Source organism: Phaenicophaeus curvirostris, chromosome 11 (genome assembly GCF_032191515.1).
Source record: "Phaenicophaeus curvirostris isolate KB17595 chromosome 11, BPBGC_Pcur_1.0, whole genome shotgun sequence".
Taxonomy (NCBI): Eukaryota; Metazoa; Chordata; class Aves; order Cuculiformes; family Cuculidae; genus Phaenicophaeus; species Phaenicophaeus curvirostris.
The window spans coordinates 23,466,183-23,610,361 of record NC_091402.1 but is presented as its reverse complement, the minus strand read 5'-3'; the positions used below and the strand labels follow the sequence as shown (position 1 = coordinate 23,610,361).

At 41.0% G+C, this 144,179-nt stretch overlaps 1 protein-coding gene across 2 annotated transcripts; it reads right to left on the bottom strand.

The window, feature by feature from the left end:
* Positions 1–70,057: 70,057 nt before the first annotated feature.
* LOC138725020 (sodium- and chloride-dependent GABA transporter 3) lies at positions 70,058–142,118 on the bottom strand. Of its 2 annotated transcripts, none has more exons than XM_069865509.1 (15): positions 142,094–142,118; positions 140,976–141,206; positions 138,309–138,443; positions 138,002–138,142; positions 136,519–136,609; positions 123,183–123,315; positions 109,344–109,478; positions 83,622–83,725; positions 81,243–81,367; positions 79,627–79,739; positions 78,088–78,225; positions 74,674–74,776; positions 73,720–73,820; positions 72,005–72,175; positions 70,058–71,137 (listed from the first exon to the last, which is right to left on the bottom strand). In XM_069865509.1, exons 2-15 carry the CDS (start codon positions 141,193–141,195, stop codon positions 70,985–70,987), a joined length of 1,863 nt encoding a protein of 620 aa, XP_069721610.1. In that variant the 5' UTR covers positions 141,196–141,206; positions 142,094–142,118; the 3' UTR covers positions 70,058–70,984. The 2 variants fall into 2 exon arrangements, with proteins under 2 accessions (XP_069721610.1, XP_069721608.1); XM_069865507.1 differs by lacking the exon at positions 142,094–142,118 and adding an exon at positions 141,620–141,762.
* Positions 142,119–144,179: the final 2,061 nt, after the last annotated feature.

Below are 144,179 nucleotides of genomic sequence, written 5' to 3'. Positions count from 1 at the left end.
AAGACTCAGCAAATGCATATGCTCTCTGGGCTTTGACTTACTGAAGTATCACTGAAGATAACATTCCAGCTTTTGTGCAGAAGGGCACACCTTCCTATCTGCCAGCATTATTCTGTAGCAAATGTCTGCCAAGACATAGATGAGGGCATTTTCTTAAACAAACGTAGCAAAATGAATCATCTAATCTGTGAGAGCTGTCAGTGAAGGAGGTCTTCAGTTCTTAGTGTTTTTTATATTGCTAACCCTGAGCTCTGGACCTGACGGCAAGGAAGGTGATTTGATGCTGTGTGGAATGGGCAGGAGGAGGTGGTGGAACTAGAGTTATTTATCTGATTTTGGCTCTGATGACTTCTTTGGAACGCCTATGCTATCCTAACTAAAGGTCCATGGAGGGAATAGACCAAAACTTACAAGCAACAGCTTCAGTGAGAGCCTAGGCTTGGCTGTGAGGCCCCTTCTTTCAGCAGTTGATGCTGCTTTGCATTTGATACTGCTGCACAATCTCTGACTGGCTGTTTGGGTGAGTAACAGGACTGCTAGCAGCTCTGGCTGTCCTTCTACCTCATGTTATCTTGAAGAGTTGAGTGGGTTAATAGTAAGAAGGCAAGTGGATTATAGCTTTCCCTGGTCATTCAGACCATCCATTTTGGGAAGAAAAGAATAATATGTTATGGGTTACAATGACTTATTCTCTGCAACAGGTATTTTCTCATGGCTGGGGGTCTCTCTTGCTGCTTCTGGGTGGGTCTGCCTCTCACAACAGGCTAGAGCTACCAGGGCAAGTACAGCAGTTCCTCAGAATTTGGTTATATGCACTAGTAAAATTTAACAGCTTTGACCTAGTCCTGCACTGCTTCGTGTAGAAGACTTGACTTTACCAGAGAGGCTTGTCTCTGGCTCAGGTAGGGAGGTGCAGTGTGGAAGGGTTGGATGTACACGTATGAGAGGGGACTGCTGCTAGTGCAGGAGGGAAAACCAAAGCCAAAATGAACAAACAGATCTTAACAGAGGTCCCCTGCTGTGTCTGTGTAGAAGCCCAGGAAAAATGAATGTAGGCCTTTTTAAAGAACAGGAGGGCCCAGCAGAAAATAGAAAGTGCCCTATGGATTTTTTTTTTAATGTTTAGTCACAAAATCTTGAATCCTAGAAGAACTGTCCAAAAAGGATGCCCTTTGTCTTTAGGAGCATGCAAATGTCAGGTGAGGAAAGGCACTCTATTTGCACAGAGTACATAGCAGCATATCCCAATAAAATAGCCTTGTGTTAGGAGCACCCAGTCACTCATGCAGGCTACTTCTGAGAACAACTGAAAAAATTTCCTGGTGATATACACTGCAGCACAATCTTTCATCACAGCTGGTGACTCAGTTATGCTAAAAGATATGTAGCTCTAATTCAGCTGTAGATAAGTTTATTGTTGACAAATTAAAAATTGCCAGTTGACTCTTGTAATACCATTTGTCTCAGCCATGTCCAGCTCTGACTGCTGTAGGATCTTAGGCTCTATGCAATGCCTCTGCTCTATCTGTTTTTATTCTTCTTTCTGATCCATTTCCAGCCTGTTTAAGCATTTTTCCAAATGAAAGCTATCATCACATTTTACCAATGTTTGTGTATTATTTTAGAACTCCGATAATTTTTGCTAAATTGAATTGTTATACAGAATATGAAAGTCTGTGCCTGCTGAAAAAGATAGTTTGACAAAACCAGCCCACTTCTCTTGAATGATGTTTTTATGGAAAAAGTACTAACACTGTTGAAATGTCTTTTTTTCTAACAGAAATATCCTGTTACTACTATTTATTGTAGCAAAAGAGGCCTAAACATATGAATAAGGCAAGGTGTGCTGCTAGACTTAATATCTTTTATTAGATCAGATGATGCATCTGGAAAGGTGTCAAAGACTGCTTCTGTTTTAGACCTGAAGCAGGAGCTGCATGACCCCAAACCTGACTTGTTTACCAATAACAGCAGCTGGTATAATAAAATCCAGTGCCATTTCCTCCAAAGCTTGCCTAGATTTTTATTTCACAGTTTCCAATGACTCGCTGCTTTTAAATGTTTACTACATTTTAGTTGAATTCGAAAAGAATAGGTGGTTTTAAAAAGCCAAATTGAGAAGATGCATTTTCGAAATTTGAGGATTTTGTTCCATTTAGAAACACAGCTGAAGCTTTGAAATCTTATCCTTCAAAGCAGAGATCTAAGTCCTGCTCCTTTCACCTCATTACTTGATTTTTAGTGGGAGAATCTCTAAGACTACCTTTGATGTATCTTTACTGGAAGCTCATTCCACAGGTCGTAATGATCCAGGCTACAGGTAACTGTATTAGCTCTGTTAAAAGACCCCAGTCCAACAGTGTGGAGATGACCCTTGTTTTCCTGGAAGGAACGTTCTTACTCAGGGTGGTTAGAGTGGCCACGGATGAACGCTAGAAAAAGCACAGTGGGCCATGCAGCCTGTTTTCTCCCCAGGCACCTGGTAAAGCCTCTGAACATAGTGACCCAAGTTCATCTCCAATGTTGTTCCCCTGTCAGTGGTGTTACACAAAGTCAGTTTGACCCTGTAATGGAAAGTATGATGATGAAAGGAACATAGAGAAGCTTTAAAAAAAGAGCACCTAGCAGGCCTGTTTGTTTAGTTCAGTAATGCTTTCTTAAACCTGCCACTTAGTGAGAGAGTTTGCTGACATGTCATTGTGTAACAGAGTTGTAACACAGTATTGGGATGCTGTGTTTGAAATAGTGAGGTACTATATGGTAATGAAAGGATGCGTTTGCTGTGGTAGGGGACTATTTATGTAGTGGGAGGATGAGAGAAACCCTGTTTACTTAATGGTAGGGTGCTGCTTGTGTAGGGATACAACTGCTTTGGCAATGGAGGACATTGCGGGACGCCAGCAAGAGTACAGAAAACCCAGCTGCCAAGTGATTTTGTTTTTCTTATCATTCTTTTCACTGAGGCATGGAGAGAGACAGCCTAACCTTTTGTTCCAGTTGCATTTTTTACATTTTATGTTGTTTTGTATTATGTTTAACAAACTACTGACATCTGGAGTCACAGCAGTCCTTGGCCCTGAAGCACTATTTCCATTACAGCTTAGACCCCCCTCTTTGCCTTTTCATTTGCACAATAATACAACACCCTAATTCTGCATCCTGCTTTGTGATAGCTTAGCTTTGTGAAACCACAATCATTTTGTGCTCTACTCATTCCTCTGGTCCTGTCCTTTGTTTTTCCATTTGCATAATGGATTGACAATGCCTTATTGTTACAATCTAGCTTCTATCTTTTCAAGAACTTAATTTAGAAATTTCTGGTATATATGTGACTGGCTAGATGAAAACTCCAGGGGAGATATTTCTGTTTTCCCTGTGGTTGCATCCTATTCCTAGGCTTAATCCAGCTAAATTTTGTAACCCTGTGTTCTACAGATTGGGAAACTGAGGTGCTGAGGAATTAGAAAGACATGGCAAAGTCTACAGCAGCATAGTGTCTTAGTCCTTGTTCAGATTCTTATCTTTACAGCCATTTTTCCTTTCCCAGGGGCATCAGTTCACATCTCAGTTTTGCTTTGATAGGAGTGGCAGAATCATCATATCCTTACATGAGTTCTCCAGCAAATGTAATGTCAATACTTTCTTGTTACATTTTTAATTCTTTTTAAATAATACAAAATGTAAATAACTTACTTTCTGCTTTAAAATAACCTCTTCATTTTAGATCTATGTATTAGGATTTTTCAGTAGCACAAAAATTAGGCTTAAGGAGAAATTTGCTGAGCAGGAGTTGGAGTTGTAGAAGTTTAGGCATCTGCATGGGGGAGAAGCAGCATTCTGGGCACAGCTGGGAAGGCAGGAGAGGGAACCGTCTGGTCTGCCCGTCACCAAGCATAAGGAAAGTAACAACAGCCAGTGGGTATGTGCAGGGATCACTGTGTGTCTGCACCAGAGAGCTCCTCACCCAGGGAGGCAAGATCCCCTGGGTGCTCTGCTGTAAAACACAGCCCCATGCATATCTGCATATCTGAGATCTAAAGGTCCAGGAAAAGACTACTTTTCATGCATGAGATGGAAGTCTTCCTTCATTTCCTTTTGAACCCTCAGAGTGTCAAAATAGATGAACTGAAGAAGAGGAAAGGGAGTAAAGCAGTTCTGTTAAATCAGAAGTTGTGAAATTCTTATTCTTGGGGTTATGTTCCCCTCTTCCCTGAAATGGTGTGATAAAGAGAAGGATTTGGCCAGTAGTATGGAGGGACTGAATTAGTTCTGCCCATTAATTCCTGTGGAAGAAATAAGACTCTGTACCTTTGGCACTGGCATAGTCTGATGCATGACATCTTCATCCCTTGCAGACAGTGTTAGAGTCAGATTTTAGTAGTAAATTCAGCATTTCAACATTCCTCAATTTTAACAGCAGGAGTTTTGAGGGACTGGTGAATACACATGGGCTTTACAAGTCAAGGTAAATCACATCTATTCACAATACACATCAGAAATGCAGTGGTTAGACAATATAGATCTCCCAGATTGGAACTGGAGACGCAGTCAGATGGAGTCAGCTAGGGCAGGTGAAAGCAAAGACCAAATATACCTCAAAGTAATGTACTGAGCACATAGCTTTTGTATCTGGCCAGTAGCACTGAAGATACAGCTCTCTTACAAGGACAAATAATGACACATGTTCCTTTACAAATACAAATAATGAAATCTCACTGTTTCTTTTTCTGCTTCTTTATTTTTCCCTACAGCTGCATTTTGTGAATAGTTCTGAATGAATTTTTGCCATTTGCAACATATTCTTCAAATTAGAATCACAGAATTATTTATGTTCAAAAAGACCTTTAAGATCATCGAATCCAACTGTAAACCTCACACGACCAACTCCACCACTAAACCATTTCCCTAACTGCTATATCCACACATCTTTTAAATACCTCCAGGGCTGGTAACTCAACCACTTCCCTGGGCAGCCTCTTCCAGTGCTTGACAACCCTTTCAGTGAAGAATTTTTTCCTAATATCTAATCTCAACGTCCCCTGGCACATTTGAGGCCTTTTTCTCTCATCCTGTCACTCACTACTTGTGAAAAGAGATCAATGCGTACCTCATTACAACCTCCTTTGAGGTAGCTGTAGGGAATGATGAGGTCCCCCCTCAGACTAAACAGCCCCAGGTCCCTCAGCCGCTCCCAGAGTCCCTGGGCTCCAGACACTTCCCCAGCTTTGATGCCCTTCTCGGGACACACTCCAGCACCTCAATGTCTTTCTTGTAGTGAAGGGCCCAAAACTGTACCCAGGATTCAAGGTGTGTGTTCACCAATGCTGAGTCCAGGAGGACGATCCCTTCCCTGCTCCTGCTGGCCACACCATGGCTGATCCAAGCCAGGATGCTGTTGGCCTCCTTGGCCACCCGAGCATACTGCTGGATCATGTTCAGCCACTGTTGACTAGCACCTGCAGGTTCTTTTCTGCTGGGCAGCTTTCCAGCTACTGTTCCCCAAGCCTGGAGCATTGCATGGGGTTGTTGTGACCAAGGTGCAGAACCTGGCACTTGACCCTGTTGAATCTCGTGCAGTTGACCTCAGCCCATTAATCCAGCCCATCCAGGTTCCTCTGCAGAATCTTCCTGCCCTCCAGCAGACAGACATTTCCACCCTGCTTGGTGTTGTCTGCAAACTGACTGAGGGAGCACTCAATCCCCTCATTCAGACCACTGATAAAGATATTAAACAAGACTGGTCCCCAACACTGAGCCCTGGGGAACACGACTTGTGACCGGCTGCCAACTGGATTTAGCTCTGTTCACCACAACTCACTGGGCTTGGCCATCCAGCCTTTTTTTTTTTTTTACTCCAGAGAAGGATATGCCCATCCAAGCCATGACCATGTTTAATTTTTTTTCTTAGAGCAACACCTACAAATGGAAACTATATTATGTTTCATTGTATTTATTTTATATTGGTTTTTTTGCTTTTGTAATTCTTTTTCCTTATGGAAAAGTTGGCATATTTTCATAGTGAAATTCAGGTGAGCAAAAAGCAGTTCATTATTCTTTGGCAAATTCATTTGTCTTGGCAGATAAATAGCTGTAATTTTTTCCAAATATGCTAAGGTTTTTCACTCCCAAATAGGTAGTGACAGAAGTTAAACTATAAAAGCAGTTGAGAACAGTCTTTGCCAATGAAGTGAATATATTGTAGTCTTGGTCAATTTTTGTGCCTATTGGTTATGATCTGCTCACAACATAGAATGCCAGCTAAATGTACCCACTCTCATGTTTAATCAGTTCTGTGTGCAGAAACAAGGTAAAAAACCCTAACAAAACAAAAAGATCAAGGCTGGAATAGTGATCCTGATTTTGCAAACTAAAATAACTGCAAAGCAAAGTTCTCCCTAATAGTGTCATGATTTGTAACTATTCTGAAATTGAGTCTTATAGTGATCTTTGGTTTGAGATAGCAATCTTTTCTGGTTTTGTAAGCTGACGATTTACAAGCAGTTATACTGAAATAATGGCAGATGGCAAACAAATGAGGGATAAACTAACCTGCTAAATAATGTGACATGAAATTTAGCATTTAAATTCCCATCTGGAATGCTTTTACACTCAAATAGTCTTCTGGGGTTTGGGTGTGGATTTACTCAAAGTGCTCACATTTCTGGGTCTGTAATATAATTCTGAGTCCCTGGCAGTAGGCTGAGGCGCACGCATCACTGCTCAACTGATAACCAAACCTCAGGGACCACAGAAGGCAGCAATTACATCCCTTCACAGGGGGGCTCATGGCTTGCGGGGTTCAGAAATTATTATTGAAGAAAGATGCAAAGCACACTGCTCAGCAGCCATTTCCTGAAAGCTATCAGCCCCGATATTGTTATCATATTCTGATTTCAGCACTCCCTGAAATTTCATGAGTTACTGTTCCCTTTTCTTTTACTGTAAGCAATTTAGATACACTTTAAAATAACACAAGTCCTGCTCACTCTTGTCATAAATCCCTTTTCCTTTATGCTAATCCAATCAACATGTATATTGACATATGTACTTTGCTTCAAATGGCTTCGTGGGAAACAATAATATACATCAACTGCAGGGCGACTCTGGAATGTACCAATGGTGACATGAAAAAAAACCCCTACTTTTCAAAGGAAACGCAAAGTGTTTACAAATACAGCTATTGAAAGTATCATCTGACAACCTCTCATTATCACTACTAACATCCAGGGCTTTATTTCTGTTGATGTCAAACTTTTAAATACTGTTTATATATTAAAATTATATTTGTTATGTGCATTGCTTTCATTTTGGTATCTTCAGACTTCTTCCTATTTTTTTCACAACACTGATAGCATTCCCTAAGCTATAAGCTGGAATCAGGACTGACTAGTTGGAAAAAAAATCCCAGTACGCTGTATTTAACATGCACACGTGCAGCAGGGACACTTGTACACACAGGGCACACCTCACCTAGTGCCTGGCATAGACAAATGTTTCTATACTGAAATAATAAACAGTAAGCACAGTGGGCTAAAATCCATTTAGCATTAACCACTAGCAAAACTCCAAAATCCAGTGGCACTTAGCATAAAAAAAAGCTGTTTGAATAGCTGTTTTAATGAGATTGGATTTGGCAGTGCTCAAGCATATCTGTTAGGGACATTGTACTTGTATTACATTAGAAACCTGCAAAGTTTTTGAGGGTCCATTCTTTTAGCTTTTGAAATGTAATGAGTAATTGGTTTAAGATTTTACCATTAGCATCAAATCATCTGTCAACAATAAATACATCGATATAAAAATGATGCTCTTAATGGCATGTTTTTGACATAGCTATACCTTCATTTAGGTATTTTTCATGCGTGTTTACATCATGCTTGGAAATTTTTGAAGGCGTGTAGTACTGCCAGGTTGTCCTTAGTGTTCCTGCAACAGTTCTTGATGAGAATATATTTACTGAGTCAATGATTCACTAAGGAAAGATAAGAGCACACATCTGAGAGCCTGAGACTGGACCTCCTGTCTCATACATGATTGCCCTCTGATTCTTATGTCTGTTGTTCACTAGTTTAAGGCTGTCTTAAGTTATTCTGTTTGTATTTTTTTTTCTTATTTTACACCACCCCACCCCTGATACTGTTTCCCACATGGCAACTGGTGGAGGACACAGCTGTCTTGTCATTATGAGGACAGGGAACTCCCTAGGATCAAATATTTCACACATTGACTATTAAGGCAAAATCTTGTCTTTAGGCTTCCTATAATATGTCTAATTTGTAGGTAAATAAATTAACAGACTATACTGTTTCTCTGCAGAATAATATTTTGGTAAAGAATAAATTAAATTGGGATAATATGCTTGAGTACTAATGGAAGACTCATTCCTGCTGTGGAGCCCAGACAAGTGAGGAATACGGTTCCCACAGAATGAGAAATCTCGGTCATGTGCAATCAACAACTGCTCTCAGTTCTGCAGCGCCTTTGGTCAACTGAGGGGCTTACACAAACCAGTCACTATCGCTGTCACCTAGTTTTCAGAGTTGTGAAATGGAGATTTAATACTTGTTTGCTTGCCTCACAGGGAACTGAGAGGATTCCTCAGTTTCCAAGTGTGCTTTAAGATGAAAGGTGTGCTACGAAGTATGAATTCTTGTAAGTGGGGATCAATACAATGATCATATTCCAGAGGCAGCTCCCCTAGCACTCTGTGGTTACTCTGCTGGTGCAAAACAATGCACTGAACAGCCCAGGAGAAACTTCTTCCATAGTTTTTCCAGAGCTCCTGTGCAGAATGACTCCAAGTCAGTCCATTGCTAGGTTCAGCTGTGCTTGAAATCACTCCAACATGCTGCATAATGCCTGCTGAATTTTGAAAGCCCTTGTTTATTCTCATGAAGGATAACTGTGATTTTTATATCCATTTCAAAAGCATAGTTTGTGAATATCAAAGCACTGCTAATGACTGTGATTTAGATTCTCTCCTAGTTAAATCCACTGACTTCAAGGAAACTATGTCAAGTTACAGCAGATGAGCTGTCTGCTCTGTTTAATCAGAAACTTTCTGAGAAATCATTACTTAACGGTGAAGATCTATGCATACAGAGAGAGAGTGAAAAGTTTATCCACGACTTTACTTAGACATTGGATGTCCATGTATTGAATTCGTCTTTTGTACCTAGGATATGAATTGCTCACGCAGCCTGTTCTGCCTCTTTGAAGGGGAAGACTTTTCCTCCTAAAAATGAACCAAATGGTTCAAGCATGGCACTGACATTGACTTGTCACTGGAGTATTCAACAAGTCCCCTCACCTACCTGTTTTGTTTCCTTTCCTTTCCATTATTGTATCAGGCTATAATATGAAACTGTTAGTTAATCCACAGAGACTGCCTAGAGATTTGGAAGAATGTTGCAGGAAGGTAGGAAAAATACTTCAAACAGCTATCTAAAACACATTCTGTATTTAGATCTAAATAATGTTAATTAACTGTTGCTGTACTACGAAGATTAGGTTTAGTGCCAGCTGTTTATGTAATGCTATGTTCAGCTCTTTCAGTGGGTTTCAGAAGGACCTAAAAGTTAAATAAGACAGATATTCATTTAAATAGCAAATTTATCCAAGTCCACCATAGGAATAAAGCTTATATGAATTTAAAATCAGAGACTTGATGGTTATTTTTATAGATGCAACTGAAGCTTCATTTACTGTGTAAATGGTAAGACTGGAAGCCAGTATGACCTCCAAGATATGTAAATGAAAATGGAGAGTTAACGCTTTCACAAATTAGTAATGTTTTCATTTATTGATTCTCAACAGGGTTCAGTACTTTTTCTACCCCTAACACAGCTTTGTCTTAAATGGTGTGGAGGACAAATGGAATGGAACAGGTTTAGCAGTTACCTTAACAGGACAGGGACACTGCTACATAGCCTCGAGGCAAGAGTTGCCCAGGCAGCTGAGGGAAGTAGTCCTTCCTGTGAGCCTTGGGACTTGCTTCCCTATGCCATCTATAAGTATTCTCTAGAAATGGAGGAGAAAGTAACTGTCCCCCTGTTTTTAAAGCTATCTATGTTTTTTGATTTGTAACTTGCACTAGGAAGGCATTTCAAAATCTTAATTATGGACTGTAACAAAAAGGTAGCTTTTAAATCTGCTCTCTGCAGTTTTCCTTGGTTGCCCCTTGTTTACATTATGGGAATGCTTATTTGTCGTCTCAGCTGATCTCCACATCATCTGTGATTTTATTGATATATCATACTTCTCTTTTGGTTTTTTTTTCCAGGACTTACCAAGTCCTAATCTATGACTTGTTCTTGCATGGAAGCCAAGCCATATTTTTCACCATCGTTGTCACCTTTCTTCTAGTTGCTGTTGGCTACATTAATAGCATGGGTTTCATCATTACTTCCACAGGCAAATTAGCTTTGTTTTTAAATTGCTTCTTAGCTAAAGCTAGAGGTGTGAAAACCAGATTAAGCTGCAAAACTTAAGCAGATCTGGAACAGTGAGGGCAAGAGTGTAAAGCCTGCTTCCTTGCAGCCCGACACTTCACTGAGAGTAGCCTCGTGCATCTGCATTTGTGTTGATACCTTTGCCTTTTCTTGATGACACAGCAGCCTGTAGCTACAAGGTAGTTCCCTTAATCTGTGTATGTATCACCTTGTTACAGGGCAGTTATGAGAAATGAATGTTAGTGTGCAGAGTAAGATCAGAACCCAGGCATTGATTTCTGGAAAGTGTTGCTCTAGGAGATGTCAGAGATCTAATCAATGAACTGCTGCGCTGTCTGAACTGAGCTTTTGCTGGATACATTCACCTTCAGCAACAGTACCACTATTTTCTGCTTTCCTGTTTTTGCCTTCAGTATTGCAGCAGAATTAACCTCCTCCTGCCTTTTCCACCTGGAGTGGAAACAATAAAGCCTGGCAGTATTCCGTGCAGTTCCGCTGACTGCAAGAAGGTTTCAGTCCTGTTGCAACAGCATTTAATACATTAACAGATAATCTGGCCATTTCTTTAAAAGAGCAATGGTATTTGAGGCATGTACAGAATGTAAGTGTTGAAGAGTAATTGATCATAATGAAAGGATTCTTTTAGAAGTTGTTTACGGATTTACAGTGTAACTGAAGTTGTTCAGGTTAATAAAACTCAGGTTGCTTTGTGTCAGTGGCTGCAAGAGAAGTGTTACCTGAAGTGACTGTGGCATCCAAACAAGATTGTACAGCACAAAATACATTTTCTGTCCCTTGGTAAGTTTCTTATTGAAGGCTTGTGACCTATTGATCCATTGCCCTTTGTCTCATTCTCCTCATACACCCAACAAAGACCTACAGCTGCTCACTTTTTAAAAAGCATGTGCAGTACAGATTTTCAAAAGCACTGAATATGTCCTAGTGCATGGGGGGCTCATTTCCAATGACATCATGATGCAAGAACGGAAAAGCTGTTAAAGCAGCTGAGCCTTTGCTCCTAAAGCCCTTCTGACTACCTGTCTCATAGAGCACTATGACAGCCACATCAACACTCATGTCAACATAGGGAGAAGTGTGTCCCTCACTGCCTGTCCTGAGCTAAGACATGGCTGAAGAAGGAAGAAAGTCTGCTGTGCATGGCAGAGAGCGGTCCTAGGGCTGCTCCATGGTAGCACAAGCTGCTCATTCCTGCCCTGCCCCCTGCCTCCACCAGTACTTGCTGCTCAGAAAAGCTGCACAGGGTTGAGTTCTGTCACTCTCAGAGGAGACACATCCCCCTCGTCCTTGATACTTTTATCCAGGCAGGTTCGGCCCCTTTTTGTGCAGTATCGTTCTCCTCTGCCAAGCTCAGTTGAGGGCACAATTAACAGAACACCTCACAAGCGGAACCAGACTACAGGGAAATAAACCAGGCTAGGCATGCTTTGCATGAAGTCTCTTGTAGCTGGGATTTGAGCTAAGGACTTCAGGAAAAAAAGACCTCTGTAATCTTTTTTTTTCCAGGGAAAATGCATTCTTCATCAGGGTTAAATATTTTCGGGTTTTTTTTTCTTCCCTGCCCCCAAATTGGCTCATCCATCACTAGAATCAATATGAATTCAAAGATTTTGGTGGATTTGTTGTCATGGAAACGACTTCTCCTCCCTAATATCCCTTACAGGCTTTCCAGACCTTTTCTTGCCTTTAAATTACCACTGTGTCCTACATTCTGAACACACTATATTTTAATTCCACGTTATGAACTTCATGTGAAAACAAACTGTGCACAGTCGCAGCAAACCCAACAGCCAAAAGATAAAGCAGTGCCTGCTGGAAGACAGCAGTAGCTGTCTGCATGGATACCGACAACGGTCCCAAAATGGCTGCTGAGGAAAGCAAGGCTGGAAGCCCTCGCCATTGGAGAGCTGTCAGTATGCAAGTTATGACTTCTGTGACATAGGCTTTATGTCTGTCTTTTCCCTCTGGAGCTGCCTTGTTGCACAGAGAAAGGCTTATTTTGTGAATAAGTCAGTAAGGCATGAAATCAGGATCCAGACCAGTTAGAGCTACTCGCATAAATAAAGTTTGCAGGGTTTAATCTTTCAAGTCCTTTATCCTATTTCCAGTTGTCACAAATTGCTGGGCAAGTCATTAGCTTTTTGATAATAGTCTGTATAGAAAATGAAGGTAAACCATAGAGCTACCTACCAAATATGCTGAAAGACTGAGATGCTGCAGAAAACAGCATGAACAGATATAAAACTTTATACAAATATAAACCTGACGTGCTCAGAGTCAGCTGTCATGTTCAAGTTCCAAGCTAATGGCACATTTCATTAGGAGGTGATTAAAAAACTCTTACATTTTTGACCCAGTTTAGAAGTTATTTTATAGGAAGTTTTTCTAGAAAGCCTAAGAAGTTTAGCGAAATGATTCCTATTTAAAGCAAATGCAATCTGTGCTCTTAACATCATGGATACTTACAGAAACGTCTATTCAATAAGGGACCACCATCTAAATCAATGTGATGCAAGAGAGAAGAAAGAAATAGAATATAAAAAAGTACAATCTGTAGTAATATGGAGAGTCCAGGAGCTGACAGGAAGGCACAGTGTGACTGGAGTTGGGGAGGGGATTTGATTTTCAGTTTCCTTTTGCTTTGTTGTCCCTCTCTGCCCCCAGCTGGGCAGTTGCTTTCACTTAGCATCATTTGCTATGGGTTACTATTTACATCAGCAATTATCTTAGTAAAAAAGATTTAATGTCTTCCAAAACTATGCTATATAAAGATGATGTTTAAAGCAGGTGCTATATAAAGCATTATGAATGTGAGCCATATATCTGCACTACTTGGCAACAGGGGTCTGTTTTGAGTCAAACTATTTTTTCCAGATCTGGGCAGGTCATTTTGTTTGCTTTTTAGGCACCCTTTACAAATATAACTAAAGCTTCAAATGAAAACCTTTTGAAAAGAAAAGGTCAAAATCAAATATTATGGCTTTACCAGAATTCAGTTCCTCTAATCTGTGGAATTAAAAAATAATCTACTTGCCAAATTCTCTGTAAAATTTACAAGTAGCTTTAGAATGAGCAAAACACTGACAAGCAGATAATCTATTTAAAACTTCTTGCCTCTCAGTAGTTCTTGTACTCATCCAGATGTGGTAAGGTCACAGCTAGAGCAGCACTGCTCCTAGGGATGATGAAGAACTCGAGCAGAGGCAAGTGTATCTATTCCAGACAGCACCATGTGCCTAAAAGCTTGATCTGTGACAGCTAATTCAGTGGGAAGCTCAGTGGCTGAATTCCCTCTACTGTTCTGCTAGGAGCCATCTCCAGTGCTGCCCTGAATTCAGCCCCTTTCTCAACTGCCACATGACACCATCCCTAACTTACTCTGTACTTTAGCCTGTAAAGAAAGTTCTCTTCCTTCTCTAGAGCATTCATGATTACAAATTAAATTATGCTACTTGTTTGGCAGCTGGCTAGGACCTGGCATGTTCTGCCAAGGGTTGCGGCTGAAAGATCCTACTTGCATTCTTGTTTAGAAAGTCCTAAAGTAGTCACAATTTCCCTGCAGATAAACTCCACCGTGGGTCCTGTAAAGGGTTTACTGGCAATGTGACTTTGGAGGTTGCTTCATTACACTACGTCATTACATCATTGTCTTTTAAACAGTGGAAATCAGAAGTCAAACTAGCCCATTAATCCTCTGAATTAATACTTAAAACAAGCTGTAATTAGCAAGTCAGTAAGCTGAAGGCATTTAAAGTCAAGAATGCCATTTAAAAAAAACCAATGAAACATTGGCTTCAAATTCTGCCTTTTCTGTTGGAAACATTACACTTTCCATGTCTGCCTGTTGAGTATTTGTTGATTCTTGTTCAGTGCTTCTAAACTTATTTTTTGAGTGAATGGTATTTGGTGCTGAAAGTAAGTGGGTTAGGTTCTTTCACGTTATAGTGAATATAAAGGTTGAAAAAACAAAGTCCCCCTGCTTGCAGTTCTCACTGGAAATTTTTGGACAATTTTTGCCAGCATTTGCCCATTGATTATTCTGTGAAAGCATGGATCTTCTGAAACTATAGATAAGAAAATAAATTTTTAAAAAATCCTAGGAAGGAGCGGAAAAAATACAGCAGCAAGTGCAATAGGATAATTCTCCAAATAGAAGTCAAATTCTGTTCCAGTTATTTTTGTAAAGGGTTGATTGCAATTTGCATCCTGCTCAACCAGCATCTGCCATCAGCAGTCTTTTTTTTTTTTGTTTTTACTTTGTATTTTGCCTGTGAATGTTGTTTGATGACATTTCCTTCCGAAATCCTTGCACAGTGATCATCTTCCCTTCTCCTTCAACCCAAACATACCTTGCTACGAGGTACAGGGGATTTGCAACTGGCATTGCAACCATGACACAGCTACGGTCTCAGGTTGATTTACCAAGCATGTCACGTTGACCCGTCAGAGTGTGTTTGCATAGTATATTATTGTAAATTGGATTCCCCAGGGAATACATTTGGGATGTGGGACATCTGTGAGGCAGAACAGAATCTTGTATTATCCTCTGTACTTGAAGAAAGGCAGCAGATGGGGAATAAGATGGAAAAATAGATCTCTCCTCATCACACACTTTCCTTCTCCACGCTGCACACCAAATTTCCAGAGACACATTTGGAGTCAGCAGAGACTAAAGCTCTGTTGTAGGGCAGCCTGCCAAAAGTACCCCTAAATCCTTTGGGATTAATGGAACAATGATACATTGAAACTGCAGGAAGTCACTGATACAACCAAAGAAAAATACAGCTTGACTGAAAGTGATGTTTGCATTTTCCATTCAATGTTGACAAGCAGTGTGAATCCAATAGTGACTTAGATTGCCAGGGAACAGGGCAAACAGGGACAGAAAAACATCATCCTGCCAATAGATATGCTGTTCCTGTGCAGTTGGCTTTTTGGTTTTTTTTTTAAACTCTTCTTGCTTTCATAGAGTAATTAGATACAGATGTTGTTTATGTTTATACATTTGCCTTTTAGTCTTACTCAATGTGTTTTGATGACTGACAAAAGGAAGTTCATCATTTATCAGTTGTTAACCAAAGTGAACCCATCGTTTCGTTTCCCGCAAGCCCCAACATGAGGCTGAATGTACAGAAAGCTCCTTTGTCTAACTTTGCTTGCCTAAAGGTCAAAGAATTTTAGTTGGAGTACCACACTGAGAACCTCTACAGATTTATCTTGAGCATCATTTTACTGGAAATTCACACTGCCTTTTAATTGCTGGCAAGAAAATAAAATCACAGTCAGTCTAAGTCTGGAGGCGCCGGATAGGTGCCTAGTCTGTAAAATGGAAGGTTATCTTCAGACCATTGGCTGCTAAATTAGAGAAACTGAATTGGATTTAGGCAAATTCTGCTCACAGGTGGTTATCCAAAGAGCCTAGCTGTGGAGAGACTGCTGCCGTACATTAAAAGGCAGCGAGCAAAAGTCTTGATAACGTGAACACAGTGCAGAACCAATTGCAAACATTTACAGTCAGGTAATAACTATTTGTATTTATTTTAAATGGTAGCTGAAAATATGAACAAGCCTGATATCTTACCCATTCATTTAAATTAAATCTGCTGGTGGGCAAACATTGCTTATTCAGAAGAAAGAGTAGGAGATATAAAAAAGGCAGGAGGGCAATAAGCATTATTACAAAGAACAACTGGTGATATGACAGCAGGGGTCTTGCTAAGGTAAGCAGCATCTTTTGTCAAAAGGAGATAGCAGAACTCTATGTGCAAGCCTGCAGTGCAGCTCACTACAAGCATATGTAGTTGCATATTCAGTTTCACCATGACGAGTAAACTACTAAGCTTCAGGTAGCTGGGTTTTGGAATGCTAAGTAGCAAAGCAAAGAGTTCATAGACAGGAAGACTCAAAAGGACAGAACAAATTGCAGCTTGATGGGAAAGGACACTTAAGGTGTAAATTCTCCATTAGCATTAATGGGACTCTTATGTCTAATTCTGCACACACTGATCCAGTGTAGTTGAAGAAAGAAACGGTATTTGTAATTAGGTTTTCCTTGTAGGAATAATAAAAAAAAATTGCTGCAGTAAAACCAAAAGCAAACGAAGGCAAATAGAATGTTTTTAAACTTGCCTCATGACACAGGAGCAGTGTTTATCCAAAGGGACAGAAGACAAAGGTACAGGGTTCTCAGTTTAAATAAAGAAAATCCATTGTCTCAAACAGCCAGGGCGATGCTCAATCTCGTACACAGAACAACTCTAGAGGCTTTTCCAAGAGGTGTTCTAGCAGAATTTATTTAGAACTGCATTTCAGTTCAATTATGTACTAAACAGATACACGACTTGTCAACTCTTATATCAACTCAGCTGCAAACAGGAGCAGTAAAGAAATAATCACAGAGGAACTGGCATTCTGCCGTGAGCAATGCCTTATATCTGCTAGAACATAGCCATGGATAGCAACTTGAATAATCACTATTTAATGCGGCTAACCAGCTCTTTCTTGCTGCTCTGGCCACAGTTCAGGGAAGGGCAGAAATGCTGTAAGGTTAGGATTAGAACTTAGGAGTCTTGCAGGTTTCTAACTCAAGCCTTAATTCAGACATAGTTGGGTATCAGGGTGGAGATGTGCTTGACTGGCACATGGGGTTTTCTGATTCCCTAGGAATTTGTATGTGCATGTGATACCACTATTCACAGCATATCTGATGTGGCTTAACTTGGAAGAGATGAAAGCCTGAACCTGAGTTTCTGCACATTCCTGAGGAGGCCTCTCCAAGCCGGGCTGTGTACTCCTCCATGCTTCATCATATTGTTCAGACACAAGGATTTAAGGAGTGAAGAAGAGGTGAATGTGCCAGCTGGTGTTCTCTTTACTGTCAGTCACTATTATATGTGCCTTTAACTAGTGTTAGCATCTTAATATGGTTTAGGTTAATGAGCCATTCAGTGAGATCCAGCTTTCCGGTTTGTTGGGTTGATGAATTAACCACCCCTACTTGGAAGGCTGCTTGCTCCCAGTATGGGAACTGGAGAGCTGTCTATACTGTGCGTATTGTGGCTTTAACCTGTGTCCCAGGGACACATAGATACATGCTAATGACACACCATCCCGTATCTATCAAACACCACAAAATAATTCTTCCTCATCACAGAATCACAGAACCACTAGGTTGGAAAAGACCCCCAGGATCATCGAGTCCAACCATTCCTATCAACATTCTTTCTCATCTAACTAGCTTTCCTTGTAGAAAACTTATGAAATTGCTCTGCAAGACTTAGTATCACAGTTCCAAATTCAGTATAGTACTCTTCCAGAATATGATCTTGAGTATAGTGGATCTTTTCCTTTGTTTTCCCTTGCCTATCTCCCCATTATTAACTCCATCCCTCTTCTTCCATTTAATTTCTTTTCCAGTGGAAGCAAGCAAACAAACCAACCCCCACCCTCAAATACTTCAAATGGGTCAGGTTTTGTTCTTCTTTTGTATATGCCCTGAGAAATCAAATTCTGGAAAACTGTTAGGTCTGGCATAATATAGAAATCCCACAGAGGTTAGTAGGAACCTTGTACATTGAATGGTGGGAAGGTAGAGAACGTCACAAAGGAAGAGTCTATTAAAGGATGTTTGGAAAGGTCTATTAAATTTGTAATGAGCTGGAAGGCATGACAAGTTTTCAGGCTGGGCAGAGGAATCTGAGAATTCAGTAACAGACTTCCAATTGAAACTGAACTTCCCAGCAGGTTTCTGCTCTTCCTGCTTCTAGCTCTCACTTCTTTTTTCCTGCCCATAACCTCCTTCACAGTAACTAATGATGATCTGCCAAACAGCAAAACAAACTGCGGCAGTGCCCATCAGCATACATGGCACTCCATTGACTTACTCTTACAGTGAATGCTTTTGAGATATCAAGGACATTGGCAAACATTCTACACAACCCTGTGCTGCAGAAAGGCGAGTGAGCTGCCTCCCCTCAAGCAGAGCCGCCGCCTTCCTTCAGGCACAGCCATCTCCTGCTCAGATAGAGAGGGACAGTGAGCTCTGGCTGCAGGCAGGTGAATACATCCACCACACTTGTTATCACAGAGGGAAACGTTTTCTGTCAGTAAGCCTGTATGTTTACATGTGATCAAACCAGTTAAAATACTGAGGTTCTTTATTTAGATCTGGCCTACATCAATGGCACACAGAGCATGGTCACCAGAAGCTTCTTCTCAGTAGCCTTGAGCTGGCCTGGATACACCAGACGTGTTTGCACTGGCAACATTATTCAGAATAGTTGCTGGAGGTTCTCGCTTATCCTGTTGTAGAACAGACTAATATCTCTAAGAATTGGAACTGAAAAATACCTGAAACTACCTCACCTTCACATGTTTTTACCCAAAGGAGTTTTTGTTTGTTTGTCTTAGCAGAGATACTACTGTAGAAAATTTTCTGTACAGCTCTTACCTCTCTCTTTCTGTTGTTACAGAGAGAGGCTCCAAAGAGCCAGGAGCCCACAGGGATAACACAGCCAGCAGGGCAGGGGCCTCACAACCCAGGGCCCAGCTCCATAGGACTTGAGCAATACAAGCAGTGAAGACCTGGGGATGGCAGCCAGTCAACCAAGAGACCAGATAGTCAGGTAAGATCATAGTAATGAAACAGGTCTGAGATCAAGCTAAGACCAACAGGTCCATTGCCTATCATGGCTGTGACTGAGCAGGGAATTCCTACTGCAGTGTGCTACAGCTCCTGTGCCTCAGCTGAGCGTTAGTAGAATCATAGCATTATAGAATCATTGAGGTTGGAAAAGACCCTTAAGATCATCAAGTCAAACTGTTAACATAACCACCAAATCCACCACTAAACCACGTCTCTAGGTGCCATGTCATGGGTCTCCTGTACCCCTGGAGAGGATGAGAGTGGAGTCTCCAGGTGAAGCTTTACAGGGCCTCTGAGGACAAAAGTGCCTCACCTTAGGGAATAGTGTCTCTTGTTTTTCTGCATGGCTTAGGAAATAGGTACAGTAAATGTATGACTCAATTCCGATAAAAATTTAAACGCCACTTACATTAATGTACACTAAAATTCTAAAAAAACCCCACCTTCCTAATTGGGAACATTGTGTTTGCTGGCTCGACAATTACTTGAGGATAGGCATTGAAAAATGGTGTTTTTTGCGGGAGAAGAAGGAGGATGCAGAAAATGGTTCTATTAAAAGTTCGTTCAGAGAATCAGCTGAAGGAAAAAGGTTATTACAAAATTTGTGTCTGAAACCAGTGCTTAAATCCCAATGTCCCTTAAGGACTGTAAAGTGTGAAAGGATGCAAATTATTTTTCATTTTATAGTATGTTGCTATGTTGCCACAAGATGAACCTGAATTGAACTGCTAGTGAGTCTGGAGTGGTTAAGTTTTAGAGATATTTGTAATATATGAACTTTTTATGGGGTCAGAGATAATTGAATGGATGCTGCCCAGGGCAAGGCTGTTTCTCATGGCATGAAATAGTCATTCTCATGGCTCTTACTTTTCAGTACAATTTTCTCCTCCTCTATAAAAGGTTCTCATGAACAAACTCAGGCTCTGAACAGACCCATGAAATACATAGTGACAGAGGGCAGAATTTTGGATTAAGTGACCTATGTTTTCTGAGAGCAGAAACATGTTTGTAGTTAAATGGAAAATGTGTGTATCAGTGCTACAATTTTCTTTAGTAAATGCCTTTTGAACAAGATTAATGCATAGAAACACTTACTAGAAGCATATAAGCATTCTCAACTGAAATCTTAATTTTTATTATTGTTTATCAGAGATTTTGTTCTCAAATATTTCCCTTCTGTCTTCAGATAATTTATATAAGATTTCAGTCAGCAGAGTAATTGTAACAAGAAATAAAAATTATGAGATAACATTCACTACAGTGAACATATTTAATTCTGGAAAAACCCTGTTGCTACTCATCTTAACTGGGGAAGAACAGCTCGCTCTGCTCCACTAACCAACGAGATGCTTGAAATTATTGTCCAGCATCAAGATGTCATTTGAGGGATCAAATTTACACAGTGGTAGCAATGTAAGGCCCAGCCCCCTGTGGCATTAGCTATAAACAAAGTAAGTGTGGCAGTTACATGCAGAATTGAAGAAAGGGACATGAAGTCAAGGGAAATACATTTTGTTTAACAAACATTCCCTACACTTGGTAATCTTTTTCCATTGGCATTACTAAACCTCACACACTGAGAAGTCAATAACAAAGCTGATCCCGCACCCCCGCTGCCCCTGGCCCAGACTCTACAGCTCCCAGAGAAATCTTCATCATTCTCAAGAGACAACTCCATGTACCACTCAAGTGATGCTATTGCATGTCAGAATCATTAATCTAGAACAAATGTATGGGAAAGTGTTCTCACTTGGGAGAGCGCTGCCAAACAGTAAGACACATAAATCAGCTGCCAAGCACAGCAGACATTTCTTGCTGGAGAGGAGTTACACACACTTTCAAGCAATGGAAGTGGCCTCTGAGATATTCATGTTATTCTTTTTACACTGTATCAACAAATCCTTCTGCCTGTTTCCCCTATCTGCAAGTTCCACAAAATATGGAATTTTTAAAACCATATATGCATTTATATGCATACACAGAGCCTGTGTTTTACACACATGCAGAGACGCTCTTTTACATGGGTCTAGCCAGGAGCTGTTCTCTCTGCCTCTGTGGCTGTAGCTATGAGGTCTGCATCAGCAGTGAGCCAGAATGGGCTGTTGCTGCTTCTGGCAGCAAGAGTGAGACAGATCTTGAGAGCTCAAGGCACAACCATGACTCTTGTTTGATATACTGTATGTCAGTTAGTGCAAAAATCACTGTAAGTAATGGGAGAAAAAGAAAGATTTCTCTTGACCCTTTTCTCAGTGTGCCTTGTGCTTAAACACACCAGTTCACACCACGTAATGATGGGAAGATGTGTTCCTTAATTGTTTTTCTTTTTATTCACTAAGCAAAAAGGTCAAGACATCTTCCTAAGGGCACTTTGCATATAAAGGCAATTTCCTTGAAATGCCCTGCAGAAATCTGTGTCCAAGTGAAGCTTTCTGTGTTACCCCGAGCTGCTGCCTGTCTCTGACCCCTTTGGATCATATTTACCTTATGGGTTCCTTGCAGAACCACTGTCATAGAAGGTACTCTGCACTAGTATAACCTGTACATACTGGCGTGAGAATGTAGACAGAAAAAAAACATCTTCCCTTTTCCTTTACTTCAAATATCTAAGTCACAATGGTTTTGAAACTGACATAAACTCCAAATCCTCACTTTATCTTGGACCCACTTCTTTAAGGGATGGATGAAACCCCTCTCTAACTGTGAGGGTATAGTGTCCTGGGCTATTTTACTCATTCCAAGGAAGGAGATAAGTCTATTTCTGCCCTTTTGCATCTATTCTCTACTTCCCTTTGTGGTGCTGAAACCAACTAAAATCCCACAGTTTCTCTAACATATCAAAAGGAAGCCATAGCAGTACTGTAATCCCTTCTTAGGGATTAGAGAAGGGAAGGGACTTCAGCAGGAAGCAAAGCATCCTAAGTCTCCCCTCTCTAAGGCACAGTTTACCTGAGCAAATGAAGAACTGCAGTACAGGGGCTTTGAGCTACTCACATGAAGGATGGTGTAGAAATTATTTATTCTATTCACATCAGAAATTAAATCAGAGGTTATTTTAGTTATTTAGAAAATAAACTGATAGAATATGACTGGAATGTGGTTTTGTTAAGTTTTGTTTGAAGGACTGAGAGCTTTTAATGTTTTTCCCATGGTTGAGAGACAAACTTATTTACAAAGCAAAATTTTCCAGTTGGAAAACATGTGCATGTATACATGCTGATGCACATATGCCTGCACACATTTATATGTATTTATACGTACATATGCGTACACATTCATGGAAACATTTGCTAAGACCATAAAAAATGGGTTTGATTATGCAAAATTCTGAACATCCGCTAAAATTATTGACTGTCTGTAACTTCTATTGCCTTCAAGAGGGGAATAAAGATATTCAGCAGCTGCACGTAGGATGCAGCCCACTGCCACTACTGCATAAAGCTCTAAGAAATGTGCCAATATACAGATCTCACTGTTTCTACTTAAAGCAGTGAGAAAATCAGTTCTGGACCGAAAGAGCTAGAGGCAAACAGATAAGATGAAATGTGAGTGACAGAGACACAACATCCAGTAATGCTCAGTCAAGTGAAAAGGCAAAAGAACACAAGAATAGTAAAACCTACCCATTTTTGTTTTAATTGGAAGGGGACTTAACAGGCAGTTTTGGTGCTTTAGGCAGCACCTGCTAGGCAAAGTCTATAAATGTTAACTCTGTTCTATTCTGAAGTGAAACTTGCGAAACATATATAGGGCTCTTTGCATCTAACACTATGCTGGAGAAAAAGTGAACTGTGATTTCCTGTGACGTTAGGATGAAATTAGGTTGTCAAATCAAGTAAAAATGAAACAGCAGGGAAATACTCTGCTTTCTAGTGCTGAGGTAGGTTTTTAAGTCAATGCCCTGTGTCTTTTCTTCTCACTGAGTTTTGGCCTGCATTGCGGTCTTTAGTATTACAAATCTGAACTGCCTCTAAAAGTGCAAAAGGCAAGGCTATTTCCCTCAGTCTGCTTCATGCTCTGGAAAGGAATTAAAGTCCCAGAAAGGAGCCGGAACCCCAAATACTGGCATTATGATCTCAACTGCACAGCTTTCCTTCCTTCTCCATATCTTCAGTTTACCCATCTGTGAAACGCATTGTCTGCAGCAGTCCCTAAAGGCCTATAAGAGACTGAAGGATTTAAAGTACACTTAATGTATTTGGCTGAAATAACATCATAATTAAAAACTATTGTTACTGCAAGAATCAAAATTGAAGCGTATGAAAATCGTGAGAGATAGAATGGGAAATCCCATTTTTTGTATCTTTTTTTCCTTGTCTAGTACTTTCAGAGCAGTTAGAAGTGACTGAGGAAAAGGAGCAAGTGGGAACCTAATCAGTATTGGAGAATGTTAGGCTGAAGAGGAAACAAATATTGACCTTCCCTCCATGGTAGAAAATTTTGCCTCTTGCAGCCACTGTATTGCAGTAATCTCACCTACACTGGCCACAGACAGTTATAGTCAAAATGTTTTGATTCTTATCCCCTCTTATCCCCCCCCCCCCTTTTAGATTTTTTATCATTTTTGTTTGTGGTGATTTCAGAGGTAACAAGCGAGGAAGGCAACCTCTCATTCATTTTGGACAGCAATGAAATTGGCTCATTCTAAGGGACTGCTGGCTCTTTGAGTCCAAATGCTTTGAGGCAGCTTCACTCCCAGGCAGATGAGAGTGCTGCAGGGAAGACCAGAATAACAGAGGAGAGAATTAGGAAAGTTTAAGCTTACAGGTGCAAGATGGAGAGAGCTGGAAGCAAAGCCAGAACAGCTTAGAACGCAGGCAGCAGAAGGGAAAGCTTTGACTGTAAATCCTGTTAACTTTTACAGTAGAAGCAGTGGCCCTTTACATAGGACTTAGCAAAGGAAATGCCTCTTAGGGGCTGGCTGGTTTCTACAGAAATCTTCCTGTGTGTGCATTAATTTAGTGTTCTGAGGATCACCTGGTGAGGCCTTCACACCATACATGTCTTTCAAACCATAGTGCCTAATAGGCAGTCAGTGACTTAGGAATAGGAAACTCCAAAAAAAAAAAGACTTAAAGTTTTGTTCAAGAGATTTCAATTCTGTGTCACCGTTTGCCTATAAACAGCCAAACAGCACCAGTCTCCTTGAATGGGTTCTACTGCCTGACTCTTAAGACATTCTTGCAGGACATGTACAACTGAAAGCACTGGTGTTTTTCACATACCCACCAAACACTGTACTCAACTCATACCAGAGCAAAGTGGAGTTAAATGCGTGTTAATGTTGTCAGTGATAGCAGCACTGCCCAGCATGATGCTGCTGTCTATCCACTGTAAGACCAGTGGATGACAGTTCTACACTCCTGCTTGGTTTTGCAGATACTCTGCTATAACAATTTGCTGTACTGTAAAAAGGTGGAGGAGCTAGAGAAAGCTAAGTAAATCTCCTAAATGTCATCACATAAAATTAAAATACTCCCCAACCCTCCATGTAAACCTATAGGCCCTGCTGGGCCACAGAATCTATGGTGTTCCCGGATAGTGGCTTTTATGAACTCAGAATTCACGCTCATAGCTATGGCAGTTCTGCTCATGAGCAGACAAAGACAGGAAAAGCAGATGTGCATGAGACAGTGCATTTTCTTGTCTTGTCTATCCATTGCAAGACAGAATTGTAGAGCATATTTGTCCCTGCAGGCTGCGGTACTTTTTGCTTTCCTTGCCACAGGCTGGTACTGTTGTGCTTCTCAATTGATGCTTTGCCCCAGGCTTGTGTGCATGGCAGTCATGGAAGCCTGGGAGAAATTGGCATGCAAGGACCAATGTTTGCTGTTTATTAATTGTCCAAAACATTAGGACATTTAAAGCAAATCCAGAAACATTAGATCAATAAATTGAGCAATAAAATGAAGTTGAAATATGGAAGGAAAGGAGTTAATATAGGTGCAGCAAGATGCCCTTAGAAACCTCATAGTGACATTTTTTCCATTCATTAGCTCCAGGCTTTGACCAGCCCTGTGTCTTGAATTGTGCCCACCTAATTTTGTGTTGCCACCTCAGCTGCACTGCACACACGTTATGGTTTGTTCTGAAGAGTTCTTGTCTAGGATGTCTGTATGAGTTGAGTTAGGCATATAAAAGTTATTCCGCAAACGTTTGTCCTAAGAGCAGTAAGGATAAAGCCACTGTTGGGGTGCAATTTAATGGGATGTTAATAGAGTAGTGGGTGCGTGCAAGTGCAAGTGCAAGTGGGGGTTGTGCTGAAGAGTTCAGTTGACAAAAGAGCTCTAAAAAAGTGGAGCTCTTTGAACTGAACTGAGAGTTGAAATAAAACTTTTTGTTCAGTGATGAAGGGGTCATTCAATAGATGTGTTTTCAAATATATGCTTGCTATGGAGAATAGGGTCCCGCTTTCTGTTTTGCAGTGACGGGATTTCACAGTCGCAGAGAAAAAGGATAGGAGGAACAAAGTCATAGTGTGGCTATGAAAGACAGAGTGGGGAAGGAGAATAAATTAATATATCATTTTTTAAAGCACTTGATGTAATGCAGAATAAACTGAAAAGCACAGAAATTCGAAAGAGTCTAAGAGGAACTCCAGTTAAAAAATACAGGACTTGGTCGACCAGCTTGCTTTGATACAACTGCTGTGCTGTTTGGACATCAAGCTTTGCAAGCTCCATCAATCCATGAAGAAATTGCATAGCTGTTCATATACTCAATCATTTTGACACAGTTCATCTACCACCTGCACATCCCTACCCAGTCATAGTGGAGATTTCCCAATGAAACACTGACCAGGTACAGAAAGCAGGGCATAGTTTTATTTTTGAGAGCTGTTAGGCAGACATAGGGGACTGGTAAGGCTAGCACTGCTGTCATGCCTGGGGCCAGATGGGACACTGGGACAAGTGCTGTCTTACCTGCCTCAGCCGACAGCATAGCGCCAATATTCACTTTCCTTCCAAAGGGCTCAAAACAGCCTGGGCAAGGATCTGTGTTTTGTTTCCTTTTCAGAGGTAAAACTCTGTTAATGAGTTAAGCATTCTTCCCAGCCCAGAAACAACCAGGTCTTTGGGTGTCAAGTCCTGTACAGCCTCCTGGAGCTTTTTAATACTTTTTTTAGGGAAATTATGACTGTAACCATGAAACACCATAGTTCTGCAAGAATTATAGAAAAGAATATTGGCCTAAGTAAGGGAATGGATGTGAGGTAAGAAACCCAGACAAGACAATGAGCCAATACTTATAATAAAAAGGGAATTATTCCATCCTCTGCTTCAAGGTGATAGTATCCCCTTTTGTCCTGTGGTCCAACTTGCTCGGGCGCAGCATGGAAGGCCAGGCTTAGTGAGCCTTTGAGCAGCCTCATCTAGTGGAAGGTGTCCCTGCCATGGCAGGGGGTTAGGACTGGATGGACTTTCCAACCCAAACCATTCTATGATTCTGTGAAGGGCAGAGAGGCAACCCTTCTTGGGTGGCTGACTTCTTTCCCTCCAGGGGATGTATCTGTAGTGGTGGGCCCACATGAGGCACACAGCTGTTGTCTCAGCAAGGACAAATGTTGGAAACAGAAAACAAACACAGAATAAAGCTGGATAAAAATGCAACTGACACCACATGAAGTTAATCACCCTCTGCAGCTGTTGTGACTTGGAAGGCAACCAAATAACAGGCTTTTAATTGGTTTTACTTTTGGCATTTTCCTCCTCTAGCACTAAACTGCTTCTGAAAGGAGGCTCCCACTTCCTGTCACAAGGAAAAAAGATAGGTCTGTGAGTATATGTGCAAAGCAGGAATCCAATTTATATGCAAAATCAGTATAATTGCAAAGGCAAAATTAATCATTGCTGCTGAAAGTAGCTGAATTTAAAAATATGTATACATACATATATATGTGTGAATTTGGCAAATTCTCTACAATGCTCAGTCTGACCTTTTGATTGTATCAAGAGAGCCGTTGTCCTGACTACCTCTTCACTCTGTGAACAGCAACCCATGGCAGACCTATATACATATACACCCCCTAAATGTCCTCCTGTGCTTTGCTACCCATAGTCAGACCAAGGATCCCTTTAATCCAGTGGATAAGACATACCTAAAATCAGTTTGGTACATCTGGAACTGAAGGTTGCATGAACCCAGTTTGTTTAATGGTCAGTGACTTCTCTCTATGAATTTGGCTAGTCCATTTGTTGATCCATAAGGAGTCCTGTCCAGCTTGCTCAGTCTCCCACAGCAGCAAATACCACTGCAGCACTAGGTGTTGTAGGAAATGGTCCTGCGGGTTCTTTGAGCAGGTCACCTGCCTTTTTGTCCCATCTATCACTTCCCAGTCTTCCGCAGTACCTGAGCAACATCATGCACTCGGTAAAGCTGTCCTATCTATTCAAGCTGAAAGGTTTTTTTACTAACGACTGTTGTGTGAACCCTCCAGTGTGAGATACTTCCTTAAACAAGGAATTTCCCTGCAAGCCTTGGAAGGAAAGGCTTGAGTCTGGGAACCTCAGGAAGCGAACAACAATAAACAACAGAGGTATTTTATCTTTTCTGTGATGGCTACATTTACACTTAATCATTAGGCATTAGTCACTAATCTCAAAGTAAGCAAGACTTGGGCTCCATCAAACAGAGAAGACAATTGTCATGCTTTCCATTAGTTGGTGGAATTAGTTGGGAATAAGCAGCTTTGTCCCAAAGATCCACATAGACCTCTCTCACAACTTCAGTACTGGGAAGTGTTCATTGTTCCTAAAATGGCTCTTCAAACACATTGTGCAAAGGTATAGTTGACCATAAAATTTCACAGCAGCCCTGATTCCATGTGATAAATCTCCTGGGAGATGAGTTCTTATCAAAAAAATCCCACCATAAAACAGAGTAATGCACAGCGAGGATGCCTTTAGACAGAGTCACAGAAAAGCTTCTTAGTTTGTGTTTTAAACTACTTCACCTTCCTTGTTTTATCTTTAAAATGGATTGTGCTCAGAAAACTCCTAACTGTGCAAAGATCAGCCCAGTTTTTTCCTCCACCACAGCACATTGTCTTCACAGTCACCACGATTTGCACTGCTACTCCTCTTCCCCTCCTTTCCCTAAGACCTTTTGAAGCCCCAGCCCAAAGTTGGAAATGCCTGTTGTGGTGCAGTGACAAGCTTGTCCGGTCCTGTTGAGGAACTGGTGCTTTGTGGAGGATGTTCTCTCTACTCTCTTCTGTGTTTGCCAACACATTCTTGGGCCTGTTCTTGCCCAAGCTTTTCTGAGTGGAGCAGCGCCAGATAGCCATGGCATGCCACAGCATTGGCACACAGGTGGGTCCTGTCTGGGATGGCCAGACACAAAGGACTGGGTCAAGGCAGCTCAGCAAAGCACAGTGATGTGCACGCTGGTCTCACACAGATTCCAGCACTTCCACTGCTCACTCCTGGTCGTATTGCTGTGTGACAGTGTGGCTCAGAGTCAGGCAGAACAGACCGTGCACATGGGTGAACTAGTCTTCCCTTTTCACAGGGCTGAGGCTGTGGGTTGTGTCTGAGACAGAGCTGCACACTGCAGGAAAACAGGGATGGGAGTTAAGGCCGTGCAGTCAGCTCTGGCAGTGCTGCCTCAGGCACATTGATAGCCAAGCCCTGGAGCTTTGGAAGATGCAGACCCTAGGCTTGACCGAACCATTACTGGGATAATACCTGGTGGTATCCAATAATTCTTTAAAAGTCGCATAGCCTGCAGGCTTTTGCTTTAACCAGCTGAGCACTTTAGTCAGTATTTAACATACAAAAATAAGAAAAATAATCTACTTACTACAAAAAAAGGAGAGAGTTTATTTGCTACCATCAAGCATATTTATTAACTGACAAATATATAAATTGAAAATCAAAATCTAATTTAGCTAGAGTAGCACAAGTGTGCACTTTCAATGCATGAGGAATACTACTATGAATCAAACTTAAAAGTGAACCCTGCTATTACCTGAAAATAATTGTCCAATATCTATTTGATCTACAGTGAGGAAGCAGAAGGAAAATAAACGTGCTTCTGAGAAATAAGGACATTCCTAATCATTTTCTTGTAAAAAGTGTATTTCATTGTGGTGCAAGTAACTCGTTCTATAAAACAAAGAAATGTAATAGTTCAGATCTTATTTATTTGTTTATTTTGGACTTCGCAGTAGTAAGTTTCCAAAAATTAACGTAGGCTTTCATTTTTCAGGTTACCTCTTAAGTTAAATGCTCATTAGTATGAAAAACTGTCAGAAAAAATGCAAATAATTTCATGAATACATAAATCATGCCTCAATGTGATACTTGGTTTGCCTGAGAAATGCTGATAGGCTAAAAAAATTAAACTCGATCAAGAATGAGGACAATTTAATTTAATACTTTCCTAACATTGATGACAGGACTCTGGATTTTAATGGCTGTATAATATGTTTCAATGCACAGTTAAAACAAAATATCCATAACTTGCCATAAACACAGTCAAGGGCAAATTGTCAGGAAAAAAAAAAAACAAGATCAAGGCAAGGAGCACATCTAAATAAGGCAGGCACATTTATTTCCAGCTGTAAAAACAAAAACAAGAAAACCCACACAACCAAAAAAAAAAAACACCAAAACCCCCAAAAACCTAAAAAAACCCCCAAAACCTTTGCCTGTTGTGTCCCACCATGGTCTTCAGCAGTGAAACACACCCAACAGGTGCTGAGGCCTCCAGCATGTGCAGCCATTCTGCATGAGACTGCCCAGGTCAGAGCTCCCCTCTCCCAGACTGCTGCTCCTGACCCAGTCAGGAACTCTTCCACTGGTGTATCTACACTGCCTCATGTGGGGAGAGACTCCAACGTGCTGTTCCTGCACCCACACGATAGGAGAAGCAACTTGAATAGAAAAGCTGTGCAATCACATTAACACAGCGCAGGGCTGGAGCTAATAAGCCCAATGCTTGGCAAGTCTAATGGGCTTGGATCCACGCCATACTCACAGCAGCAACTCAGATTCAAGTTACATCAGGGAACGTTCATATTTGCCTCAAAGGCCATGTAAACGTCCCTGTGTTGTTAAGCTCTGCCTCAGGTAGTCCAGGGAAGACACGTTCTCATACCTGCTCTGGTTTCCTACGAATATTCAATGCCAGGCCTTGTATGTGTGTGTCATTAGAACTCGGACTGCTCCTGCCTCTTCCCACCTACCTCTGGCAATTCTGTTAATGCAGTTTACAAAGCACAGGAATGTAGTCATCACACATACACAATAGACACAATTGCCACAGTCAGAGAAAGGTGAAAACCGTTACACCAGGTAAGGGGACAACTGGTCATCTTGATTAGAAGTATCTGTTTAGTCTACTAGTCTGGAAATATAGGCGATTGTATGTTTCTCAGTTTATCTCTATCTATGTAATTCTCTTCATCTTGGGGGTCACTACAGTGACACAGGAAGTGGCAGATATATTTGCAAGAAAGCCAGACAAGCAAGGAAATGTCCTTCCTAGCTGCAAAAAGCAGCTGAAACCTTCTCTGCACAGAAAATGTTCACGCAAAAGCTAGATATTTAAACTAGAGCATATTCATGCCTAAAATAAGTTAAAGCAAATTCAGATTACTTCTGCCCCGAAGTGTGAGTGTCCACAGAAGACCTTAGCCCCGTGTAATTACTGTGGAGCTCAAATCCAGGAGCAAGTATGCTGAGCAACGTTAAGCAACTGGGCTGATTTTCCTTATCTGTGGAATAAAAACCACTACAACCATCAACCACAAACAGCTTCGTATTCTCTCACTGAGGCTTTATATAGCTGCGTCTGCAGGCTTTGTGTGGTTGTGAGAATTGGGGACTAATAGACTTGTTTTTCTATTTCTTGGCATTTTCTGTACCTATTTGTCTCTGAACGCTGGCATCACATTATCATCTTGATCTGGACTTGTGCCAGTGCCTGCAAAGGCATAGGACAGCAAAGGAATAGGCCCAGTAAGGAACATAAGGCTGATGTTGTGCCCACCTACAAGAAGGGTTGCAGGGAGGATCCAGGGAACTACAGGCCTGTCAGTCTGACCTCAGTGCCAGGAAAAGTCATGGAACAGGTCATCTTGAGTGCTATCATGAAGCACATGCAAGAGAACCAGGTGATCAGGTCCAGTCAACACGGGTTCACAAAGAGCAGGTATTGCCAAAAAAACCTGATCACCTTCTCTGATAAAGTGACTCAGCTGCTGGATGAGGGAAAGGCTGTGGATGTATCTTCCTGGACTTCAGTAAAGCCTTTGACACAGTGTCTCCCAGCATTCTGCTTCAGAGACTGTCACCTCTGGCCTGGACAGGCGCACACTCTCCTGGGTGGAAAACTGGTTGGCTGGAGGGCCCAGAGAGAGGTGGGAAATGGAGTTAACTCCAGCTGGAGGCCAGTGACAAGTGGGGTTCTCCAGGGCTCAGTGCCGGGTCCAGCCCTGTTCAATGTCTTTATCAATGACCTGGATAAAGGCGTTGAGTATACCCTTAGTAAGTTTGCGGATGACACTAAGCTGGGTGGAAGTGTTGATCTGCTGGAGGGTAGGGAGGCTCTGCAAACGGATCTGAACAGGCTGGACCGCTGAGCTGAGTCCAATGGCATGAGGTTTAACAAGGCCAAATATCGGGTCCTGCACTTGGGGCACAACAACCCTGTGCAGCTACAGACTAGGAGAAGTCTGTCTAGAAAGCTGCCTGGAGGAGAAAGACCTGGAGGTGTTGGTTGACAGTGACTGAACATGAGCCATCAGGGGCCCAGGTGGCCAAGAAGGCCGATGGCATCTTGTCTTGGATCAGAAACGGCGTGACCAGCAGGTCCAGGGAGGTTATTCTCCCTCTGTACTCGGCACTGGTGAGACCGCACTATGGAAGGCACAGAATTTAATCAAATACTAGATGAGAAGATTGTCTGAACTGAGGTACACATTTCTCTTTTGTCCATGTCTAAAGACAGCGCACTAAGATAAAACCACATTTTACTTATGGTGTATTTATATAAATGACTTCATTCTGCTGCTCCAGCAATCTATTTCTCACACGTAGTTTTTGATAACTGCAACTATGTAAGGATCACTGAAATATCAGTGAGGGAGTGAGGCTCTGAGATTTGGGGTTTTTTTTCCTTTTTAATATCTTGCTGTTTGTTGACGAAGAATGAATCCTAGTTCAGATCATTCTAGGTGAAGGAGAAAAAAAAATCAGAAGAATCCTATACAGAAATCACTTTGGAAACATACTTTGAGGAAACAGTCCAAGCCCTCCAAAACTGTATTTTTCTTCCCTTGGAGTATTGCCAATTATATTGGGAAGTATATATTTTGTGGATGTATATGTCCTCAAGTAAGGACAGAAGGGGTACAGGATACATGCACTTTTTCACTTTAAGACCTTGAAAAACTGCAAAAGGATTATCTGCACCAGCTGGATAAGGCTTAGAAAAACCTTTGACTTCCCCAAATCCAAAGCTTTTAACAAATAGTACACAAAGGTGGGCAAAGATGATAGCTTAGTAATTTCCTAGAGTTATTTTTAGAAAGTAAGATTGAGACATTTTACAGAAAAACTCCAAGAGAGCGTTTAGTTTTGTTTGTAGTCATGCGGGGAGCGAGGGGGGGGGGAGTTATCTAAAGAGAAACAATTCCTCGTATGTGTAGCTTAGCTCTTCTAATAAAACTGAAAATTAGACACCTGAAGGCTACCATAGCAGAAAGGTTTTAATGTCATTATTAGATACAAATCCAAGTGCATTAGTAATGTCTTTTGATATCTTTTTTTCATAATTAAGCAAGTATAAAAAGAGAACGGCCTTGTAAAAGGTTTTAATTAAGAAGGCAAAGCATGGAAAAGAAGGATGGAAAGCAGATTTTGCAGTTCTCTAAGAAGAAAGGGTAGGATAAACATACCCTCAAGAAAGCAATCAAAGCAAAAATGATCCACTCTTCTGCTGCAGTCTAGCTCAAGTTACAAAGCATCGAGCCCTGAAAGAGTATAGGTCACAGGACAAATGTGAGAAACAGTATTTTAAGTGATTATCCTAGAGAGTAGCTGAACAATGACAACCCTTTTAAGTCCCTGCAAAAATAGGATACACTGCTCACTCTCATGATAATAAATGACAAAATGCTAAATTAGCTCCAGAAAATAACATATCAAAATCAGTAAAAACAAAGCAATATAAAATAGGTAATGCTGGATCTGAATATGCTCCTATGAAGCCCAGTGTCCACACTCTTTCTGACTAGTTAGCAGAAAATTTGCCTCTGACTCCAGGAAAGTTGTCCTAGTTTCTCCTTCAAGAACATAAGCTCGGTTTCTACATATATAAGAAAGAACTTATATTAATGTTTCAGAAAATTATAGTCTTAGAGAAAGAAACAAAACCATTTTAAAAGGTACTCAGTGACTGTATTTCTGGTGCTTCTCTTGAATTCAGGGAAACATCCAATATTTTTCTGTCAGTTACTAACTGTGTTCCATGCTGCTCTGTATAGCTCCTCTACTACAAAGTGCTGAAATACATTCCCTTTTTATAATAAGCCTGAGCGTACCCACAGCTCCTTGCAAATTTATTCAGATGTTGACTTGCCAGTGGTGCTGTAGCTAGTCTTACTAACATCATGGAGGTAATTAACCTTCAGGCTAGGCAAGGTCCTACTTTCGCCCTCTTCCTCCTGGGGGTTTTGAGCATAATTTAGCAGAACATACATTTAAACCTGTTGTATATTAACTCCTAAACACCCTACAGTCAATGTTGTGATTTCTTGCCATCTTCTGCGGGATCACATTTAGAACACAAAGTGATATCCTTCATTTGCTATGGTTAAAAAGCTCTTGGAATGGTGATTAGTTAGTACATTGAACATACATCTGGAAATGATCAATGAGCTACAGAAATTGGATAATGAGCCTTCTCTGTGCCAATCTCCTCTCAGCTTTTCAGAAAATCTCCCACCAGTGAATTCAGTAAGAGTTTAACCAGTGACTTCATCTCTACTGATCAATAATTGCTTATGAGGGTGTGGCCCTTTTTAGGTTATTGATGCAAACAGAACAAGAAACTGACCGCGTATGGTATCTGCTGGCATTTGCCATGTCAAAGAATCTTTTGACGTTACCTAGACTAGCAGACTCAAGGAATTGTTCAACTTCTGCTGAAAGCTTGATTTAAGAATGATAAGTAAAGCAGTTGTATTTGTTTTCTCACATCTAGTAACCGGACACAAGTTCAGAGGACTCTTTAAGGCACGAAGTTCTTTTGGGATGGAGAAAAGTCCTCCTCGTTTTGGACTCAAAGGAGGAGAAGTACATGTGCATATAAACAGAACTGAACAAACCACAGAATGATCCTCTCTCCTCCGGTCTGGACTCAGAGACAACCTAGGCTTTAGAAACTGCTATTAGAAGTTAATTGCATCACTTAGCAGCCCTTTTGTTGTGGAGGAAGATGTCGTTCATCTCTATATAGAACAGAAAGAAATGTTTGCTTTTTTTAATTTCCCTCACTCCCATAATATAATTCTTGATTTCTAGCCATCTTGCTGAAAGTTGCACCAAAGAGGCACCCATGAGAATCAGGTTTTTGTTTTGGACGTAATTACATTTTTCTTTTGACCTCTGAACTTTCTTGTAATTACCATGCCAAAAGTCTAGTCTTGTGTCTGTTGAATCAGTGCAAACTTGTGTAGATTGAGAAAAGGATAAGCCTGGATTCAAGAAGCCTTTGCTCTCTTCCTTTCATTCAATATTTTAGCCAGCTTAAACTGTCTGTACAATGAAGGGAGGGAGGATGCACTTGAGTTTTACGCACTATAGTTTGATATTTTTTTCCTATTTGTTATATTGTGGGATTTTTAGCTATAATAGCACTCAAAAAAAAGAAAGAAATACTTCTGCTTTTGGAGTTTACTTAATTCCTTCCTACATTGATGTGTGGAGGAATTAAAAGCTTAACATGTAACAGAGTGCAGCCTCTCTGTATTGGTTCAACATGTCCAGAGACGGCATTTATTGTCTTGATGAGTGGTACTGTTGAGGACAAGAGCAGTGTGTAGTGCCATACACTTGTGTCTCTCTGCTTCACTTCATTAACCGTTTTATAAAGTAAACCCACTTTTAAACATCTGAAACCCCATGAAGAAATAGAGCTTATGTTCTTGATTTCTTCTGCAATACTTTGAATAATTTATAAACTATTACCTTCTCAAGCAAAATGTGCATCACAGATGCTGATGTTTAACATTAGTGTAGCACATGCAGTATGTTCTTTTTACTAGTCTGGAAAACTTAGACTGTGGTTCTGAATTAGGTAGATATTCAGATAGGTGCTATAAGGAGATGAGAAGACACAGCATATATTTAAAAAAAAAAATTGAAATCACTAAACAGTGTTTGTTTATCCACAGGAATCATTCCAATTTAGTCCCTATGCAGGAATAACAACAAAGAAGAGATTTCATTCCAGATCTGAATATTAGCACATAAAATTATTATGTTACTAGAGAACGGTATGTTAAGACACAAAGCACTTCGGGATTGTTTATGTGGTGAAATGGACAAAAGGTTCATTGTCCTTTCTTCCTGACTTTAGCTCATACATTTGAATTATTTCCCTGATATTTTGCTGCACTCTTCAAAATCCTTTGAAAAGAACAGTAAAATGGGTGCCGGTGGGCAGGAACAGAAAAATCTCATTGTCTAATTATTAAATGTATTCACCAGAATTAAGAAGATGTCAGAATACTGAAAAAAACCCCTTCATCCTAACAGCAATGCTGTAATTAGGAAGCTGCTGTAAGAATTGGAGAGAAAAGACAACAAAATGAGACTCACATATCTTAGTAGTGAAAAGGTTCATTTGGGGTACAAATCCTTTTCCCAACTGTTCCCCAGCAAGGCTTCCCAACTGCCTCAGTGGGAGCAGCTGCAGAATGGACAGAAATAATTGGGAGAGGGACCTTGGAAAAGGAAATATTTTAGAGAACTTAGATGGAGCTCAACCTATTTCAAAAAGAAAGTAAGTAGGAGGCAGGGCACTGCATTAGCTTTCATGTAAGCAGAAATAATAGCAATAGATAACTATGAAGTTTCTTCTGCCCTCCCATTGGGGTGAGTTCTTTTCCCCAGTGAAGAGAAAAAAAATTAAGATTCAGCAGTAGCAATCAGTTTATCAATGATCTCATTGATTAATTCCCAAGCCTTACCAGGCTTCATACTATACCATGTGTTTTGCACTTACGGTATAATTCTTAAAGCCTGTCTACTGGAGCTAAGTGATTACATGGGAATCTCAGCTTTAATTAGAGATTTTAAATGAATTTCTAACCATAATAATCGCAATTTTAAAAGTCTGAAAATAAAATCTTTAAAAGTTGCACCTCCAACAACTCAAATCGTATTTTTTTAAATTCTTGGAATATTTTCCAAAATGTGCATGTTGGGGATTCAGTTCACGATTTTGAAATTCAAATACTGATGTTCTTTCACTGGATCACCCCATCTGAGATGATCTATTTTTTTTCCTAAATCAAAATTTAATTTGAATTATAGAACAGCAATTATTTAATTTATTTTCATTTTGAAAACACTTTCATGCTTGTAAGTCTATTCATGATACTTCAAAAATTAGGTTAAAGCTGCAAATAATAAATAAATCAAAGAACCTATTATAAGCATGCAGAATATTGTGATCTCTTAAGTGACCTGTCGCAGGACAGCTGAATAGAATGATGTAGAAAGAAGTGTCCTAACACAGACACGTATGACCATTAGATGACTTAATTCAAGACTGAATTCTGGCTCACAGGTCTGTCAGGTTACTGCTATGACCATGTGGAAGCTACTTCTCATTTCTTCAGCTTGAAAATGGAGACCACTTTGTCTCTTGGTTACTGTTTAATCATTAGATTACCTTTAATCATGCTACTGTACGGTCTCAGTGAAAAGTTCTTTCTCTTGTTTGTGTATGACAGCTAACAGACCATTTAACCATTACACAGAGCTGCCATACAGATAACAGAAGTACTTGTACAAGCATTTGTACACCTGATATTTTTTGATACAGAAACTGAATTCAGATTCACACAATTTTGCCAAAAAAGGAAAAATAAGCCGGAGGGAGAGTAGATAGTGACTCAAAAGGACATTCCTTGAATATTAACCATGCTTTTACAGTCTTCCAAAATTTTGTTTGCTATTTCTTAGAGAAAATATTTACAGAAATAATAGTAAAATCTGCTGGGAACAGCACAAAATATCCTCAGCGTGATACTGCAAAAGCAGTAGGAACTTCCTCAAAGCATTTTTGTGTGTACCTCCAGCTAAAGACAGATTGTTTACACTGGAAAAGGCCTCATTTAGGATTTCAAAAAAAATACTCAGCTAAGCCTCTAATAAACAGGCAAATGTCTCTATTTGTGTGCATTTGGAAGAGCATTCTGTGCTGCCTCATTCAGTAGGGCATCACGCAATGCGCAACCCACAGATGAAGCATTTACTATGGCAATCTGGGCTGTAAATTAGAGACATCTTGCAACACATACAAACAGAATGTACAGAACTTCTGATACCCATGGAAACAGGGCCTGTACAACAAATAGCAGATAAAGAAGTACAGAGCAAAGAATCAACTGCCACCCACAAGAGCAGCAGTTCTGCAGGGAAAAGCTTTCATCACGGAAAACCTGCAGTGCAGGTTTGCCAGTGAACTATTCCATTTTACACAGTACATTTGGCATAGCACATGGTCGCCTGCTTTAAGGATGTTTTTTTAGGGCAAAGGCTTCAGACAGCTGGCACAATTCTGCAAGATTTGAGTATCAGCCCTTTGAATGGCCTCAAGCTCTGCCAGAGAAGGTTCAGGCTGGACATGAGAAAAAAATTTTTCATGAAGAGGGTCATTGGACACTGGAACAGGCTGCCCAGGGAGGTATTTAAAAGACGGGTGGATGAGGTGCTGAGGGGCATGGTTTAATGGTTGCTAGGAATGGTTGGACTCGATGATCCTGGGGGTCTTTTCCATCCTAGTGATTCTGTGATATGACAATGAGCAAATGAGTGAACTTCTATGTATGTCCCTCAGCAGCAAGGAATGATGTAGGGCCCATTGTGCTCTGATTAGGATAAGTCATTGGACTGAGGTTTTCTCTTTAAGACATTGATTACCATGAGGTTGACAGTTTCCAACTTCATTAGAAGTTGCAGCTGCTGCTATCCTTATTACCATTACAGCTTCTCTATCACAAGGAGGAAGTGGCTCCTCATGGCGGAACTGAATTACAAAGCTAACTAGAGCATGTAATAAGGGGAAGAGAGTGAGTGTGTCAGATACTACAGAAGCTGATCACATTTTCTTGGACTCAAGTATTTTAAAGTGAGGCTATCACACTGAAAGGCAGGAAGTGGTAGAACAAATGATGCAAGTAACCATTAATAGATGCTAATGCTAATCAAGGGAAATGATCCTGTAGCTGGTAAGAAGGATTTAGTGCTAACAAATTACTCTGGTTTTAAACACCACCCCCCTACACACACCCCAAAAATACATCAAAACCCGAACCAAAACACCACCACACACACCAAACTGTCAGGTGCTTGTGGAGCTGCACAGTACTACAGGCCAGTGACGTCTCAGATCCTTGCATCTTCTGCTCAGCTAGGAGTTTGGATATTGCCCATGTTTATTAGCTAATGCCTTTTCACTTGGGTCTTCATGAAGGAAACAGGAGGTGCATAACGAGAAGAGATACACAATCTGCGAAGGACAAGGCTCTATATGTCAGCAGCTCATCCATTACCGTGTAGTGTTTGTTTCCTCTTTCCCTTGTCCTTCTTATGTACCATGCTTTCCACCAAATCTGCGTGCCTGAACCTGTTTTCTTCATTCATTTTTTCTTTCCACTCTCAGAGTTTGACTTGGAGACAAAATGAACAGGTGGAGATGCCTGCTTTGGTGAGGTTAGTGTCTATGCTGGAATAGAGGGAACTCAGTTATTTTAATGGGAAGTGAGACTCGGGGAGAAGCTGAGTATCAAGACTTAATTCTTGGTGGCAAAGTCATGTTTTCTACTGGTGATTTTAAGAAATTGGAAATGTACATCTGGCCTTGGGCAAGAAGACTTCCCTGGACTGGAATTTCTTGTAGGTGAAGACAAAACAGTACACCCAATTCTATGCCTCTCATCTTTTACCTGGACTCTTCTTTGCTAGGAGTAAGACCAGGGCTTTGGTATGATTTGGCAGTTCTTGGTCAGGACAGTGGCTGGTGACAGCTGTGGTTGTCACAACGTCAGCTACAGTGCACATCTCTCCTGCCGTAAGTTACACACGACCACAAGCAGCCACGAAGCGGGAGTGTAGAAGTGGCACAAAGCCATTTCTTTCATCACTTTTCCATTTTGATGGGTGAGAGACCTAGACCTGTATGGAGATTTTTGACTGAAGTCAAAACAGAACATGATGCCAGAGATTCTGTGGGTGAGCATAAACAAACATGGCATTGTGGCTTGGGCAGTCATTGCAGGTTGTAACTTTACTGGATGCACTTTGTAAAGCCTCCTGTAATCTTCTTTTCCAGATATTGGCAGAGGTTTAATAAGGAAATAAGAGGAGAGTATAGAAATTAGGAAGGCATAAGCCTGTAATACTGAAAATGTCTGAAAATTTGAAAGAATTGGCTGTTCTTTAGGTATAGAATGTGGAGAAAACTCAGGTGTGGCATGAATACATGAAGAGACAGGCAAAAATTAAAACAATCACCTCTTGTAAAATTTAGTGGACTGACAGAATTAACAAGTGTGAATGAGGACAAGAATAACAGATGTTCAGGAAGCTTATTCTCTAGGCCAGAGACTTGTGACACATATTCAGGTACTGCAGATGGCATACTGGAAAAATGGAGCAATGTATCTTTTCAGAAAGAGAACAGAGTATAAGAGGATAAGGGGTTAGAGATGTCATTGATTTAACAGTTACTTATTGCACGGTACATTTAAAGTAAGTAGTATAAAAAAATTGGTGTGAAGCATGCCACCTCACTGTGATTGTTCCAGATGAATTGCACATAAAAGACAGCCAACCGATCAAATGAAAAAAAAACCAAAACACCAAACCCAGAAAAACAGAAAACTGCCACAGCATATCATGAAATTACACAAAATACTAACATCACAAGCTGCTGCTTCACATCCAAGAGTAATCAGAGGGAGAAACAGAACTCTAGTCTCTGTATTTGCTTAGGAAGTGCTCTTTGTCTGATCTTCCACCTCCAGGAGGAGAGAGATAAGAAGACAAACCTGCCTTTTAGTGCTATAAGCACTGACGCAGAAGCATTCAAACACCATAAATCTCTTGGTGAAAAGTTGCTCAAGTATCTCCCAGACCAGTATTAGCCACTGTCATGGTTCAGCCTCAGCTGGCAACTAAGCACCGTGCAGCTGCTCCCTGACCTCCCCACTCCATCACATGCCATAGCATCTAATTGATACCAAGCCAATGACATTCTGCAATTTGAAACTAACCCGCAGCTCTGATTCCACAGTCCCCACTTTGCTCTGACCCTAGACTCTTCATTGCTTTGGGTCACAAGATCCTTCTCTCCTCTCAGGCCCCTGACCTTGCCTCTTCATAGTTCCTATCCTGACACAAAGTTCATGCTTAGAAAGCTCAGTAGCTTTTGCTTCCCCTCCCTTACTCCACCTTTAATAGCTGTGCACCTTATTAATGAATAATACCTCACCAGCTAGGAACTGTGACTACAGACAGTTCTGTGTCTCTTTTTCTGTGGATGTTATGAAGAAAAAAAAAAAAGATATTGCAAAAATCTCTTTCAGGTTGCAAAGTCAAGCACCAAATAAAAAGGCAGTGCTGGAATTAAACTTGCATGCAAGACCTTGATTTTGTGCATAAGTATTATGACATGGACTTTAATTACATGAACATATACTATTTTTTCCACATCTAGATGCATAATATGTAAATTCTCAAGTAGTTGACTTGATTACGAGTACGTATAGTATAAAAGTTCAATAGTCTATTGATATTCAGTCAGATTGCAGAAATTCAGCATATTCATTGGAGCTGATGACTGTATCAAGAGACTATGCCAAGAGCTGAGCAAATGAAATCAGATTACTGCAAATGACAAGGAACAAATAGCCAGGAAAAAAAATAGTAGGGCCACAGGAAAAAAACAGCATGGTGAATACTAGGCAACTGCATTAGATTCAGCTGAAACAAAGCAAGAGTTCCAAAGCAGTCCACAAATAACGTTTAATCTTTCCTCTATTTCCAGTAAAACAGACTAATCAGCATAGCGGCTACTTTATGTTGGATAACTCCAAAGACTAAACCATAAAAATGGGGTCAAAGTATATGCTTGAAATACACACAAAAAATTAGAAGTGACATCTTGGCCTGTAGGTCTTCTTCCAGCTGCAGAAAAAAATAGAAAAAGGTTAATTTCAAGGTTAGAACTAACCTTATTCTATTTTTTTTCCCCAGAGCCCAAAGCAAAGCTCATGGCCAACATGCCACCTCTAATATTCTTTGCTAGCTCAACTGTGAGTTTTGTATTAACCTTTTCTCTTAAATTTTGCAGTCAGAATGCTAACACACTGTGGATTTTGTTGCAGCGTGAAAAAGCTGAGCTTGATCTTCTTTTAATCACTGGTCAGCTAAGCAGAGAGGCTAGCAAACGTTGATGGCAATGTTACTGCTCTTTTGCTCTTCCCAGAGAATAAAACAGAGCAGATCTGACCTGATGCAAGCTGACTCTGGACAGTAACAGAAGCAGAGCAGGGAAAGGCTTTACTATTCAGTGATTTATTTTTACTTTTAGTATCTGAGGGAAATACTCAGAGATACAGGAACATTTTCAGTTCCTACCTGATAAATGGACAGAGTACTGTCTTGGTAGGTGCTCAGTAATTAATGCAGAAGTCTTGCCATCTCTCAGCTTGCTGGAGAAAAGTTAGACATCAGACCTCAAGATGTGGCCTGGCAAAATCTACACATTGCATGTATTGTATAGATAATAGAATCATAGAATCACAGAATTCCAGGTTGGAAGTGATCTCAAGGATCATCTGGTTTCTAGGTGATATATCATCTAGATGAGATAGCCCGGCACGCTATCAAGCTGAACCTTAAAAAATGTCCAGTGTAGAGGCATCGACCACTTCCCTGTGGGGATTATTCCAATATTTCACTGTTCTCATGGTGAAAAATTTTCTTCTGGAATGCAATCTAAATCTCTCCAGCAGCAACTTATACTCATTACCCCTTGTCTTTTCCATGTGACTCCGCATAAAAAGGGAGTCTCCATCCTCTTGGTAGACACCCTTTATGTACTGGTACATGGTAATAATGTGTTCCTTTAAGCCTTCTCGGTCATCAGATAGTAGGATAAGATTGATTGAATCTTCCATACAATTATAAATCAGCTTCTCATTTGGCATACACCTTTCCTCTTACTTCTTCTATCACTTATCCCTCAGTTTATTCTCTCTGGCTTGGTCTGTTCAGCCTACTTCCAGGAGCAACCCCCCAAACTCTATACCATTGAACTCCTCTGCCCCTAGTCATACCTTGAGACAAATTCTGTTTACTAGGTTTTCACTCTGTTCATATCACCATAAAACCTTGATAGAAATCAAACAGAGAGAGGCAATATCAGTTATCCTGCTGCAACTCCAGACCAGTTTCAAGTACCAGGAAACAATTAAAATCTTATGTTGGAGCTGCATGGCTCACAATGAGTTCAGTTCCTGCGCACATGATCTCCACATCAAAATCTTTTCATAACCAGTCTTTTTAAAACCTGGAGAGGAGAGTTCATCCCTGGGTATGCCATTATACTGTGCCTGACTATGCTGAAGAAGTACGAGGTCATCTCTGGGCAGCCCAGCAGTGTTGATTTCGGCAGGTCAAGCCAAATCATGTTCTTAATGCTAGCAATACACGAGTGCACACCCACGCCCACTCATATCCCCTTCAATCAGCAGGAAAGCTCAAATTGGCACTTCTAACTTCAAAGCTGAAGGTTGCTCTAACCAACAGGTTTACTTATGTGAGAATCTAGCAAGTTTTCTTAGTATAATACTGGTATCTTCAGATAGGTGAGGATACACAGGATACGTAGGAGTATTTTGTTTTCATATCACATGCAGAACTCCCCATATCCCACCTCATTCAGAATCTGATATCCAGAGTAGTGTGTCCCATTTGAAAAGCATACTGCCACTGAAGTTTTCCCTCTGACACGAGTGTCACTAGCGTTTACCATGGCATTTTACAGTACATCACACTGGCCTGCAGAACTGCCTGAGACATCACCACTCATCTCTCATGACAGTATGCTGTGCTGTGTATAAAAATACAATATGCAAGGCAGCACGTGTGCCTGAGCCAGACAGTTTGATGTTTGAGTCTCTGCTTGCCTGACTTTTTTTGAAGCATGGCAAATTACTGAACTGAGACTTTTGCTAATTTTTGTGTTACGTGAGAAAGTCAAGGAGAATTTCACGTTGTGAATACTTCTCATGGCTTACAGACTAAAGCGTACAAATGTAGTCCACAGAAAAAAGTCCTACAGGGCAAAGCTGTCAAAAGCAGTGTCACTCCACTGTTAGTAGCAGAGCCACGTACATGAAATGCCAAGGGCATAGCTGGGCTCTGTGTGCTGCTAGGGGATTTTATCTGGTGAAATAAAAGCCAAGAAGAAAAGCAGTGAAGGTCAGGAAACTAACATTAAATATTGCTACTGAACAATATTCCTGTCTTGTACAGAAAAATTTCATGGCTGTCCTTATGAAGCCTTAAAGTTATTCTCTGTTTTGAAACGTAACGTGTTGGGAAGAGCAGCATAAATCAGCTAACAGTAATCCACTGACAATTGGATTCTTTCTTTATAGGCATCAAAGCAAGAGCAGAAATCACAGAAGTTTAGCTGTGTAAGAGAAGAATCAGGTCCATGACATGGACATAGAACTAGATCTGCTTCATTAGCAGTCTGACACTTAGGGGTCTCTGTGGCTTGAACTAGTTTTACGCCCGTTGGAAGGATTCTGATGTATTCTTTTTTAAAGAAAATGCAGTGAAGACTTTCTTTAGGTTACAGAAGATGGGATGACTGCAAACTTTTGAAAGAAAGTTGGAGATCCTGTTCTAACAAAATGTTTCTAGTAATTGAAAGCTGACTACAGCCACAGGTCTCCAGCATTCACAGACAGATCTTCAGTTAGGAGCTCTGTTCACTCTAAACATATTGCAGCAAATGGCATGGTAGCAAATCTCATTAAAGGAGCAAACTGGCTGCAGACCCACATCAAAGCCTCTGAGCAAAGCAATCCCAAAGACTCACCAGCCCTAATTCCAAAGTACCATTCATAACACAAAAAGCAATATAGATGCTCCTTGATTGTGCTTTCCTTAAAATATAAAGTCAGAATAGCTTCCGGTGTGTTTCTCAGGCTGGTGACATTCAGTTGAGAGGGTACATCTGCTATTGTAACTGCCTCCTGCGACCATTTTCAATTCATGCATTGCCAGGTAAGGACCAAAATGTTCAACATTCCAGCAGCAGAAACAGACAACATGGAAGGCACTGTTTCTGCAGAGGAAGAGAGTGCTCAAGTAGCATGGGCTTCGCTGAAGCAATTATTTTCAATCTTACTTGCAAACCCTTTCATATTTCCCAGTAAAAGGGTGCCTGTGTAGCAAATGGTGCTGACTATAAAGACATGGGTTTACAAGGATGAAGAAGAAAATATCTTCAGTATTCCCATAGGCTGCTATTTGTCCCCTGTGACACAAATCCTCTGACTTGTTTGTGGATCCAAGATTTCATCATGGTACCCAAAGGCTGACATACTATCTTTTTTATATACTGCAGCAGGAAACCTATTTCTTTACTGTTCCGTGACAGCAGTTTGCAGAGCTTTTCTAACTAGCTGAGGATGACATTTTTACAGGATTAACAGTCGCAATAAAATACACTGCCAGCTCTAAAACTCAGTTAAGAATGCACCATAAATGAGATGTGACAGAAGAAAATATGAGATATTAAAAAGAGGAAGGAAAAGGGCTGTTAATTAACTTAGCTTCAACTTCACCCTTCCACTGTCCCGTTAAACATTGACAGCAGTACGCTAGTCTTGTGTAAGTGGAAGGTAGGCTGCAGTCATTGCGTTGCCTACAGTATGTACTTCATGAAACCAGTACAAGTTGCTACATCCCAAGCTAAATCACAGCTTCACTGTCACCTAGCAATGACTGTTTGGAATAATCTCCTCCGTGAAGCACCCCTCCAGCAGCATACAGCATCTGCAGTTTCTATTTATGCGTCAGTCTGCTGGTGAGAAGAGCATAGTGAGTAATAATTTTCCTCCGTGGAAGTAACTTGAGGCATTTATCTTTTAAATCAGTGAAGTGCTCTTGTTTTCAATGCTGTTCAGATGAGGACATGTCAAGGGCTACACCCTAGTTCTTCAGTAAAATGATACTACCTGAACACAGACATAGTTAAGTTTCTTTCAAAGTCTTGTGTTTAGCTGCAGCACACATTAGATCAGTCTCCTTACTCCTCTCCCATAAAACGTTACCAAACGTGTTCATTATTATTTTTTCTAAAGAAAGCAGCATCTCTGATTTCTCTTCCAATCACATCACCAGTGCCTTACAGCCAACGTGAAGAGTTGCCTAGCAACAGCACTAAGCCTGCTGGGATTGTCCCACTACTGATTTTTGCATTGATATTTGGTTCCCAAAGATGCTTTGTAATAATAAGGACAGACACGATTAACCCTGTTTTCTTACCTCAGAATTCAATTAATGCTTTTACTGGTATGAAAGTCACCACTTTCCAAATCATCAAACTCTTCTGTTAGCTCTCTCAGGGCATTTGGGAGCAACACAGAGCAACACTTATTTGGAGGAGGAAAGATTACACATTAGTAAGCATTTCAGGCTAAGGTAGTTGCTCCAAGAACACCTAAACTCTATGATAATTTTTATCAATACTGCTCTACACTAACAAGCCTTACCATGAGTGTAAGGCCTAGGAATTGCATATTGAAATGCAAGTGAATTTACTTTAAATCTAGAATTAAGGCAAAGACAGAAATAGTCTTTGTCTTTAAGAAAGCAGAATATTGTTGTTAGGCTAAGAAGTGGCAAATTTGTGGTACATCCTGCCCCATTCCTAATGCACTGCCTTCTCTAGGATCTTAATACCCTATGGAAAAGCCATCACTGAGCTGAGGAAGGGACTTTATTCCTCTTTATTTCTGTTGGGCTAAATCTCTCTTGTTGAGACAAAAATATTTTTTTTGCTATTAATATTAAATATTAAAATACAAAACCATAGACAAAAATCCTGGTGCTCTCAGCTCCCGTGGCCAACACAGTAAGAATCAATGGAACTCAGACAGAGACAGATTAATTATAGATAGGCAAGTAACCAGCAAGATGTAAAGAAGATCCTAGCACTGTGTCTTAACTTGTGCTTGACCAAAGTTTTGGGACATCCATACTTCCACATTTTCTAGTGACACTGTTCACATAAGAGGCAGTCTCATTTAAGAGGTCAGTTGTTTTTTCCATGCGAGAATGGGCTGATGTGCACCTCTCTCATCAACCAGGATTTTTAAGCCCCTGTAACTGACAGCAGGTACTTGAAATAGCACAGACAGGACCCAAGAGCCAGCATTGTGAGTAGTCACAATGCTGAGATGACTTTTGCTAGAGCTTCAGCATGATGTGCTGGCAGCAAAAATTCAATTTGCATTACTTTGTGCTACCCTGCTCCTCACCCAAGACTAGGGCTAGGGATGAAAACACTGCAAATACACCCCTCTTACAGGCTGATGGTCAGATGTATCATTTAAAGAGTATCCCAGACCAAAACGCCCAAAGATCCAGTCCAGATTGCCTTTACAATAGCAGTGATAAGTATTGTTTGATGGGAAGTAGAATGAGGCCATCCACTAATTCCACATGGGAATCAATTTGTTCCCATGGAAAAAGACTGACCATCCATGACCTTAAACCTGAATCATAGATGCTGAGGTCCCAATCTCTAGTACTCTCCACACACAAATTTCAGGCTCCCTCTCCCCAAATTCTGAAAATCATGGTAGGTTTTCCTGGTAGTTGGGCACACTGTTATGGAGCCTCACACCTAGCTTTAGAGAAGGCAGGCAATCTCCCATGTCACAACCTATAGCCCACAGAAATCGACTGGCACTATTACCCCTATTTTCACAACAGAAGCAGCTCTCTTGAACAAGTCAATTAAAAATGGAACAAACTCTTTGACAGTTATCATTTTGAATATTTCCAGCCTCACACAAAACACCATGGCAAAAAAAAAAAAAAGGCAAATTTTCAATAAACAGAAAATAGATGATTGTTCTAAAATGACAGCTTTCATGCTGTTTATCCCAAAGGATCCTCAGAGCTTATGTAGTATGAAATAAATTTGCCACTGGTTAAAAATGTAAATTGTCTGAATGCATAAAACCCTAATGAAAGGGCTTGCAACGTTTCCCTTTTCCTGATTCCCACTTTTCTCTTTTTATCTTCCTAGAAGAAGACATTGATTATAATTACAGTGGAGATCAAAACGTATGCTTGATTTTGTGTTTAAAAAATTATTTTGAAAGTGCTCTTAGTGTACGACCATGTGATTGGGTATGTGTATGTGCTTCAACACATGCATGCGTATGATATAAATTGTTTCATGGCTTTTAAAGAATTTTCTTTAATGCACCAAGTACATTTCATATTTAAATGCACATCATTTTCAGAGAGCACACAGAGTGTCTGCCTAGGGAGATGAAAGAGAAAAGTTGCTCTGAGATTCCATCACCCCTTTAATGCTTTTGAGATGTAGAGTAATGCAAACCAGAGGGACTGACTGCCTCCCTAGTGAAGCAATGAGGACTGCAGGACTGGGGCAACCGCGTGCCATGTTCTGCTTATAGTTAACAGGAACTCGTGATCGTCGTGGCAGGGTCAGCGTTTGTCAGGTCAGAGCATTCTACAACTCATGCTCAGATACCACTGCCCCGAGGCACACTATGCAAGCTCAGCTCTGAGGGAACACTAGCACAAAACTCAGACATGCAGTGGAACTGAATGCTGGCAAGCCAAGTCAACTGATTTCAAATGCCCTTTTTTATCTTTTTATAAATAGGATTTCTAATTTCACATATTTGTCACAGAAGTGAGGAACTAAAAGTGAAATCAGTAAAGAAACTAGCAGTTTGCCTGAGTGGGAGCTGGGCGAAAAGAAGGCAGTTTGGGCCCCTCACGTCAGCCCTCCACATCCAAACACAAACAAGACAAGCTCCCAACTTTATTCACAGAGTGTCTATTCTGCACAAAGTGAACACTCTCTGGGTACTGGATTACATTTAAAAATACTTGCTGACCTCTCCTCTAACAATTATTCTTTTCTCTGGAGTGAGAGAGCAGAATGAAGAGCCAAGATCCAGAGATGGCTTTATCATGAAGGAGGTCAAGTTTTGCTTTGAAGTTTGCAACCTACATCCTTCTCTGCTTCTTTGTTTTTCAGTGATATCAGTCTAACGAGAGCATTATTATTATCATTTCTCATGACTAGAAGTATTTAATACATTTCTTCCCTGTTGGTTTCCTGATGTCAAAACATGACAGTGCAGTTTTTCACTCTCTGACAAAATAGATTAAATTCTATAAATATAGCATCTTCAATAGGTTGCCTCTTCTCTCCTTGGCTACTTATTTTTCAGGAGCCTTATAGAAGTTTTACTGTCTTAAGCTCATTGTTGGTCTATTATATCTGTTTGAACTTTTCCAAATACAAATCTTACTGAGGGCATGATGAGAAAATGAGTGCTGAAATCTTAGAAGATGAATTTCCTTAGGAACCTAGGATTAAAATAAATAAATTCTCAAACACTTTTAGATAAACCTCTCATTGGAGAACTTGGGAGGATACAGCTTTGCAGGCTTGCCTCTGGGTTCAGCTGAGAGCAGTTGTTGCTGAGCTTCTCAGGCTCTTTCTCTTCTTCCCACATCTCATTGTTTCTGTACAAACTAAAAGAACTACAAATCTATTTTTATACTAGGTTGTTCTAGCTAAATACATCCATTGCCTTCTGAAGATATTCTGTGTAGGCGAACCTTCTCTTTTCATTCCAAACCAGGCTGTATTTTACAAATAGAATTTGCAATTCAGGCAGAGACCAGCAAACCTGACTATTCATCAGCATGCCACTGTCAGCTGCACATAAGATATTTAATAGGTTTTAAGTTGCCTGACTTGCCCCTTCAATTTCTAGTGTGGATTCACAGAAAAGATGCGGAGGGAACTTTGCACCCTGCTGCTACTGCTTGTAAGTCTCTGCACAGTAGATTTGTCCAAGTTACTTCTGTTTACACATATATAAATAGCTTGCATAAGAAGTGTGTTACAGAATTATTGAGCATTTTGCCTGAGTAAAAGGAAGAAGGTAAAAGCTCCATGTAAGGAGCTCAGGATTTTTCATGTTAGTAAAGAACAGTAATGGAGAGGGGTATGGATCTATTCATATACTTAAACTTAAGTGTTTTGCTCATCTGGAGATACATCTGGAGACACAATACAAAAATGGCCTCAAAATGTTTCTACCTGACATATTGTGTGTTTTTGTTATTATCAAATAACTTAATCACCAGTGGTCTCACAAGAGACTTGTTTGCTTGGTGTGTTTGGATTCCCTTCCTTTCCTTTTCACACCTAAGATCTGGAAGCAATTTCTCAATAGATATCTACAGAGAAAAAAGAAAAGGCAGTTTAACACTAGAGAACAGACTACAGCATCCTTGGAGCAAAAGTTGCAGGAAACTATAACTTACAGGTTGCATACACTTCCATGCCTAATGTCCAAAAGGGCATATCAAGGTTTTGAATAGCACCACAGGGACAGCTGCTCCTACTTAGCCATTAAACCAAAGATGCAACCAAGCACCAGTCAGTACTGGATTTTGAAGAGCAAAGGGACAGCAGTAGGGACCCTCCCTCTTGTCACAGGTAAATAGATACCCTTTGTAGTTAATGCAAGCCAGAACAAATGCCAGATTTAACAGAAATTGTTTTCATGTTCAAGTCACACACTAAGGAATGGTCTGTGTTTCTTCTGGAGCATGGAGAGAGAGCAACCATCTTATTCAAGGTAGTTATGTCCATCCTTCACAATGCTGTCTTATGGATTAATTTTAAAATATGTTTTTCCACCTCTTTACTCAGATAATAGCATGCACTTTGGAGTAGTTTTATTGCATAGTTGCATGAGTACAAGCCCAAAGAAAATAATTCCCTTACATTGATCTCAATGTACTTTACATTAGGCCTTGAGAATCAAAGTGCATTCACCAGTGTGATTTACAGGTGAGGCAAGAAAGACATGTCCATAGCATCTTGGGCTACCATACATTCATTCCTAAATGTGGATCAGTTTAGTACAACAGTAGGTAGGTTGTTTTTCCTTCTGGTCTAGCACAGAGCCGTTTAGTTCACATACACATCAAGCCAGATGAGATGCTGGCTGAAGTGTTTCACTAAACTGGAATAAATAGCTAGCTCTGCACCACAAGAAGTGTGTCTTCTCATCTGTGTACCTGGTATTTATACTGAATATTTGTTTGCATGGGATTTACAATAGGACAACAGGTCTGCAAAGCTCAGTTCTGTTTTTCCTATGGAGCTGCAAGTGGAGGATTGTTTCTTTGGTGTACATACACTTAGAGGTGGACTCACAACATGTCTTCGACAACCTCTTAGAGTTTCCTTTTACCTTGCACAGAGTTAAAGCTCCTTTCATTCCTCCTTTTTTAATCTTTCTGATTCAGTCATAAGTGGTGTTGCAGGATAAGATTTCAGTCTGAGATAAAAGGATTAGATGAATCTCACTCCTTTTCAAACCCCCATAGTCTTTAATTCTCTTTTGTTGCAACATCAGTGCAACAGCAGAAGCTTTCGTAACCATGGGTAGGGAACTGCTGTTCTACTTGGGATCTAAATTATTATTTTTTTTTTTTTGTAAAGTGGCTACCTACTGGAATAGCTTTAGAAGTTAGTTTTGTATTTGTATACCACAAATCCAAGAAATTCTCAGTTGAAAAGTTCTCTGCCGAAACCCACAGACTGTCATTATCCTTTGTAAAAAAGGGAACCTCAGGAAGAGCTGAGCTGATGCCCACTAAAGTCACTGAACAACACCTGTGACATTCAATGGATATTTGATAAGACTAGGAGTGGCAGAGGTGTCCTGCAAAGGAGGAGAGATAGCTCAACCACATTCATGCAGGAAGATGCCATACTATCATTTGCTATGGATGATGGTAAGAGAAATGTGGGTTGGTTTGTTTTGGTTTTTTTTTACATGGCCAAAAACATTACAAATGATTATTAATCTAAGCTCATCAAGAGCATCAGTCATCAATGGAATCTGAAGAATATGATTTCTAGATTTATTTATCATAGGAGGGTGTTCTGAAGAAGTGACCATTGTTGAATTATGGTCCAATACACATTTTTCTGAATAAATTTTAACAGCTTAACTACCCATCAACATGGCGAGTAAGAGCTTTCATACTTTGCATGACTCAAGGCCAGAGTTCAAAAGCTAAAGTGCTAGCAAGAAAAGGGCTCCCATTCCCAGCCTTCATAAACATTGTGCAGTCAGCTTTGCTTGGCATCTGAGACTTGACTACGGAAAATGCCATGCACAGCCACCAACCTCCCCTGCAAAAGAACCATTTTCCTCCCATGCAAGGAAACACCATGTTTTCCTGTTGTGGCTGCTTAGTATTGACCTAAATAACATATTAACACAATATCTATCACATGCTCTGTTGATGCATATATAAAGCATTTTCTTTTGAGAGCAGTAGATTTTGGCTCTCCTCACTATTAAACCCTTCAGAAAGGCTGTCCAAGGATGCTGCACAGAAGTCAGCAGTTTCTTCACCCAGACAAACTGCTTCCAGAACTGAACATCTGTTACTTAGCAACTGTGGATGCAATTTGGGAACCCACACCACCCTTGCCACGCTCTTCTTGCAAACCTGTCACAGACCCAGCTACTCTAAGGAAGTAATCCTTTCTGCAAAGGCAGAAGGCTAATATAAGAAGATTATACATTTCCAGAAATAAAACTAATTTCAACACTTCTCTAAACTATAGCCAGGGGAATGTTTGATGTGTAATTTTATCCACAACCACCGGATACTGAGTACAACAACTGATCAGTCAAAAGCTGTTACTAGGTCAGAGACACAGCTTCTGTGAAATGTTTCAGTATAAGTGAATTCATCTCTTGGTCAACAGTAGGCCTGCTTGCTTCTACTGTTCTGCTAGACCACGTCTGCAGTAGGATTTATTCCATTTGAGAAACTGCCAATAACTTCAAAAGCCTTAAGTTACTCACGTACACACATTTTAAGGATCTCCATGTTAGATACTGATTAATTTAAGGATTGGCTTAGTCTGCATCATTCTTCCCAGATACAACAGATTGTGATGATCTTGTGTTAGTTGCTGTATTTACTTGTGGTACTCTGTTGCTGGTATCCTTTGTCCTTGGTCTTACATATCTGGAATTGCATCTTAGTCTTCAACTCCTTATTTCTAGAAATCATTTAGAGTTGCAATTGAAGATTCTACCAACAAAATCACGGCTTTGACTAACTGGTTTGGTTCTCTTGCAAAAAGGGCATGCCACATTTACTTTGCTCTGTGCAATTTTGATCCATGTTCCTTATGGGAAGAGGCACTGTAAATGTTAAGTCATTGAGGTGAATTCTTTTTTATCATCAGATCAGCTATATCTGTTGTTTCATACTTTCTTTTATTCTAGTTTTCATTACAGTTACTGTTCCAAAAGAAAAATACATTTATTTTGCTTGGCATCATTAGATGGCATTTTTGAAGCTTTCCTACAATTCACATAAGCAGACACTTATACACAGAGCAGAGATGTTTAAAATTGTTGAACATATTAACAGTTTTCAAAATAAAGATTCTTCAAAATAACTTCTTTAAACAAATTGCTTTTTCATCAATAAGCAATACATTTCCTAGGAGTTCTAAGGTTCCTCGTAATAACGGCTGCTTCCTATGTGACTGAGTTTGGCACATTTGATAGACAGGACAATTCACAACTTTTCTTTTCCAAGTAGGACAGCCAGGTTTAAATAATCAATCTCTTCTTCCCCTTATATCATCACCTACTTGTATAGAAAGATATTTATGTTCACTTTCTGTGGAAGAAAAAAGTATAATGAAGGAAGCAGGGACAGCAAGGAGTGGGAGTAAAACCTAGAGCATCTGCTCAACTGTTTCATGAATATGAACAATAGATTTGATTTAGCAACATATCGTAATTCTGTGGAAGGCTAACACAAGTACTCTTTGAAAATATGGATGTACAGCCTTGAGGTATCGGTGCATTACAACAGGGCATCACATCAGGAGAGTAGCTGATTACATGGAAGAAAATTACCGCACAGGTTATCTTGTAAAGAGATGAACTAGAAAAACATGCAGCCAACCCCAGTGACTTACATGGTTTTATTATCCTGACTTTATTGCTATGAAGCTATTCTGACTAAAACTTGATTTAGATAGGTAGGCTACTAAATCTAGCGCTCTTTTGGCTTGAAATGAGTTAGAACACAAAATTAGTTCCTTTCCAAGTAATGTGTGCAAGTGACTGCATTTGCCACTGGTACCTGAAGATAGCTGCTACACATCCTCCCATCATTTTTCCCAGCGTTCATGGTCACTGTGTCTGGTGTTACAGCTGCTTTCCACTGGGTTTCCCGGCTGCAACTAAGATGTATGGTTCTCCAAACACACTCGGGCCCAAGTGCTGAGTACTTCTGAGACTTCCTATCAGTGACAAACTGTACATTTGCAATCCTCCTTCCATGTGTGAGTTTGAAATTTGCACTTTTTGTGTTTAATGTGAGGGAACAGGAAACAAGAGGTATCTGTGGTCTAATTTCTACACCTAAACTTAGTGTAATCTACCCTATTGCAGGAGTTTGCTTTTATCTTCTGCATTTGCAGACTAGGCTTGATGTCTAACTATATTGAGCATAATGATTACATCTCCTTCCAGCTCTTTCCAGCAAAGACTCCTGCAGTTAAAGGAGCATGGTTTACTTAAAAAACCCCCAAACCAAAAAATAACCCCCAAAACCAAATTGTTGTTAAGAATTCATAGAAGATCCAACACAAATTTCTAAATGCTTCTCTGATACAGGTAGTTGTTGCTGATGTAGTAGCTCAAGATCTAGCCTACAAGTATAGTGGAGATGCATCAGTAAAACTATGCACTATATTCTTTAATGAAGAAGTGTTCAGAAATGAATTGCTTGCATTTTGGAAAAGGAATCTTTGCCACTGAAAATCAAGTGGTAACAAATGAAAGGAGAAGCAGGATTAGAAAACTATTTTCTTACTTTTTCTGCTGTCAGCTTGAATCTTCTCACATAAACCGTTAAGGCTTGTCTAGCATGTAAATGAATCAGATAGTTCACCATCAGTAATGCTTGGAGTCTTCTAAACACATTAACAGTTAATGATTTCTAATTATGGTTTCTGTAGCAATTAAATTGTTGGCTTCTTTTCAATTATGAAATCAGGATTTTTGCTTCTCTTCTCCATGCTAATACACATTTGGCATATTGGTAGGTAGCCTGAACACTGCAGTGTTGGCATTTATACGTACAGAATGGCTCCTGAAACAGAGCTGGGATGTATTGATGAAGTGGAAGTATTTATCACTGGAAAGTGATCAGTGTTGATTTTATGTAAGGCCTGCCACAAAGCAGGTCATTTAATCTGAAGTCAATTGCAATTTAAAATCTCAATGATTTATTTAAAAAATCAATATTTCAAATAGCAAAGAAGTCTTATTTGACAAGGACTTTGAAGAGCTATAAATGCTCATCCTATAATTAGATTTTGAGATGTAGCCACAACCATATTACTTTACACTCTGAGATTATAAGAGAGCAATCAACTGTTAAAATAGCTTAGCAAGGGAAGTGATAAACACATTAGCACTGGGATCTTTAAATCAGCCTCACCATCTTTCTAAATTGTGCATTAGAAGTTATTAGAGTAACTGCAGCAGTCATTGTATGAAATACTTGTTGGTGGTAGGCAGAGGCAAGATGATGATTGCAGCTGTCTTTTTATAGGAAGCAACTGGAAGATTTACTATAGGAAGCAACTCCTTAAATATTGCCAGGGAAAACTGCATGTAACTGCTTACACAGCAAGGCAGTACTGACACTATCACAGGTTGAGAGACCCAGAGTTTCTGCAGACAGCTGCAGTTAAGCACTGACGTGAACAAGATGTTAGAGAACTGATGGCACTAAGGTCAATACCCTGCCTGAGACCAAGTGAACAAAATTACTTGGGGTCATTAGACAATTGAGTTTTCATTGATGAAGTATCCTTTTACCTAAGCAAAATTTGCATCTCATTACCTTACAAAGGAGACTGGCTATACATCTTTTGATATCATTCCATTTTCAACAGTTGAGTGTGATAAAACTGGAAGAGCTCTGGAAGAGCACAGTGTGCTATCTGTGATTGTCAGCCTCTCACTGAAAAGAGCTGCATGAAATCTTTATCTAGACCAACAAATAACTATAAAGTTGTAATAAACTAAAAAAAATTAGGGTAAATGCTTTCTCTCTGAGCTGGCATCAGGCATTCAAGTCTTACACTTGCATGGTTTTCAGTTTAGACTTCATGCTGCATAGCCTCACATTTACTGTGCTGTGTTTCAGCACCTTTCCCATTTTATTGCATCAGAGTTACAAGACAATTAGATACAAGTATATTATTTCAACCAAACAAGAAACCAACCAAAACCTTCCACCTTCAGGCTTCTACTAATATTCAGAAAGATTTTAAAAGGATAGTGTGTTCTTCCATAGATGGACGGTAAGGATCTAGAAATGCATTTCAATTCCTAGTGCCTATCATTTTCTGCTTTTAACTGGAGATGGGACATCTAAACACAGCAGGGCTATCACGTGTCAGATCTGAACCAATGCAGAAAAGTTCTAGTGAGTTCTTAAAGTGCTCATGACTTTATGGCTTACTCACCACGGGATGCTCCAGAGTACACTCAGAAGCCGCTCTGGATATAGTGGATCTCGCCCACATGAGAATCATCAGTCTCAACCCCAAAGCAGCAAGTAGTAAGGTGTTTTGGGGTTGTATTTTTTTTTTACAATGAGAGTGGTGTAACACTGGCACAGGTTGCCCAGAGAGGAGGTAGATGCCCTGTCCCTGTAAATGTTGGATGGATGGTAAACGTAGGTTGGATGGGGCTGAGGGCAGAGTTTGTAGCTTCACTTGCATTCTGGAGAGCTTGCAGATACTCCACAGTCCATTGCAGATACAAAATTATGCTTAGCCCAGAAGCATGATCCCACCATTTTGCTTTAAGAGCTCTGCTAGAATGAGCAGGAAGATTTTCATGAAATCTCTTAAGCAGATTTTCATAAAGTCACCAGAAACTTTTCATGGAAAGCCTTTCTAGACCATTATCTTTTTAGGAGATGCATTCATCCGGATTTATGAGGGTTATGAAAATACATATATGCATGAGGACAGGTACTGCTAGCAGAGCTAGCAAATCTATCACTTAAAGCAGAAGGTAGCCTTATCTTGGTAGGAATCTTGGTTCCTTCCTGGCTTTGTTTGTAATGCCAGCTCAGGGGATTTTTATATATACTAGAAACTTGTTTAGATGGAGCTGAGGTAGCTTTAAGTTACTTGCACAGGCCCAAGGCTCCAGTATCCTTATCAAGCTGATACTAGAAACCAAATAAAAATCTTGGTTAGTACAGTACACACTCAAAGCTCACAACTGAGCTGCCTCTCTCAAAAGAGCATCAATGACAATCCCCACTCAGCTGCATAAAGCCCTTTAATTAAGGCCTGCTGGAGAGGAACATGAGCTGGATAAGTCACAAAAAAAAATACTGTAAACCAGTAAATGTTTTAAAGAACAAGTCAAGCTGGACATTAGCATTTTCTGTTCTGCGGAACCGAAGTTTCTATTTACACTAGAGATAGCGCAATTTTCCAGCCTAATGGACACAGCAGATCATGTCACACAGATAGACTAGACACAAGGAGACCAAACTTCAGACAAGCCATCTCAAGTTTCTCTTCCATCATGAAGACTTCAAGCAGAGCTACATCCCACAAAGAACCACCCCATACCCGTTAAACTTTTGTATAGCAAGAACAGCATAATAATGCAAGCAGTTAATCCCTTTCCTAAAAGGACTGCTAGTAAGGGTTTCCACTGCTGCTAAGCCAGGACATTCATGACCATTAGTTTGAGCCAGCTGTGCTTTGAAACACTTGGCAGTTAAATGCACCAGCAATCAGCCTTTGTAATCTGGCTTCTAATCAGGAAAGGAACTGAAACACCTCAAAACAGGCTACAACTACCTGTTACAAATTAATTTTTATTTTACTACTGTTTTAATCACAGTATGGTGAGGTGCAGTAAAAGATTTTTAATGCCCTAGGGAGACAGTTGCCAAAGTGAGGCAAGGTATCAATACACTTGTTACTATATGAGGCCAACATTGTTTAGTGAATAAAATAGGACATTTCTGTGGTGTTGACACAGACAATCAAGGATCCACTGCAGGAGAGGCATGTGCTATGTCACTACTACCTCACAAGAACTTGTATGTACCACCACCACTATTACCCCCAGCACTTCAGTGTTTGGAAGAGAACCCTGAAAAAAAGAATCACCAGTCTTTGACTTCTTTCAGAGTACTTTGTCAGCAGCCTGTCATTCTTTCCAGGTTAAATAGCTGAATCTCTCCCCACCTGGGGCAGAAGGCAGTACCACAGAAAAGTCAAAGCACATTTCTGCTCCCATTCAGAAGACTCCAACATGCAAATATTGGCCTAGTCTAATCGGCATTCCTTTCTTATTGCATTCACTTGCATAACTAAATTTGAAAGTGAGGCTAACATACATAGTCCTCCTAGATGTGTGTAAACGCCATTTCTGTAGAGACTACCACATCAATCCAGATAGCTTCTTTAAGGGACATCTGGGAATATTTTCAGAATAACATGTAAGTCCCACCTTTGATAGTAGCTATTGTCCACACAATGGGGAGAGATAGGACCTGGGGGCTTTGCCTGGGGAGAGGTCTGTCTCTGTATCGCGTTTTGTATTAATGAGGTTTGGAAACCTGGAAATGTCGAATAGGACTTTTTTTTTTCCTACCTATTTAAATGAATGATTAAGAGGCACACAGGGAAAACACAAGCCCCTTCCTGACACTTATTAAAGGATTGAGCTGTTCATGTATCTTTAGGGAAACATTCATTGATTTCACATAGATGAGCTGGATAATGGAATTCAGAGCTTTTCAGCTGCAGCCACTAAATCAACTGCAGGTCATTAATGACAAAAAAAATAAAAAAGAATCATCCTGTTTCATTTTGGCAGTATATGTGAAGCTAGTTTATATCACTAATGCAAATGTCACTATGACCTCATTTTGTGTCACCTCTTCAAAAAGACCCCCAAACTATGAGTTCCAGGATGGTCACTCTGAGATTTCTACTGGTATCAAAATTCACGAGGAACAACAGCCCAGATAAAATGATACCAGGAAATAGTTTGCTACATGCTAAAACAATCTAGAATAGGTATCAAGGTACAGGAGCAAGTTGTACAACTCTGTCAACTAATTATGTAATTAAAATTTTGTGTAGTGGCCTAACATTGTTATTGCATGACATGTGGAAAGTATTTAATTTGCTATAGCAAGCACACTTTAGTAGTACTTACTAGATTTCTAACTATCTGTATTTAGCATTAGATGTATTTTTTGAGAAATCAGTAAGTCTTTCAATTTTAATCAGTGGCTGCAGCCTCTGTGCAAACATTCCAGCACTCCTCTTTCATACCAAGCATAAAGGATGGTAGCTACTTTGTCCCTATTAAGGTGGAAAAAGTAGGAAGAACTAGTCCAATCTGCGCAAAAGTGAGCACGGTCAGTGTTTTATTCAGGCTAGCCAGAATATAAAGGGTGGTAGAATCACAAAAAACATATTTGGCAGAGATCAGGATGTCACCCTGCCTCAAGGAAAAATCATCCGTACCCGGATAATTTAAAACTAATTCTAAGTTATTCTTACAGTCTTTCAGCAATGGAGATTCTCTACTGACATAATTTAGTGCTTCTCTACCCTCCCTAGCATCTTGAGAGGATACTTATTTATCTCTGTTAAGAGCACCCACCCCCAATTTATAGCTTTTGCTTATTCATTATTCAGGTTCTCTATGCAGGAACTTAACCCCACTACTTATTATTCTGTCCTCAGATTAGTCCCTCCCCTACTGGGATATTTTATATATGGAGTTCATAATGGCAGCATCCTTGGTCCCTAAGCTAATCTATGCTTTAGCAGATAACTGACCTACAACTTCTTGTCACACTTTAAAAACAAAAAGTTGAGGGGAGGATTAGATTTTATTGACTTTTGCCTGGACTTGAACACTCGGCTTCGAGGCTCTCTGCTGCGATTCTTGAACACGTATGGACATGGGACAGAAAAGACTTAGAGTTGACATTTGCCTTGCTTCTAAGCCCTAAACAATCCATGCAACAAAATAAAGTTCTAGAAAAGAAATCCTGAAAGATTCAAGGTAATAAATTCAGTGTTGGTTTGTCATCCCTAATGGTTTACTGAAATGAAGGAAATCTCATTGTCTTTTGCCCAATGTAACACTTCAGATGTTAACGGCTTCTTCATGGGATGGCTAATATAGCAACTTCCATGTTATTTTGCCCTCCTTTTGCTGAGGAATCCAGAGCTTAATAGGCTGTGTGCTTGTTTATAATGGAACCACAAAGATTTGTACTGCCAACATACTTTCAGCTTTGTTAGACTGACATCCAGTGGCATATAAAGTTTTCTTGCCTGTGGCAGCACACAGCAGATAAAAATCTATTTGTGTACTACCAGCTTTAAGAACATTTCTTTTCATTATTGTGTAACTGAGATGTTAGAAGGAAACGCATCAGCTGCAGTCTCAGACTGGATTGCCTGAAGTAGGATGTGTAAATTGATTATTAACTGACCTATATAAATGACCTGCTAGTGCTGAGAGAAGCAGAACACTTCACTTCATTGTGGAATTTGTGGACACCTGAAAATTCTGAAGAGCATGAATCCAGTACCCACCGCTGGAAATTCCAGCTTGTTGTTTTCAAGGACTACTTTAGAACAGTCATCTCACAAAATTCCTAAATGTATGCATTTATGAAATAACTAGGTACTCTGCTGGGAATTGCAGAATTAAAACCTGAGAAAATGTTATCTTCTCTGGCACAGCTTTTTTTAATCCAGCTGTTCTGACATATGAGGCATTAGAACTTCAAAACCAGATCCCTCTACACATCTCTTCCCCAAGTCTTGCAAAAGGGAACCTAGCAGGACAAGTCAAGGGGTGGACTTGACAAGGGATTCAATGTCACAGGAAAAAATGCTGGCGATTGCAGGCCAAGCTAGTACTTATGGAGGCAGCCACCATGATTTCAGCAGTGGAGAAAGACTACCTAAATTAAATCTTTACTGGTCAAAAAAAAACCCAAAACCAAACCAAACAAACAACAAAAATCCACAAACAAACAAAAAACCACCTAAAAAAAACAGGGAGAAAAAACCAGTCCAACAAATCTTTGCCCTTTTCCACACAGGGCACACTAAAATATGAAAAGCTCAAAGCTGTGGTAGAAATCACATGCCAGAAAGGAGGTATTGGACCAACTTGGACACGTTTTCCCCATTCCAATAAGAGTTACTCTGTACTGCTACCTCCTCCTGCATGCTTATGTTAAGATTTAGTCATTATTTTAGTTAGCATATACAAACAGACACGCCCAGTCTCTCTAACCATTTCAACACTAGATCATAAACATTGCTCTCTACAGCAGGATGGCAGAACCAGGCTCTGTCCGCAAATATTTTTTATTTGTAACAGGTGTAGCATTGCTATGGAGCATATGCTTCCATCGGAGTCCAGAACCTCATTGTAAACTGATAGTGCAAAGAACAGAATATAAAGGACAAAAAGGGAGTGTCTGGCTCAGTAAGCATGACTGGCAGAGGCGTTCATATTTTGTCAGCTTTTCTGATTTTCGTAACTAACTTCTCCCATGAAGAGGGTATTAAATCACAGAGGAAACTACATACTTCCCAAGCTTACAGGGAATATTTTCTTCCTAGCCTGGTGTCCAAATGCTTTCAAAACTTTTTTTGCCAGGGAGCAAGAGAAGCCAAAAGGAGTCCCATATTCCAAGCAAAGGGCTAGTTTTAAGGTCATGTTAGAAAATGAGATGAGATAAATACAATTGCACCTTGGCAGCAGCTGGAGACTCAGTCTGCCATGGCAGAAGACTGGCGTATCTGCAGAACTACATGGTGCTACTGAGCATGAGCACACTGAGGATTTAATTAATGCAATTTCTTTTGTCAGGAGGAGTGTGCACATGAGGCAAGCCCTAGGCCAAATGCTTGTATGTCAGGCAGGAAGAAATTTGCACGTTTCACCACCAACTTTTCCGAGAAAGAAGACACTGGAGTAGAGACAGAGATCGTATCGGAACAACTCGTGAGACAAACCCCTGAAAAGTAACAGCAAACAGGTCAATGAATTTCTTTCTTCCTTTCTCCTTCCCCACACTACTCTTGGCACAATGGGGCAGAAAAGCATAGAAAAGTTATTGGGGGCTGACAGATCTACTCCCCACTGAGCTGAGGTCACGTTGCTGACAGTTTTACAGAAGTTCAGTCCTAGAGTGCACTGTTCCCTTTCTCATGGTAGATATTGCTAGCAGAGGAAAGGAACTGGGATGAGTGCTTTAAAACACAAAAATTAAGGCTTATTAATTTGTTACCAAATTGGTTTCAATGAATAATCTCATTCAGACAACCACAGAATGACTTGGTTGGAAAAGACTTTTGAGATTATAGAGTCCAATTGAACCCATCCACTACTAAACCATGCCCAAGCACCTTGTCTGCAGTCTTTTAAACCCCTTCAGGCATGGGGACTCAACCACCTCCCTGGACAGCCACTGCAAAAGCCCAAGAACCCTTTTGGTGAAGAAATTTTTCCTGATGTCATTACCAATAGCTGCTCATTTAATTTATTTTTCCTGACTTATTCACAAGTGTTCACACTTCTTGGTATGCATTCGATTCAAAAAAGATCAGTTGCAAGCAGCTCTAGCTGTCAACCAAGATCTGTATTCTTACTGAGCAGGAGCTGGACTGGATGATCTCCAGACGTCCCTTACAAGTGTGTGCACGTGTCTGCATGTGCACGTGATGCAAGCCAAGCTCTTGTGCTAGAATGGTGTAACAAACATAGCTTAACATCTTTAAAAGACAAAATTGCTCAAGGAAATTTAAATATTTTCAGAAGCAAATGTTGCTTGCACAGACAAATCTAGTTTTGACATGCACCCCAAAAATAACCATGTCAGACTCAGAATTTACATCTACATAAAGAAGGTTAATGAACCAGGCAAATTGTACTGCACAGGACACAAATGCCAAATATTGCTCTTAGCTTCTTCTTGTGAGTCAGTGGCTGCTCGAGGAATGGGGGCACTAAAATAAGTAGTGCCACATACTTAGTGCAGTTGGAGCATTCCAAAATGCCATGTAGCTGTCAGTCCGCATGTCAGAATCAATATGCAAACTTGTCAGGAAAGGGGCAGTGTAAATTTGGAGCTTTAAATAGTCACCATCTTTTACAGTTTTTTATTAGCAGTAATGGAAGGAAGGCCTCCCTCTGATTGCAAATCAGGGTCTTTATTCAGAACTGCACTGTAATTACAGTTTCATGTGAAATTTGTAAGGAATACTTATTTGTGGCTGAAAGAGAAAAGTAGTCAGAGGTGACAAAACAATTCAGGTTAATTGAAAATGCTTGAAGTTCCAATCCAAGATTAAACTTGGAAGCATTAACAAGGTTTAGGGGAGTGGCAGATGATGTTGAGAAAACAGTTCAACAGTTTTAACCGGTATTGGCAGAAACTGAAGTTCAGCAATGCAGCTACCTTTGAGGAATCACAGAATCCCTAGAGCAACCCTAAGGGTCCAACCTCAGCTTTTAATCAGCTGTTTTCAATGAATTTTCAAATTAGAGCTGAAAGACCTTGCTAGGCCACTAAAGAAGCCTCCAATGAAGGCCAGTAAAGAAGAACCGAATTAGCTCATCAATCTGACAATGCAGCAGCAGAACGTCCCTCCACAGCTTTGCAGCGTGCATATCACAGCACAAGTACTTGCAAATATCTCCTTATTGTAGCTTGAGAGGGTTAACTGTGAGATCACTCATCAGAACTCAGGTGAGATTTAGTTGTGTTATGAACTAGACTATCTCTTAGACAAGATAAGAGCATAAATGTGTGAAGGTGATCACACCGGTAATATTTGCTCATATGCTTTGAAAAAAAGCCACACCCTTGCCTTTCCCTGCCTGTTTGTTTGGTAAGCTGATTCCTCACTTGGCAGTCTGTTCTGTGCAAAGTATGACATCATTATTTTCTTCTCTATTTCACATGGGAATTACAGTTTAATTCTCCTCTGGAGAAAATGGCAGGAAAGATTTTTTTTTTTTATCCCGAGAACACTACAGCAACTGTTTATTTGGATATGCTAGTAATGCCTCTTAGCCATTGAGAAAAAATATTACTGTGCACATCTACCTTGACTTTTCCACAGCATATGTTGTGAGATGTCACTTTTCCTTATTCTCTGCATCTCAACCATTGCAGTCTCAACAAAAAAAATTAACTCCACTGTGCCAGCTTCAGCATGGACCTTTGGAGATATCTAACAAAGAAGACATTTTCTTATAGCTGCTCTGTAATGACTACAAGTGCAATATTCACATGATGGTTGGGGTCCAAGGAAACCTCTATCGACTACATGGCCCCCGGAGCAGTTGCTGAGCCATGGGAACAAACTGATTTTATGTTGGCACGTGCTGCCACCTAATGATAGTGAAACTTAGTCTTTTGACAAAAAGAATCAGAACTGCATCAAAAAAGGTGCAACTGCAGAAGGGACTTGCAGATCGAATTAACTGAGATGGGGCACGTCAGGTAGATATAAAGAATGAGGAAATTGCACGCAAATGAAGAATAATAGCTACTGCAAGAAAGCTGCTTGCAAAGAGCACTGGCTTCCCTGAGTTGAGGCATTCCTCAGGCAATTCTGTTACTCTCTGACCTTCCCACAGTAGCTTTTACTTAGTAACCAGTCCAGAGGTGCAGCAGGAAGTTTACTGTCCCCAGTGCTGCATCTTCATTCCATCCTACCTGCACATTTTTCACCAAAACAGAACAAACACTTCCCAGAACTGTCTATTCTAGCATTTAATATTTTCATACAGAAGCCCAAAACTCTACAAAAGCACAGGCAAATTAAGCTCTTCCAGCAGAATCGGTAGCAGCTTGTGCTTACCCTACCTTGATACGTAACACCAAATCAAAGGAATTCTAAGCCCACACAGGATAGTGGTGTACAATAGGACTGCATGATACTAGGTATGACTGTTCCCAGCAGGAACAAACAAGACTTTGAGAACACTGGCTGAAAAAAATACTTTCTCTCCAAAGAATTTTAAATCCTCTTACTTTAAATTTCAAGCAATTAAGATTATTTTTTTTTAGCTAGCAACAGCACTGTAACACATGGAGCCAGATTACAATTAACACTGTGCACAGGTGGGATGGATAATCCAGGAACTTGTGGAGGTTGAGCTCGGCAGGGTGGGAATCACTGAGGAACAACCTGCACATTCTATTAGTCTAAGTCCTACAATAATTTTGCCAATTCAGATAACAGCACACTGAGGCCTCCAATGCAATCCAAACATCCATGAACAACTACAGACTAATTCCAGAAGCCACAATGCTACAAAACTAATTGAGATGAAAGTCTTGTCATGCACTCCACACTTACCAGTCCCAATCTGTTATGTCCTTGAGGAAGTGGCCACTGTCACTGCATTCATGTTGCCAACAGCCATCCACAGCAGTACTTTCATAATTCTTCTTCCTGAGGAGGCTTTCTCCCTACCATCTCTTATATCACTTTCCTGTCCCTCCCCAATCATGGCTGCCATATGCTGTTAACAATTACTCTTAATTAATCCAATCAGCTAATAGCCTCTAACACCACCACGTCCTCCTACTGAGAAGCAGAGGCCGTATTCTGCATCATGCTGAAGGGGAAGGCTACAGAACCAGTAGGCCCTAATGCGTGGGGAAAAGGAAAAGTCTGTGCCATGAAAGCCCAAGTTTTCTGTGAAGTCTGAGGCAAAAGCTTGGCAAGCGAGCAAGCAGAGCCTTTTAAATATAACCTGGGCAGGTTTTCTGGAAAGAATCTCTGAAAATAAGCAGTAAAAATTAAAAGCTTATTTAAATGTTCCTTGCAATGCATCATGCTTTCATCCCTGCAGACAACCCAGAGATTATTTTTTTCTTTTAATAGCTTATTTTTCTCTTGATTTCTGCTTACTGACCTGGTACTGCGTTATTTGGCTTGTAATTTTTGCCTGCATTTCAACACAGCCAACAAAACTAATTTCAATGGGAAAGTGAAAAAAAACCCTACACCAAAACACCAAGCAACCTGATGAAGCCCGAAACAGTTCCCGGGAATGTTTCTGTTAATACATTTGTTCATCCAAACTAAATTGGGAGCAAGTGAAGAGCAGGGCTTGAAAAAAAAGAACAGCAGTGTTTTGGCACGCCTAGTCGCAGAGCTCAATGCAGGGCCATGCTCCACAGCACCTTCTGAGCTGCCGCTCACACAGCTGAACTTGCTTCTGCTGACAACTCCAGTTCATAGATGGGAGGATGTGAACACCAAAACGACCCTGACATCTCCTGTCACGTACAAATAAACCACACAATACCTTTTCCAAGTGCATAAGAGTTGTGAAGGCACAAGTAGTACAGTGTCTTGACTGTGTCCCTTTACCATGACTTGTGTTGTCTTGCTTACTTCTACCTCTCACTTATGCTCATGACCATCAGGGCTTCCTGATGCCAGTGCTGATCAGCGCACAGCTGAATTCCACATCACTGGCTGTAACCAAACTTAGAACTGCCCCTAGAGGTGGCTGCCTTACTAGCTGTACTTTGCTCTTTTGAGCATGGCATGCTTTAATTGCTGTTTTTAGCCCTTTGGGAAGAGCAGAGGGATGATTAATTTGTGTAAATTATCACAAATAAGTAGGTGTTTTCATTTAAACAAAAAGAGATCAGCCAGAGCTCTCGGTATTTCTGATAAGATGCTTTACAATAACATTTAAGAGAAGCTGCTGTGCCTTTCATACAGTGCTGTAGTAAGTGCTGGACATGGACAGTGGCGTTCGTTGACTGCATTAACAGCAGGCTGATAGAAATAGAAAGTGCACCCTGATATTTTGTCACTAACCATTTATAGCAAGGAACTCTCTTCTGTCTTTGTGCTTCTTTTATTGTTTAACTAGAATACCACAGCTGCAAGCACTCTCATTTTAAGAGCCGTGTTGCCAGATGGGGCCAAGAACCCTGTAATGCCGCCTGGCTGGGCCCTAGGTCTGCCAGGGGCTGTTGCTCCAGCTGCAAGGACATCGACCCTGCGAGAAGGGTGCCCATCCTTTCTGTGGTGTCTCTGCTGCTGGGTAGAGTAGCTGTTACAGTTGATAGAGGAATCAAAAGGCTTTGTGAAAAATCCATAGCACGTTTCCCTTATTATAGCCATGCTTCATTAATCAAGATGAAAAATGGCCTTTAAGAAAGGAGCTTGATTTCCTGCGTGGCAGGCTCCTATGTAATAGGGTGCCTCAGGGATTAATCAGTGTGTCATATATTAACGCAAGCATTTTTCCCTGTAAATGGGCCAGTGACATAGAAAGAGTATAAAGCATGAAAGCAGGGTACAGAAGACATTCAAAGGGGCAGCACTGGCCTGTGACAGTGGCCATGGTGGGAAGGTTATTTTAATTCATAATGTACCTAGCAGCTGGAAGATGCAATTCATCTCCTCATCTCACTTCAGAACTGGTGTCCATGTGGCTGGGCAATATGCTAGCCTTACAGAGGGCTGACCATGCGCTTTTGTGGGTTGAAGTCTCAGCCACACAGTTCCTGAGGTGGCTCTGTATGGTGCTCCTGACTCTGCCTGAGACAATGCAGGCTATGGCAAAACAAGGCTAGAAAATGGGGAGGAGCAGGGAGGGAAGTGGCGGCAGGTCTGCTCTTTTCCACAGCAGCATGGGTTTGTATGAAATAATGGTGAGATTTGGTTGGGAGGTCAGGAAACTTCAGATTGTTTCAGCCACAAATTTACTGGATGAGCTCAAGGAAGCTGCTAAACCTTCTCTTACTGGCAAGTTCCCAATTACAGTCAAGGGACAGATGTCTGTCCTAACAGGGTAGCTGTGATTATTTCTTAAGTGAAGGTCATGTAAAATACACTGATATAAACTAAAATACACAGAATGGCTTTTGCCCATTTCCTTTAATTTTTGAAAACAAGTAAGTAGATGAAATCTTGTGCCTTTCAAAACCAAACAGAATCTTTCTTTGTGTTAAATAAACCTTAGTGGCTGTTCATTTTTATTGTATTATTCTTAATAATACTGCAGATATTTCAGAAAAGGGCAATATTGTTTCTACCACATAAAAAATTCATCATGATCTTGTTTTTTGCATTTTCCCCTTCATATTGTTTAAAAAAACCCAAACCCAAACCACAAATACTATTAGGAAATTTACCCTCCCACGTCCCTCCCCACAAAAGAATATTGGTTTTTGAGTCAGTAGAACGTTAAATGAGTCAGATATTAAACTCACACATTTACAAGCACAGCACATTAGCAACTGTGTAATAGTTTGGACCATGCCAGACCCTCTGTATGTGTATAAAGCTACGGTGAAATGGTTCATAGCAGCAGGATAAGAGTGTTCCATACAAAGTATGTAGTTCCTGTGGAGATGCTTGGATGAGTGCAGCAGTTCAACACACACTGACAAGCTAAAATGCGCAAGTCAATTTTTGCTGCTGCAGCAGTGTGTTACAATTCAAAGGGCAATCTGGACTCACTGTGTGTCTAACGATGGCCAACTGAAAGGTGTGGGTTCCACCTCTTGGCACACTTAACTGTCGTGACTGCTGACGAGAACTGTGTTGAAATCAGCATAACCTAACAGTATATCTACACTTGGACATGCCTCACCGATAAGAAAATGTGTTGACTTTTACTCTGGGAAGGAACATAATCTATTCCAAGGTCCCTTCATGGCTTTGTGGCCTTAGTTCTTCAATTCAGGGACTCAAATAGAAATATTTATGACTCACTGGAACTTCCAAAAAATGTTAAGGCTTTTGAGTGGGCATTTTTTCAATGACAACACATGGCTTTTGGGTGCTTTGTTGTATTTTCTGTAGTCAGATATCTCAATGTGTGCTTTCAATCCTGGGAGCATTTCTCATCCAGAAGCATCATTTCCCAATGGAATGGTGATTTTCGCTGGTAACCTCCAGGTCTGGGTGCCAAGCTGACGACTCCCTCTAAGGGAGGCCAGCATTCACAAGATGATGATTCTTTACCTTCCTAAAGGCAGGCTCCTTCAAAATGTCCTTACCTAAGCACCTAGTGATAGAGACAAAGGAAGCAGGACTTCAATATTTAAAGTGGAGTTGTAGTAAAGTTCTCTCTTAGACTTACCCTTTACCACATGGCACATACAAATAAGACTAAGTAAAATCAAAGATCTATTAGATTTAATAATGTGACTTCAGACAAAATGATCCTATGAAAATCGTTTTCTAAGAGGTAACCGTAGAATCTCAAAGAAATGCTGTCTCCATGAACAGCACTACTTAATATTGAGATACACTTTGTGACTTCCAGTGAAATGCTCTCCTCTGCAGCAGGCCAGCAGCCACTCCCATTTCTAACAACTCCAGATGCCGGTAGCTGAGATGTGGTGATTCTGAACTGCAGAGAAGACAGTGGATATTGTTCCTCTGAGCTGTCTTAGGTTGCTCCTTGTCCCTCCTCATCGCACACTGTGCAGTGTAATACAGCATTCCACCACAGGTCTCTCATACAACCATTAAGAAAAAACAGGATAAGAATAAAAACTAATTGTCTGGAACAAATATCAAGGTTTGGAATACCAGCAGGAAAAGAAACAAAACAAGATAGTCTGGAGATTTGGATACTGGGACTCATGTGCACACCTTGTGGTAACAACCACCACCGTCTGGAGTCACATACAAAATCTGATTTAAATCGGATGGTCAGTGTGTACCACTGAGAGAATAAAACAGCCTTATCACAAGCCAAATCCTGCTCCTTCTGTGGAACACAGAAGCGGCAACATCCCTGTCTGAATTTCTTCATCTGCACCATAGATAAATCACCTCCTGGAGCTCTTGTAGAGATTCATCTCCCTGGAGAAGTGGGGGATTCCCAGTACTGGAGACATCTCAGATTCAGCTGGACAGGGTGCTGGGCTCTCTCATCAGGACGGTGCTTCGCTAAGAAAGGATGGATCAGATGATACCTGAGGTCCCTTCCAGCCTGGTATTCCATGATTCTATGAGTAAGGACCTATTACTCTATGAAATCAACTCCTAGTCTGACTTCAGTGCAACACCCGGTACCACTCAGCACTTAGGGTCTCATCTGACAGTCTCTATAAAATGCCCCAATGATGAGAAAAACTCTGTCATTATCGGATCCTTGGTTTCTTTAGGGGGAATGAACAGATGTGCAAGACAGGCAAACAGATAGAGTCAGAGGAATGCAAAGCTCTAAACCTGTGCTGTTCTTCCTCAGAACGTCTCCACTTCTCTAAAGTAACCTTGATCTCCTGTTGTACAAGCACAGACAAATGTATTTCACTTCAGGGAATGGGAAGGGTCAAGCAGAACAAAGTAGTGGCCAAGTAGTAGAGGTCTCCCGAGGCAGCACATGTCATTGTAGAGACCATTAACTTACACGAGGAGCAAAATTTGTAGCTTGTAAGAAATGTTCTCTATCCAATCTCCAGAAAAACAGTGACTTGGAAGTGGGCCCATCCCACAACATTTTCAGCCCCATTGAAGCAAATGGAAGGTGGAGGGAAGGCGATAGAAGCGGCTGAGGTGAACTTAGAACTTTGTTCGGTGCAAAACTCAGCTGCCCTGGACAGGGAAAAGGCTGAATCACACACGGCCTGGTGCAAAGTCACTGGAAAGGCTCCCTCTGATTCCAGTGAGCACCAGACACAGCCGCAGTTAGAGAGCAGCATGCAACAGCCATTACCAAGTCTTCCCCCATCCCCTCACACTTTCTTCCAGTATGAACAGGACATTCTGGTCCCCTTTATGTACATACATTGAAAGCTGAAATGGTCAGAATGCTCACAGATTAGAATGCAAAGAGCTATACAACATTACACCTGCCAGAGATCAAAGTAGAAAAGTTTGACAGCACATTATACAGGTTGCTCTAGCTTCTAAAAAAACATTTACTGAAATCACCATATTACAAGAAGCCATTGCTAATGTACTGTATAATACTATTTCTTTTTCTTGTACATAATCATTACTTACATAGTAATTTAAAAAAATCACTTTTAAACAAGTATACAATTTTCACTTTAAAATTAACTGGTTAATAAAATTTTGTGCAAAACAAGCCAGCTTCTATAATTAAGTGTATTTATTTATTTATACAAAAAAAACCAAACCAAAAAAGATAGTTCTTTCAGAAATGTGTCTCTTTTTCTGTAATCGTTGAAATGGTGCCATCTCCTTTCAGTTTGGCATCGCAGTCATTTATTGCTGCAATGTAGGCTCCTCCTCCAAGTTTGCCTCTCATTTTCAAATCTGAGCTAGGTGTAGTCAACTTCCTGAATTTCTAGAAAATTTGAGAAAATGGAAATTGTGATCTTTTTCTTGGTCACAGACACACATTCCTTGAACAGACTGTCTATAAAACCCTTTTCTCTTGCATGCCTGCTTCACATTTCCCTGCTATAGGTACACCCATAAAACTGCCTGCTGTGCAATTCTTCACAAATCACACCAGACCAAAGGCTGGAGAACAAAGGGAAGAAAAAGTCAAAGTGCATTTTCATGCTGATTTGGAGTAACATTCCCTTCTCTGAATAAACTCAGCACAATGGCCGCTGTCTAAGTACATTTTGTTTCTCATGGCACAATAAACTGCACGTTAGCTTCTCCATTCAGAAAAGCAGTGACTCTTACATAGAGATACACTCAGGTGTAGTCAGAATTCGTACCTGTTGGTTCTGAGTGGAGGACAATTTTGAAAGTCTGGCTCTGCCCTGAGAGACAGATCTTTCAGTTGTGTTAGATAATAAGTTAATGAGCCCTGCATCCAAGACGCAGAAATTCCTACTGTTTTATTCTTCATGCTGGCATTATTCAAGTGAGTATCAGAAAAGGTCTTATGCTTAATAATTTTAACCTCAACCTAGGCTTGAGAGAACTTGATACCAAATGTTAATAAATCGCACTGAACATTTATTTTTGCCTCCATTTCTCACTTAAGGAACTGCAATCAGGAAAAGCATCCAGAAGAAAATGGAGAAGCATCAAATGCCTCCCTTCAGCAGCATGGCAAGGTCACCCCCAGCTGCCACTGGAGCAGGTATGTGGCCTTGCTTTTTTGATTAAACTGTGCTTTGTGTCACGCAGGTGAGGACTCACACTTCCTTCCCACTTCTTTTTTCAGTATCATTAATCTGAAAATGTACCTTACCTCTAAGAAGGTGCCTTCTGTCTTCCACAGCTTAATGCCAATCCACAAAGGGATGCAGATCATGGAGGAGAGTGCCATCATCCACCCAATGCCATAGCCCCAGTCAGGGTATATATACACATTGTTGTATTTCAAAGGCTTGTATTTCACTAGGAAGAAGATGAAGATTCCCTGAAATAAGCAGGGACACATATTAGCGGTGTTTGAAAAAAGTGCCTATGTAACAAGAAAATGGTTCTCTGTTTAGGCAAGGCCAGTCTCCCTAAAGATGTAAAGTGATCAGAGAAAAAAACCAAACCCAAAACCATAGCAATATCTTCTTTTATGCATAGCTTTGATAACATGACTCAGTACCTTCTGCAGAAACTAACAACCTTTCAAGTTTAAATCCCATTTACCTCTCAGTGACAATAAAACCTGCACTTTGATGGCAAACTGTACCTGGGCGGGAAAGATTAAGTTTTGTTACCATGAACCAGCTGTGATTAAGTAACAGAAGCTGCGTTCTCTCCAGCCTGTCATGATGGAAAAGGAAAGGCAAAATTTTCAAAGTTGCTTTAATCCACTGTATCTGCAGCTCTGCAGGCCACCTCTTTCATCCTCACAAAAGCTCAGACTTGTCTGAATTTGACAGGAGTCTCATCAAACAGTTTGGACCATTTAAATGTATGAAATACAGAACAGTTACTGCATGCTTTTCTCTGAAGTGGTGAAGACAGTGCACAAGAGCAGGTGATAAGATGTTCATTGCAGTGTTGGTGAAAATTAGTCAGAGATTTTCCCACATTTGTAAATGAACTGGCAGAGCTCAAGGGAACCTGGAAGTCCAGGTGCCCCAGCATAACCAGTCCTGCAGGTGCTAGCATTTCATAGAATCATAGAATCACTAGGCTGGAAAAGACCTCTTAGATGATCGAGTCCAACCATTCCCATCTGCCACTAAACCATGTCCCTGAGCACCTTCTCTACCTGTCTTTTAAATACCTCCAGTGATGGTGACTCAACCACCTCCCTGCACAGCCTCTGCCAGTGCCCGATGACCCTTTCTGTGGAAATCTTTTTCATGATATCCAGTCTGAACCCTACTTACATATGGAGGCTTTAGTCTCTAATCCTGCAGCACTCGTGAATCAAATTTATGGGCAATCTGATTGTGCTTTTTTTGTAATATTGTCCCTGTTGTGTTGCTACAGCAGATGGCCAGAGCTGGCTCCAGCCCTGCTAGCTTCTGCTCAGGCAAAGTCCTTCCCTTTTTTCATGCATACGAGGTGTGCTTCTGGCCTCTTCTGCTACTTTTGCTAGAAGAAAAAATGTCCTGTCTTTGAAAAACGATTATTCACCCAAAGAGAGGTAAGGCAATAGGAGACCAGAGCAGCAAGGAAACCCACACAAGCTTGGAGAACCCTGAGTTATGCTGGGTAGACACGAGATGCACTAGCAGTGCAGTGAAATAAAGCCTCTGTTGTACTGGCAAATGTAGGGTCCTAAGTTTATTTTTTTTCTATCATTGTAAATAGTAAGATTCCTCACAATTTAAGGAATATTTAACAATTTTTACAGCTCCCACAAAGTGTTTTTTTAATTAAAACATGCTACAAAGTAACAGGTGTTTTTCTCAGCTGCTGTGAACTATTAACAGCAGCAAAATTCAAAGAAATATACACAGAAAACCCTCTTTATGTCTAAACCAAATTATTTGGATATTCTGTACTTACTGCGCAAATACCTGGAGTTAAGACCATCCAGCACCATTTAATCAGTGAGAGTGGTTTGTAGCCAATCATATCTTCAATGTTATCATAAAAGCGATTGCTGCCTGCCCCCAAAAGAACGAGAAGCAGATGAAGAATGTACATGTAAGAGGTTGTATAGGTCAGTATTTGAAACAGAAAAGAGAAAAGCAGAGGTTCTGATAGAGCTGCAATGACTGAAGCTTTTGTCTCTTTCCCTGATACACACACCTGCCTGTCACTGCTCATACTTGTGGCAGATATTGCTGCCTATGGCCTTCTCTGACCAATACGAACAAGAGTGGGAGTGGGTGAGATTCCAACAGAAATGGCTCCTGGTCAGTAACAGTCCAAGTAAGCACAGGTAGAGTACATGTGTGCTGCAAGCTTGTGCATAAATCCCTGGATAGCTGGGAGATGTGTGATCTGAAGTTCATGTGCTGTTCTACAAAGTAAAACTTTGTCAGCCCTTTGTGTGCAGAACCTCTTGAGGATGTCACCATGAGCAGACCCATCTCTGGGTGGTTCTCTTTTGGCTTTGCTGGCAAGCAGAAACAGCAGGGCTAGTGACACTGCTGTGTTCCTTCTGTGTGAGTGAGGTGGGAACTCCCACTTCCCCGGATTTATCTGTGGGTGTCAGAAGTGGAAGGGAACGTGCTCTGCACAGGCACTTTGTGAGAGCAGACAGACCCATCGCCAACCCTGCTTTCCAAGGACTTCATTGGCAAAGCAAGGTGGAGGTCAATCTGACAAGGACCAAGGTGTGTGGGAAATCAATCCCACTATCTTTGTTAGCTGGAGACAAAAAAGAGGCATTTATGATTTTTGGTAGGGTGTGGGAATGTGGAGGGCCCCACTCTATCAGGGTACAGGCTTTCACACAGCTTTCATGCATAGAGTAATAACTACTGAAGCCCACAGAAATTTTCGGCAACTCACCATAAACCCAGCCTATGCAGACACACTCAAATATGGCAACAAAGAGAAGGCACATGCCACTGGCTGCATAAGAGTCAAATAACTGGAAGACGTACATCCCACCCTGAAAGGGAAACACAGAAAAAGTAAGAAATACTGTGTTGGTACCAGTACACACATTTCATAGCAAATACAGCTTTAATTACACAGTCAATCTGTTGGTTCCCTGGCAATCCTCCTACTAAATGTGGTTCCGTCTTGAACAAAGAACATCCATTTTTCAGTGATTTGTTACTGTGGAAGATTTTTTTTCTTCCACAGCACTTGCGACCATTCCCTATGCCAGATGAATACTGTGCATTTGCTTTCAGGCAGGAAATCCTGTACCATCTCCATCCTTTTTTTTCAACTTCATTTGTTATCCCATCAAGCTGTAGGTCACTACAGAAGCTTTTGCTCTCCAGATCACTGCACGTGAACATCATAGAATCGTAGAATAGTTAGGGTTGGATGGAACCTTAAAGATCATCTAGTTCCAATGCCCCTGCCATGGGCAGGGACATCACACCAAATCAGGCTGCCCAAGGCCCCATCCAACCTGGCCTTAAACATCTCCAGGGATGCGGCAGCCACAACTTCCCTTGGCAACCTGTTCCAGTGTCTCACCACTCTCATGGTGAAGAAATTCTTCCTAATGTCTAGTCTAAATCTGCCCTTCTCCAGTTTATACCCATTCCCCCTTGTCCTATCACCACAAGCCTTTATGAATAGTCCCTCTCCAGCTTTCTTGTAGGCTCCTTTCAGGTACTGGAAGGTAGCTATAAGATCTCCTCAGAGCCTTCTCTTCTTGAGGCTGAACAAGCCCAACTCTCTCTCAGCCTGTCCTCATAGGGCAGCCCTCAGATCATTGGGCAGCCCTCAGATCATCTTTGTAGCCCTCCTCTGGACCCGGTGCAAAAGCTCCATATCCTTCTTACATTGAGGATTCTAGAACTGGACACAGTACTCCAGATGAGGTCTCACAAGAGAGGAATAGAGGGGCAGAATCACTTCCCTCGACCTGCTGGCCACGCTTCTTTTGATGCAGCCCACGATATGGTTGGCCTTCTGGGCTGCAAGCGCACACTGCCAGCTCATGTCGAGATTCTCATCGACCAGCACCCACAAGTCCTTCTCTGCAGAGCTGCTCTCAATCACACCATCCCCCATCATGTACTGAAAACGGGGATTGCCCCAACTTAGGGGTAGAACCTTGCACTTGGCCTTGTTGAACCTCATATGAGTTTCTCACAGGCCCACTTCTCCAGCCTGTCCTGGTCCCTCTGGATGACATCCTGTCCTTCTGGTGTGGCAACTATGCTACTCAGCTTGGTGTCATCTGCAAACTTGCTGAGGGTGCACTCAATCTCGCTGTCAATATCATTGATGAAGATATTCAGCAGCACTGGTCCCAGTACGGAACCCTGAGGGACAGCAGTAGTCACAGATCTCCATCTGGACTTTAAGCCGTTGACCAGTGCTCTCTGAATATGACCATCCAACCAGTTTCTTATCCACCGTACCGTCCACCCATCAAATCCCTATCTCTCTAGTTTGGAGAGGAGGATGTTGTGGTGCACCATGTCAAAGGCTTTACAGAAGTCTAGATAGATCACATCCATCAGTTTACCCGCATCCACTGCTGCGGTCACCCCATCATAGAAAGCCACTATGTTGGTCATACAGGATTTGCCCCTGGTGAAGCCGTGCTGGCTGCCATTAATCATCTCCATGTCCTCCATGTGCTTTAGCATAGCTTCTAGGAGGATCTGTTCTATAATCTTCCCAGGCACAGAAGTGAGGCTGACTCTGAAGATGCAAAGTCTTGTTTCTGTGCCTGTGCTATTAATATGTAAAAGAATTAGTTAAAATATGGGCAGAGAAGGCAAAATCTGTAGCTACCAGAATGACTCTCTTAATAGCACGGGGACTGTGAAGTTAGTAAACTGACCTACAGAGTTTGAACGCAGCTCACAGCCTTTAAGCTACATTACTTAAACAAATCATTATTATTTGGCAAAAATAAAAGAAGTATGAATTACCATGACCCCAAACAAGCTTTGTAAAATGTTTTCCTAACAAATTAAAAATTGTTCTCCAGATGGCTTTAGAATAGCAACCTCTGCACTTCCAGAAAGAAGAGCAAACAAAACCCGGACAGAGTCCTGAGCTGGCGCGGCATCCACACAACGAGCACGCTGTGCTGTCAGTGATCCACACATGGTGGTGCCACAGTCCCAACCAGTACGAAAAAGGTAAAGGGGCTTTAACTGAGACTTTCTCACTCAGTTTGGCTATAACTCAACTGTCATGTCTATCACAGACACAATTCTTGTCTTCTTTACCTGTATTTTTCACTCACAAGTCATATCTGTGCAGAGAACTGGCTGGCTTTCTAGAGCCTTTGCCTCAAGGCAAGATGAGAAGAAAACCTATGAAGTCCAATTAATAACACCATGGACAACATGACTAATACCATTATGTGAATAATATGACATTACTTTCTATGCAAGATACTTAATCTTTTATCATGACTTCAGGTGGTGGAAATTGCTCATTTTCAATAACAAAGCAGTTTGAACATCACATAGTCTAAGGACTGTGGATCTCTGAAGAGGGAATTTAAGTGACTCCAGATGAGTCCATGAAGCCCTATGAGGTTGCTTCACTGGGAAACCCTGCCCGAGCTTGCTGCACAACAGAGACACGATGGCCCTTCACGGGTAATACAGCCAGGCTTCCTCAGACAAACATTACTCAGACATGTAATCCCACAGCTGTGTGTGGGAATTTTTTATTTGCCTTGCTTCCTGATACAGGGACTCTGATGGCCCAGCAAGCAGCATATGGGCTGGGGAGAGGGAATATGAAAGAGGGGAGGACTGTTGGTAGAACTCACACTGTAAGGCAAGTGCTGAGCAGCAAGACCAAACTATCAAGTTCCAAAGGATACTTCATAGGGAAGCAATTCCTGCTCAGAGATTTGGCTGTACTGATTTACCTGGTCAGGTGATATCAAAATAAACAAGTTTTCTATTTGAGTTTTCTATTTTCACTTCAACTTTCTTCATCAGTTTTTCCAAAATGTAGTTGTTTTGGGCTGGTTAGTCCAGAGTAATCAGGCAAGAAAACACGATCAGTATATCTGGTTGGCTGGTGCAAAGCAGATGGAATTTCCTGGGAATTAAAGTATTTCCTAAGCTTAGCTGAAAAACTGAGGATATGTTTCACATTTCAGATGTCACAGAGCACTTGAGAGCAGTCTCTCAAGTATTTTGTAGCCATATTTCTGACAGCAAAGTTTCTGTGGTAAACGTTCTTGCATTTTACCTGTTATGATTATAAACATAAATCCATTTCCTTTTTTCTGCGCTGGTTCAACAGAGTGTGTCTTACCTCAGTTAACATTATTAGGCCAATGAAGTATGACACGATAGAAAGGCCAAGGATCAACAGCTCTCTCCTGTAGCCCCTTCGGAAAATCTTTGGGTACATATCTACAACAGCTGTCACGATGCTTTCAACACACACAAACTAGAAGAAATGAAAGGAAAGTACAAATGAAATTAGCGTCTTATCTACAGTTGGGATTTAGATTTACTGCAAAACATTTGGAATATCTATGTTCCCATCATAGAGACCAGATGATCCCTGAGGACACTCTAAAAGCAGAAGATCAAACCGAGAGGAATGTAATTTCGAAATTAACAATGCCAAAGCTATGGATTTCCAGTCCACCACCAAATTCAGAGAGTTGAACCCACTAACACTGTCTCACAATGCATTTGGCCTGTACCAGATGGATTACATAATAAACAATTCTTTCAAATCTGGCTTGAATGGGACTTAAATAATGTACACACAGTTCATAGGACTGCAACAGGATGTCACTCTAAGCCTCTAAGCATCCTGTGCACCTGTCACTTGAAGGACACACGGTGCTATGCATCTGCAAGCACTGCTAAATGAACCACTTTTTTTTTTTTTTTGAGTTCTCTCCACGTTACAGAAGAGAGAAGTTCAAAAGAGCTATTGAAGGCCCGAGCCAAGTCCATCTGATGGTGGAGGGAAGGAACATTCTTACTAACTTTACAAGTCAGCAGAGAGCAAGAGGCTCAAGCTTTTGACTCAGGGCTCTGGAGCAAGGTTTCTAAAGTAGGCACCAAAATTAATGCCCAAATGTAGACAATATAAGGCTGCTTCTTGGAGCGGTCAGGAGTAGAATTCAGGAATTGCTCATTTTAAAAAAACACTTCAAAATTTTTACTACATCAGGAAAAAGAGCAGTTACTAAAATGTTAATTTTAATGATTGGAAATATGCAAAATACACACTGAAAAGCTTTATTCTACAGCATACAATCATAAACTTTCTGAACCAAATCATGCTGAGAGCTGATCTGCATGCTAAAAATGCCACCTACTTTGCATTTTTCATCAAACAGCTTTCACAATTTTTATGGTCACATAGGAAGGACAACTGCTATGACATCACTTTGCTGCAGAATATGACTGCACATTTCTTGCTGTGATATCTTAAGTATAAATACGTCACAGTAATGTATATTATCACTATCTGATGTTCAGTTTCAAAGCTCGTTGCAAAGTGCTTTAAAAATAGGAAAAGAAGACATGCTGACATTTTACTGAACTTTACTTAAATATGGATTAATCATCCATATTTAAGTTCAAACTAGTTTCCATGTTAATATTGAAAGCTGTATTCAGGCTGAGTCAGTGTTCATGGTAAATCGTACAGGAATTGCCACTATCACGTAAATAAGATTTCAAATAAGCAGCTTGAATCAATGGTTTTAAGCAAGGAATGAAGTTAGGGTTCATTCTTTTGTCAGGTTAGATGCAGTTTACATCAAGGACACTGATACACACAAGCTAGGGAACCTGACAAAATCGTTATAAGCCATTTGTTTCATACCTGACTGTCTAATCCAAGGAATATAAGCATCATGAAGAACAGAGCTGCCCACAGAGGAGAAAGGGGCATCATGGTAACAGCTTTAGGGTAAGCAATGAATGCGAGTCCTGGTCCTGAAAGGTAAGAAGAAAAAGGAAATGGTTTCTGTTTGTGTTTGGGTCTGGCTGAGATGGAAACAACTTTGTTCATAGCAACCAATACAGTGCTGTGTTTTGGATCTGTGGATAGAACAGCAGTGCCAACACCACCATGGTGGCTATTGCTGAACAGTGCTTACACAGCATCATTTATTAACTGTATCTGTCTGGACCCACCAGTTTTCACTTTTTCTCTTCCTGTTCTCTTCCCCATTGCCCTGGGGAGGTCACCTGAGTAAACACCAGTGTGGATGCTTAACTGCTGGCAAGGGTCAACCCACTACAACTGGACTGTTCTTTTATGGCTGATAAGAGGAGCTAAACAGCAGATTGAAAACCTTGACAAACTCTACATCTCTAACAGTCTCAATACTAGGTGATGAGAATAATTTCTCCTTCTCCACAGCTCAGTGTTCTACTGCTTTTCTTTCTGGGCAGCTCCTGTTCTTTCGCTTCTGCTGAATTGTAAATGATGCTTAAAGATGTCACATCCAGAGAGGTGTTACAGAACAATTAATGTCCACTGGCTGCCTCACGCCAAGGGATGGTAATGAGCATTAGATGGCCAGTTCTCGTAGAGCTGAGCCATTGTGCCTTTCTGGACTCAAACCAAGAACTTTAATACTTCATGATCCAGAGTGTCAGTGAGTGTCCCTGGGAGAAAAACTTACTGACACTAGGAAATGGCATCAGCTGTCTGACTGTTAGAGATCTGGATTTGAGTAGTACACATTAAGAGATTCCAACAATTTCTCTTAAACAGCTGGTTTCTCATCACGCTAACATCTATACCATACTATGTCCCAAGTGACAGGGGACAGGACGAGAGGGAATGGCCTCAAGCTCCGCCAGGGGAGGTTTAGGCTGGACATTAGAAAAAAATTTTTCACGGAAAGGGTCATTGGGCACTGGAACAGGCTGCCCAGGGAGGGGGTTGAGTCACCTTCCCTGGAGGTGTTTAAGGGATGGGTGGACGAGGTGCTGAGGAGCATGGTTTAGTGATTGATGGGAATGGTTGGACTCAATGATCCAGTGGGTCTTTTCCAACCTGGTGATTCTATGATTCCATGATTCTATGATTTTTCCCAGAAGGAACAAATATTTGTGCGGATTTCGATCTGTCTCATTTAGAGGAAGCTGAAAGTTCCTTTCATGAGGACATAGCTCTCAAGGGGCATATCTGAGCAATGAACCTCTGCTGAAAAATCTTCTGAGTGCTCAGCTGGAGTAAGTTGGTGTTACAGCAGCTTCTTGACTATCAACTTGGTGCTATGCATGGTAGCATCAGTGTTTGTCACACAGAAATGCATGGCCATAAAAACAGTTAAGAACTCTTTTTATAGCAGTTACTCCAATGAGTCAGGTAACAAGCTTTGTAAAACTAGCTGCCAAATGGCCAACTTACCCATAAGACTAAGTATTCTGACAGCAGCCTCTGGGCATTTTATCTTTACTCAGAAAACTGCTTTTGGAACTCACCTGATTCTGCAACTTCTGCAATGGGCACACCTTGTTCATAAGCCATAAATCCAAGAACTGAAAAGATAGCAAAACCAGCAACAAAGCTTGTGCCACTGTTCAAGCAGCAGAGCATGATGCAGTCTCTGAAAATATAAATAAAAAACAGTGCAGTTGATCTCCAGAACCCAGGTTTCTTTTATACACTGAGCCCTAGGACTAACAGAATGCCAGGCTGCAGGAATGGGCACGAAGTTGCTCATTAAGAGTAACCTCCCAACTGATATTATGCCTAAGAGAAATCAGTCAGGAGTAAGCATTTGCAGAAGATACCATCATAACAGCCTTGCTTGTGTTTTAACTGGCTGAATTGCAAACCTGTTGCTACCCACTTACTATTTTTTGATAGAAATTTTAAAAATATGTAAAAATACTAGCAGAATGGTGTTAAGAACAGTTTTTCTATAGCAGTTGTAACAATGTATTCCAGAGGGTATGACATAATTTATAAACTATATAAAAATCGTAGTAATTTGTTTCCTGGAAAAACATCCTGTGGTCACATCTTGGCTAATTCTATTCCAGTTACTGTATGTTGGCAATACACATCCCTACAAAACACAACTCCAGTCTGGTTTATAAACATTTTTTAAGAAGCTGTGGTAATGAAAAGCACCATAGATTATCTAAAAACTGTGTCTATGCCTAAAAAACATGGCTAACAAGTAGGCAACGCCAGTGCAGGGACACTGATCTCTCAGCCCTATGTATCCCGCACATCAACCAATGACAACTACAAAGCCAAGGAGAAGAGATATTCTCTTCCCAGATTGGAAATGTCACAGTAGTAAAGTCACTTTAAAAAAAGGGAAAATACTGTTGCAGAAAGGTGTGATCTTTCCCCAAAACTCAGTGAAATATTGTTCATCCTGCTTTCAGACAGCACTTAAGGCTTGACAGATAACGAGGCAGGAATAATTTCTCATGACAGGCAGACTTTGAAGATGGTTTGCTATGAGAGACAGCTGCGCACTTAAGAAATCTAGCGTAGACGCTTGTAAGCAAATTAGGATTCTAAGCCACTGAAACACGAAGCAAGCCTGCAGCTCTGCCAAACCTACAGCACTGTCTGGTTTATCCCCTCCTTACTACAGCTCAGAAGGAGATCTTAGCTCAAGCTACCTCTGAGAACAAATAATGCTGTAAAATCTAACGGCTTCTGAACCCATATGTGCAATCACCATTCCCATCTTTGACAGATTGGTAGTGACTTTTTGGGAATCAGAGACAGTTCACACTTCTGAAGTCCTGGCATAGTCTCTATGTCCTGGTGTTTGTTTCATTTGGGACTTTTGTCCTGCAACTTTATCTCGTCAGCTCATTAAGCTGAAAGTGAGGTGTCCGGTTCTGGCATCTTCTTCCTTCACTAATGAGCCTGCACTGCCTCCCGTGTGTTCAAAGCGCTTCCTGTTCCTGTGCCTCACCTTAGCTTCCGGCTTGTATCCTCTGAAGGCAGGAAGCAGACACATCTCAACGCTGCCAGTGAGTGAACAGCTGAACTACAGCCACTGGGCCAATGGAGGCTTTGGTTTGGTCTCATCGCCTTATCTACAGTTAATTTTCACCATTATTTTGAGAATGTTTTTATGTTTTCATAACCATTTCATAGCAAAAAAAATATTCTGTATGGCATATCATCAATAAATTGCCAACATTTGTCCAGAAATGAAACAGAATTCAGTGCTCCCATTTGTAGATCAAGACTCAAACGTGGAGAAGCCCACGGATATCCACACTGCATTGACACGCGGACTCTCTAGCTCTTTTGTCTGCTAGCAGAAGTAAATAGGTCCTTTAAACCACCTTCTGCAAATTCTGAAAACACTCAGAATTCTAACCTATTATCAATTTCCTTTTCATATGAAAGGCCCTCCTGCAGTTTTGCATAGCCAGGCCAGTTACACACCTCGGATGTTTTAGAGCAAAACAGCAATCTAAAAGGAAAGAAGTAGGAACACAAAGCTCCCTGTGCTTTGCAGAACTATACAGCAAAGGAAAAGATCATCTTCCTAACAGTCGTCCTCGGTGCATTTCAGCACTCAAGTAGCTCTGGAGAGATTCTTACCCCCGCTCATCTCACCCAAGAAACTGTTGAGTTCAATGCTGGGAAATTAAAACTAAGTGCAATGAAATCCTGTTGGTGTCAGAAAGATATATTTTTTAATCCTTTCAGGGGGAAAAAAAGAAATGCTACTTTAGTGGGATGGATCTGGCTCTTCACCAGTCCCTGGGGAACAGCTTGTACTCTGTAGATAAGATTGATTTTAAATAATCCTCGGGTAAGTATGTGGGCACTTCCATCACTGAAACCATGCAAAACTAAGGTGTAGGAGACATTACCTGTAGCAGTTATTATTGTAGTTGTTGTAACTGCCCAGGGCTGTCAGGCACCCCAAGCAGATTGCGTAAGAGAAAAATATCTGAGTACCGGCATCCACCCACACCTGGAGACAAAACAATGGAGTAGTTAACAAAGGTCAAGGAAGAATCGCCTTTATGCGTATATTGACAACAAACTTGCAGAGGCAACTGCACAGGGTCTGGGTAAGTTTTGCAAGGCACAGCCTTAAAACAAAAAACGCTGTGAGTTAAATTCCCTTCTCCTTCCCAGTGGAGTAAACAAGGAGTAACTGAGCTGGTCCTTCCTTAGGTTGAGTTCAACCTAAGCTCTGTATAGAAGAGAGACAATTTCTGGAGAAGCACCTCACCCAGTGTATGTTCTTTAACAGTTTTATGAACACTATCAGGTGTTAGCAATTGCAACCTAAACAGAATCTCATAGATAATGGAATACATCATTCTCACTTGGTAATTATTTATTCAAATTAAAAAATTTAGTGTGAAAAAGTACGCTAAAGACAAAATGTGCCATTCAGAGATAATATGCAAATTAAGCTGGGGAAAGAGAAGAGACAACTTATCCAGAGACAGGGGGTTTTAGCAGTACTTAATGGCCCCAGTTAGGCATCAGCATGGTTGTGCTGGTCATGGTACTATTAACAAATAAAAGTTCTGAAGAGCTTTGCAAGTAAGTAGCTTTATGATGTCCTGATAGTAACATTTATATCCTAAAGTGATGGAAATCCAAAATTCTACATCAGAGAAAACAAAACAAAAAGGAAGCCCAAGCTGACACGGAGATTTCTCCTCACAGGAATCTCAGAACATTAATGTAACAAACAGGGTTTTTCACTTTAAAAACACTCCAAGAAAACTGTTCATTTTAGAATCATAGAATCACCAGGTTGGAAGAGACCCACCGGATCATCGAGTCCAACCATTCCCATCAATCACTAAACCATGCCCCTCAGCACCTCGTCCACCCGTGCCTTAAACACCTCCAGGGAAGGTGACTCAACCCCCTCCTGGGCAGCCTATTCCAGTTCCAAATGACCCTTTCTGTGAAGAATTTTTTTCCGAATGTCCAGCCTAAACCTCCCCTGGCGGAGCTTGAGGCCATTCCCTTTTGTCCTGTCCCCTGTCACTTGGGAGAAGAGGCCAGCACCCTCCTCTCTACAACCTCCTTTCAGGTAGTTCTAGAGAGCAATGAGGTCTCCCCTCAGCCTCCTCTTCTCCAGGCTAAACACCCCCAGCTCTCTCAGCTGCTCCTCATAAGACTTGTTCTCCAGCCCCTTCACCAGCTTCGTTGCTCTTCTCTGGACTCGCTCCAGAGCCTCAACATCCTTCTTGTGGTGAGGGGCCCAGAACTGAACACAGGATTCGAGGAGCGGTCTCACCAGTGCCGAGTACAGAGGGAGAAGAACCTCCCCAGACCTGCTGGTCACGCCGTTTCTGATCCAAGACAAGATGCCATTGGCCTTCTTGGCCACCTGGGCCACTGATGGCTCATGGTCAGTCACTGTCAACCAACACCCCCAGGTCCCTCTCCTCCAGGCAGCTTTCTAGACAGACTTCTCCTAGTCTGTAGCTGCTCAGGGTTGTTGTGCCCCAAGTGCACGACCCGGCATTTAGCCTTGTTAAACCTCATCCCATCGGTCTCAGCCCAGCGGTCCAGCCTGTTCAGATCCCTTTGGAGCCTCGCTACCCTCCAGCAGATCGACACTTCCACCCAGCTTAGTGTCGTCCGCAAACTTGCTAAGGGTGCACTCGATGCCTTCATCCAGGTCATTGATAAAGACATTGAACAGGGCTGGACCCAGCACTGAGCCCTGGGGAACCCCACTTGTCACTGGCCTCCAGCTGGATTTCACACCATTTCCCACCACTCTCTGGGCCCGGCCATCCAACTAGTTTTCCACCCAGGAGCGTGTGCGCCTGTCCAGGCCAGAGGCTGACAGTTTCCTAAGCAGAATGCTGTGAGACACTGTGTCAAAGGCTTTACTGAAGTCCAGGAAGATCCATCCACAGCCTTCCCCTCATCCAGCAATCGATTAGGTTAGTTTGGCAAGACCTGCCTTCTGTGAACCCATGTTGACTGGGCCTGACCACCCGCTTCTCTTGCATGTGCTTCATGATAGCACTCAAGATCACCTGTTCCATGACTTTCCCTGGCACTGAGGTCAGACTGACAGGCCTGTAGTTCCCTGGATCCTGGGAATTCAGCCAGAGTCTGGGTGTGTTACTGGAGGTGAATATACTCTTTTAACACCTGATTTTGCCAGCAGTGATGTGAAAAACCCACTTCTATGCAGCTGCACTGTTATTCCCAATCCAACAAATTCTGACTCCTGGTTTCCTGTGATAAATGTAGTCTCTAAGTTTCTTTTTTTTTTTTCATTACAGCACAGCAACCAAAGTGCTTTTCGGAGCATTAACAAAACACTGATAAGCAGAGGCAAGGCTGTGTGGTTGTACTCTAATGACAGGGAAAAGGTAATGCAGGTAATGATTTCATGACTAACAATCATAACACTAATCTTAGTAATCAACTACTCTTAAAAAGGGGATGTATTTGTTTTATGTGTGATCTAGTCACACCACAGGCTCTGGGGTTGCTAAGAGTGTTTCTGTTTAGGAATAACATTAAGATCTCATTTGATTTGCATCAGTGGCCTCGGTGGTTTCCTTGCTGTCATAGTGAATAAGATACAGCCAATTGCATCTCAAAGTTTCACTGCTTGGTAAGGAAAAACTGTACAGAGAAAGCCTTTTGACAGACAGGCTCTTTAACAAGATCGGAAGCTCCCAAAAAGCTATAAGTAGCATGGGCCAACTGAAAATGCACGGTCTGCTTAAGAACAAACAAAAGCTAGGAAACTGGATCAGCACACGTGGAGCCTGCCATTTCCTTCCATTTCAGTTTTGCATGCAGTGTTGCTGCAGTGCTTTGCCTCGCACTCAGATGAGCAACAGCCTTTCCTGCTGGCATGCACCAGCTCCACAGAAGTCTGATCATTCCCTGGACAGCACATCCTAGTAGAAATGAGGGCAAGGAAGAATTGTACATTGAAGTGAGAACCTCCAGAGATGCTTGAGATTAGGAGCAGAGAGCACATCCCTCCAGAGGTCCTGTGCGCGGTGCCAGAGAAGCAGATACCATTCTGGCCATAGGTGATGCCGTTTCCTTCAGAGAGAACAAGGACTGAGACACCAGGCAGGGCTTCAACATCAAAAGTGGCGAACGCTTTTATGAGAAACACGTTCTGTCGTCAAATTGTTCACATATTCTATAAAAGCTGAATCAGACAGAAGAGCCCTTTGTTTTGTTGCACTACATGACATCAGTCTAAAAATTCCGTCAGCGCTTATGGCTAATGTCTAAACAGGAAGGAGACAGTAATGTTATATATGAATGGAACAATAGAATCAGTGTAGCTTCTTTGGGGCTGATAGCAAAGAGAATCAGTGACGTTTAATTTGTGATGACCAGTAATACTTCAATTTCTGGTTTCTGAAATGGCAAAACTATCTACAACTGGTCAAGGAAATGGCCAATAGGGAAATAAATTCAGGAACCACAGGTAGATTTTTGGTGGCCAGAAAAACACAAGAGATGTGCTAACTGTTGTATATTTGTCACAACCTTAGACGTGTAAATGTTCTGAAGCAATGCAATTGATATTACAGATCCATTATTCCCGTTTGTGCCCCAATAGCTAGTGACCATTTTTTACTTACAAGACTACTTTTTCTAGTCTTGGACCCCACACCTCTTAAGTAAATGACAATATCACTCAGATGAACTTCTGAAGTCACTAGGAAGCTAAGTTGTTCTACAGATTGAAGTGTGCTGACACAGTGTAGGGTAATGTGCAGCTATAAAATCCATTGCCTGCACATCCCTTAAATTGCTGTTTATTACATTCCTCTGCTACAAGTTACACTTTAAGGTATATATGAACGTATCTTCTAAGAAAAATTATAAAATAAGCAGTGGGAGGAGGACTGAGTATTTTACCTCTGATCTTATTCAAAGTAAAGTACTTTTTTCCCCAGCTTTTTCATGATGAAGAAGATTAAGCTACATCACAAACTATTACATGTGGCACAGCATAGCATAGCTGACAACAGCAAGGAGAGAGCACCAGGATGGCAGGCAGGCTGTATGCAGCCTGGATTCCTGTGTGCTGGAAGGACAGCAACAGGTCTATGTGTTTGGTTTGGGTTTGTTTGGATACCTCCTTGTGTGCTAACCAAGGTGACATGTTGTACGTTCACATGACACCCCACCAGACAAGGTGGTGATTCATTCTGGAGAATGCTGTGTCAAACGGGTGGATAAGAGGCCGAAGTGCCTGTACCTGCCCCGGAGCCACAAGACACGCAGTGCCTGTAGATCCTCCTGCAGACAGCACCGAAGTTTATACCCTGGGAAACTCACTGCTACCAACTGAAATCTCTGTTCAAAGGCACGAAAAAGAAAATTGTAACAAGTTTTCATTTATTTTCTAATCATTGTCTCATAATCAACTGAATTTTTTTCTTCAATAGCAGCTAACAAAAAAATCAGACAAACGACTGGGCTATGTAACTGCGCAAAATACACTTTACAGCTCAAAGTACTGTTCTGTTCTCAAAACAACCCAAACTCTTAGAAGATGCAGATGTTCAAAGTGAACCAAGCCATTCCTTGCAAGCATTCTGCTCTTTTCCTGACTAGCAGCACACTGATAATGTATCTTGTCCTGTGAATCCTGCTGAAAACTTCAAATAGGGAAGAATAAACTTTATTACTTTCATTTTCCCTCATAATCAAGACAGTTATTGTAATTGCACGGTTTTTCATCTTTGACTGTAATTCAGCAAAAAGAGACTGATTTTCTGATATTGGTATAAGTTTAGTTTTTTAAAAAGATCCACAAATCTTTTCAACTGAGTTAATTTTAAAAGACACATTTATTTAGAAATCAGACAAAAAGAAATTTCACAAAATTAAACTGGTTAATCCCAAGGGCTGACAATGAAAAGCTTTTTACTACCTAGGAAAACATAGGTTCCTGACCGAAAACAAAATCTCAAAACAACCGGTAAGCAGCAGGGACCGTTGCAATGCGATTTTATTCTGAGTAGAGTATAACCTTAGCTAAAGACACAGGTTAAAGCTTCTCAGAGGTTCTATGATGATCTTCATGATAAACCATTCTGGAAGTCAGTGCCTCAACCAATACACTTTCAATAGTAGTTAAACATACTTTTGATAAACGTACATTCCATTAACTATGCTCCTTTAAAAGGAAACTTTCAATGGCTAAAGTTATCCAATCTACACTTGTAGAAAGTGGGATGTAGGAAAAAAAGGCTTGTACATCAGACTACTCACTGAAAATGTGCCTGTCCTCAGGCTGCTTTAAAGTGGCAACCACGTGTTCAGACAGTGGTGGATGTAAAAGAGTTTAGCACTGAGATTAGCACCACATTTTATTAGTGAAGCAGTGCTCCCCTAGGCTTATCCAGATGGCAAGAAAAGCACTAGAATATCCCCCAGTTAGCTCCAGTCGGTCACCTCCCAGGAATTGTGGCCGAGGGCAAAGCTGGGCCCCTCCGTTCACAAAAGTGAAGTAAAACCCCTGCTGGATCCAAGTGCACTGGCACCAACAGTGTTACCCAAAATAAATAAGCTCTTTAACCCCTGCCCTCTGTCCCCAAACGCCTTCTGGAGGAGAAAAAAAGAAAACAAAAAAATAAAGAAAAATTACCTTGCTGCTCTCTTTCAACTCAATGGGAAAACGACACTAAATGGGAAAATAAAATCAAAATATGAACTGTGTATTGTGGAGAAGCAGCAAAAAGAATGTTCAGTTTTGGATACAGGCCTTGATTTGTTTCTGCAGTTTACTATCCAGGGGTTTTTAAACAACACAGCTTCTGAAAGCTGAGCCGTCATTAGAGCAGGAAAACACAACTTAAACGGCCAGGCAGAAAATGGCTGAATTAAGCTCTTTTTTCCCCCTGTCTTTAATGGTAGTGATTCTCAAAAGATTGAAAGTAGGTTAGGCGAATAATACAACAGCTATGTTTCTAGTGTCTACCTGACAACAGCTTTTGTAGAAGTGAATAATTACATGAAAATCACTTCCTTTCCACCTCTCTTTGGGATTTCTGTGGGTTGCTAGGCAGTTTCTCTCCTACCTTCTGCTAATGTTACTTCCAGACGGAATGAATACAGGGTATTCATTATGAGAATGGCGAGCTGAGGGGAAGAAGGACCTAAATACTTGAAGTTCTGTTTATTCATTGCTGCCTTTGGAGACCAACACTATAGCTCAGATTACTTTACACATATTTAAATGCTAATTTTCCAAGGCATAATTGTTAGCCAAGTACCACCCTGTTAAAACCCAGCGACCCTCCTCAATGCAGGAGCCACACCAGTAGCATGTATCTGCATTGCCAGCCAATGTTGGAAGTCAGGTGCTGGAGCAGAGCACACTGAGGTTCCTCCTGGGCCCCAGAGGAATAACTCACTACTTCTGACTGCTTTTCATGACTGAAATAATCTTTTCTATGAGACTGGTTTACTCTCCTGAACTCCCTAATCCAGAACTTTGGAGATATCACGATTGCCTTGGCACGATTCCACAACCAGCAGCCACCAAGTACTGTTGTACATCCTAGTCTGTACGATCCTGAGTTCACTCATATAGGTTAAAGTGTATGTTCATTAAAAATGGAAATAAACTTTATCCAAACCCCACTCCTCTCTATAGAGATACCAGCTGAGACAACTCAGGCTTACTTCCCACTGTAGCCTAGGCAAGGTTTGTGTACTCTTATACATTGTCTTTGATTTCCAAACTCTGATCTCAGGCTTCTGAACTTGCAGCTCACTTTGACATCCTCAGTTACCTCACTCAGCACAGCATTATTACAACAGGAGAGAGGAAAGAGATGCAAGGCTTTGGATTCACTTCCTAGTCAGCATATCACAATGGCAGGATTCACATATACAAACTAGCAACCCGATTAAGAGAAATCCCAACCTGGAAAGAACTAAGGTGCTAAACATATTGCATTTTGCATTGCCATTTTTCCAGTTTCTTACCAGCTGTCTCCCTCACCTGGCAAATGTCAAAGACAGCTTCCTTCACGCCCTATGCACCCCACACATCTGCAAAGCTTTGCTTCCAACTAACATCTTCCATGGCCTACTTCCATGCCAACTTCTGTATTATCTCCATTTCTAACTGGTCTCTCAGATCTCAAGTGGGCTCCGAACATTGAATACTCATGTGCCTCCAGTTTTCCACAGCGCAGAGCTGGGAGCCTGTGGTTTCTGCATCGTGCTCTCACCACAATGATATCTTGGAGACTTGGTGGCTCAGAGGAATGCAGAATCATAGAATAACCAGGTAGGAAGAGACCCACCGGATCATCGAGTCCAACCATTCCTATCAAACACTAAACCATGCCCCTTAGCACCTCGTCCACCCGTGCCTTAAACACCTCCAGGGAAGGTGACTCAACCACCTCCCTGGGCAGCCTGTTCCAGGGCCCAATGACCCTTTCCGTGAAAAATTCTTTCCTAATGTCCTAATTTCCTCTGTATCTACTACCATCTACAATGGTAGTTATACGTCCAAGAATTTCTCTAAGCTAACTTTATGATAAAACTTGTCTGATTTCATTTACAGCCGATAGCTACAACAGTTACCTTGCACACATGTAAAGAGAGTTATCTCATACAGAATCTTCCGTTGAAATATATACACCGGTTTCCATTGCTTTAGTTCTGGAGGCTAAGGTAAGGAGATGGCTGATGGTAAAATATGCACAGAAATATTCAGGAGATGGTACTTGTATAAAAACATTTTTGTCCCTGTAAGGAATACAATTTCTGAGGAAAAAAATGTCACTAAGTAGCTGAAAAAGTTCTTCTGTCACTGAGCAGTAACAAATGAAAATTGTCTTCTGTAAATTGGCAGCTTCAGTTTGGGAATCTGGCAAGCTGGAAATCTTTTAAAAAGTTATTGATAAGAGGCAAAAACATCATTAAATCCTGATATATCTTGGGAATCATTTCTGTAACTGCAGACCGAACAGACAGAGTTCAGATCAGCAGGACAGTCTGCATCTTTCCTCTATGATGAAGCCTGCCTGTACTGACAGTTCTTGGTTACTGAAAATACTCCAGCATTCTGGAAAGGTGAAGGCACAGAATGCCAGAGCACCCACACATTCCAGCTGTGCTGTACAGCTGTCATAGAATGCCTTAAAACTATCAGAAGTTTTGCCTTCCTGTACACTTGCATCACATAAAGCTTCAGGAATTTGGAAATAAAATAATTTGATTTTTTTTCATTCTATCCACAACAAGAAAAAGCAGAAAAAATAGCTACTGCCTTTCTTTCATTTTTCAACAGAGGGGATATTTTCAGTGTCCCAGAGGCACCAAGGCCTTTTTGGGGGTGTGCCTGCAGGTTGAGGCAAGCTCGATGCCATTTGCTATAAATGGTAAATAAGTAAATGAAGAAAGTGCAGTTAACTAATTTCTAAAATGAGGGTGTTGATCAGTGTTCCTCTTTCCTAAGACACTATCACCAAGCACTCTCAGAGTATGACACATGGCTACTCCCACAAACACTGTAATGCATACGGACAATCAGAGGAGATCCCAAATGTTGACCCCCAGTTGCACTGAGGGACTGATGAGAGAGGCCATCCTGACTGATTCCTGGAGTATTCCAAATCAAACCTGAAATGTTCTCATGGTTTTTTTCTTCAAATGCTCCATTTGCATAACACGTAACAGAAAACTGCGCTCTGGGGCTGGTTTGGTTCTTTGGCTTCTGAGGGGAGGACGAGGCAGGGGTTTTAGCAGACATAGTAGGGTTCCACATCCTCTGGCAAGCTGGTCATTTTAAGATGCCTAATTGCTGTTAGAGAGCTGTGTGACTGCAGTATCACAGTGACAGAACAGATCCTTTTCTCAGGATTCTTGTTCAGCATCCTTGAAGGCTGGGGGATAGTGGAGATATTAAACGCAGTATTCAGCCCTAACTGCAAACACTTGCAAAGGGTAAATGTTTTAGTCATGAATCATTCACTTAATCCAGAAATTAAAAGGAAACTATATTTAGATTATATAGCATTAGGTTAAATGTTATTTAATCTAACTTCTTTACAAGTAATAACTCTCAAGAATTCTTCTTAAGCAATCTTCGTAAGAATACTTATCTTTGAAACTGTGCTTTTAATAAAGTCTCTGAAAAAAGTTTGAAGTAGAAGAGAACACATTTATAGGAGCATATGAATTATTTGATCTTGAATTCTTCTTTTTATTGCATTCAGCCTAAATCTCAGACTGAACTAAGTTTTCCACAAGTGGATTTCCACACCAAGGCCATGCAATGTGCCTGCATCCTAGTTCAGCAGCCTTACAACAAAGGAAGATTTTAAAACCTCTGTGGCCACATGGAGGCACAACTAATCCATCCGAGCAAGGATGCAGGACAGAATCCAGCTGTGCAGGCATGCCTGAACTGGAACAAAACCCAAACACTGCTACAGAAGCAAGTAAAAAGTGGCTTAGAGTCTGTCTCTCTGCCTGCTCAGTCAGTCTCTGCCTAATGTGATGCCAGAAAGATACTCCCCAGGTGGATTGAGTTTATGTAAGGAAAACAGCTCCTGCCTGTAGAGCAAAACACTGGAACACTGGCATCATCAAAGGTGTAGCATCCAAAGCACCGTTTTCCTAGAAAAGCTACTACTATATTGGGAGCTTTTTTCAGGATTCTTGTGTCAGTCAAGCGTCCTGCTCCTTCCAGCTGGTGATCATAATATAGCTATGATGCCAAAGTCTGTTTGCCACCTCATTTAGAGTATAATGCAGATGCTGAAATCGAGAACAGACTCTCTTGAGTTCTGCTGTAGCCAAAGAAGAGAGATTGGCTCCTCCTCAAAAGTTACTCAGTCATTAAGTGGGATAAACTGCCCTCTAGAGGAGCCTGGCTTCTATCTGCTCCTTACATGGGGAACTGACGTAGTACGTTAAGGCTCTTCAGCAGGGTACCTGATACCAAATGGTGTGAACTCTGACCTTCAGTTATTCCACTACTCTAACATAGCGTTTGGCAAAATTATGGGCTTGAGGACACTATACACAGAGTAAAATAAAAGAAATACTCGTGCCTTATATTAGAAAGACTTTAAAATTGAGCCGGATTGGAATAATTGAAGTTATGATATAAATTCTCATCCAAATAAAATTACCCCTCAAGAACATATTCAAATATTCTAAGCACTAAATAAAAGCTTATCCTTGTAAAAGCTTCTCTGTGTTCATGACATCGCTCTTCTGTTCAGAAATCCCTTTCATGGCACAGAGGATTTTTCTGACTGCAAACATCTTGCTAAAGGAACCTTAGTGCTGGCATTTAGGTATCGGGACAATTGTAGTAAATATGGTAAAATATGCATAAACAGAGATTCAACCCTTGTGCACACCGCTGCAGAGCCACAGGAGTTGCCCGTTTAGATGACTGTGCTATCTAGTCATTTCAGCCAGAAGGTACTGCTGATCTGCAGATCTGACAGATCAAGACTTTGTATGCCAGGTCTTAATTCTATCTCTGCACGTGTATACAAAGGTCTCAGAACTGACTTCAACTACAGAGTTTGTGCCAAGGGATAAATGGAAGAGGTTTGGCTCTATGTATCAACCCTCTAGATTGTTTCCCAGGTCGCACTCTGCAATGAGGTCCAACAACCCCTCTTCCGCAGAGTGGGCTGTGCAGAGACTGACCAGCACTGACCATACAGAGCAGGTAGAGAGCAAGCATCTCTCTCTCAAGACTTGCTCTCCATTTTTACGTATTTTTTTCTCGTTCTTGCATTTTCTACAGTAGCAGCACCAGCACAAGGCTGTTCGGGGCGCTCAGTGCACTAAACATTTGATTGGTCACTTTCTTAGATCAGGTCAGATCACTGCCTTCCCCCAACAAAGTCAGGAGGATGGCACTGAGTCTCAGTCTTCTTGTTCACAGCTGTAGTTTCTATTCACACATACTCTTTTTTGGTGACTGCAGGCAGCAAGAGACTGTAAGAATGTGCTCCCTCTTTACTGACTCCCCACTGAAAGCAGAGAGCAGCAGCTGTAAGAGCATGGCTCCCACATCGTTGCCTTCTCCAGCTACTGCCAAGAGCATAAAAGCCAAATGGCAAAAGTCTGCAGTGCTGCCTTGCTGAGAGGTGAAGAACTTATTTCCCCCTCTTGCCTACTCTGGCAACATGCCACAGGTGAGCACCTCAACACTGGATTTGTGCCACTGGCAGCTGCGTTTCAAAAATTAAGAAACCAAACAAGTTTCTACAGCACTACCCAATGAAGAACTCATCACTTTATTTATTTACAGACCCTGTTACCTCTGCTCCTTCTGTCCCTTCTATACTTGGCACTGGAAGCACGACAGAAGCTGCTGGTAAAGCTTAGAAACTGCAGAAAAAATAAATTCCAACCAAGAGAGGTTATTGGCTCCTCATTTTTCCTGGAAGTGGTCAGCAACTGTGAGGCTGAAGGTGATGTCAGCCTACTTTGATTTTCAAAAGCACTTTGGAAAAGAATCTGTCACCAAAAGCTCTTTAGGAAACCAAGCACCTGTGGTTTAAGAAAGGTGTTACTGAAAAAATACCTGCTGAGAAATAGGGAACACCAGATAAGAGTACAGGAATCATTTTTCCAGTGGACGGAGGCTGCCAAGGAATATTTCAATGAGATGTGACTCTGCTGCTCAGTTTCTTCACAAGTCACTGAGAAACAAGGGGTGACCCAGACTAGCAAGAATGATAGCCAGGCCTGACCATGGACTCAATGACCTTAAAGGTCTTTTCCAACCTAAATGATCCTACAATTCTATGACCTCGATCAACCTGTTCCTAGTTGAACCTGCTTTGTGAAGGGAGGTGGAACTAGAAGATCTCCAAAGGTGCCTGCCAGCCTCAACTACTCTGTGATTCTGTATGAAAACAGATGAAATGGGCTAGTACTTTTTCAACTGAGGTGGGATACCAGTGCAGCTTAGCAAGTCATGAATGAGAAGGAGAGAAATGTACTTTGTTCACTGCTACTGCCAGTGCAAGAACTTTTGAATCATCAGATGGAGTTTCTAGGAATCCAGTTCAAATGGAACGAAAGCAGGTAGTTCTTCCAGACACTATTAGCAAACCTGTGGAACTTGCTGCCAAGAGATGCTGGGGATACCAGGGGCTCCAGGGGAGATCAGAAAAATAAATGGAAGGGAAATCCATTGAGGATTTCTGAAGATAAAAAGCCACACAAACCTCAGAAAATCACCTGGGCTGAAAAGACCTGGCTGTCCAAAGAGTTCAAGGGACAAATATTATATATTCCCCTAGGAATCCTCTTAGGTCCACTGCTGGAGACAGCATACAGGGCTACATGATCTTTGTTCTAGACAAGTTTTTATGTAAAGTATCATTTCATACACTTTCAAGCCGATATCGTGTTGTTTGATGCTTACATTAATGCCCCCTGTTCTGCAGAAGAAATCATCACAGTGAGTCAACTGTCCATTCCACTAATGCTATCTAGTTTTCTTACACTCATTTCTATAATTTTCTTAATCTCACCTGATAACATGAGTACCCAAGCAAGGACGATTGTGTTTCCAGGCCTATATAACTCCTGGCACAACTTGCCCACCAACCCATGCACAGGATAATGAAAACAATGAGTAATTCACCAGGTTGGAAAAGACCCATCGGATCATCGAGTCAAATTGCTATCAAAGGATTAAAGACATCGGTTAAACTATGAATGTGTAGCAGTCAGCTACTAGTATGTTATCTTCTATTCAAATAAGCATATTCTGAATATCTGGCATATATTTCACCTATTTTATAGCAGGGAGGCAGGACAGTGCGCCTGCAGAGTGGATACCCCAGGACAGGGAACCTGCCAGCAGAAGCTGGATGGAAATGATACGGCAGAAACAAGCTGGAACCAGGTTATATGTGGACTCTCGTGTTTTGCAGTTCACGATTGACCAATATGTAATTAATTGAAATTAATTTATACTTTTGGCCTCCCACATCCTCTAGCAGTGAGTTCCACCATCTAGTTATTCATTGTGTGAAACAGCACATTCTTTTGTACTTTTCTAAACCCACTACATCAATTTTCATAGAATTCTGCCAAATCCAAGGCAGGGTTCCAGAAGGACCTCCTGAGTTACTGGCTGACTGCCACATGAACAGGGAACGGTGCTTTGGCTGCAGAACCGGGAGAGCTGTGCTCCAGTTTCAGATCCACAGTGTGTAAAAGCCTTTTTTTCTGTTGTCTTTTTCACAAAACCCCACCAGTGACTGTTGCCCATGTACTGCTCTTCAGAACCACCACTGCTGCTCAGTGAGCAGATCATTCTTCCAAGGAGCATCACAAATACGATACAGTTCTCTGAAAAACTACTCCAACCACTTAATTGCCTACAACCCCATAAACGTGGTCTGGCTTCCTGCTAACATCCACTGAGTAACTCTACTACCATCTGTTTATTTTAAAAAATATTTATTACCTAAAGACCAAATGGAAAAAGTCTCAGACTCCATATTCACTAACAGAAACTCTACATCTTTCTCCTGTAGCCTCTTCCTCCCTGAACTGCATCAAGATTAAGTACTGAGCAAGCAACAGTGATTGACTTAGGCATTTAATCATAGAATAAACAACTCGAGCTTTAAATTAATCTCTCCCCTGGCTCCCAACTTGCATGTGAGTCAGAAGCCTGCAATCCTAAATGTACCAGCTGGGGAGAGGTGAAGAGCCTGGTAGCATCTGCAGGAGACACCATGTGCTGCTGTCAAGGGTTTGTGACCAAGACATGCAGGAAGGAACTGGGTCTGGTGCACCAGGGTCAGCTATGGCTTGTTGTCTGGCCTGCCACAAACCTGACTCTAGGTGAATGAGCACACCCATAGCTCTGCAACTGGCAGGGCACTGATGCAAAGATGATAACTTGATATGTGTCTCAGAGTGACTTACTGGTGAATGATAGCTGGAATTTGCCTGGAACCAGACCGAGAGCCTGGCATCTACCCAAGGTTATGTGCCAAGAATCTCTGAGATTCCTCTAGCGGTCTTAGAGCAACAACTTATCCAATTTATCTCAGATATTAAGATTTATTTAAAGGTACATTTTGGGTTTTCTGGTTCTCAGTTACAAGTCACTGGGACTCCACCTGCCAGTTCAATGAAATTCACATCACTCGGTGAGGACCTACTGACAACATCCAGCTCCATGAGGGGATCAACAGGTACAAAAATACAGATGAGCTCCCTAGATAATTTTCATAATTAAATGCAAGAGGGGGATGAAGTAAAGTTGGTTTAGGCCTTCAGGCATAAGATTGCCACCTCTTCCCTGTGACGGATTTGTCTCGGAAAAGTTAGTTTGGGAAATACACACTGTACTGCTGGTATCTTAGGCTTATTTTAAACGCTTATATGAAATGTTCAAAGAACTGAAGTGCTGGCAGGTATTTTTCCTCATACCCAGTCAGGAGCACGAAGTGATATATATGCTGCTCCAATCCACAATCATCTTTGACACTGTCTGCCCCTCAGAATCACTCCTTGCATGTCCCCTCTCAATCTGAAGGACGATTTGCTTCTCCCCGATACCTCCTGTCTACAGTACTCAGTACAATAGGATGAAAGAAGACAAAAAGAGACCATGTTTTGGTCTATTTCTACCCCTTTCCCACTTGTTGCCAACTCATCTAGTCTTGCATGGTTCAACTCTACAGCTGAACAGTTGAACACACTCAGTTCTTTCTTCTGCTGGCACTCAGATGATGATGCAGCTAAAATAAAAACTTGAGTCAGTCTGTAAAAAATCCGAGCATAACAAAACACTTCCCTTGAACCTAAAGAGTGTGCAATATTAATATTTCACTATTTGGAGTTGTGTTGACAGACTGGGTTCTTTAACAACTGACTTATTCAGTGACTGCATGTATTATATATGCAATCATTTTGTGACCTAAACTACAAGAAAATCTGCAGGTCAGTGGAGTTATTTAAATACACAAATACAGCTATCAGTGACATACCAGTTTTCAAATCATTACCTGGTCAGTCTCATCTCATCCAGGACAGTAAATGAGCCCCTGTGTTACTTAGCCTCTGCCTCGTTCACTCTAGCTGAGGTACCTGCCTCTGCTCTGGCTGCAAGATTGGGGCCATTCCAAGTGCTCTACAGAATTCCTGTAAAAAGGAATTTGTAAGACCGATAGCAAATGCTCAGTAAACAAACTACACTTCCAGGATATCTTTCCCTCTTCACGGATGACAGGCAGCCATCGACACAGCCAGAGCTTTGCTTACACATGCCAATTACAAACATAATGTTCAATACAAGGACTGTGGACCACCTTATCTACTTTGTTGTTGTTTAGATCAAGATACAGAACACATCATTTCAGTTTGTAATTCCTAATCGTATGCCCCTTTTCCTGCCTTCCTCCATAAGATAGTAACTCCCTGGACGCTAGTGCCTTTGTCTATACCTTTGTCAGTGCTTCAACTGCTGCAAACATTTCCCACCTATGTTCTGCACACCTTCACGGATGGATAAAGAAGTTCATTCAGACCTCCAGGTTGGGAAAGTAGCAGCTTTCACTGCACCTTTCTGCAAATATCCCTCAGAGTCACCACAGTGTTTTATTATTTTACACAGGGGGACTTAGAATATTTTAAAAGCATGAGTTGTTTTAGAGTGACAGGAACTGTATACCCACCTGGCAAATTTTATTAAACAAGCCAATCAGTGCTCACTAAAATTCTGCTGTGAACCTAGTCCTTTTTAAAGAGAGCTGGGCAATGAAAAAGCTTTCATTTGTGCCACAGAACTGTCAGAAATTTAAAGTAAAACTGAGTTCAAGACAAGAAAAAAGCACTGGAACAAAAAAATGCCATTTAGGAATTGTATTCAAGATCTGCACTTCTTGACAGTAAGGGAGCTACTGAAATATTGACATCGATCAACTGTTTAATTTTACACATGAAGGAAGATTAAGTTTAATTTATATTATTTGTACATTTGTGTCACACAGTAAAAGCATTTGGCCAAAACCTGTAGAATCACAGAATCACTGACATTGGAAAAGCCCTCTCAGCTCATCCAGTCCAACTGTCAGCCCAATCCCACCGTGCCTACTAAACCAAGTCCCCAGGTGCCATGGCCACATACTCTGTGAACCCTTCCAGGGATAGAGACTCCACCACTACCCTGGGCAGCCTCTTCCAACGTTCACCACTCAGTAGAGAAATTTTTTCCCAATATCCAACCTAAACCTGCCCTGGCACAACTTGAGGCCATTTTCTCTCATCCTATCCCTTGTTACTTGGGAGGAAAGACCAACACCCACCTCACCACAACCTCGTTTCCAGGAGCTGCAGAGAACCTCACTAGGTCTCCCCTGAGCCTCCTCTTCTCCAGGCTAAACAGCCTCAGGTCCCTCAGCCACTCCCCAAACCCCTGGGCTCCAGAACCTGCCCCAGCTCTATTGCCCTCATCTGGATGCCCTCAATATCCCTCTTGTACTGAGGAGCCCAAAACCGCTGAAAGGTTATTTAGAGAAGTCAAATGTCATTTCTCAATTTTTAAATGAAGCATTTGATTTTTAATTCCCAAACAAGACTTTGTTTCAAAATGTAATAAAAATAGTAATGAGAATAAAGAAAAACACCTCTTTAAAGCAAAAACACTTTTAAAGCTCTAGTCTGTGTGAAATGTTTTGTGTTTGTTCTACTAAGCCATTAATATGTGAACACCGAACTTACTGCAAAATCACCAGGAACCAGTTCCTGCCTCCCACTCTTTACAAATTCAGCTGTGCTTTCCTGATTTCAGTATTCTCTGAAAAGTTCACATGGGTTGACAATAAACGAATGAAAGATTGGTGAACCCGTATCCCAAGCTGCATCTGCATCTCATGATTTTCTGCCAAGTTTGCAACAACTTGACTCAATGCATTTTATTGCCTGTCTCTTTGAGACAGTCAGAAGCTTTCTTTCCTTATCCTTATTTACAGTCCTAGATTGAAGTAGTAGGGTTTGGTTGGCACCAGTGTGACAAAACACATTATTGTCTCTGTTCTCTGGTGGCATAAAAAGATACACTTGAAGTCAGGATTCTGGTGCACATGGTCACAGAGTGCTCAGGTTATTTGAACCTCAGTGTTTAATGTAGCTGCTGTGAACACTCATATAGAAAAATATGTTAATATATGGAAATCCCAGACTGTGAATACAGATAAAGAAGATCTCTTTAAAAGCATTAATGACCTTTGCAGGAATTCCTGTATTACAAAATTCTTTGCAATTTAACATTAACACAGTAATAGAATTTATTTCTTAGAAGACTCTTATTTCAGAGAAAAGAAAATTAACTGTAACCCCATGTCATGTATTGCACCACAGCACTATCTGAAGTTAAGGAAACATGTTGACTATCCCATCCTGCCACTTATCACCACGGGCAATTTCAGTGATGTAACTTTACCGTATCTACATGTGTGTGAGCGTGTGTGTACATTTTATCAAGCATAAGGAAAATACAATTTTGCAATGCTGGGTAAAGTAGTTGACCATCAAGCCAGCTTCAACGGCCAAAACAAAAAACATAAGGGGGTTGGAAGTGGATGATCTTCAAGGTCCCTTCCAACCCAAACTATTCTATGAATGGAATGACTTTATCCATAAGGAAGGAACACTCAACAATTCAGCACAGGCACTCAGAGTAGAGAGCATCAGAAAGCCACAGCTGCCCTGACACGAATCTCCTTATCTCTGCCATTTGTTCTCCTGGATCTGGATTGTGGTTGTGAGCTGCCTGGCAGCTGGTGACTGTTCATGATGGGTGAGGCACCTTGTTTTCCCATTTGTACATTAGGGCAGTGTGCCACAACTGTCACTCATCACTTCCCACCTTCCTCTCCCAGCTTTCTGCTCCTTGCTTTCTGTTACTTTTTCCCCCCATTTCCCACACTGCCCTGGTGAATAAACTACAGATGCATGCACTACTGTCACACCCTCTATATGCTATCAGATATAAAAAGCATGGTAAGACAAGGGAAGAGCAACAGTAAGAGATGTGTAGGTGTAAGATGCCTACACAACCCAGAACTCAGTGCAGTTCCCCCAGCTTGCCTATTCCATGTTGCAGGAAGGCACCTTTTCTGTTCCTGTCTGCCTCCTCATTTTCTATTTCCGTTAGTTCGGCCAATACCTTCAGGGGAGAACTTCCCTACCAATCTCCTCTGAGGTACTTCTGAAGGGAAAACGTGTGTGAACCCAGCCCCATTTGAGTCTTTCCAAGCCAACAGCATGGCATCTCTCCAGTGGCAGTTTGTGGGGTGCACACAATACACTTCAGTCATTACTACTTCTTTATGTTGGATTGTTTTGAGAATCCACCTGTTATTCTAGGATGGAAATAAAAAGAGTTTCAGAAATGTCTGGGAGATCAGAGAGAATTTGCTGCACAGGTCTTCAGAGAAAATTTTTTAGAAGCACTCAATTTTTTAAAATGGTAAATAACAGATTTTCTGCAAGCTGTACATCGTTCCACTAGTGGAATAGTCTTTTCTTTTTTCTTTTTTTCTCTCCTTGCTCTGAAACAACAGCAAGAATCCTGCTAACAATTCTTAAAATAGCTATATATTTCCAGTGCCTCTGTCTATATGGCATCATATACTCACTTGTGACCGTCCCAGAAGCATGGAATATTTATTTCCTTTACTTACTGACTATTCTCACTATGCAAAAGGTCCTTTATTATTATTCCTTCATAAATATCTGTATATCAGTTGATATTTTTTGTACCAATGCTTAATATCATCTGAAGGAAATGACTTTTTAACAACAGCTTTCCTCTCACTAGGAGATGGCTGCTAGAGCAGCCGACAGGCTGGAGTCACTGACATTATTCACAATTCTTGAAAATGTTCCTAAGAATGTTAATTAATTTATGCACAAAATGGCTCCTAAAGTTTATCTGGTACTTCTTTTCAGGTGCCATCACTGTGAACAGTGCAAGATCTCTCACTATTACGCCAACACACTGAGCTAATGCGTGGATCTTGTCTCCCTCCAGTGGCACAGCACACTGGTCATAAAGTCTAATATTGAAGTGCAATCAGAGTTTCCCTGAAACTCAGATGATGTCTCTCCATTGCCAAGGTTGCTAAGGGGCTGCAGGGACAGCTGGAAGAGATTTCGTATGGCCTAGAAGTCCCAGGGAAATTACGAAATTATCTCATTCTTTCAGCAAGTCTCTTCTAACTGCCAAAACCTGCTGTTGCCTGCTGACTCTGCTGTTAGTTGCGTAGCAATAGCAAGAAATACAAGGAAAAATCATGGGGAGGAGAAGGCAAACTATTTGTTCAGGGTTGGAAATATCTCTCCAAAGCAATAAATACCTGGACTTCTGAAAGCACATTCGCTACATAAAAATTAATAGGCACAAACTTATGCTGTTGAAAAAAGCAGTTGTATATGGAGGCACAAAAAGAGCATACAATGTTCACTCATAGACACCAGTGCCTTAGCAGTGATGTGTTCAATTTACACTGTGCCCGTCCCACAGCACACCTAAACATACATTAAATCTTTGCACACTGTAATGACTTGCGTGCAGAACAACTAATAAGCTGTTCCACTCATTGCAGAAAGTAATTTTTTGTCATAGAAGAAGCCCCATAACATTTTCAGACCCAAATTCTTGAAATGTATGCACTCAGTCACTGCGTGAGAGCAGTGTGCACGTTCCCTCACACAGTGGAAATGAAGTGTGCTCCCATGCTCACCTTCAGGCTTTCACGGGAATAGTATCATCCCAGGAGAGATTTATGGCTTTGTTAAACAATTTTGCCCATTCATGAGAGCACTGCTTTACACCAATTTGTTGGTCTTCCTGTTCTTTAAAACCACATAAACAAGTGTAACACCAAAGCCCTAGCACACAGTAACATTTCCTCATAGTGGAAATTCTAAACTGCATTGTAGGGCAACATTGCACCAGCCTATAATCTGTGCTTACCTTGCAATTTAAAATCTCAGTATTTTGTACTGATGGTGCAAACAGCATTGGGAAGAATTAATTCTTTTGCAAGTTTAAATTTAAAAAGTCTGGGTAGGATAGTACTACGCCACAGCAACACGACAGCCTCACGACCAGCAGCAATACTTCTTTCCTTTCATAGAAATAAGTTTGCAATTCAGTTTCCATATCAAATGAACAAAGACTGCTTGCTCAAAGATGCATGCATAGAATGGGAGTTGTAGTTATGCAGACAGTGAATTCAGCAATTCGCACGTGCCATCACAACTGGTTCAGAAAGTGAATACAAATGAATACAAACAAAACAGGGAATGGGGAGAAGCTGGTAGGAAAAAGAAAATACTACAGGTGTTAACAGAGCTGCATGGGTCTGATGGGAACTGGACATCCTACTTTTCCCAGTTAACAGTTTGCTTTTTTTCAAAAGGCTGCATGAACTCTTCTAACAGTCACAAGTGCAGTGGGTTCCTGAAGGTGTTTCTAGACTGAGTATTAAAATGCTGGCAAGATGCAGGGCGAGTGCCCTGCCTCTGAACACCACCTCCAAGGATTATGCTTAAAAAACAGGCTTACCCTCAGAGCTGAACACATCTCATGAAGCTAGGTTCTCATTAGACTGCAAATTTCTCATTTGTCACATTCCAAACAAATATAAGCATCAAAAAATTCTGCAGCAATCAGGTATCATTTCATTACCAATACATGACAGCGGCGAGGTTCCAATGTTAAGCAGCATTATGCTTCGATAGATACAGTACAGGCCTAAAATTCACCACTTGGGAATCCACAAGTTGCCTTCATTTTCTGAGCACGAAACCACCCAAAAATGAAATCACAGTTTCTGCTACAGTACTTTTTCTTGAAAGAAATCCAAACAAGCCCTAACACTTCTGTTTAATGAACAGCTGCCTTCGCTGTGAATACCAGAAGGGAATTCTCATTTCCCCTAGCCTTTGAACATGCAGGTCCCATCCAGCCTCACGGTGGCAATGATACGGTGAGAGTTGCTCACTCCCAATGCTGCACAGACCTACACTGAATCCAGCTGGATTGTTTCTCCTCCTGCCAGGAGGAGAGTTCCTGGTGAAGAACCACAGTGGCAGCACTGCTGCAGCTCTCAGCGCTAAAACAACTGCATTATCAATCACTGGAAATAAAGCATTCAGGGAAGATAAATTCCTAAATGCTTTTCCAGTTTGTATTTTCAGACCAGGATTTAAGAAAACATTATTTCTACACCTATACAGTATTCTGAAATGTCTCTCACACATATGCATATTACAATTAGCCTAACTGGACAGCAATTGGTTATACCTTTGGTAGGTAGCATATTTTCAAAAATATAACTTTATGCATATGCACAAACATGCTATGATGATGTTAAGGAAGGAGTGAATAACTAGCAAAAGAACCTCAGGCTAACTTGAAAATTAAAGAATGTATAATGAAAGCTACAATTTCCAGGGGGAAAAAAAAAAAAGAAAAAGTGCATTTTACCAAAAAAGGTGTTTTCCCTAAAGCAGACAGCCCAAGTACCAAAATGTTCTTTTTGTTTCTCTAAACACAAAGGCCACAGAAACTTCACCTCAATGCCACACAGGAAAACACAGACATTTTTGAGGCAGAAGGCAATGTAAAGCAAAGACTCAGCATTGTACTTTAAGACTTCACTACTGCTTCTTGGGTTAAGTTGATGCTTTTTGCTATACATTTATGTTTTGGTACTTGTTTTTAAGAAGGGCAAGAAGATCCAGTGAGCTACAAGCCAGCCAACCAAATTGCATACCTGGGAAATTTATGGGAGAAGTTCTTTTGGAAGCCATTTTCAAGTTGGGCGGAGAATCCATTGCAAGAGCACCCACGGAAAACACCTGGAAGCTCTATGCAGCTGTCTGTACAGTTGTGGCTACCTCACAGCCCAATTCTCACAGCCCAGCTACTAAAGGTCAGCTCTGAAAATGGTTCTGCCACCAGAAATGTTATTGCCATTTTAACACTTTCCCACTGCAAATGGAAGATCAGAGAAATTTAAAAACATTCCTAATTGCGACGGCTCAGATTTTCCTATACCTTACGTGTAATTTGCCCTGGTCCATTTATCATGTTTAATAATCACAGGAGAGGATATCGGAGATGAAGCACAACCTGGATTCCTTCCTTATAGTAACATATTCTCATGTGTAACTCAGCTGTAAAACCTACATCAGTCAAATTTCTTGAAGAAGCTGGTAAACACCAACCATTGAGATGAGAGTGCAAGTCTGACTCTGTTGACACGTTCATCCCTGCAGATGCCAGAATTTTAAGAGTCCACTGCTACAGCAGGGTTTAAATTTACACCTGTGTATTTCCCAGATCATTGACTGAAACATTACTCCTTGATCACTCAAACTGGTATGCCTGCCAGTCCCTAACCGATATAACCTCTTCCATGCACAAATGTTTGGAAAATCTGTTACGAAGAACCAAATGATGTTCCCAAGACAGAGTAGAAAGCTTCACCCACAAGAATAATTATGTATTAAATTACTTAAACCTGTTGAGAGGCAACCAGTATCATATTCTGAGTCAAAGTTGCATACAAGAGCTGTAAGAATCCTATTAAATTTGTAAAATACTTTCTTTGTGTAAGTTATAACTCAGGGAAGACCCCATATTTAAGCTATAAACAGCACCTGTATCTTCCAGATTGGGGTAGAGGAGCCAATATTTTGAGCCAGTTTGAGCATTAAGGCTATACTGAACTTTACTGTTAACAAAACAGCATTTCTGGTGCTAAAACATAGTACTCCACTATTCTAATGAAAAGTGATTGGTATGAGCTCTACAGATACACAGGACAAAAGACTGTATTTTCAGACCAAGAGGATTCAGTCTGCTGAAAAGATAGAATATAAAAATGAAACAGAGAATACAGCACTTGAAAGCTAAGAGGAATTGAATAGACAGTTGAATAGCTGCTTATAAAGCTATAACGAACCATGGAATGCAAATTACACAAAGACAAAAGATTCAAGAACTCCAAACCAAAGTGAGCCTTGAAGAGAAACTTAGTTTATTTAATTCACAGTAAACGTTGTTGGCACTGTGGCTCCAATACCACTCTTCTCATACAGACACAGTGGTGTCCCTAGAACTTTATTTAAACAGACCTCCAACTGAAGAGGAAAACAACTCCTGCCAGTACACATGCATTATATTTTGATATCGGGGAATAAATCCAAACAAACAAGAGTAAAGATTAAATGCCAGGGTTATTTCAGTTGTCCTATACCTGCTTCTTGGAAAAAGTCTCTGGAACAATTTGAGAAGAGGTTTATGGAACAGGGATTTTTGATGCAAAAAATGCGTGGCTTTGTACATGATTAAGTTCTACATTTCCGTAAAATGGGAAATGTCTATATACCTCTCTTGTAACCATTAGAAGCTGCAATAAAGCTGAACCAATTTCATTCTACTTTTTAAAAATAAAGCAAGTTGTGCTAAATTCTAGTTTTAAGACTGAAAGTCAAACTTCCTTTATTTCTTGAAAACTGACCAGAGATCTTGCCCATAACTCAGAAATCTTTCTTCAAAACTTCATTAGTCTCAACAGACTATTTCAATTTCAATAAAACAGCTTTTTTTCAACACAAAAATAATTCCCTAAAGCCATTTCATCATGTATATTACAGTTAAATTGCCTGTATTGGTGTTCACATTCTCTATTATGGTCCATTCTACTTCAGCTTCTCTCTGTGTGCTTGAACACTGAGGCTGACATAGGGCAACATGTCAGCGAACAACCCATTGAACCCGAGCAGACAGCTGGCTGGCTGCAGCAATCTGCTGAAGCCTTCCAATCCATTGTAGCATCAGCTCAGCTATACCAGTGCGACAAATGGATACGCGCGCACCAGTCTGAAGCTCTTTGTACCTCACAGACTGCCTGGGCTAATACTATGTTCTTTGGGACTTGTCATGGCAACAGTGTATTTCTTTACAAAAGGAAACACTACAGTAAATAGGCATATAAATCCCTTGTAGATTCAACAACAACGTTGCTTAAGCTTGTGTGCCCTCCCTCAGTGAAAAACAGAATGTCCATGGCACGTGAAAAACCCACCCGCAGGGTGGATCCTCTTCACTGCCCTCTCACACACTGCTGCACCAGTGAAGGAACCAGCAGCAGGACCACTTCCCACTCACGGGACGTCCATACACTTTGCAGGGGGAGGGATCACCATGGTGCAGCACAAGAGTGCTCAGCGAATGCTTTGTGAAGACGGTGGGCAGTGAGTTGTCAGAACCACACAGCAGGGCAAAACACCAGTTACAACTGGACATGACTAGATGCCATGCCTGTTCATTGAGAAGCATTTGACAGCCATTTCTTGTCTCTGCTAAAACAAACTGAGACACGTGGGTCACACCTGAAATGGGACTGGCTTGCTGCATTTACTGCAGCATTGTATGTTGCAGACAAATAACCAGGCATGCGCCAGAGAATCCTGTTGGTTTTCTGTTACTAGGCTCATTCCTCAGGTGAACTTAGGCCACTCCCAATCAACCCAGCCATTGGAAAGCCACAGCACAGCCTGGGTGTTCTCACACCACTTCCACAACTGCTCTTTCCCATCCCATCCCATCTATGCTGGCACAGGATGACACAACCATGGCAAAGTCCAAATGTGGCAACACAGTTAAACTTTAATTTAAAATTTTCTGTATTTTAAAGGAATCTTTTTCTTTGTAGCTCTTTTTTCTGTAGAAATATTACTTGTTTAAAATGAATTTTACATGTTTCAGTCATTAGAGATGCTTCAAGGAAATAACCTGAAGGGTCTCCTCACGTTGACACATTTTTACTAAGTGGGTTAAAAGAAAATTTTAACAGATATTCCCAAACTTCCTTTCTGTCTCTATCTCAGGACCCATTTAATACTTTAAGAGTCTTAGGAGTAACAACGTTCAACGTCTTTTACACTGCCAAACCAGATCAGTAAAACGCTGTCTGCAATGTGTCAGGTTTTGTAGAGCTTCTGTCATTCGACAGCAGACATATTATATATATATATATACACTCATCTGTCACTGAAAAAAGCAACTTAATCCAGTATCTCAATGTTCAACTTTTCTCTGGAAACAATGAAAAAGACATAGTTGCTGGTTTGAGTACTTCATTCATCCTTGATTGTGTATAGAGCCTCCTTCAAAGACAAGTCACCTGAATGATTAATTTCTCTACTGATCTCGACTGACAGTGAGATTTGGAATGAGCAAAGAACCATAAAATGGGTGAGTCATGGTTAATCTGGTTCCCATTGAGACCAGTGGCATCGCTCTTGCCCCTAGTAGCAGAAGCAGCAACTGCAACTAAACGCTTCTGAAAACTCTGATTTATCAGTCAAGCTACCCTTCTAATAAAAGCATAATATATCCCAACACGTGTAACCAGTGATGGCTTTAATAACCTACCTACAATCCCAACCCTCTACCAAGGAACAATTATCCAGCCATCACCTGTGTTCAAACTTTAAAATCAAGAAACTCTTCCAGTTTTTCCCAGTCCAAGAGGAATAAAACACATGTGCCACAGTCCTACCTGTGGGTCAGACAGTCGGGAAAGGTCAGGGTACAGGTAGAATTTTATCCCCTCGGCAGCACCTGGTAATGTTACTCCACGAATCAGAAGAATCATCAACATGATGTAGGGGAACGTGGCTGTTACGTACACAACCTAGCAAGAAGCAGAAAACAATACGAAAACATTTTCGTCCAACTGCAACAAAACCATCTCATTTCAATATCCGTTTTGCCTTTAAGTAAAAACCAAATCCTTTCCTGGAGAAGAAGTATTGATGCTATTGTTTGTGTAGGTGAATTTTGTCCTCCAAACATATTCCCTTCCAAACTGTTCATGTCTTGTAGGAAAGGCCAATGCATTTTTTACAGAGGGACTAGGAAGTTCTCTCTCAGTGTATTCTTCACTCTCCCTCCGTGACAGTTGGTCACTGTGCTGTCCGCTACACCATGTACTTATTGTTCCAAACATAGACGTAGGGAAATTGACTCCTAACAGCAAGGATAAATTGCAGTATGAGTATTGTATAAGTACTTATGCAATGAATTCTCAGTCACCTAGTAATTGCTAAACTCTCGTCTCATACACCTGCTTTGCCTGCATCTCTGTGTTTGAGGAATAAACATTTCATCAAGTCTAAAGGTTCAATGCTGTGTATATCTCCTTGATATTTGCTCTAGTACCGTTATGCAAAGCACCTTCAGACAAGATTTCCAATGGCTCAAGCCCAGCGATTTCTATTTTCACATATATGGCCACTTTTTTTTTTTCCAGATATCAGTTTGCTCTGTGCCTGGGAGTAGCTGAGCTTCTCTGGAAACCTGTAAGAAGTCTTGTTCTCCAATGGAAAAACTGAGCAGGATCGATCCCATTTTACAACCAAAAACCTGAGAACAGTATATAGCTATTCAAACTTGGAGATAGATTAAATAAATTCCACATCACTATAAATGTTTCCTTTAAAAAATAACACACCTTAAATTTAACTCCTCATCATTCTCTGTAGCCACTTTTGCCTGTAAGTAGGTATAAAATACCCTAACACAGATGATAAACTTACACATCTGCCTTGCACAAGTCAAAATTACTTAACAAGCTGCAACAATGGGAAAAATCATGTGGTGAAATATGTAACCCCTATAGCCCTCAAAATTATGGATTTTAAATTCATTACCTGTCTCACTCATAAGTAAATGACAGATACCTCAGAGAATGCACCCATTAAAGGATTCTCATGACTCATGAACTGATTTTTGATTTTCAGACTGTGCGGAGTATTTCGCCCTGAACATGGAATCACCTCATGCGTGTCTCTCAGCCAGCACACTCAGAAATGGAGGAATAAGGCAGATCTCTGAACAGGTCCAGCTGCCCAAGACATACTTACATAGTTCACTGCAACTGACCTTCACAGGAGGGAAACACCTATGTTCTTTCAGGTGTCTTACCCCTTCAGAAATACAAGCCATGATTCTCCTAGGACAAGGAAACCACCATTTCCTATAGGTCTCAGAAGCCTGAACTGATGAACTCATTGATCAACAAATTGCAAAATGGCAAGCTTTATCCCAGTGCTTACATTTATCATCACTGTTAGTGGAAACAGAAACTGATGTGACTGGCTGATCTCAAACAGACCTTGTCCCAAAGAGACTGCTCTTTACACTTAGGTTTCAAATAAAATAGATCATCAGTCAGTGAGAAGTAAACAAGAAACACACGGAACAGACATGGTCCTGCTCATGGTCTTTTACTGGCCAGAAAGGATGGAGCAGCCAGCAACTGGTTTTCATGTTTCTGTATTTAATTCTTTGCCAGGTATTTTTCTTCAGCAGACAGACATTTGATGACATGGAAGGTCAAATGCACTTCTGTGCGTTATGTTTCATTAACTGCACTGGTCTGCAGTCTGCTACACTGCACATTCTGCCACTGCCCTGAAATGTTTCACACCATTAAACAGACTGCAATTCTGTGCAGGCAGATTTCTTTCCAGGTTTTTTTGGGTGCATTTCCTCCACCAAGGAAGAGCTGGAAGCACCCATCTCTATACCCAAAGGGAGGTCAGCACCTTTGCGCAGCAGTCTGTAAGCTCACATCAGCCATCCAAGCTGGTGGAGTTATACTCCAGTTTTCATTTGCTTTTCTGAATGACTTCTGCAGGCTGCCCACACCTATTAACAGTAGTGCAAGTATGAGAACCACAACCTCTAGCTTATTTTTTTTACCATGTAGGTAGTTGTGCCTCAGCTTTAGAGATCAGAATTCTCCTTCCTTTATGGTTACTATGCAGAAAGGGGATACAAATAATGCACAATTGGCTCAGTGTTTCTGGCGATAAACACTAATGCAGACATCCAGAACAACAATTAGACAGATAGCAAGGAAGCCTGTGTGGAAACAGAACCCTTCCTAAGGCAGCTGACATTGCAGACAATTAATCTGCATCACTGCTGCTAAAACCCAACCTGTACTGCAGCAGGTCTGTGCATAGGGTTCAGAGCAGGGAGGGACAGCAGGAAGTGTGCGAATCTCCCAGCACATTGAGCCACTTCATTCCATCACGTCCAGCGTAGTCGTTGCTCATTCTGTCATACTTCTCAGGAGCTCAGAGGTGAGCGAAGATGGGGCATTTTAGAAATCAAATGCCATTATTAGTATCAGCATCACATCTGTAGGCATTAAAAGTTTCCTGAATTGTTTTCTTTTCTTTCAACACATCAAACCTCCCTGAATATAAATGTGAACACAACTGTTTCTAATTACACTGCATCCTGTTTTAATTGACTTTAATTGCTTGGTATGTTAATTTGCATTCCAATGTGCCAAATGCTTTTTTTAAACCCTTGTCGGAGAAACGCCTGTGTTTCAGTGGCTGGAAATGAAGTAAAAATTTCTAGCATGCTAGTTTTTGCACCAAGTTCTCCTATTACAAAATAACTAAAAGATAAATTTCCAAAGTATTTAGACATACAAGTATGTGGAAAGGCACCTCCTGTGACACCTAACAGCTCTTAAACATACTTAGGTGCTTAAAGCAGATTAGAACCAAAGACCATGACCACCATGAACCTAGGTACCCAAGTACTGGAAGTAAGTTAAAAATCAAGTACTGCAGCTACAGATACCAAAACCTTAAGAGACTTAGATGGCTGTATCACCCAAGGATTTCATGAGTAAGACACCACAAAGATCTTGAGAACTGAACCAGCTGTGAGTTTCCATCTTTTCATACTCAAGTGTCTTTAAAGTGCATATGTGGTGCACACGTTCCAGTCTGGCTGCTGGAACTGTTGAACTTCTTGTCCAAACTAAAAAAGGTGCTTTTCTGAGCATTCTGCCCAGATCACGCCCCAGAGGTTCAAGTGAAGGCTTGTGACAAAATGTGGAATACATAGTAGCCCTGCTAGAACAAGGAAGGAGCCCTGCATGCAATGAACTCAGCCACAAACCACAGAAATCTAGAAGCCTAAGAACAGATTTCTCTGGCTACACCCTCCAAGCCTGATGTTCACACACTACCTCACAGCACCATCTGTCAGGTGAGTCATGAATAAGGAGCAGTGAATGTTAATCCTTTGCTTGGCTCTCACTGAGAATGTAACTGAGCTACAGTTCAATGAACAAACCAGAACTTGCTGAGCCTGGAAAGATTAGGGAATTCTTTCCTGCAAGCTGCGATGTTTGAGCCTGTTTGCACTATAATGACCCAACTGTATTTTATAAAGGGAACAGAAGTGTTTAATTTCACATCCTCCCCTCAAATCCTCTATTGGTCTATAAACACAGGTAGTGTCAACGCAGGAAATGCCAGCAACGTGCCTGAACTCAGTGTCAGAAGAGGTACATGGAAAATAAGACCTGAACCCATGCCCCACTCATCACTATAATTCATTTGGTGTTTTCAGCCTACTGGCCAGTCCTGTAGCCTGTTTATTTAGCTGACACTGTGACACCAAGAACGAGACTTTCAGCACCAACTTCCCCTGTCAAGAGGAGCCTGCTGGGCCATTCTCAGATCTCAGTGCAAGGTTTGCCTACACAGGACACAGAAAAGAAAATAATACCCACACTGTACAATGTATGATTGGGGTGGGGGACAGGACATAACACAGAATCAGCAAAAAGGCTGATTTTTCATTTTTCTCTGTTTTACAGATTTATTCAGCATCATGATGATGACCAGAGGGCTGGAGCACCTCTGCTATAAGGGCAGGCTCAGAGAGTTTGGGTTGTTCAGCCTGGAGAAGAGAAGGCTCTGGGGAGACCTTAGAGTGCCCTTCCACTACGTGAAAGGAGGCAAGGAAGAAAGCTAGGGAGGGAGTTTGTACAAGGGCATGTAGTGATAGGATGAGGGGGAATGGCTATAAATTGCAGAGGGGGAGATTTACATGAGACATTTGGAAGAAATTCCTCACAATGAGGGTGGGGAGGCCCTGGCCCAGGTTGCCCAGAGAAGTTGCAGACGCCCCAGCCCTAGAGATGTTCAAGGCCAGGATGGATGGGGCCTTGAGCAACCTGATCCAGTGGGAGGCATCTCCGCCTGTGACAGTGGAGTGGAACTGGATGGGCTTTGAGGTCCCTTCTAACCCAAACCATTCTATGACGCTATGATTCATCAGTGAATCCACACGGTGCTAACCTTACTGGCCTGAGAGGGACACAGCCTGAACTAAGAAACTGCGTGACTGCCAGCCTGTTTCATCATTGCTGATGCATTTTTTGTGGTCATTAAGTGCTAAAGGAGGAGGGCAGGAAGACTTACTTCCTAGATAAATACAGCAAATGCAACTGAAGTGCCACAAGTTGAAGCCTCCCACTGCTGCTGTTTCCCTGTCTCCAAAAGTATGTTGTCAAAACTCAATATCTATCCTATACTTTCCGACTGCCTGAGTGTCCTTAGAGATGTTATCTTAATAAAAAAAATAAAGGATGCAAGAATTATAATCTTTAACACATCTAAGAGTGTGCTGTCATGTTGTTAATGTATTGTTACTACACTGCAATGCAAAAAATTCCAACAGTTGTAAAAAGTGTGCCCAAAGTAATCTGTGAGGCAAGGGGAGTCTGCAGTGTAATTGTCAAGTACATAAAGTTGCAGAAAACCATTAGCAAAATGAGCACTACTGTTTGGCAAGCAGCTACAGCTCTGCCAGCATACAAAAGAAACCCCCTGATGACACAATCAGGGCATTATTGTCCCTAGTAGCCACAGGATGTGGTGGATTTTTCATCAGGGGTTTTGATGGGTTTTATTACCCCGAAGAAGCTATTGATTAATTCTTTCATCTCCACTATGAACAAGCCAGCATGAACTAGAACAGCAAATGAAATAATGGCACCCAGTACATATGAGTAAACTCAAGGAACAATGTTAATTTATTGGTTTTGTTAACATTCAAGTGCACAAAAGGGAAGACCTGCCTTGTGGTTGTGGGCAGGGAGCAGAGGACTGAGAGAGATGAAACAAACTTCAGCATCTTGACTAAGGCTCATCGCTGTGAGAAAAAGTGTTTACGGAGAGCTCCCATCAAGTAAGGAATTTGCAAAGCCACAAATATCTCAAAATCAAAGTCTGCTATCTAATCAAGCAAAAGCCAACTTTAAAAATCAATCAGGAAGAACTTTAAATATAAATTAGGACTAATTAATCAACTGAAGGTTTTTTCATTTTGAAAAGGTCTTTTAAAAGTTCAGGCTTTTATAAGTCAAAGCTGTTATTTTTCTGAACCTTCCAGGATTTTCAGACTTGTAGATGCCATTGGGTTTCCCTTTACTCTCAACCAGTCAGACACAGATATTAGTTACGCGTATGCACAGAAACACAAATTCTGCTTAAAATACATTTAATACAGGATAACTGTTCCTGATACAGGACAATCCCATTTCTATGAGAATAATTTACAAAGGGCAGGATCATCCCATACCAGCACCTGCATTTCCAGCGTTGTTACTGAGTTTGCACAGGCAGGACTTGGGGGCTGAAAAGGTGCTGAACAAACTTGATTTCTTAGCTGCTCCAGCCAGGCCTTTGAGCTCTCAATGAGGCATCAGTCACTAGGCTCTGACACAGTCTATGAACGTTTGATGTTTAAAGCAGGTAAAGATGCAAAGGCCAGAACAGAATATTTTTTCTGCCACACAAAAAATTTGTCAGATCTTAAATCTGCACTGGAATGAACTCAAAATTTTTTGCCAACTCACTCCTCTTCGCCTGCTCTCAGACCACTTACTGCAGAACATAAAACTGAGTTTTGCAGAGGAGCGGTCTCATGTAATTACCAGCTGCTCTATAGAGTGATTGACTTCAGGGAACCAATGTTTCCCAGTGAACTAGAGCACTATCAGAATGTTTCTTATTATCCCCAGCTCAGACCGCTTGTCAGTCCTGCTGTTTTCCTCACGTTTTGAAAAAAACCAAACAAAACCTCAGCATTCCTCCTTCCTCCTTCCCCCAGATGGCCACCTCCACTAAGGAAAAAAAGTTGGCTGCAAGCAGTCTGGAGAGCAGATACAACACTAATAACCAAAAGGGCTAGAAGGTAAGGGCTCCTAGCTAGAGCTCCTCCTCCTTCAGGAAGTAAAAGACACCAGTCAGCAAAGATCAATACAGCAGTAGGAATGTCCTGCCTGCACAAAGACCTTTGCTGGGAAGGAAGTAAGAGATCAGGCACTGCAGCCAGCACCTGAGAAGTTGTCAAATAAATGCACGACTACATCAGAAATTGTAGATAACTGCAACTACTAAACCCATGAAATAACAATACAATGGGAATTAGGAATTCCCCTACAACGTTGCACCAAAGCTAGTCACACATGAGTGTGGTGTCTCAGTCTTCCACGCACCCAAGCAGATATTTTGGTGGTCACCTCTAAATGATTTATCACATCAATCCTGCACAATTTTCGTGGAGTACCACGGCATTATTTAATGCTAGGCAGTAAGTGCTGGGATAAAAGTGATTTGGTTTAGTGGCTTTCTATGATGGGGTGACCGCAGCAGTGGATGCGGGTAAACTGATGGATGTGATCTATCTAGACTTCCGTAAAGCCTTTGACATGGTGCACCACAATATCCTCCTCTCCAAACTAGAGAGATAGGGATTTGAAGGGTGGACGGTACGGTGGATAAGAAACTGGTTGGATGGTCATATTCAGAGAGCACTGGTCAACGGCTTAAAGTCCAGATGGAGATCTGTGACTACTGCTGTCCCTCAGGGTTCCGTACTGGGACCAGTGCTGCTGAATATCTTCATCAATGATATTGACAGCGAGATTGAGTGCACCCTCAGCAAGTTTGCAGATGACACCAAGCTGAGTAGCATAGTTGCCACACCAGAAGGACAGGATGTCATCCAGAGGGACCAGGACAGGCTGGAGAAGTGGGCCTGTGAGAAACTCATATGAGGTTCAACAAGGCCAAGTGCAAGGTTCTACCCCTAGGTTGGGGCAATCCCCGTTTTCAGTACATGATGGGGGATGGTGTGATTGAGAGCAGCTCTGCAGAGAAGGACTTGTGGGTGCTGGTCGATGAGAATCTCGACATGAGCTGGCAGTGTGCGCTTGCAGCCCAGAAGGCCAACCATATCGTGGGCTGCATCAAAAGAAGCGTGGCCAGCAGGTCGAGGGAAGTGATTCTGCCCCTCTATTCCTCTCTTGTGAGACCTCATCTGGAGTACTGTGTCCAGTTCTAGAATCCTCAATGTAAGAAGGATATGGAGCTTTTGCACCGGGTCCAGAGGAGGGCTACAAAGATGATCTGAGGGCTGCCCAATGATCTGAGGGCTGCCCTATGAGGACAGGCTGAGAGAGAGTTGGGCTTGTTCAGCCTCAAGAAGAGAAGGCTCTGAGGAGATCTTATAGCTACCTTCCAGTACCTGAAAGGAGCCTACAAGAAAGCTGGAGAGGGACTATTCATAAAGGCTTGTGGTGATAGGACAAGGGGGAATGGGTATAAACTGGAGAAGGGCAGATTTAGACTAGACATTAGGAAGAATTTCTTCACCATGAGAGTGGTGAGACACTGGAACAGGTTGCCAAGGGAAGTTGTGGCTGCCGCATCCCTGGAGATGTTTAAGGCCAGGTTGGATGGGGCCTTGGGCAGCCTGATTTGGTGTGATGTCCCTGCCCATGGCAGGGGCATTGGAACTAGATGATCTTTAAGGTTCCATCCAACCTTAACTGTTCTATGATTCTGTGTTAACAAGCAGGCAAAAAGAGACATCCCTGTAGTATACTCATACCTCTTCTTTCTTTCAGTAATTTCTGTAATTTTTAAACTGCCTTGTGTACAGGACCAGCTGGCCTGTAGAGGCCCTACCAAATGAAATGATTCCATGATTCTATTGGGAGGTTTCCGATGTTTAGAGGATAATAGAGAGCTTACTGTTTATTATTGGAAAGGGGGTGTGTTTGCACACAGGATGATAATTTTCTGTCATCCATTGAGGAACATAGGCTCTTATCACCATGGTGACATCTGAGAGAGGTATTCATCATAAAGCATTTGCAATACTACTTGTATATTAAGTATAACAACTATAACAGAAACGTAATAATAGCCTTACCACTTAAACTAACAAGTATCCTTGTCCTACAGACCCTAATTCTCAACATTTCCATGCCCTATGGCTACTGCATCCATTATAATGCAGTCAGTCACATCTTTATTTTATTTAAAGGCTTATCACACTGTAACTTCCCTACTAAACAACCTCTAAATCCAGCCCCTGTGCCACCTCAGGACTGGACACTGATCTGACAATGTGCTGCGGTTTAACTGTGGTTTTGAGCTGAGTTTCAGTCTGGGAAGAAGAGGTGGTACGATCTGCAGGAGGACAGGGAGGATCACACAATACAGACATTGGGCAGGAAGACAGTGTGACTGAAAATTACATCATTGCTACAGATTTATCCTTCTATCTTATGCAACTGCTTCAATCTCTCTGCTCTGCTTTCATCCCCTCGCTTCAACAAAGATCTCTTTTGCACAGATGTCAGGGCAAGCTCTTTGGGGAAGAGAGCCATCTCACTTGGTTCATCCAAGACTTGGTACACTGCTATCCTCACCTCAGTGAGGCACTCCAGGAACAAGTGACGTGCAAACTAAACCACAAAAATACATACTAACCTGAACTAAGGAGAGTTATCTCGGATAGCAATGAACACACACCCACAGGAAATAACTCACAGAAGATTTTATTACAGTTAGATCCCCCTGTCAGACCGCTATAGCAGTGCCTTACACATCCTACATATGACACAATCAAGCTTATACAGGGTATTTGGAGGTTTTGGGGTTTTTTTTAACCACACAAGCTTTTTTAATTGCCCAGCCGCAGAAGTAACAGGTACATGGCAGCCAGCTCACTTCTCAGAGACAAATTTCAGTTACCAGCATAGCACTAGCAGCTGTCTGAGGCTGCCTTTGTTGCTTGAGGAGCTATTTGTTTCATTAAGCTTTCCCGTTCTTAAGACCTAGTTTGGATTCAATCCATGCTAGCTGACACCACGGTGGTATACAGAATTAAAGTTCATAAATCTCACAAAACAGCCTTGTAAACAAACCTTCTACAACAAAGACATCTTTACATTGTAGATAAAGCCTATGCTGACTGCAGAAGCTAAAGAGCCCTCCTTCCCACTAGCAGGAATTCCATGCAATACTAATCTTTGCATGCAGTGCCATGGGGACCGATAACTACAAACTACTTTGTAAACTGCTATGTATGAGCCAATCATGAAACTATAGAGTAGCAGCAGCTGAGGACAAAGTCCTGGGGGAGAACAGGGGACTATCTACCCTTCTTCAGCTGAAGAAATAAGAAATGAAAGCATTACTACAAGAATCAGCACTATAAATGGATACCGAGTCTCTTGTTTCTGTATTCAAGTTGAGCGAGCAGCTCTTTCTGAGTAAGAGATGCAAGTAATATTCCAAATATATAATTCAAGAACTAACAAAAGCAGTATCTATTGGGATCTCTGTGCACATGTGAAGAGATGAGGACATGGGCAACCACATAGTTTTGTAGAAGACAGCTTTGTAAAACCTCAACAGTTCTAAATCACAGATACAGGTAGTGCATCATGTATGGACAATGTTTTAGCCCTGACATATGTACATCAGCAACGATCACACTAAACAGAAAAAATCATATTTTGGCTCCTGTTTGATTTTCTTCCATATGGCACTGTTCACTGATCAATTTTTGTGTGGGGGATGTGATAACTGGTAAGGAAGGGCAGGTTCTGTGAAAGGAGAAATGAAATATGAAGATGTCACATAGGAACAAATGACTGAAACTATTGCATTTCTAAAGTCTTTTCATTGGGTCACCGTATTTATTTTTGATAATGGGTAAAAGTGCCTGGCAATCTCAATGGAAAAAAAACCACTTGCATTTGTTACTTTTAGCCAATTGATACATTTCTCCTATAGAGGTGCTTCCATGTCAGTCTGTGCCTTTTGGCTTCACCTTTCATTTTCCAGCAAATTTCACTCCATTATCACTATAAATACCACAGCTGGCTTTCTGCCTCCCCCCGCGCCCCGCCCCCCCCCCCGCCCAGTTCTCCCCCCCAATTCCATGCATTAGGTTAACAGATACATGATGTCTCTGCCCCCAAACTATCACATCTGCATGTCTCCTCAGCTGTCTTGCAGTGCACTGAAACATGCTTTGGACTTGCTTGGGCTGTGGACCAGGGCTTAGATCCAGTCTAAGCAGGTATTCACAGAGAAGTGGATGTCCACTAAGGTGCAGCAGTGAAGGTATGAAATCACAAAGATACAACTCTGATTTCAGTGTACTATTTCAGTCTCCCCACTACCAAAGAGAAGTTTTAGAAAGCCACACAGAGAGGCACAAAAATCTCCTTTTTTAACAAATCCAAGGTGTCCTTAAATGCTCAGCGCACAGGAGAGGGGAGAAAATGGCAGTAGCTGTTTTAAAACCTAACATAGTGGAGGCGGACAGCAGGAACTCTGCATGCATCTCATGAATGTTCTACTTTCTCCTTTGAATACAGAGATCAGTCTTGGACAGAGTGTTAAAGCTTCTCCATGAAGGGCTATTCTTTGCTATTGCTTTAGGCTAAAACAAAAGACACTTCAGGAGATGCAATCATTGCTGCCTAGTTCCTTTTCCTGGGCTCCTACAATGGAGACCATTTTTTTTTTCCTTCCACACATCTTTTTCTTATTTTTTCTTTCTTCTGTCCTTTTACTCTTTCTTTCTGCCTCACCGAATCCATTAAGGCCTTTATGTAGCCTGCTATTGAGAAATAAATTTTCTTTCAGATTTCTTTGGGACTAGTGACTGAGTGTTAACTGCTGGCAAGCAGGGCTTAACTCCTGATGGAAGGGCAGGGAAAAAGGTATGAAAAGTCCATCTCCAAATGCAGGGTCTTCAAGCACAGGAGATACCTTGCAGTGCCTTGCTGGTAATCAGCTCAAGGAAAAGAAACAACCTAATCTTAGAAGTTTGTCCACCTCTGTCATGCATTGGTCTTGATACACTAGATTATCCTTCTGCTCACATTTTCCAGGCATTAATATGGTCTTTTCAGTTATTTTCCTTGGTTTCAGTCTTTTTTGCACCATGGTAAATTAGAAGACACTGACATGAACAGAGATCTGCAGGTCTGTTCACTGATGAGAAGGGGTTGGACTGGGGGAGTCCCACCCAAACCATTCTACGATAAACGTGAAAGCTAGCACACAAATAACTTCAGAGCTTAAGACTGAACAATCAGTGTCAAGAACCTCAGAAAAGGCACAAATACATTTCTCCTGAAAGTTGTCAGAACTATCTGAAATTACTCTGATGTTACACATCTTTTGGAATGGAAAACTAAACTTTTTGTGAATAAGTGATGACTTTGAAGAACGGTAATTTAAAAGTGTGAAATATCTCATTAACTGTGCATAAGCACTTCATTTGGAGCTAAACTTCGTTAGATTTAATATATTTAATATCTTAGAATATTAAATATTCATAATCTGAGTACATGAGTTCTGTGGTAGTGGTAGATGGAGAATGAGGGTTTTAGTTTATGACAGCTTTTAAGACTTGGATTTTTTTTTTTTTAACCATGCACTAGGATGCAGAGTAAAAAGAGGAAAAGAGTAAACCAGCTTCTTGAATATTTCACAGAACACGGCTGTATGAAAATGGTCTTTCTCTCTCCTTCTTTATTTTGTCTGTTTTTCCTGTCCTTGTTCCCTCCAGCTATTCTTGCCCACAGACACCTTCCTTTGAAAATAGTTCCAAAAGTGATTAAAACCTTCAGAAGTTTTCTGCTTTGAACAAATACCATTTGATTGAAATTATTCAATGTAAAGTGTTTAGCAAAATAACCTAAAACCACTTTTATTATTATAATAAAAATCTAGAAGTTATCTATGTTTCCCTGAAGTTAGCATATAATAAATTAGATCTAATGTGTACAACTATGATTGGATGAGCATAAACGTGCAGTTCTGCAATGCCACTATATCAAAAATGGAAACTGCAGTCCAGAAGACTGCTCTGTCATCTGTATTTCAGAAAATTTCATTCCTTTGTAGCAGTAAGGTGTTGTAGACGCTACGTCTTTGCCTCACTGCTCTGGGGAAGTGGGGAGATGGCACCAATTTCCAGTGACTTTGGCTGTAATAAGTGGCAAGTGTAAGAATATTAAAATCCTTAAATATATCTAAAAGTATAAGCTGAAGGAATCTTGTGTGATACATTTCCAAAGAACAATAAAAATCTGGATGTAAACTGCAGGAATGCAGAAACATAAACCACCCCCTGTCTGAAATCACTGGAGCCTCTCCCTGTCTGCAGCCTGTTTCTATCAGGACTGTTTCACAGAAGCTCAGCACAGTTTTACACCATCCTGCCTGTGTGCATGCATGTGCATTTCCAATACATACTTTTCCTCCACACTACACTACAGTAAAACTGATCTCCAGCCTAAGACATTTTTTCTGATAGAAAAAAGAAAGTGAGTTTTGCTCAGCTTCATTTCTCCACTGCCAGGTGCAGCTCCTCAGACAGCTCTGAACTTCCTTGTGCCTCCCTGGAGTGACAGCTTCAAAGACATATGGGCACTTCTCTTGTTATTCCCTTATATCACCTTTGCTTCTCTAGATTTTTCTCTTTAGGTTTCTCCCCTTCTTGTTCCTCTAAACTATTCATGTTTATATGTATCCCCAGACAGCCTTTCTCAGCATTTTTCCTGCAGTGACTTGATAGACACGGAGCTGCAGAAATCTGTGTTCAAACAATGAGATGAAAAATGCAGTCCCAGATTGACTGGCACTGCTGGCAAATACAGACAGAATTCAGCAAACAGCTTCAGCCAAAATGTTGATAGGAAAAAGGATGTGAGTGGCTGAGAAAGCTGAAAAATTTCACTCTGGCATTTTCTACATTAAAAAACACTCTGTATTTCAAATATTTTATTTGTAAACACAGGCTGCTAAACCAGAAACAAACAGAAAAATCCACCCATGATTCCAAACTCAGCCATAAACAACTGAAACCAGAAAACGAGCAAGACCCAGTCCTGATTTCAGGGTACAAAGATTGGCCAGTAGTGTAGTCACTAAATTAACAAAATCAAAGAGAACCAGCCCCATATAACAGAACGGGGGGGAATAATTAAACCCAAGAGGAACAAAACAACACTAAGTATGACTGATTGCTAACTACGCAGTAACAATTTATATGCCACCAAGTACAGCTACTTACAGCAACACAAGACACGTGGGAAATCCTACCATTCCCATTCGCACAAACAGAAACGTTGACATAGGTTTGGAACACAACAGAGTAATAATCAAGCTGATACATAGAGTTTTAGCCTCACCTTTCCAGTAGACTTTGTTCCTTTCCAAATGCAGAAATAGCAGATAGTCCAGGCAGCAAGGAGGCACAGTGCAAGCTCCCAGCGAAGATTGCCAATATGTTCAATTCCATCAGATATAGCCAGCACCCTGCGTCTTCCAAGGGAAAAAAAAAAACCAAACAGAAAAAGATGATAATATTGAAGTCAGCCAGCGTCACATATAAAGCACTGGGCTAAACCAAACCAGCTCCAAGCAAGGAGAATCCTGGATACTAGATAGTGAGCACGCATCGTACTGAGAGATAAAGAGATGGAAGAAACAGAATATTTTCAGTGGATATTACATCTGGTTAAAAATGAACAAATGTTTCATTTTTTCCAGGTCAAAACAAAGTATAAAACATGTAAAGATTGCTTTTGTACAAGGTAGAAGTCAAAGAAAAAAACCCAAATTCTTTGAATTAATAACTGACACAAATAAGCCAAAATAAAGCAATTAAATAATGTTTTTTTAAATTGTATTTTTTTAAAAAAAAAAGTTCTAACTTTTATTTCTACATTGTAACATTTATTTTCATATATTTCCTTTTCTAATTGAAACTATAATGTTAAAAATTTTCTTTTCAGAACTGTCAAACATCATGACATTTTCCAGATGGTTTTTATTTAGGAAATGGTAGCATTAAAATATTAGTTAAAAAAACCCTGAAACACAACCCTTTTTTTGTGAAAAGCAGTCTGCGAAAATATGCATTACATTTACTGTTTGAAAATAGCGTATTTTGAACACCAGCCACTCAGTTCTGAAAACAGAAGTCCTCATGTGTTTTAGGAATGCCTCTCACAGCTCACAGACCGGGGCCAGGCTTCATTCACTAAACAAGAACAAGTGAGAGCAACAACTTCTTTTAAACAGGAAAACAAAGATTTGGGAAGAAACTAATGAGAATTAATCTTTTTATATGTAAGAATGATTCTCTTCTCAGGGAGATGTGCTGTACTTTTATGCCCTTTAAATTTTACTTTAAACAAACACTCAGATTAAAGAAAATGTAAATTATTTACCAGCCCATCAATAAAGCATGAGTACTCCTGGTTCTGTGGATGAAGAGGTTAAAAGCAAGAGCAAAAATTTATTCCTATAATGCTCAGTGATTTAATGACTTCTCTTGAGATTTTTCAATTGCTCTTCAGACTGAAAGATATCCTATAGACAATGAAAAGACTTTATTTTTAGGACACTCAAATTTCCACAACAATAAAAACATGATTTAACTGGTATATGAGTCAAAAACTATTTCACTCATTTCACTAGCTTAATCAAATGTCTCTGGGATTGGCCATGGCTCACTCCATGTGCATTTCCATAAATATATTATAGAATCACGGAATGGTTTGGGTTAGAAGGGACCTCAAAGCCCATCCAGTTCCACCCCCTGCCATGGGCAGGGACACCTTCCACTGGATCAGGGGCTCCAAGCCCCATCCAACCTGGCCTTGAACCCCTCCAGGGATGGGGCAGCCACCACTGCTCTGGGCAACCTGGGCCAGGGCCTCCCCACCCAATATAGGTATTTGCACAGAAGATGACAGAATTGATCACGCCTTCTAGCTCCTCAGCAGCTCAACTTCTGTCTAAAAGCTGCCATGACCTTGCATAAATTACACAGATAACAAAAAGAGATGGTGTAGCTTTCTCTCCATTTCCTCCTCTTCTCTCACCACTGCAAGTCATAAAATGAGCACTGAAAGAGATGCTTTTGATTTAAAATAACAAGCATTTGGAAAAGAGTTCTACAGTGACATGGTCAGGAGCAGCCAAACTTGTAATGGTTGTTTGCACCAATGTTTCAGCATTTGTGATTGCACACAGTAAAGCAGAGCAGAAGGGAGCAATTTATGCAGACTGCAATGGAAAGAGGTTGCAAACGCCTCATGAACACTGTAAATGAAGTTACTCTTGAACAGAGGGTATCGGTGTCATCCCCTGGTACCAACTCCATGGTCTTGTAAAATAAGGTGATGCGATCCTCAGATAAACCACAAATTGCAGTGGTTTTATATTCCAATTATCAGGCAACATTAAAAATAAAAAAGAAAAATAGTGATTTTCTGAGCACTAGGTGCCCTAGTTAGGTAACTAGAGAAGCCTGACAAGTCTCAGGAAAGGCACAGGGTATAACTGTATATAAGCCAATTTCTACAGGTGAAACACCCAGAATCAGATTCATAGGTTAAGGGATGAGTTCAAGACACTACTCTGTGCTATAACTTTCCACTTGTCAAATTGGAATATCCCAGGAGGGGTTAGAACGCCAGCAACCACTTGACTTAGCAAATCTGCCAGACACACTGCAGAAAAGTGGACATATTCAGTAGCTGCCTCCTAGATTTTGGTTCTTGAACTCTGCACACTTTCCCAAAGGAATCATGCTTGTCTGTCCTTAACAGCACTATTATAAAATACAGACAGAAGCTGGAGAACCCATTTTCACTTCAGCTGGTTTGGATCACACTTGCGGCGCAAAAGGCAAAAAAAAAAAAAAAGGAAGTGGTTATCTCATGTTCTCTTAATAAATGCAAATGTCTGGAAATCATCATACATTTAAATAAATAAAAATAATCAACAATGCTGATAGAAAAAAGCCCAGGAACCCTGTAGTTGCCAGTACCAGGTGAACGTGGCTGTAGGTAACCACGTGAATTACCACAGATCACTGGTTATTACAAAGCCATTTCAAGCAGAGTAACTCTGAGGTACCAAGTTTGCTGCCAGCTGCTTCAGACTATGTGAAACACTTGCTGCAAAATGATTTGTCCTGCACAGAGCCTGAAGATATCAATCATTATCTATTTTTGTATCTCAGAGAAAAGACAAAGCCATGAGAGCTTGAAAAGATTTATTGTAGGTATTGGGCTTGGTTTTCTGTTGTTGGAAGTGTTTGGGGGCTTTTTGTTTTGTTGTTTAAAAACACACAGCAGTCCAGGTTCTTGAACCAGCCAGCAGACTGGGAAAGAAGCCAGGGTGGTATCTGAGCATATCGAGCAAAACATTGAGGGCAATAAGCTCCACTGGTATTCGGGTTACTGTGGAATGCAAAGGTTAACTCAAACTGGAGCAAGGCTTTTCATTGAGTAGTAGCAAATTATTAATTCTACACAGAATATTTTGCTAACAAATAGAAAATGGAATTTAAACTAGAGTGGATACATAACACATCTCACACCCAAGGCACACTATGTTTCAAGTTTCACCACCTCTAGTAAGACATTTATACCTTGACTAAATGCTGTTGAAGAAAGATCTTTGCTTGTCTTCCCACAAATACCACAGAAAAGAAGTGATAAAAGTTACAAGAATCTAATGAATCAAGTTAAATTTAAGTGGAATAATAGGACATGCACCTGCAGGTTGGCTTTCTTGATGCTTCTTGTTAGCTGTCAGAAACACTGATGCTTGGTCACAAGGTTATTTACAAGCAGACTGAACAAAACCATGACTTTACTACTACAGTAGATTTATCCTGGTCACAGCTTATAGCGCCAACCGTTGCATGCCTATTGTAAGCTTACAGTTTAACTGGAATCCACACAGAAATTGTTGGTAAAAACAAATAAACGTGGACAGTGTGGGGACAAGAAGGGATAATGGAGCCACAGAAAAATTTCAGCATGCTGCAAGTACACATAAAATACCCACCGCAAGAAACTAGACTGCACACCATGACCCCTTGCTACCTGCATTCCAGGAACATACCGTTGCTAATGGTTACCTCTGTTCTTTCAATTAACATCATCACACATTTATGCCAGATTCTCATTAGTAGATGCTATAGTTAGCAGCCATAAAATCAGACTCCTTTGTATGACCATAGCAATTGCGGTACTTCCAGACACACTGAAAGGCTGAGATGTTTGCCAGGGACACATAGATAAGTAAGAAGTTACACTCGTTTTGTCAGAGATCAGAGGCAGCTGCTTATCTCGTGTTATTTGTGACACATTATTTTATCAATGAGAGTGCCCACTGCACACCCACAGCAAAGGCTTTGAAACAGCAATTTTGAATTGTTTCCCCACCAGCCACATTTGTCCTCTCTTGGTGGGAAAGCTGCCGTGATTCAGGCATGTGACAGAGAATTAAAAAACCTGAACGCAGAGGCTCACTTGACAGCACACCCTCCCTGGGGAGCGGTTCTCCAAGCTCTTCTTCAACTCTTTCCACTGCAAGCAGCTTTGGAGGGTCTCTTGGACAGTGAAATTGCTCTTTCAATTCCATGGAACCAACAGCCCTGCTGAACAACACTAAAGCTCTCCTGTGTTGAAGTGTTTTCAGGAAGCTGTGACATTTCCCTGCAGCTGTCAAATCTGTGCTAACTGGTGTCTAATGTGGAGGAAAGGTGGATCCACACACTCAGACAGCATAACTCAAAGGTGGGCAAGAAACAGCTGAGGAGGAACAAGGACATTGGAAAGAATGCTTATTTCAATAATAATAGTAATACATAAACGCATAAGCAGTGGCATTTCAGAGAAGGCCCCATTGCTTGAGTCTCCCATTTACTGACCAGATATACTAAAACCTCACAAAGAAAGAAGTAAAAGCTAGGAGAAGGTGAGCTCACCAAAATTACACACTTCCCACCTTTCTTTGAATACAGAATGCTTTTCTCTCACAGACTAAAAACTCCAGTATTGAACAGGGCATACAAAGTGCTAAACATTTGAGATAGTGTTATCCACTGTCCTACATATTCATAACTTCTAATAATGGTACTCATATGGCAAACTCACAAAATCTTTGCTGAATGCAAAGGACACAAAAATCTGAAACCAACGGACTAACAGTTTACTTCATACACATCTGAGGATTTTTTTTCTAAACATATATACACTATATAAGGTAAAAAGAAAAATTACCTGTTAATGAAACGAAAGTAAAAGAGGCAGTCTTGTTACTTCCCTAGTCAATTATTACTGCATTTATTATTCACACTGTTTTCCACAGTTTCCCTTCTCTGGTGTGGTTCATTATCTCTTGATGCAAGAAAATATACAGATTGGTGCAAAACTGCCTTAGCATAAGGTATAGGAATGTTCTATGTACTAGCAAAATGAAAGCTGTGAAACGCTTCTCAGTTTTAAAACATAAACCAAACACCCTATTCCATACTTTGACAGACTGTATATTAAAAGGTAGCCGCCAAATAAAGCAAAGGAGACTTCCTGAGCTCCACTGAGTAGCGACAATCAAGAGAATGAAGAAAAATTTTGGTTAGAAGAGAATTTGCTTGATGCAGGGCTTGACAAAAATGTGTAGGAATCCTCTTTTACCGGAAGGGAACATACATTTCAGCAGTGATAACCCTTACAGTTCCAAGTCCCAAAATATAACATATACTACATACTACGCCCCTATTACGTGCAATATACACTGCATTGCCTACACAAATGTCAATATTTAGTAACACATATGACATAGGCATATTAAGTTGGTTCTGATTGTACTTGCATCTGTATTGTGCCATCTTGAACCTTAGTAGGAGCAGTGGAGACAAGCGTTAAGAGGGGACACTGCATGACTGGCCTGTGCACGAACCGCTGTTTGGCTGGCAACCCTGCGGAGTTCTGTTTACATGATGACGCCATGGGAAGGAATGACCTATTAATACCACATAGTAGGGCAAGTACATTCAAGAGAACGCTTTAAAAAGTAATTTTTCCCTCAAGATTTTAACACGCAGAAAACTATAAATGGGCTGATTATGTCAGGTTTTTTTTCAACGCAGCAGTATGGCAATCACTGACGCACCTCCAGAAGAAGAATGGATATAATCATGAAGCTGAAGAAAGGTGATCTGCCAGTGAGTTTGTAGCCAATCTAGTTGCTAGAAGTATATGTACTTCAAAATGAGTGCTGAACTCTCACTGGAAGTCAACATAAGCTGACACTTTCACCTTTCTGAAAGTTACATATGCTGAATTGACAAAGGATACAGAACCTGTGTCTTGTACAAACCTCTCTTTTTGAAGTTTTTTATGGAAACTCTAAAATAGGAAATATAACATATTTGCAAGGCTTGTAGAAGTGCTACAAATAATCTTTGCCAGACATTGCTGGATACCTACTTGAGCCATCAGAGCTCAATGGTTAGAAAGATGCATTTCAGCTCTTACAAGTAATTAAGAATCAGTAATAAATTCTCTCAAAACATAAGAATTCTTTTCCAGAAATCCACTTAATTCCATACTTGGCTTTTTTTTTTTTAAGCAGTAGACGGACAATTCCCAGTGGTCACATTAGTGAGAATCCCTCAGCTAAAGCATTATACACAGCTCTAAAATAATTACCTCTTACAGCATATTCTCTGTGACATACACATATCAGAATGAATTATTCCTAGTTGAACAGCATTCGCTGCTGCTCAGCCTAGTTCCTTCTTCTTCAGGTCCTGATAGGGTTGAACGTTGCTCCATCCATGAACCACTTATCAAATTAAAAGGTAAGAATAATCTTGCTTCAGCACACTTCCTTCTAAAATATCTAGTACTGCTTGGTAACAATGACACGTCAGTGTCGTTGAAATCATTAAAAATTAGCTGTGAAAGGGACTTGGGGAGAATATCAGTCACCTCCCTTTCCACTCATAAGACAACTACGCCTGCATCATTGTTTCAAGACCTGCACTGATTGATGCTCTGCAATGCTTACAGGAATGCCATAGCAATATTTAATGAGTCTTCCTCAGAAAGTCCTCTTGAAACTGCAAATCAATTTCCTTGCTGCCACTGAATACAGTGGAAAACACTGAAAAAAATTAACAAAAAAGAATGTTGTTTTTTCCCCAGTCTGTGTTCACTATTTTTTTCACAGCAAGAACATCTCTTCTGTGAGCACTTAATATGAGTAAAAACCCTAAGCAATCACCCTTTCTGTTAATACCCTAAGTCTACAAAGTCAAAGTCAGGAAATAATCCTTAGAAGTAGCTAAACCTTTTTTCTTTCTTTTTTTTCTTGTGATGATACCTATCTCAGGTACCCACTCAAGAAGCAAGAGGTAAGGAACCCATCCTGTATGCCAGGATGAGTTAACTTTTATACAACTAGAGCAAGTTCGAGAGGACATGGTGAAATTCCCACCCAAGACAACACATTCCAGAAAGTGGAACCCATGTATTCCATTTCTTGCAAGCAAAATACAACAAAGAGAGCCTTCTAAACACCAAGTCACTAGGACAAAGACAACAAAACATTACTGCTTTTTTTTTAATAATTCCCTCAAACTTCGATGCAAATGCACAAATTCAAATGTTTTGTTTAGAATGAAATAGCAATTACTTGTTTCAAACGAACATTATGGTGCCTTCAATTAAAATAACTTTTTATCTTTGGACAAAGGTGACTTGCATGTATTTTCTTGTTTCTTAATTGACATAAAATTTGTGCAATGTTAATGCTAAATAGCACGAAAAATGGCTTGGGCCTCTCATACTTTGCACTTTGATTCTTTCTGTAGCTCAGAACCCCTTCTGTAAAATGGGAATAACGACCGCATTGAGATTATGTGAAGGTAAATTGATACGTCGGTAATCAAGAAAACCAACTGCAAAGACACTGATACCATGAACACCCTAGGAATCCTTGATTAAATTAATACCTTTGTTGGCAGAGCAGGAACCTAATAGTAATGAGAATATGTAACACAAGAAATGAACAAACAATTGAACACCTAAACAGTTCTGTCTCCCTGACCATTCTCCAGCAAGAATAAAGCAGAAGTATTGAAAAATATTAGGCAGCTCTTCAACTAAAGATAATCATATTCATAAAAGACACAAACTTAAAATTGCACAACCTTACTTCTAATATTTCCTAATACTCAAATACTTGACTTTGCATCTTTTAATGTATTTTTTTTTCTCCACAGTTAAAACATTACATACAACGTTTAAGACAAAAAATCAAAGAACACGAAAGTCCATTTGCCTAGCTTATGGCAATGCTTATCCCTCAATATTAAGACAGTGGTTTAGTATTTTGACACCTACCTCAATTACTTCTTTCAACTGAAATTGGCATAGTCAGTATTTGTGAGGCAAAAACAGATGAAACCTCGCATGGCTCCAAACAAAAGCAATTTTCACACGGCCTCTTATAAACTGAACAGCAACGAGCAAGGCTGGCACAACTTGATGTCCTATGAGCCATGCACAAAGGGAGCAGTTCCGAGAGAAGCCAAAAGTTTCTGGTACTGAACCCTGCAAGATCAGGCCCAACTTGCTAATGACTTTTCACAGGGCAGTGGGGATTAACCATAATGTGGCTTCTGCAGCCATTAGCAGCCTGAATGAAACAGGAAAAACTCTTTCTGACTTTGCAAGGCAATGGGTTGCGCCTTTTCCTTTTTGCTGAGAATAGACTCTTTTCTTTTCCCTGGACAAAACATGTTTTTTCTCACTAGACTTTACTTGGAAACGTTAAGGACGTGTCACCCCCTTCAGGGAAAGACAGGTCAACAATTAGACCTTCTTTAACAGAGGACTAAGTTGTTGTTGTACAGCCAATAAAAACTATTGAGATGGAATCAACCACAAAACCACGGGTCCTCTGTCTCATCCAGCTCCCTTCTCAGGCACTTGAAACTTCAGATTCAAGTCAACAGACTGGAGGAGCAGCCAAAAGTGCACAGAGACGTGGCTGCAGCCCCCATACCTGCCAGGCAACCTCCTCTCCTAGGGAGGCATATGGACAATGAGGTAGGAGCACCTTCGCCTCTCTGTACTGTTTCCCAGCCCACAAATACTGCCTCAACCATAGCCACAGCTCTCTTTCATGGGACTGCTTAAACATATCGGAAATTATCCAACACCTCTACTATTACTGCAGCTATCACTATTAACTGCTGGAAGTCTGGACATTAAAAATTCCACATGTCACACCTTGAAATTATGATTATTATTTTTTCTAAGAAAAACCTTGATCAAGCTATCCAATTTGCATGTGAGAAACGCCATAACTGATAGTTAACTGGACAGTTGCTGAATGCTAGGCACCAGTAAGAAATGAAAAGGAAAGTTTCAGACTATTACCTGTCCTTCTTTGGAATACAGCATCAGAGTTTGAAGAATATAAAGTGAATTTGATCAATTCAGCAGCTTACCTTAGAAAAACTGTAGATGCAGATGGAACGTGACACTGAACAGGGCTATAGCTGGCAATGTCTTTTTAAGTAAGGCAAGAAATCCTTCAACCTCCTAATTTTTCCCAGAGTTATCAACACTGATAACTGTCAACAGCGGCTAGTCTGCTAACCTAAATGAAGTTGTAAAACTTTAACATGGATGGACATCCCTAGGCAGGAAAACAAGTATACTCCAAATTCCCAGACTCAGCTTATTGCTCCTTCATCAGGATCAGACCATTTTTGCTGTAGACCTACAGAGAAGTTGTAAGCAATTGCAGGCTCACAAACACATTCCAAATTTTGAGGTCCTTGCAGTTATAATGAGATTCTTCTGAGTGTATCAAAAGCAGAACACAACCTACTGCAGTACTTCTTGCTAAATCTTCACTTTCTTTTTCTTTGAAATATCAATCCACTCATACCTGACAACGAACAGGCCTTCACTCTGGGTGACCTGGCCATCAGAGTTGGTGGAGAGTGTTGGATTATCAGAGGAAGTGAGTCCATACCAGCGAGGACAGCAAAGAATCAGGATCATCTGGGAGGACCTGAGGAAGAGTAGCTACTCATCTGCACGACAGAAAACCTTCATGGAACTGCAAAGTATCCCCTCAGTAATCACTACACTTGGGCGAGTTTGACTTCAGCTTTAGGAGTAACCAAGGCTACAGAGGCAATAACAGCTAGAAATGTTTCAGCAGACAGCTGAAGCCTTTACCTGCAATCCTCAAACCAACTGAAGATTTAGATTTGCTTCCGGTCATGAATAAAGGAGGGCTAAGCCTTGTAGCTGAGATGATGGAAAAGATAAAGGAGGAGGAAAGGAGGAGGAAAGGAGGAGGAAAGGAGGAGGAAAGGAGGAGGAAAGGAGGAGGAAAGGAGGAGGAAAGGAGGAGGAAAGGAGGAGGAAAGGAGGAGGAAAGGAGGAGGAAAGGAGGAGGAAAGGAGGAGGAAAGGAGGAGGAAAGGAGGAGGAAAGGAGGAGGAAAGGAGGAGGAAAGGAGGAGGAAAGGAGGAGGAAAGGAGGAGGAAAGGAGGAGGAAAGGAGGAGGAAAGGAGGAGGAAAGGAGGAGGAAAGGAGGAGGAAAGGAGGAGGAAAGGAAAGATTGCACAAAAAACCAAATTCAGCTTGTGCCCCTGCTACTAACCTCTGCTGGCATTTACATAATGCCAGTCTAGTCTGCTGTGCGACACAGAGCAGCCTGTGTACCCCTCATCACTATTAATTTTGACTCAGAGCACTGGGCTTGAAACAATGCACTGCTGAAACAGGAGTTTGTGCAAATATGGAGTCTTACCCAAGCATTTAGGGTTGGGTTTTTGTGTTTTTTTTCTTTTTTGTTTGTTTGTCTTTAAATTTAAAAAAAAAAATCTGAGATAACGTGATACTATAGAAGGCTGTGGTAATGTGATATAATTATCAAAGGAAAGCCGTAATATCAGCCCAACAGTTTACAAATACAGTGTTCAGTTCTACATGCAACGAGATCGCAAACAGTAAGCAAATAATATCACTACTCACAATAATTGCCACTTTAATTCACAGATTATCTCAGATGGTAACAGACAAAACACAAATCAAATGATACCCACAAATCCCAAACATTTTTCCCCGAGCTGACCCTTACATCATAATCTGACTGTATGTGGACACAACTTAGAGGAGTTTCAATTGCAGACTTGATACTGCAGAGAGCAAAGAGTAGAATCATAGACTCATAGAATAACCAGGTTGGAAGAGACCCACCGGATCATCGAGTCCAACCATTCCTATCAAACACTAAATCACGCCCCTTAGCACCTCGTCCACCCATGCCTTAAACACCTCCAGGGAAGGTGACTCAACTACCTCCCTGGGCAGCCTGTTCCAGTGCCCAGTGACCCTTTCTGTGAAGAATTTTTTCCTAATGTCCAGCCTAAATCTCCCCTGGCGGAGCTTGAAGCCATTCCCTCTTGTCCTGTCCCCTGTCACTTGGGAGAAGAGGCCAGCACCCTCCTCTCTACAACCTCCTTTCAGGTAGTTCTAGAGAGCAATGAGGTCTCCCCTCAGCCTCCTCTTCTCCAGGCTAAACAACCCCAGCTCTCTCAGCCGCTCCTCGTAAGACTTGTTCTCCAGCCCCCTCACCAGCTTTGTTGCTCTTCTCTGGACTCGCTCCAGATCCTCAACATCCTTCTTGTGGTGAGGGGCCCAGAAGTTATGAATGGTGTGATTGTTCAGAAGAAAATCAGGGCCTCCTCCTTCCCTTCATAGACATCAACTGAGTTAAATGCGAGGAACCTGGTCATTAGGCAAATTAATTCAGTGCTGTGATTGGTTAATGCAGCAGTGAAGATTCTCCCCCATTGTCCACCGAGTTCTGAAAACAGGAGCAGGCATCTGCTCTGCACAGGCTACCCCATCAACTCTCCTTTCACTACAGGTTTCACAAAGAGTCTTTCCATACGTTTATGGTTCCTGACACCAGAATTTATAAAGTACAGCAACAACACGTGAATAAATCCTCTGGCTCAGTGAAATAACATTTCTGAGAACGTTTATCTGCAGACTCCAAGACAACTCACTGGAAAAAATTAACTAGTCTAATAACAGGTTTACTACATGGTAACTACTCTGTGATCTGCACTGCCATCTACACACAAAGAGCTCTACTGTGCATTTATGTATATTTAAGACTTATAAGTTAATTATAATCTTCCATCCATTCTTATTAGTTATTTTAATGCAAAACCAGTCCTGATATTTAATAAAGCTCATTCTTCCACTTCTAAACTAGTTTGTCATATCTATTTTAACTTTTCAAGTCACGCCAACTTAAAATTCCAACAATGCAAACACCTTCCTCAGCAGGAAGAGCGTACATTTGTTTTCACAGTGGTTAAGGCTACTGCTGGAGAAAATACTTTGCTCATTTACTCTAATTATATGAAATCTTAGCTCTAGTGACCCCAGAGAACCATAAGATGTTTTTGTCAAAACGATGAATTCGTAGCATTAAGAGATGCCACCTGAACACTTGTTTATTCTGAAACATTACCTGGGCAGAGTAGGTATATTTTGATTTAGTATGTTAGGTGTTCAGGTTATCCAAAATTTTAATAAGAGATTGTATGCATGTTTATGCCTTGTTCAGATTTAATCTGTTTGGGTTTTTGGTTTTTTTAATTATTCTAAAGCAAAACACTATTACATCCTGAAGCAACAACTACCATCCATAAGGTGGAGGTAACGGGTGTAGCAAGACAAAGAGGTTCAGACACAAAGACAATAGCACATACTAACATTCAAGAAAACAATGTTAGCGTAGAGTTCTCCCTTCGAGGGCTGTCTGAATTTACAGTCCTTTCAAAGTGTAGCTATTGCTGTCCTGAACATAAATTAGAGCTCTGAACATAGAACCTCTGAATGAGGCTCTACCTCAATAACAAACTAAAAAGATTAGAATGGGCACTCAAGAAATTTCAGTAACCCAGAATCTTGCAACACACTTAATTGTGAGAAGACTTAGTCCATTTCTGCAGCTGTCTTAAAACACACTACAGCCTGCACAGAACAAGTACGCAACTACACATGCACTAATTAAATTTTTATAGTAAGAAAAAATGAGTGCCATCACAAAAGCAGACTATATTTTGTAGAGACATAATTCTCCTCTATCACTCTAACTACAAATCAGGAGCAAGGAGACATAAGAGAGTTAAACTCTCCAGTTACAACAGCTTAGCAACTAACCCTTACATAGTCCTTTAAAAAATGAGATACAGAAGTCACAGTATTATTACCTCAAACAAGGAAGAAGATGCAAACCTCAAATTCTTAAGAAAAGAAAAATCCTGGAAAAAAACCAAGAAATATTTAAAATCTTTCTTTCTTTCACCTCTGTCTCCTCATTAGTATGGGTTTGAGGTTCTTTCCTCCAGCAGCAGGAGCCAAGCTCCCAAGCAAGTGGCACACTTTGTTCTATGTTCTTTCAGGATATGGAATTCCTTTCCTTGTATCCTCTAAAAAAAAAAAAAGTTAAAACTCCTCACCCTGACTCCATCTGGCTGAAAATTTCTATGTGAACTCACATCACTAAGTGCTACAGGGCACACTAGTACCTAAACACGTGTAAATGATCAAAATATTAGAAGATAACTAGTAAGTCTGATCAAACAAAGTTTATGTGCACTTACTCCCAAAATTCCATCACTGGAGAAGTGGCATTTTGTAAAGAGACTTGACTGCAGTTGGTCATATTAAGTTTTTGAAATTCCACACAGTTTTCTATAAAAGAACAAAAAAGAGATTTCTATATTGACATGTAAGTACATTTCTTCTTATGCATCTCCTAGTTTATGCATCTTGAAAAGCCCCCATTCTGCAATACATTTCCGCTATGTGGTTAAAGGATTTCTGGGTATGTTAAAATGCCACAGCTGCTACTTCTGTAAAGCTGTACTTTGGTCATCATACCCCATGTCTCTCCCAGAAAAATATCCATGCAGCACAGCTGTGATGGCAAGGGCCAATAAAACCCTTGGGGGAGGAAAAGGTCACTTTGAGAAACCGAGGCAATTAATTGGGAAATACAACATACTCCTACTCCAGCCATTAGTTCAATGGCTACTGGTAACGACTGGCTTATGAAACCCCGACAGCAATGTGATTCCACTCTGGATTAACGTGGCACAGGGAGAGTCACTAGCTTATGAAGATGATCTCTAACAGAGAAAGGATATCAAAGCAGCTCAACACTGTCGAGGTGACACTTGGGTGTTTGAGTGGTGATCAATACTGGCTGCCAAAGTTGACACTGAAGTGCTCCATATCCGCTGGGCCCAAGACAAGTTGCCTAGCCAAACCTGAGCCTCAAGATTTCAGATAGTTTTAAGTGTGCTCAAAGAATATGCGAATGACCAGTTAAATTGCTGACAGACAGTGCAATTGGTACATGATGTGAAATCTGACAGTAATAAAATAAATAAATAAAAGAAAGCTTCAGGAACATGGAAATACAGGCATTGGTCTGTCTTCCTGCCATGGATGTCTGTGAACTTCGCATGCAATAAGCAGGGCACTGCAGATAAAAATAACCATGACAGGACAGATGCAGAGTCCTACACTGCTAACTCAAATACACACCTCATCTTTCAACTGCTTTGCATGTAGTAAGGATTATTTATCTGACTAAGGTTTTGGAAGCAGCTTGATGAACATTGTCCCTCAACATCCAGCATTAAAAAGAGTGAACCCAAAGCTCCATATTTAATATTTTCCTCTCCATTTAAACTCCTTCTGATTTCATCTGAGTGAAAGAGCAAGATTGCAACCTGTCATCAGCTCTTCAGCAGAATTCACTGACTGTACTCAGGCAGAATAGATATGATTGCAAATGAAACTCCGGGGATTTAGCCAGAATACTGTCCAGAATTAACAAAAACTAAAGTAGTCTTCTGCTTTCTGACATGATATTCTGCAGGAACAAATGCTTATACAGTGACCTAAACTGAAAAGGTATAAATCAGTCTTCAGGATTCCTTTGTGATGGTGTAGTGTGATGTGACTGGCCCATTTCCACAGACATTTCTACTAGAATAGCATTGTTCCTGACATTTTGATATATGAATTGACTACTTGCAAGTAATTGCATAGCAACCATCTCTACTGAGGTCATACCTGTATTCCAATCATGCCCACAGGTCGCCCAAGGAAGCTCTGTAGTAAAGCAGTTAAACAAATAGAAGATGGCCCATGCTAAAATGATGATGTAATATACATTTAGATGTGCCTCTATAACTTGGGTAGCATATCCGATGCCTAGAGAAAAAAAAGTGAGACAGCAGAAAGATTTTACTTTTCAGGTAATTTTAAAACAAATGCTTACTGCTGGAAGTTAAGACATACTTAAATTTTTACACATTTATTTTATTTTACTTCACATTTAACGCATTCTCTTGTGGTAAAACACGGAACTGTCTGTTACCTTCAAACAGAGGGCAAACTTTCCTCCAGCATGTAATGCCTCCTTCACTAGTAAACTGACCCAAAGCCGTCTCCAAGAAAAACACCGGTATTCCACAGCAAATGAAAAAAACCACATACGGGATGAGGAAAGCACCTACAAGCGAACATTCAGGGGAGGTATTGGTTATAATGAATACAGTTGCTTGGCAGCATAGTGAGAAATTAATTTTCTTTATAAAGGAAGGATCAACTATCAGCCACCTCTCAGGCCTTGTGCTTGAAAGTAGAGGAAGTGTTTACTCCTGGCCCCCAATATCACATGTTAAGCAGTAAGTCAATGTTGCAGATGAACAAAGACCAGACCAAAGTTCTTCAGTATACACTGAATTCTGCTTGTGTCTCTCAGACAGGGAGGAGACCACAGTCTTGCTCAGTCACAGATAGTCCTCCTCTGACTATCATCAAGTCAGTCTGCACTATCTTGTCTTCCTCACAGTTCTCAGGAAAGCAGGAATGAAGAAGTGTTATGGAATTAAATCCAAGAAGCCCTCTGTATGTTATTTAGATAAGCCTGATGATAAGGATTATCAGGAAAGGCAATGATGAAACAAACTTAGGAAAACAAATACACCAAAACCCAAACATCCCTACCTGCCACTATTGTCATGCTCTATTCATATTGATTAGAAAGCTAAGGCAACTAATTACAGCTGCTTTGACTTTCATCTTATTCAGACCCAACACCTCAAGAGAGATCTCCTCCCAAGCAGTCTCTTCCCTTAGCCAGGCAATTTGCCTCCAGTTTAATCTCAGATGCATCTCAAAGCAATAAATGTGGATTTCACACAGAATGGAATCCTTGCATCTAAAACATGGTTTCTCTGGATGATTTATGGTGCAAACAGTTTGAACAAGATCCTCACAGACCAGGGGAACCGCTTGTCAGCATCAAATTCAGCTAGGCCCACTCACACACTCAATCACAGCAACTTTAACATGGCAACTTGTTGAAAGTACTAGCTTTGACTCTATTTTCCCAATACTGTTCTACAGTAGGTATGCATCACGACAATTAGAGGACATCAGGCTTCCCAGCTTGCAAACAGATCATATTCCTAGAAGTATCTAATTCTAAACACTCAAAGAAATTAATTTTCCTAAAAAACACTGAATATCCATAAAAACAAATTAAAATGATAGAAGCTTATACCTGCCCTACCTGTTATGTCTCAGAGTGAAGACCAGAGAAAGGTCAGACCTCAGAAGTTCCACACTGCTGCTTCCAGACTTGTTCTGTTATTTCATAACCAGCTCACATATATTAACATTGCCTACACTTACCACACACTAAGTAGTTTTCAATATTTACATCTGATGCATTAAAAAAGTGCTGCTCTGGTCTAATTCCAGCAGGGCATTCCAGAGAGTTAGAAAAACACCAGTCATAGACCAATTCCTCACTGAACAAAACCAAAGTTGAATTGAACAAAACCAAAGATAAATTTCCCATGGTGCTAGGCCATGGCCAATTAAACTACGCACATTAATTCTGTTCTTAAAGAAAGAGTGGTGATAGAGTATGATATTCAAGTAATTACTTTTTCAATAAATCACCCAAAGACATGGTTAGAATTTTTTCTACCTAATGTTATCACCTTAAAAACAACAGCATCACATTATGAAGCTAGCATGTACATACAAATGCGACTGTATGAACAGAGAAATCTTCATTATATGCCAAGAAAATATTTCTATCCTTCCTTCTGCCAAAATTTCTCTGGGGAAACTCTGACAATCAACAAAAAACTGCATATCATACCCAGCATGTTAATATTGAGTACAACAGTACTTGGCAGCATCATTCTGAGAACAGGTGAATTCCCATTATCTTAGTTTTGTCAGCATACAGATACATAAAGAACAGAGCTACAGATTATGAATGCATCTCACACAGCAGCATTGTCCTTAGATAAACAGCATACAAGACAGGCCCAAACCACCCCGAGTTCATACAACCAGCCTAGTTCTAGGACAAGGGAAAGAAACTTGACACAGTCCTGTCAGCAAACCAGCCGTTGAAGAACAGATCTTTGCATGTCAGCCCCTAAACATCTTATTTTTCTCCCAGACTACATGCTTACACTGACACTGATTCAGGCCTTAAGCGGGGAGACTGCTGAATCCACGAAACTCCAAACTAAACTTGTAATCTACTTTTCTTTCCTCACTGATTTTCAGAGAAAGAAAAAAAAAGTAGTCTTCAATATTATCCAAAACAATTCATCTTCTTCAAAGTACACTACTGTGAAAAATAAACTACCACATTCTTTTCTACGTCAGACAAACCTACTTAAGTCTGCTCAGGTCTGTATTCACACAGAAGAAAACAGCATACTGATGTAACAGAACACTAACTTCTTCTGCATTAAAAATCGTAAATAAGTCAATTTACTACTAGAAAACAGACTTGTGAAAGTAAATCACACAATATTGGGCAGAAGAAGGAAAGAGAAACACCACGACTTTTTCTTAGTTGTCAGATATTTAACACTTCTCTACCCGCACATACACTGAAATCCTGATACCTGTCTCTTACTAGCATAAAAAATCACTGTAAAGTATTTTTAACTGTTTCTTTCCCACGTGTTTATGGCGAGCTGTAAATCAACATATGATGCCATCTTACCTCCTCCATTTTTGTAGCAAAGATATGGGAATCTCCATACATTTCCCAACCCAATAATCTCCCCTGCCACAGAAAGCACAAATTCAACCTTATTGTTCCAGTGACCTCTTTCATGAACTTTCTTATCATTGCTGTGGACGAGGTTGGTACTTGAGGCTTCTTGGTCCAAAGCATCTTCTGGTTTGCCATTAATGATAGGAATAGCCTTTTCAGCTGTCATGACTATTCAGCCTAGGGGAGAATATAAGAAGAACATACAGAGATTTTAAGCCACTTGTTAATAATAACTTCCAATGACTAATGAAAGCCCTCAGCATACCACTGTCTTCTTATTGCCTACGTGAATCTGCAGGTGAAAGTGAAGGAGGCAACTCTGTGAGGCTAGAAAAGTTGTAAAGAAAATAGGGAAATGGGAGGGGGCAGGGGAAACCAACCAGCTTAGCAGTAAGAGGTTTTAAGGTGCAGATAGTGAAGCCCTTCAAAAATCCCTCCCCAAGCAAAGATCCCAGCCTGAGAGACCTTCCAGAGGAGAGAGATTTGCACCTTCCAGGCATACAACTGAGAACAGAAGAAAGGGATGTGGGAACGGGCCCTGAAGAGCTCTGGCCTGCCTGGAGCAGTACGGGAGCTCTCGGAGGACTCACCTAGGGCTCTGCCTGCGCGGCTGGGAGAGGGACAGGGTCTCCGCGGCTGCCGCTCCTCGCCGCAGGAGGCACAGCGGTGAGCCGACAGCTCTGGGATAACGAGGAGCCGGGAAGCCTCGTCCTGTTCTGCGGCTGCTGCCCGGGGTTAGGATGCCCCCCGCGCTCGGCAGCCGGAATTCGCAAATGCTGAGCCTTCCTCAGAGCGATGGGATAACACCGCCTTCCCCCTCCGCCCCCTCGAGCTGCCCCGCCGGCTGCTCCCCCCTCCCGCTCCGCCCAGCATCCCAGCTGATGGGGGGCTGGAGAGGGGTGGTAGGCGACGTTGCTTAAAATTCAATCTAAATAGAAGGAAGAATAGGAAAAAATAATGTAATTCAAATTGAGATTTTTTTTTTTCCATTTAATACCCACCCACTCTCCATTTTTTTCAGGTCAGTGATTTCCACCTCACATCTCTCAACTCAGACCAAATACCTCTGCTATTGTCTCCACAGCTGCTCCTTGGCAAACGGCAAGCTCCAACTCAGGTTTTAGCTTCACATCTTCCCTTGCATCCAGCTCTCCACAGCAGCTACGATCATTGGTATGCTGCTCTGCAGCTACAGGAGATGCACTTTGGAATACTGGCTCTGAAATCCTGGATCACATTTAAGCGTGCTGGAGGATCCTGTCCCAGAGACAGCATACTCTTCCATGTGAATTCTCTTCCTCTTGCCCTTCAGCTCCTTGGACTTTCTACAGTGCCAGGAAACCCGTTATCCAGTGCTCCCCGAAGACAATGCAGAGATGCCCACGGATGTAGTTTGTAATAACTCAGGCTGACTCTGGAAGCTGGAGACTGGTCACACCCTGCTTGCACAGTGTGTTAACACACTGAAGCTCTGACTTGCATTGAACTTACAGAATTTTGATTTTAAATTCTGCATGTGACCAGAGCGGGTGTTGGGGCCTCATCCTACACTCTGCCTACAATATATTGCAGAAACACCTGCACATAGTGAGTGCAGGATGAAGCCTTTTTCTTATTGAATACAATCATACACAACACGAGTTAAACATACACTGCAAAATTAAAAATGCCAGCAGTAACACTATGATAGAACAGCAGAATTCTGACTTTCCTTCTTTTAAAGTATCCACCACAGATACCATTACTGGACATGGGTTTGGGTGGTCTTTTTGTGGGTTTGTTTTTAATGCAGCTGGTACTCACTAACTGAGGATGGAATAGACCTTTTTTTCCCCTAACCTACCTTTGTACAAACCAAACTCAACTTTGAGGGGGTTTTGTTGTTTTATTTCCCCCACTTCTTCAACTAGTTTTTCTGCAGGAATGAAAACAGGAATTGTTTTTCTGTGTTCCAGCCAGGCTGAGCAGGCTCAACAGGATACACTTAAACATCAAAGCTGAAATGAATTCTCATTCCATTCCTGAGAGAAACTCTAAAAATGACGGGAAGCTAAGAGACAGTGAACATTTGACCGATGGTTCAGTATGTGGGAGACTATCAGTAGTCTTCAGACTTCTGGTACCAGACCGAGGGGGCCTGCTCCAAAGAGTGGTGTATGGAGTGACTGGCAGGTGCAAAAGGTGTTTAGTCACTGCTGATTTGTTCAGTGTTTGAAATTATTAATTCCCAGTGACAAGTATTTTATCCACTGCTGTACCCTTGCACTGATTCCCATTCAGTCGCCTGCCAATTGAGGAAAGTAACTGCTAGCTGCTAATCTTATTGAATACTGTACCGGAATCTAGCACAGTGTTTCCAACATAAAACTTCCCAATTTTTAAAACAAGTTGAAAACTTTTTTTTTTTTTAATCTGGTGTAGCTTCCTCTTTTATAATGAAAAAAAAGGTCTTCAGTTACATGCTACATCTCAGTTCCCGCACTAACCATGTGCATCTCATGCTCATGAATTCATGCCTGATTCTGCCAGTTTGCTGGGAGATCTGCATGTGACATGCAGTCCGAGCTCAGTTTGAGACTGGGATGAGAGCAAACCTTGCAACAGGGCTGCGCTGCAAGACAAGAAACCAACTGTTACGAATATCAGAAGTCTGTTACTAGTAAAACAAATATCTAGTACTAAAACACTAGTTAAATAACTAAATTGGCATATATCCTGTAGAAGGGCTAGCAGCATAATACATCAAGTAATTTAGTTATGTCAAGCAGATTTCTTCTGCATTGTCTACTCATTCCTGATAACGCAGCACGAGTTCCACAGAAGCATTTAGAATTGCTGCCTCCAACCTTCTCACGAGAAGTTCGACCTAACAAAGCAATTCAAGTTCTGCCTTATTCAGGGTTATCTCCACACTCCCAAGGAAACCTTTAAAATTCTGGAAAGTAGATGAGGTGAGAGTGGAAAGCAGATGTTTCTGCTAGCCAAAGGTGCTGTGAAGTACCAAAACCTTCTAGGACTATGTTTAATTAGGTTTATAAACTAGAATTAATGAAGATGAGGAACTGATATATTGAATAACTTGGGAAAGGAACCTCCAAGAAAACACTGTATTCCCACAGGATTCTGCTGGGATGCTGAAATACAAGGCCT

Excerpts from the sequence above, each read along its gene's own strand:
- LOC138725020 (XM_069865509.1), bottom strand. The coding sequence starts at position 141,195 with ATGACAGCTGAAAAGGCTATTCCTATCATTAATGGCAAACCAGAAGAT. Across the intron at positions 123,316-136,518 it reads CCAGTGATGGAATTTTGGGA|ACGCAGGGTGCTGGCTATAT; the intron begins GTAAGTGCACAT and ends TTCCCTTGGAAG. Across the intron at positions 72,176-73,719 it reads TAACTCCAGGTATTTGCGCA|GGAATCTTCATCTTCTTCCT; the intron begins GTAAGTACAGAA and ends TGCTTATTTCAG.